Source organism: Malus domestica, chromosome 08 (assembly GCF_042453785.1).
Source record: "Malus domestica chromosome 08, GDT2T_hap1".
NCBI classification, from domain to species: domain Eukaryota; kingdom Viridiplantae; phylum Streptophyta; class Magnoliopsida; order Rosales; family Rosaceae; genus Malus; species Malus domestica.
Window position 1 is genome coordinate 5508629 of NC_091668.1, and position 138358 is coordinate 5646986.

At 37.1% G+C, this 138358-nt stretch overlaps 17 protein-coding genes and 2 long non-coding RNA genes across 24 annotated transcripts; 10 read left to right on the forward strand and 9 right to left on the reverse strand.

The window, feature by feature from the left end:
• The first annotated feature begins 5012 nt into the window (after positions 1–5012).
• Positions 5013–17890, forward strand: LOC103416888 (protein FAR1-RELATED SEQUENCE 5-like). Its single transcript, XM_070826209.1, has 3 exons — positions 5013–5093; positions 15615–17690; positions 17864–17890. The coding sequence occupies exons 1-3, from the start codon at positions 5013–5015 to the stop codon at positions 17888–17890; spliced, it is 2184 nt and encodes a 727-aa protein (XP_070682310.1).
• Positions 17891–17993: 103 nt separating this feature from the next.
• Positions 17994–18552, forward strand: LOC139198198 (uncharacterized). The gene is made up of 3 exons (XR_011583471.1): positions 17994–18258; positions 18350–18409; positions 18484–18552. It is a non-coding gene; the product is annotated as an uncharacterized lncRNA (long non-coding RNA).
• Positions 18553–18947: 395 nt separating this feature from the next.
• LOC139198288 (uncharacterized) lies at positions 18948–19821 on the reverse strand. Its single transcript, XR_011583669.1, has 2 exons — positions 19585–19821; positions 18948–19357 (listed from the first exon to the last, which is right to left on the reverse strand). It is a non-coding gene; the product is annotated as an uncharacterized lncRNA (long non-coding RNA).
• A 2442-nt stretch (positions 19822–22263) lies between these two features.
• Positions 22264–24240, reverse strand: LOC103441004 (protein OXIDATIVE STRESS 3 LIKE 1-like). The gene is made up of 2 exons (XM_008379703.4): positions 23298–24240; positions 22264–22929 (listed from the first exon to the last, which is right to left on the reverse strand). The coding sequence occupies exons 1-2, from the start codon at positions 23567–23569 to the stop codon at positions 22452–22454; spliced, it is 750 nt and encodes a 249-aa protein (XP_008377925.3). The 5' UTR covers positions 23570–24240; the 3' UTR covers positions 22264–22451.
• Positions 24241–27202: 2962 nt separating this feature from the next.
• On the reverse strand, positions 27203–31013 carry LOC103441003 (endoglucanase 16-like). Its single transcript, XM_008379702.4, has 6 exons — positions 30586–31013; positions 29259–29468; positions 28976–29176; positions 28775–28852; positions 28524–28673; positions 27203–28101 (listed from the first exon to the last, which is right to left on the reverse strand). The coding sequence occupies exons 1-6, from the start codon at positions 30808–30810 to the stop codon at positions 27514–27516; spliced, it is 1452 nt and encodes a 483-aa protein (XP_008377924.1). The 5' UTR covers positions 30811–31013; the 3' UTR covers positions 27203–27513.
• Positions 31014–32255: 1242 nt separating this feature from the next.
• LOC103441002 (fatty-acid-binding protein 2-like) lies at positions 32256–36027 on the reverse strand. 2 transcript variants are annotated; one of them, XM_008379700.4, is made up of 11 exons: positions 35834–36027; positions 34756–35324; positions 34442–34649; positions 34263–34338; positions 34060–34162; positions 33788–33856; positions 33361–33397; positions 33203–33277; positions 33073–33124; positions 32858–32902; positions 32256–32699 (listed from the first exon to the last, which is right to left on the reverse strand). In XM_008379700.4, the coding sequence occupies exons 2-11, from the start codon at positions 35223–35225 to the stop codon at positions 32602–32604; spliced, it is 1233 nt and encodes a 410-aa protein (XP_008377922.3). In that variant the 5' UTR covers positions 35226–35324; positions 35834–36027; the 3' UTR covers positions 32256–32601. The 2 variants fall into 2 exon arrangements, with proteins under 2 accessions (XP_008377922.3, XP_070682783.1); XM_070826682.1 differs by having other exon boundaries at positions 35604–35957.
• A 1585-nt stretch (positions 36028–37612) lies between these two features.
• On the reverse strand, positions 37613–42123 carry LOC103441000 (guanine nucleotide-binding protein alpha-1 subunit). 2 transcript variants are annotated; one of them, XM_008379699.4, is made up of 14 exons: positions 41727–42123; positions 41025–41131; positions 40839–40911; positions 40577–40614; positions 40392–40481; positions 40152–40223; positions 39838–39945; positions 39595–39696; positions 39376–39431; positions 38933–39067; positions 38688–38781; positions 38496–38555; positions 38330–38409; positions 37613–37946 (listed from the first exon to the last, which is right to left on the reverse strand). In XM_008379699.4, the coding sequence occupies exons 2-14, from the start codon at positions 41085–41087 to the stop codon at positions 37769–37771; spliced, it is 1149 nt and encodes a 382-aa protein (XP_008377921.3). In that variant the 5' UTR covers positions 41088–41131; positions 41727–42123; the 3' UTR covers positions 37613–37768. The 2 variants fall into 2 exon arrangements, with proteins under 2 accessions (XP_008377921.3, XP_028962639.2); XM_029106806.2 differs by having other exon boundaries at positions 41025–41190; positions 41727–42092.
• Positions 42124–46731: 4608 nt separating this feature from the next.
• LOC103440999 (serine/threonine-protein kinase RIPK-like) lies at positions 46732–49138 on the forward strand. The gene is made up of 6 exons (XM_008379697.4): positions 46732–46872; positions 47153–47553; positions 47821–47956; positions 48044–48183; positions 48405–48528; positions 48616–49138. The coding sequence occupies exons 2-6, from the start codon at positions 47155–47157 to the stop codon at positions 49050–49052; spliced, it is 1236 nt and encodes a 411-aa protein (XP_008377919.3). The 5' UTR covers positions 46732–46872; positions 47153–47154; the 3' UTR covers positions 49053–49138.
• Positions 49139–52153: 3015 nt separating this feature from the next.
• LOC103421099 (G-protein coupled receptor 1-like) lies at positions 52154–55845 on the forward strand. The gene is made up of 9 exons (XM_008359135.4): positions 52154–52654; positions 53027–53058; positions 53163–53332; positions 53527–53621; positions 54280–54381; positions 54484–54540; positions 54735–54878; positions 55014–55084; positions 55235–55845. The coding sequence occupies exons 1-9, from the start codon at positions 52472–52474 to the stop codon at positions 55338–55340; spliced, it is 960 nt and encodes a 319-aa protein (XP_008357357.3). The 5' UTR covers positions 52154–52471; the 3' UTR covers positions 55341–55845.
• Positions 55846–56246: 401 nt separating this feature from the next.
• Positions 56247–58487, forward strand: LOC103440997 (uncharacterized). Its single transcript, XM_008379695.4, has 3 exons — positions 56247–56848; positions 57635–57793; positions 57966–58487. Exons 1-3 carry the CDS (start codon positions 56582–56584, stop codon positions 58332–58334), a joined length of 795 nt encoding a protein of 264 aa, XP_008377917.3. The 5' UTR covers positions 56247–56581; the 3' UTR covers positions 58335–58487.
• Positions 58488–61939: 3452 nt separating this feature from the next.
• On the forward strand, positions 61940–63757 carry LOC103421101 (probable protein phosphatase 2C 72). Of its 2 annotated transcripts, none has more exons than XM_008359137.3 (5): positions 61940–62167; positions 62303–62647; positions 62812–62926; positions 63067–63290; positions 63410–63757. In XM_008359137.3, exons 1-5 carry the CDS (start codon positions 61997–61999, stop codon positions 63587–63589), a joined length of 1035 nt encoding a protein of 344 aa, XP_008357359.3. In that variant the 5' UTR covers positions 61940–61996; the 3' UTR covers positions 63590–63757. The 2 variants fall into 2 exon arrangements, with proteins under 2 accessions (XP_008357359.3, XP_070683383.1); XM_070827282.1 differs by having other exon boundaries at positions 61953–62167; positions 63391–63676.
• A 2043-nt stretch (positions 63758–65800) lies between these two features.
• LOC103441005 (vacuolar-processing enzyme-like) lies at positions 65801–69660 on the forward strand. Its single transcript, XM_008379705.4, has 9 exons — positions 65801–66261; positions 67049–67213; positions 67303–67459; positions 67867–67955; positions 68028–68227; positions 68361–68409; positions 68594–68803; positions 68908–69114; positions 69218–69660. The coding sequence occupies exons 1-9, from the start codon at positions 66037–66039 to the stop codon at positions 69392–69394; spliced, it is 1479 nt and encodes a 492-aa protein (XP_008377927.3). The 5' UTR covers positions 65801–66036; the 3' UTR covers positions 69395–69660.
• A 3074-nt stretch (positions 69661–72734) lies between these two features.
• Positions 72735–80679, forward strand: LOC103455839 (uncharacterized). 2 transcript variants are annotated; one of them, XM_070827284.1, is made up of 9 exons: positions 72827–73045; positions 73151–73196; positions 73327–73552; positions 74492–74835; positions 76546–76590; positions 76696–76771; positions 77737–78109; positions 80092–80169; positions 80429–80679. In XM_070827284.1, the coding sequence occupies exons 5-9, from the start codon at positions 76560–76562 to the stop codon at positions 80480–80482; spliced, it is 612 nt and encodes a 203-aa protein (XP_070683385.1). In that variant the 5' UTR covers positions 72827–73045; positions 73151–73196; positions 73327–73552; positions 74492–74835; positions 76546–76559; the 3' UTR covers positions 80483–80679. The 2 variants fall into 2 exon arrangements, with proteins under 2 accessions (XP_070683384.1, XP_070683385.1); XM_070827283.1 differs by lacking the exons at positions 76546–76590; positions 76696–76771 and having other exon boundaries at positions 72735–73045.
• Positions 80680–90623: 9944 nt separating this feature from the next.
• Positions 90624–93344, reverse strand: LOC103428745 (glycosyltransferase BC10-like). 2 transcript variants are annotated; one of them, XM_029106808.2, is made up of 3 exons: positions 92955–93247; positions 91993–92593; positions 90624–91536 (listed from the first exon to the last, which is right to left on the reverse strand). In XM_029106808.2, exons 2-3 carry the CDS (start codon positions 92521–92523, stop codon positions 90898–90900), a joined length of 1170 nt encoding a protein of 389 aa, XP_028962641.2. In that variant the 5' UTR covers positions 92524–92593; positions 92955–93247; the 3' UTR covers positions 90624–90897. The 2 variants fall into 2 exon arrangements, with proteins under 2 accessions (XP_028962641.2, XP_028962640.2); XM_029106807.2 differs by having other exon boundaries at positions 91993–93344.
• Positions 93345–95374: 2030 nt separating this feature from the next.
• On the reverse strand, positions 95375–97261 carry LOC103440984 (uncharacterized). The gene is made up of 4 exons (XM_008379680.4): positions 97088–97261; positions 96738–96896; positions 96023–96190; positions 95375–95680 (listed from the first exon to the last, which is right to left on the reverse strand). The coding sequence occupies exons 1-4, from the start codon at positions 97187–97189 to the stop codon at positions 95555–95557; spliced, it is 555 nt and encodes a 184-aa protein (XP_008377902.3). The 5' UTR covers positions 97190–97261; the 3' UTR covers positions 95375–95554.
• A 2523-nt stretch (positions 97262–99784) lies between these two features.
• LOC103440995 (protein neprosin-like) lies at positions 99785–102015 on the forward strand. Its single transcript, XM_070827285.1, has 7 exons — positions 99785–100020; positions 100102–100188; positions 100316–100627; positions 100778–100939; positions 101053–101106; positions 101256–101402; positions 101523–102015. The coding sequence occupies exons 1-7, from the start codon at positions 99850–99852 to the stop codon at positions 101913–101915; spliced, it is 1326 nt and encodes a 441-aa protein (XP_070683386.1). The 5' UTR covers positions 99785–99849; the 3' UTR covers positions 101916–102015.
• Positions 102013–106795, reverse strand: LOC103421088 (protein EARLY FLOWERING 3). The gene is made up of 4 exons (XM_008359127.4): positions 106082–106795; positions 104937–105703; positions 103355–103406; positions 102013–103233 (listed from the first exon to the last, which is right to left on the reverse strand). The coding sequence occupies exons 1-4, from the start codon at positions 106259–106261 to the stop codon at positions 102208–102210; spliced, it is 2025 nt and encodes a 674-aa protein (XP_008357349.3). The 5' UTR covers positions 106262–106795; the 3' UTR covers positions 102013–102207.
• A 2488-nt stretch (positions 106796–109283) lies between these two features.
• LOC139197987 (3-hydroxy-3-methylglutaryl-coenzyme A reductase 2-like) lies at positions 109284–110958 on the reverse strand. Its single transcript, XM_070826210.1, has 3 exons — positions 110901–110958; positions 109604–109839; positions 109284–109544 (listed from the first exon to the last, which is right to left on the reverse strand). The coding sequence occupies exons 1-3, from the start codon at positions 110956–110958 to the stop codon at positions 109284–109286; spliced, it is 555 nt and encodes a 184-aa protein (XP_070682311.1).
• Positions 110959–133833: 22875 nt separating this feature from the next.
• LOC103410690 (uncharacterized) lies at positions 133834–137750 on the forward strand. The gene is made up of 10 exons (XM_008349366.4): positions 133834–134053; positions 134324–134499; positions 135084–135215; positions 135307–135357; positions 135816–135912; positions 136222–136268; positions 136577–136793; positions 137103–137232; positions 137335–137377; positions 137491–137750. Exons 1-10 carry the CDS (start codon positions 133999–134001, stop codon positions 137572–137574), a joined length of 1032 nt encoding a protein of 343 aa, XP_008347588.1. The 5' UTR covers positions 133834–133998; the 3' UTR covers positions 137575–137750.
• Positions 137751–138358: the final 608 nt, after the last annotated feature.

Here is a 138358-nt window from a genome sequence, read left to right on the forward strand (position 1 = left end):
TTGTAGATGGCAAGCTCCTGCAGGGGTGTTTTGCAGAGGAAGTCTGACAGTGTTTTTAAGGATCCACAGCATCGAATTTCTAAGTAGGAAAGCCATGGCATGATTGAAATTTCAGAACCCTCTTTGTTCCACCCTTCCGGGCCGACTTCCCACTCTTCCAACTCATCCATTGAGTGAATTAAGAGTTTTTTCAACTTTGGGAAAAATGAGGATGATGATGATGTCAATGACGTTTCATCTTTGTCTATTCCCAGAAACTCACCACTTAACTTTTTCACCTTCCTCATTCCCTGTAGAATCAGTTCTTCAAGGCACGGCAGTTTCCCAAGAGGAGGCAAATACTTGCATTCACTCCATTCATATAGATCGAGCTTTCTTAAGTTGTGCAAAAACATCAACCAACTGGGCCAGGTGTTGCCCGAATGAAACCAAATGCTCAAAGATTCCAGATTTTCGTGCGGTCGCAAGACATTCAGTATTTCTATTGTGCTTCCTGTCTGCTTGTATCTGGCATGCTCACAATTAATTCTGAGATGATTGAGTTGTTTTCTTTCCCACAGTTGTGCTTTTTCAATCTCCCTCTCATCCTCCACATCCCCCTTCAACTCTATAAAGAGATCGCCTTCAAAGTTCAAGAGTTCCAGATCTCCCAGTTGTAATGCTGCTGTAACCTCGTCGCCACCACAAGACACAACACAGTGATCTATTTTTTTCAATTTTTTTAATCTCCGAGTCCCTTTTGGCAAGTACTCCAGCCTCATACAAATTGTACAACCCACATATACTGTCCGGCAATTTTTTCAAATGCACATTCCATGACAAATCAATATGCCTCAAATGTATCAATTCACCAATTTTCTTTGGGACTTCATTTATGTCAGTCCAACTCAATTTTAATGTCCTAAGACATTTCTGTTGTAGAATAAAATTTGAGGCTGTCGTAACAATGGATGAATAAAGAATTGTGAGCGTACGTAGATTTTTGCAATTGTGATATGCATTAAATGGTTGGAATGGCTTACCACGTTCCAACACTAACGTCAAATGGTGAACTTTTTCACCTAAAACCTCTATTTCATTACCAACACCTTCAGCATTGATGATCAAACACTCGTTCTTGGTGAGAGATTGTACAAAGTCATGAACGATATCATGCATTTTTTACAATTGACAATATCTTTCTTAAAATCTTGAAAACAAGATCGTGCTACTAAGTTATCAAAAAATGTTTCACCAATTTCTCCCTTATCTTTATTCTCTTTTGAATTAAGATAATCTTGTGCCATCCAAAGATTAATCAAGTTTTCTTTCTCAAACTCATAATCTTTAGGAAAATTAGCACAGTATAAAAGACAAGATTTAATTGATGGGACCAAATCATAATAACTTTGTAACAGTGGTTGGAAAACTTTTTGCTCCATCTCTTCTCGATCCCCTATCTTACTATTCAAGACACCTAGCCATTCCTTCTTTGTTGTCTTGTTGCGCATGAGACTACCTAAAGCTTTTGCAGCCAGAGGCAAACCCTTACATTTCTCCACCATTTTCTTACTAATATCTTCAAATGTCTTAGACTCATCTACATGCCCACCAAAAAAGGCCATGTGGTTGAAGATTGACAAACAATATTCGTTACTCAACTCTCCTAGATTGATCATGTCACTTGTTGCTCTCATCGTATCACGTTGTCATGTGGTAACTAGTATTCTACTGCCTTTAGCCCCACTTTGGACAAGTGGTACCCTTAACTGTTCCCACTTTTCATGATCATGAGTCCACACATCATCTAGAACAATGAGAAATCTCTTGCCCTCGATGGATTTTGACATACACTCCAAGACATGGCTCAACTGATCATTTGAACTTGGAGTGTATGAGACACAAACCCACACTCTCTTTTCAAAATAGGCAATAACATTGTCGTCATGATAAACTAATTGGGTCAAAGCTGTCTTACCCATTCCTCCCATCCCTAAAACAGGGATGACAAGGACTCCCCTATGGTCTTCTCTACCATCACTCAACAACTTTGTTATCAATTTTGTTTTTCTTTTTCTCGACCAAATACCTTGGACATGTCAACAAAGTGAGAAGTCTCTTGTCGTTTAGGTACTTGTTGAATGCCGTTTTCATTGGGTTGAAACACAAGCGTGTTTCTTCTTTGCTCATCAATCACACTTAGCCTATCATTCAGATCTTTTATCTTAAGCACAATGTCATGGCGAAAGATTACCTCTCTGGCTTTGCGAAAACAAAAGCAACTAGAGGAAGCAGAGAAAGTTACCTTCTTCTTCTTCTTCTTCTCAAGAACAACAACATTTTCAGCTTCTCATTCTTGCTGCTCAACTTGTTGTCTCAGCACATCAGTGTTCCACTCGTCCAGCACGTCCACCATCTCGAAGGACATGTTCTTCAACTTATCCAACCAGATTCTGACGCCGGCCTCCTTCACTTGTCTTCGCTCCGCATCCTCGAGAACAGCTTGAATGCCTATGAGTTTAGCAGTGAAATCTTCAACTTCTTTGGTGACGTTCAAAAAAAGTTTCACCTCTCCTGCTACGTATTCATAAGCTGTTGAAGTTAACCGATTCAGGAGCATGGAAATGAGCCCGTCATCCATCTTTCAGCCTCTCTCCAGAAATGGGGTGACAGTGAAAGAAAGAAATAGGAAAGTCTGTTAGACAGAAGGATGGATGAACAAGAAATGCAGTGCAGGATATGTGGGTGTGCTGCTGCTTTTGCCTGGCTGTGGCTACTTATATAACTCCAAATCAAATTAATTTTGAAGGGGACAGACAGGTTTCCGCCTTTCATGGATCTCAATTGGGTAATGTTAAATTTAGAGACTAAACTTGCAAACTAAATGATGTTTTACTAATATAAATAAACACGTTTATCAATATTTAAGTAAGACTAACTAGCCAAAATGATCCCCGAAATGTGCATAATCAATAGAAATGGTCCCTGAGATTGAAAATCAAAAGAAATGGTCCCTGAGATTGTCCACAATCCATGATTTTAGTCATTCCGTTAAAAACTCTTTGGGCAATTTTCAAAACTTGGTAGCTCAATCGTTTCTTAATCAAATTCGACCCATAATATATCAAAATAAAGATAGGAAAGTGTAGAACAAGATTATACCTATTTGGAAGCACAATGGTTGTTGGAGATGGTTGGAAAATAGCTTGAAAGGTGACTGGTCGGAGAGAAAACTGGAAAACTCGCCGGAAATTGGATAAACTTTAAACGTTCATAACTTCTTCAATACTCAACGAAATTGAGTGATTTAAAAACGAAAATCATACTTCTCGATGAGATGAAGAGAAAGATACTTTTCTCGATGGCTAACTCCTCGTGTTTTGGACGGAAAACGGCTCGAAAGTGGCTAACTCGAAAATGGTTAGCCATTTTCGAGCAGTTTTTCGACAAAACCACGGCTAGTTAGCCGTTGAGAAGGTACCATTCTCTTTGTCTCGTCGAGAAATATGATTTTCGTTTTTAATCACTTGATTTCGTTGAGTATTGAAGAAGTTATGAACGTTTAAAGTTTAACCAGTTTCCAGCGAGTTTTCCAGTTTTTCTGTTGACCAATCACCTTTCAGGATATTTTCCGGCTATCTCTGCCAACCATTGGGCTTCCAAATAGGTATAATTTTGTTCTAAACTTTTCTATCTTCATTTTGATATATTATGGGTCGAAATTTGGTTAAGAAACGATTGAGTTATCAAGCTTTGAAAATTGCCCAAAGAGTTTTTAACGGAATGACCAAAATCATGGATGGTGGACAATCTCAGGGACTATTTTTATTGATTTTCAATCTGAGAGACCATTTCTATTGATTATGCAAATCTCAGGGACCATTTTGGCTATTTAGCCTTTAAGTAATAAATCAATCATCAACTTTTTAAGTATTTTAGTTTTCAAAATTTTGTATATGAATTTAATTTCCTTAATATTACTTATCTTAATTATAATATAATCCAAAGTTTTAACCTTTTTAATGACAATTACTTGAAAGTTATGAAGAAAAATACAATAAGGAATATAATTAGGGAACTTTCATGAAAAGGGCTTGGACTAAGTTTATTTTAATAAAAAATCATGCTATAACTTTATTTAATTAAAAAGACTTAAATTTTAATGAAAAACCCTTAAATTTTAATAAAAATGACAAAAGAACTTAAATTTTAATGAAAATGACATAATTTTAATATTAAAAAAATTTGATGCGCGGACTCATGTCCTCACATTGTTTATGAAACTTTTACACTGTTTATGAAATTTACAACACTATTTATGAAACTTATTGCACTGTTTATGAAAACTTATGACACTGTTTATGAAACTTACTACACTATTTATGAAACTTAACGCTATTGCACCACTGTGTTGTGTTTGTAACCTGGCCCACTCTGTTTTCTTCTCCTTTTCTTTCTTCTTTTCCTTTTCCCCCGTGAACACTCCAGAACTCTCTCTTTTCGAACTCTCTGCATTCTCTCTAAACCACCATAGCCAAAAAGAACTCCAAGCACCATCACCACAACGGGGCCATCGACAAAACGACCCAAAAGTGAAGCTCTTGCTCATCACTCAATTACAATCATCTACAATGCATGATATTTCCAAGAAAATGGACTGCCCTTCTAATTGCGATATCTTTTGCCTGGGTTCCGCTCTGCAACTACCAGATCCAAACTAACTCCGTGGTGGATACTCGGTTTGTTTCGAAACCGCAGTAAATGCCGGCTCAAGATTTTCGTTCACACTCTTCTTTGACCTCTTCGGCCTCTTGGGTTTCGTAGCTTGTGGATCAATATTTGGTAAGGTATCATCCAACTCATATGTATCAAGTTCGTCCATGCTTTGTGAGTTCTTCGACCTTGTAGTTTGCTTGCCGTTGCCAGTTTCCTCTGTGCACACGTGATAATAAGCAGAACTCAAAGGAACATATATAAATACCAATTATACTTTGCCAGTTGTTATCCTTATACATACAACGGATTTCGTCGCCATGGCGGTTGCTGGTCGGGAATCGGAGGCGAAGTTCGGGGAGGGTGGGGATGCCGGCGGTGAAGGAGTTAGTGCGGAGGAGGTGAGCTTCGAATAGAGGAGGCTGAAGCACCAAACTTTTGTTATGTATTTTTTTTTTTTTTTTTCTTTTCTTCTTATCATTAAATAAAGTTAATAGGTGGTTTTTGATTAAAAGTTAAAATTCTGAAGCCCTTTTCATTGGTTTTCCTATATAATTAACGCTATGGAACGGGAAAAGTCACAGAAATTAAATGAGTGCCTGTGCCGACTACCGAGTCCACTTTTGGTCCTAGAAATTGTTTAACAATTGAAACCGAAAAATTTGAGAGAACAGAGAAACGCGTGATGGTTGTGATGTCTTATTCTATGGAGGACAACTCCAATTCACATCACACCCTAGTAATAATGTAATTGAATAGATTGAGGTTTTTACCGTAAAAACAAGGTTATTTTTCTTACATTGTGAAATTTATTCTTAACATAACTCTTCACGCCTTGCGAATTTTTGAGTGACTAAATGACGGGTATTTTTTGGGTTGTTTGGATTGTGATAGGATGAGAGCACAATTCGTGAGCCAAAATCTTGAATTTCATGATTTTCACAACCTGTTAATCCAGAATACGTAAATCACATACCTTAATAATTAGCTTATCAAATGTGATCTACAACTTGTATCACGTAGACGAGCCGTTAGTGTGGAGGAAATTGAGTTTCTCTCTCTACCCTTGTTTGCATGCTAAAACTCTAATACGTGTTTTTTAGCATATAATTAATTATCATCACAGCAACAAAATTGGAAACCAACTTCATAATTTGACCAATAAAATTACTTTCAAATTAACTAATGGTCCCCAAAGAATGTTATTATATTATAATTTAGATCCATCAAAGGCGGAAGGCTCTTGTGAGAATATGAGCACGCCTGCTTGTGTAAGAAAATTTCAATATTTTAGTGTGGTCCATATGGAATAATTCATGTGTGATATATTAGGTTCAACGAATATTGATTTGGAACACTTAGTATTATAATCTTGTAGTATTTTTCTTTACTTGGAAATGAGAAGTTTTGGGTCTGAATCTCGTGGAAGGCGAATTCGATACCAAACCAGGCTGCTCATTGTGTTGTTTTGCCGAACTTCCCCTCCTCTTAGTGTAAAAATATCAATGTACTTAAATTAATCTATGGTTCTATACACGCTTAAGAGAAATAATACAACTTGTGTTACAATTTAAATAGATAATTAAATTAAAAAATAATAATTTAATTTATTCGGTTCGGTTCAGTTCAGTTCAATTTTTAGACCACTGAAACCGAAACCGAACCAAAAGAATTCGGTTCGGTTCGGTTTTTTTAATTCGGTTCTGTTTTTTCAGTTTCGGTTTCGGTTCGATTTTCGGTTTTCAATTTTTTGAACCCACCCCTAATCTCAAATATACTAAGATTTACACAATCATATTTCTATATTAAATATGACTGCAACATATTTGTCAAATTAGATGGATTATTCAATGATTTAATTGATAAATGAGTTTTAAATAGGGCCATTGGTGAAAAGAGATTAAAGAAATTTAAAACACAATTAATGCATAAATTATGGTGCAAGGTGGTAAGTCCATATGGCATCCATTGAGTGGGAAATGCAAATAAGAGAAGGTAAGTGGAGAAAATAGCTAAAATTCCTCTTTCCACATAATTAATTTAATCAACGCAATAATAAAATTAAAAAAATTAAAAAAAAATTGCCCACACGCCAAGAGGCTAGTTGTAATAATTTGAGAAAACCCTTTGACAAAAAAAAAAAAAAAAAAAAAATTGAGAAAACCGAAAAGATCAAGGAACCGCACTTTTACTATCTAAAAAACATTGAGTTAATTTTGCATTCAATTTAGGAGTTACGCAGCAAAAAAAACTGTTTAATTTATTTGTCATTATCAAGAGTGCTTAATATATGAAGATCATTCCGAAGCATCTTACCTTAACAAAAGAAAAGCATCAACATACATATATAGATATTTATCACAAAAGAATAAGAAAAAGAATGGGAAGATTAAATAGTTCTTCAGCTACTCTTACGATCTTCATTTTCGTGATTGCACAAGTAATGTTCATTCCAGGATTTTCAACCTTAACACCTTCTCCATCTAGTTCTGAGTCTTTAGACGAATGCAAGAGACATTTTTCTACCACTTGTAAAGAAGAAGTATTTGATTATGTACGCATTGAAACGCCATGGCGTGTGGATCTATGGTGTTGCTTCGATCTCATTGACCTTGGTCAATCTTGCCAGAAAGCATTAGTGAATGAAGCTCTTCACAAAATTCATGCCAAAGTAAGCAAAGATTATGCTTTGAAATTAAGTAAAGAAATGTGGGATAATTGTGTTGAAACAACAGATGCTTACTTGGGTTACCACTAATTCGATCATTGCCTATATAATAAAAATCTTGCAATGACATATTATTCTTATCCTCTAACAAAGAATAATTGATTGTGAGTTACTTATGTTACTGCATTCTGTATGAAGTGCTTTGAAATTAATGATGAAATGTAAGATTTTGGCCTGAGGACTACAATATAAATCTATATCTTTTCCGTATATTTCCCTTGCTTCTTTTACTTGGTGAGCACTCACTATGTTTGGGTTTTGGGTCTTATATTTGGTAACCTCAGAGGCTATAATCTTTCATTAGAATCCCAACTTTTGTTCCATTTTCATTGCACTCGATCTCTATTGGTGTTTCGTGTTTTCTTTGCCTTTTTTCATACGTCTGTCCATTATGTCACTCATTTATAGATGTTGAAATATACGTCTCATATCGAAAATCTTATAAAGTGAATCTTTCTTATATTGGATGGTTCCATTACTTATTTTATTGGAGAATTGATCATATCAGCCATACAACACAATAATACACGATTAATAATAAGAGTTTTTCAATATAATGACTTAACTAGTTTACGTTGTGACTCCATGCACTGGAGGATCCATAAGGGGCAAGGGGAGTTAGCCGATCCTCCGAACTTTGATAAATCTTTATACATGACATGGATGCCCTTCGGAGGTTGGAGTTGCCCTTCATGCATGTCCTCCAACTGCTTAATAAAAGGCTTCAAAGAGGAGTTGCCCTCTTTTTTTTTTCTTTTTTTTTAATATCAACTTGGGCATGTATTCTTGATATGCGTTTGAGCAGTGAATTTTCCGAGTTGAAAAGAATTGGCAGTTGTTGCAAGTAGTTTATATTGAGAGCAATGTTTTTTTTCTTCTATTGATAATGAAGCTACAATGTAGCGTTTTTATATTTTAAAAATGCAACATGGACAATTGTAAATTGTATTGTTATTTGTTATATAAATTATGAATTATGGAACTATGTTTTAGTTTTTAAGGCTATTATGTCTAAGAAATGTTTGAAATTTTTTATATGTGACTCTCCAAATAATTTTTGCTGGATCTGCCATTGATCCCATGGGGCCACTCGAGAGATAGTGTGTTGGAACAACATCAATGATGTTAGTAGGTAGACATAACAAAGGGTCACAAAATATTGAAAATTCGTCACATAATGATATATATGACGAATTCGACGGTCACAAGGGTTGTCACCTATTAGTCGATGCGACAAATTTGTGATTCATTACCCGTTCTCAATATGCGTGACGCCAGATAACATATTTTAAAGCTCAAATACCAACCTGAGTCATATTGTGGCGACCTAGGCACTAGGCGTCATAGATCCTTTAATTATGTGACAAATATATATATCGTCACCTACTCCTTCGAAAGTTTCCTCTTTTATTTTTATTCATTTATTCTTTTAAATTTATCATTTTAATAATTAAATCAGCATTTCAACTTACTGTAAATGGAAAGCGAAGTAAATACTATGAAACTTCAATGCAAAAATACTCTGTAATTGAAATATAGGTTGTTTTTATATTAGACTTTTTAGTCAAAATGGTCATTACGATTTGCATAACACATCACTTTAGTCTATGAGATTTGAAATCAATAGAAGTGATAATTGAGATAGTACATCATCAATCATTTTGATCATTTCGTGCAAAATTATGTTAAATAAAGATCAAAATGGTAAATATACCCTCAATTTAATAAACAATGGGTCAAAATAATTTGACATAAATTAATGGTATTTTGGTTTTTTCACAAAATGACCAAAATGATTGATGGTGGACAAACTCAATAACCAATTTTATTGATTTCAAATCTCAAAGACCAAAATGAGAAGTTATACAAATCTCAAAAACTATTTTGGCTAAAAAGCCTTTATATTAATGTGCCCAAAGTAATTAACTCGAAGACAAACATCCCAATCATAGCTTAAAAAGATAATATCATAACTAAAAAGAGCCCACGAACTAGAGTTGGCCGATACAAATGTGTAGCATCAATAATACGCAACCTAGAAGAAACTAGCCCTTGAATAAGTTGATCTTTAACTGCAGATGCATCATCACTTTTCATTTTGTAATTCATTCCAGTATACTTATTAAAAACTTTTTCACTCAAACAAAAAGATTAGGTAACCCAAATGTTGTTCAAACGCATATATAACTAACAAAAAATCATTATAACAAGAAAAAAAAAAATGCTGATACTCAAGATACATCACATCCCTCCTACAATACACCTGATCAAAAGGTTGGCACCCATTTACGTTATAAATCACTTTACCTGTATATATTTGTCACCACACTTGGAAATATAGGTGGTGGTCAAACCGATTACCATGATCGATCTCCAAATAACAAAAATGAATTTGCACAAGTTATTTGATGCCCAAGTTATTAAACAAGAAGAGGCCGTTGCTAAAAAACAATGAGACCCAAATACTCAATCATAAACGACGACTAATTTATAAATCAAGGCAAGCAGACTTGGTGAGAAACAAGAATTCAAACAAAAATTCATCACAACAAAGAGAATACAACACACACCCAATTCCTCATATGAGCTAATAAAAGGGTTAGAAGTCAAGCAAAAAATGAATTAACTAAACACCCAGAAAGATCCAAATGTAGAAGTCCAAAACCATAAAAAAAATAATAATAAATATTGAAGATCATGGATTGATAGTGATCCCAAAAAACGAAGGGAATTGTTATTAGAACTCCAAAAATTTCATTTGGCACTTCAAACTTTCTATAATTAGAAAGAAAAATACACTTGTGATGAGTGTAGAATGAGATTTTTGGAATGCTAATAACAGTTCCCAAAACCAAATATACCCAATAAATTTCCATCATTAGTTGAAACTGATCAATTCATTGATTTTCTTATGAGTGATACAAGTATTGGTATACACAAGTTATATGAGGAGTGATGAGTCCATATTATACCATATATTTTACCATATTCTTAGTATTAATTTATTTGTTGTTTTGGTAGAACTTTGATACTTTGTTATATATTTTCAATGTAGGACATTCGATTTCCTCTGGAGCAAAAAATAACCAACCGGATGACTTTTGGAGTATTTCCAATTGGAGGATGTTCGTGAGTCTTTCAAGATGATTGTATCAAAATTCCAGATTTTTCTACCAAGTCGTTTGACCGTGGCAACGAAATAAAGACCCAGTGTGCATCTTTCTCAGATTGACATTAACGGACGTTTTAGGTATTTTGGAGGTCAAGATGGCATATTTTGAGGAAGATTCATTCTGATGATTTGTAGACGACATCTTCAGCTTTCAAAAGAGACCTTTTGGGACTAGATCGAAGTTGATTTGATTGGTCAAAAGTGTGATTTTCTGAGAAGTTCGAAATTTTAGTTCAAATAGGAAACCTTTTATTTTCTGTTTTATGATTTTATTATGTTTACTAGTATTATTCTAAGACATTTTCTAGGTAGGGTTTTATTTTGTATTAGTATAAATCAGGCTTTTTAGCCATTAGAAAAAGGGGGGGGGGGAGAACACACACACTATTTGGAGAATTACTTTGGACGATTCAAGTTTATTTTCAAGGTATTTTCTATCCATATTCTTAATAATATTTTATTTTATGATTGTTAGTAACTAGTTTCGTTTGCTAGGGTGAGGCCACGAGCCTTAACAAGAATATGTAGTTTCTTTTTAATTTTCTTATGATATTATGCATGCAAGTTTTGAATTATTAATCACTGTGTTTGAAACTATCTAATTTTCTTGATGACTAGTCACCATTAGGATATTTTAGAAAAGTAATTTGATGCAATTTTGGCTGAGGGCTGTTCCTGGAATTGGCACTGGCTTCTTGTGATTAATATGTGTAACTTCTTAGGATGGACGACACGTCTTAAGGGTTATATGGTTTGTCAAAAGGATTTCACAAAATTTAATGAGTCTCGCATGTTCACATTCAATCTAGATGCCACGGACAGGTTACATGTTAGATATACATTCTATGTTGGAGGTTCAAAGTAGGGCATACTTTAGGAAAACCTTACCTTCAAATATGCATGTGTAATGCATAAGTAATTAGAAGAACTACGTAGGATGGTTAAGGTGATGGCGGAACCTAGTGCTCAAATTTATTTTCAAAACTATTTTCTTTTGTTTTCTTTATTTTGCCAATTTATTTAATCGTTTTTAATTAAATTCATTTTCAATATTTTAGGTCATAAAATCAACATCTTCCAAACTTTGTCTTCAAATAGTTAATTAAGATTTGGTATTTATATAAATTATTCATTCATTTCCTGTGGAAAATGACCTTACTTGAGCTACTATACTATGATAACCTTGTTCTATTACAAGTGTGTTTAAGTGTTTTTATCCATACTTTTATAGGTGGTAAAAATCTCTATCGATCGGAGATAAGCCTCCAGGACACGTAGTATTACAATGCAGAGCAACTAGAAGATAAACATTACAATTGAGAGCATATCCTAATATTCGATAATTCCACAATATATAGTCCCAATCTTAATCAACAATAGCTTATGCTTTTAATTTTTAATTTTGTCAGATACTATTTAAGTTAATACTACTCAAGTTAAGAGCACTCACTGCTCTGGATTCAAGGAGAACCTCATATTATAAAATCGCTTCTCCATAAAACATAAATGATTAGCTCTAGCAATTGACTGCATAGTATAAAGTGGTAGCTTAAACAATTATGTACGATTCAATTTCATAGCATCTACAAAGACAAAAAAAATACTAAACCTTCTTTTTAGATTAATTTGTATAAGCAACAAGCCGAAAAAATTTACGTTTAAACAGCAAGAAAAATAAAGTCATCCTACAAGTTCACGATGATAAGCTCATATTTATACATATTTTACATCAAATTCACTTGTCTTTTCTTAGTTTGTTCCTTATATTTTTGAACTATTTACCTTGTTTTTGTGTTTTGTGGGATTTGTCAAGCAAAGAAAAGAAAAATAGCACAAGTGAGATTTTAAGTAACAAATTCGTCAAAACTGCATGTGCAGATCAGCTGACTTTGAAAGCAAGTTGAGAACAACTCAAAATGAATTAGAGAATGAGCCTTATATGCTTAGAAAGTTACGGATGTTTATTTTCTAGAGCATTTCACGGATTGTTAATATCATTTGTCTAGAAGAAGCTATGGCCGTTTTAACACTGAAAGGTTACCAAGAGGCTGAGCAGTTTGTAACTGCAATGAAAGCAATAAACACAATAAATCTAGCAGCCAAAACTGATGCAGCCAAGAACAAGTCAGCTGACACGTATTCAAATATAAAAGTGAATGAAATTAAAGATGAGGATTAAGATGGAGTAATTGGCATAAAGGCTACCCAAAGAGTTACAATTGTTTTACCATTTCCTCTCACTTATTGTCATCACTAAATGGTTATTAGTGGGTGAGTTAAGGAGAAGAAAAAGAATTGGTTTAAAAACAGCGTTAGGGAAGGAAGGAAATGAAGGAGGAAATCTTGGCATTCTCTTCTTTCGGTTTTATCTTCTCAAACTCATGTCTTTCTTTTGGTTTTATTTAAGGATTATGTGTAACTAATTTTTATTAGTTAGGGGCTGTTTTGAAACCCCGAATATGATTACAAGTTTGTTATGACATTTCATTTGAATTACTTTTTTGAATGGATGAAAATTGGTTCACTACTTATGTCAGTGATTAATGCTTTATTTGTTTTCTATGGATGCATACTTAGTAAGCATATCTAGGATTCTAATGCTATGAATATGTGTGTGTCTGCCCTAGTTGAATGAGGACCTACATATGTTCTAGAGTAGTATTTATTAATTGCGATTAACATGTGAACTAATTTCTAGGATAAGTAAGACACCATTAGTACTTACGATACCTTATTATGACTCAAACTCTTTTCGTTCTTAATGATTTCTACTTGTTAAATCTATGAACACGTCATTCTAGATTGCATGCTAGAGACTAAGTTAAGTTAAAAACGTCATTCTCTTAACATACTACATAAGAAAGAGCAATAGGTTGAGTTCTAACATTGAGCTAACTTAAGCATCTTCATCCGGAAATAAAAGGAATTTGAATGAAACATAACATGTTTGCATGATTATTTGGTGGTGGATAACAATTCCCCTAATTCGTTTTTTTTAATTTGTGAACTATTTAAAATATGTTTCTGTTTTGTTCGATTTAATCTAAATATCAAATCTACTCCAATAATCCCAAAAATTTGTGTGAGTGTAGCTCTGTGTGTCTAGTGTCTACATATAAATTTTCATAGACTTTAGATTAGTGTGAGTCGGTCTAATAATTATTTTTCGGTGACTAGTCAGTAGGGACAGCAACCAGTTTGTGTGACATTTTAATAAAACAATCTTCTGTAGAAAGATCCTTATTTTCATATGCTACAATTGACAAATCTTAGTATTAATAAGGAAAATCAATAGGACATTTGTGTGCTACTTTGTGGTGTGCTTTTAATTCTATCACACAACAACAAGAAAAATATCAAAATATAAAAAGCAATTAGGAAAATTTATTAAAAATCCTCCAATAATAAATCATGTTATGATCCCTAACCATATAATAAAAAAGCCAGAAACATAGAGTTGTTTTATTAACACACGAGAGAGGAGATCAGCTTCATGTGTGAAAGAAGTGAGTAATCCAAAAGACAGAGAGAAAGAAAGAAGAAAGTGAATTGGAAAGGTCTAGATTTCACTCATTTGATATTTCATGGAGGTGCTATAATTTCCTGTTGTGGGCATTTGTAAGAGAGGTAAAAAGTTTATCTGACGCAAATTCTATTTGTCATGTATTTCGAGAATACTTGATGAATCCACTCGCTTGGTAGCCGAGTAGTCATTTGGGACACAATTGAATAGTTTATCACGTATCCTTACAATAGGTGACAAATTTTTAAGCGCCACAATAAATTCCGTCATCTAATCCATATATATATTTTTTTTGTGGTGATCTCGAACGCTTGAGGAGTCACCAACTAACGTCAACCCACTAGAGTCAAAGAGTACCTGGCTTTCTACACAATATCCCCAATAATAGAAGATACTCTTCAATGTGTCCGGAATACGGGGCGGTATGTTATATGCTATTATACGAGAAATTATTAGATGGTACAGTATTACCACATGGCACTGACAGCTGGTAGTACCCACCAATAAATTCATGACATGTGGCAAGTTAATTATTAAATAAAAATTAATGGCTGGGTTTTACAAGATCCTAACACCGTTAGGTCTCTGCTAAAAAACTGCTGTGACTGTCTGCCTCTCCTCCTTCCCGATGCCTTTCTCCTCCTTTTCCACCAAAACTGATTTCTCGTATCCCACCTTTTGGTTTTTCACCAAAACCAAAAGCTTTTGTTGCGCTCCCAATCGAATCTGTCCTTTCTCAAGAAAAGGAAAGCTCTGCAACGTTCAAAGAAAAAAAAAAAAAAAGAACCTCATCCCTGTTTACTTGAATCAAAACCCAAAAATCTCATGCTACAGGTACTGGAAATTTTTGCTTGAATCTTACTGCAATTTGGTATTTTTTGCTTGAATCTGACTGCGAAAACCAAAAATATGTGTTTCTGTTATTATTTTCTTCTTAAACCTGCAACTGCAGGCAGTGATGTAAAACCCAGGCAGTGTTATATGTCATTTGGTGTTGAATTTGATAAGCTAGTATGTGTTTGTATTGATCATAAAGAAAAGTAGGACAAGAGATAACGCATACATGCAAAGGAGAGAAGGAACAGACTCCTTCAATGATTTTCAAGAAATTGTTGCTTGAATCTTACTGCAATTTGGAATTTTTTGCTTGAATCTTACTGCAATTTCTTGCTTGAATTTTGTTTTACCCTTTTTGATTCCAGCTTGTTTAAATTCTGGGACCATTCTCAAAAAGTAGGCTCCGCACCATTCACAAAAAAGCAAAGCTTCACCAAGGAAGAATATGGATACTGGTAAAATATTTAACCTATCAGCCTATTTGGTTTGTCTTTTTAGCAATTTCTCTTTTCATTTTTAACTTTTTATTCGACTGCTATCATATGTCTGTTATTTTTGCATCCATTATTTAACCGTTCAATTACATACAAATTTTTCATTCACGTACAAATTTTTCTTGTACAATATTCATTGATACCGATAGTGATGAAGAAAATAATCAGAAAGAAGATCCAATCATTGATATAGAAAGTGATGAAGAAAATAATAGAGAAAAAGATCCAGTCATTGTGAATCGAACGGAGAATTTCGATGACATTTTCGTGGGAAAAGTTGTACTAAATGAAAAGGAAGCTTATGATCTCTACAACAACTATGCTACGACATTTGGATTCAGTGTTCGTAAGGGACAAAAGAGATATAATAGAAAGAATCAACTAAGACAAGTTTGTTATCTTTGTTCAAAAGAAGGTTTTAAGGTAGATGGTGACCCGTCAGAAGCAAGCAATTCTTATAAACTAGAGACAAGAACAGGATGCAAAGCTGGAATTCGATTTGCAGTACAAACGGATGGTACGTTGAAAGTTGCTCAATTTTTTACTCAACACAATCACGAGCTTGCTAAACCAGAAGAGAGGCAGTTTTTGAGATCAAATAGAAAAGTTTCTGAAGCCCAGTTGGGTGTGATTAAAACCATGGCAGCTGCAGGAATAAGAACTACAAATACATATTCTTATTTAGCAGAAGAAGCTGGTGGGTCTCAGAATGTAGGTTTTACACAAAGAGATTGCTACAATGTTGTGAATAAGGAAAAAATGGTCATGTTTGAAGCAGGGGATGCTCAAAGTTTGATCAACCTTTTCAAGCACAAGCAAGCAGAAGATCATATGTTCTTTTACACTGTGCAAGTGGATCAAGAAAATCGAATGACAAACTTTTTTTGGAGAGATGGAAGGTCGCGACTTGACTATGAGTGCTTTGGGGATGTTGTAGTATTTGATACTACATATCGTACCAATAGGTATAACATGATTTGTGCTCCTTTTGTCGGCGTTAATCACCATTGGAAAAATGTATTGTTTGGTTGTGCATTTTTACTGGATGAGAAAACAGAAACGTTTACTTGGTTATTTGATACTTTTTTGGAATCAATAGGAGGTCAAAAGCCAAAGACAATTTTTACTGATCAGTGTCAAGCTATGGCAAATGGCATTGAAAAAGTTTTTTCTGGGGTATGTCATCGTTTATGCTCGTGGCACATTTCTCAGAATTGTGCAAAAAATATGTCAAGTCTCTATGCGAACCCTGATTTTAGACGTTTGTTCAATAAATGTCTTAAATATTATGAGACGGAATTGGAATTCCAGTCGACTTGGGATGAGCTTGTTGCAGAAGTCAACCTTACAGGGTGCTCACGGATGTGCTCACGGATGAATATGTTGTATGCGCTTCGTGCCAAATGGTGTCCGGCATTTAGCCATGATACTTTCACATGTCGGATACAATCTTCACAAAGAAGTGAGAGCACGAATAATGTTTTCCACCAAATTTCTACCAAGACAATGAGACTTATTGAATTTGTGCATCATTATGATAAACAAGCAGCAAAAATGCGTACAAGTGAATCAGAAGAGTCTTATTGTTACAATCAGGGTCTCCCTTCTAGAGTTGCCCAAATGAGTGGAATTTTGAAGCATGCTGCTACTGTCTACACTAGGAAAATGTTTAAAATATTTGAAAAAGAGTTTTTGAATAGCTTAGCAGTGACAATGCATGAATATGAGAGTTGTGGTACAATACACTCTTTTGAACTTAATGCGGAGGGTCACATAAGAGTTTACCTTGTCCAACTTAACTCATCAGATGGCACGGTTTCTTGTAGCTGCAAAATGTATGAGTTCGTGGGTTTGTTGTGTCGTCATGCTCTAAGGGTACTAAACGTCAAATCTTGGACTGAAATACCTTCACAACATATATTGAAGCGTTGGACAAAAGATGCAAAGAAAGGATTGCATGCAAATGAGCATAGTCAATTATTGCAGGTAAAAGGTGAACCATCTGTTACATTGCGTCGAAATGCTTTGATGCGAATGGCTTATAATATATTGAGTAAGGGAGCAGAGTCCGAAAGTGCTACTAGAGTTGCCATGAAAAAATTGGGAGAGATGGAGGAATTGATTGAAAAGGATATGATCAAGTCAAAGGGTGAAGTTAATAAAGAGAGCAATGATAACAATGATGATGATTGTAATGAAAATGGTTGCTCAGGTGATGAGCCACCAATATTGAATCCTCCGTTGGTAAGGCCGAAAGGAGTAAGCAATGCCAGATTAAAAAGTGCTATGGAGAAACGAAAAAAAAAAGCATCTAAAGATACTGTCTCATCTGGTAAATAAAATTTTATATTTTTATTGACTATTAGATGTAATTCTAATATTCTTTTTTACTTAAAAATTTTAAATTTGTTTTGTAGGGAAAACCAAGAAGCCAAGCAATATAGGCCCTTCACATAGTTCAACACCATATGATTCAAATTTTCTTCAACAACTCAGTGTACCCACTAGTACAAATGTTACGCAGGTTTACCCAACTATGAGCTTGTTAACAACAAATAGTCATGCATTGCCTCCATCAAACCAAGTAAACTAATTTGTTAGTTTACAGTGATGTATGTTTTAAGACCTTGAATGCTCTTATCTTCTCTAAATTCGACTAATTGCATATCATCTTATAAATGTTACACAGGTCTTCCCAGCTGTGAGCTTGTTAACAACAAACAATCATGCATTGCCTCCATATAACCAAGTAATCCAACCTAGTTTTTCATTTACAACTATGCTACAAGATAGTCAATTTATGGCGAGTCAGGTATTGATCGATTTACTTTGAGAAGGCGGAATTTATGAATACACATGGCAATTCTTGTTTGTTTTATACATTTGTTATATACATGTGGCAGAATTCATCCTCAAGTTTTATCGCACACGAACCCTTTGGACTAAATCCTCAACTCAGCCAGGTTTGATTTGTTTATCACACAAGGCATATTTGTTTTTTTAGCATTTAGTTAATGTGAAGCCATATGTAATGCAGGACTCACATCCATATGTTTATGGGCGACAACATAATCCAGAGGAGTAATTTCTACAATACATTAAGAGTAAATCACTTTTAAATGCTTTTAAGTTACCCTAAGATTTTTCTTGTTTTTCACTACTAAACTTGATTTATTATTTTTGGGTGCAGGTGGAAGGTGATATGTTTTGGGTTGGAAACCTTTAAATCTTTTTTTTTTTTAATTAGAAGCCTTTACTTATTTTGATTTTGAACCGGATGTATATTGTGGTGAATATTTGTTCGACAACTTTGTTATTTTGGAGGGAAGGAAGCATTGAGATTACAGTAACTGGAAACAATAACTTTGCTCTTAATTTTTTTCCATATCTTTCTCGTTTTAAGATAGAGTGCGCATGTCATTTGAGTAATGTACTGTCATATTATATATCATAGTGAATAAAGCATATAAGGAGCAAAGCGCTAAGGCATAAGAAATCATGTCAGCCATACATTGAGTTGTATAAGATACCATTTTGTCTCATTACAATTTACAACCACATGCTCACTTGTACTTACAATAGCAAAAGTCTATTAACACTTTGTATGTCACTACAAAATTGTAGCATTTGATACAACAAATCCAATTCTATACATCTAACCCAAAATGAACGGTAGCTATAGCTGAAAGTAGTAATCTGAAGCAACCCAAAATCCAATTCAAGCTGTCTTTCATTCTTGCAATCTGAGACCTCCCCCCCCCCCCAACAAAAAAAAAACAGTAGAGAGAAAAGCTTAATCAAATGAAAAAAAATCCCATAGAAGTTCTCTTTTAATCCATAGGCATTATACCCAAAGGACATAGGGCATTGCCTGGAGTTTCATCAGATCTTGATAGACATTCTTTTAATTCCTGGTACATACCAAAATCCCACTTAATCAAATACAATGAATTAGTAAGAACACATCCACTTTATGAGTGTAGTTAAACAAATTGCCAATTCATAAGATTTTGTCTCTTGTCCTTCTTTTCTTTAAGAAGAAAATAATAACAGAAACACATATTTTTGGTTTTCGCAGTCATATTCAAGAAAAAAAAATACCAAATTGTAGTAAGATTCAAGCAAAAATTTCCAGTACCTGTAGCATGAGATTTCCGGGTTTTGATTCAAGTAAACATGGATGAGGTTTTTTTTTTTTTTTTTTTTTGAACGGTGCAGAGCTTTCATTTTCTTGAGAAATGAGGGATTGGATTGGGAGCGCAACAAAAGCTTTTGGTTTTGGCGAAAAAGGAGGAGGTGGGATACGAGGAATCAATTGCGGCGGAAAAGGAGGAGAAGGCGTGGGGAAGGAGAAGAGGCAGACATCAGTTTTTTGGCAGAGACCTAACGGCGTTAGGTTCTTGTAAAATCCAGCCATTAATTTTTATTTAATAATTAACTTGCCACATGTCATGCATTTATTGGTGGGTACTACCAGCTGTCAGTGCCAGGTGGTAATACTGTACCATCTAATAATTTCTCCTATTATACAAGTAGAGGAAAGTTTTTTTCAAGTGTTCATTCAATGTATAATGACATATAATGTATGTGCCCGTGTTCCAAGACAAATTGAAAAATATCTCGAACAAGAGATGCAAAATGTTTTAAAATTGACTTTTAGTATTTTATTTTATTTTTGTTCATTGGAAAGCTCTCCAATGAACAGAATATGAAATACACGTTTGATTCATAAATGTAAATATAAAATGTACACCAACTCCTTTACTAGTGAAACCTACAATACTTAAACTTCTTATCCTCAAAAAAAAAAAAAAAAAAAAGCATCGATGACTCAGAAAACTGAAAAGATCAAAAAACAGCATTTTTACTATCTAAAAAATATCGATATACTAAAAAAAAGCATTGAGTAATTTGGCATTCAATTTGGATTGACACTAAAAGGGTTTGGGGCTTCAGGTACTTAATCCTTTATTTTATCATCGTCAAGAATGTTCAACAAGTAAATAGTGTTGTAGACATAATTTACCGAACAATCATGGAGGCCATAGAGAGAGAGGGGGTGCGACACATAGAGAGAAAGAGAGATGTGTAATTGTGGGTATGTGTTATTCCACCTCATTATGCCTTTATTTATAGTAGTAGGAAATGTTAATTCATTACCCTTTAGGATTACAACATTTAATAGGTAATCTACTCCTAATAGGATTATAAGATACATTCACATATTTACTAGGACTTACACAATCACATTCTTATTCTAATAGGATTGCAACAAATAGATATTTTTTGCTTTTTAACTTTAGTCATCCCAAAGCTTTTTGTAAACATGAATATTCCTGTGATGAATGGAACAAGAACACATGTACAAAATAATATTTTGTATGAACTTTGGGGTTACAATCTCTTTTTACAATTTGATCATATGAATCTATCTTCGTAAGGTGTAGATTTGTGGATGAGTTGTTGATCCAAAGGGTCGTCGATGCTTGATCTAGGGATGAATGGTAGTGCAGATTTGTTGATGTTGTTGATCCAAATGGCTGTCGGGGCTTGATCTTAGATGAACGAGGATGAACGGATCTTCAAGGGCCTTCGGAGCTTGATCTTGATGAGCAGTTGTGTGGATTTCTTCAAGGGCCTTCGGGACTTGATCTTAATGAACGTTTCTCCAAGATTTGACGAAGAACAAAGAGAGCCTTCTTGATCCTTCGGGGTTCTTGGGAATTTGGGAGGTTGGGTGCTTGAAAGCTTTAGAGTTTTAAAGCTTCAAGGATTTGGGGAATTCTCTTCCAATTTGGAAGTAGAGAGGTGTATTTTGTCAAGTGAATCGGTGAAATGAAATGAAAGGCTTGGCCTTCTATTTATAGAATTCCAAGACTTGATCTTTTTGGATTTAAATAATCAGATCAAATAAATCATTTCTGCCAAGTAATGACACATGTCCTTTTTTATGACTTTTCCGATTTTTGTTAAGTCACACACTACTTGTACAATTTATACGATACATGAACGTTGAAATTTTAATGCATTGGTCAACATTTATTTCACCGAAATTTCGATGTCTACAAATGCCCCCACTTCAAGGCACGTCGTATACATGTGTTTGTCACATGTAGAAGATGTGTTTTGAAGTCCCTTAATGTAGGTGCCGATCCAAGAGCTGTTGAGTCTTGATCTTGAATTGGGCTGGAAGTTTTTTCAAGAGCCATCGAGGCTTGATCTTGAATTCAACTGAAAGATTTTCTGATTTCCTCCCATTGTTGATTTTCCACAAGCTTAATCTTGAACTGGGCTAGAAGGTTTTCTGGTTTCCTCCAAAGTTCGCAAAGAAATAGGGTAACTTGCTTATGTGGATTCCCAATCTATGGACCTAATTCAGTAAGGATTAAAAATTGGACTGTTCCCATAGAGACTCCTAAAAATGGACTTACATCAAGTTTCTGTGTTTTTTTTCAGTAAAGCAATAGTGTTTTAGTGGGTTAGATAGTTAATTGTTAAAGATTTAGTAGAGCGATAGTGTTTTAGTGGCAGTATGTTTTTTTTCAGTAAAGCGATAGTGTTTTAGTGGGTTAGATAGTTAATTGTTAAAGATTTAGTAGAGCGATAGTGTTTTAGTGGCAGTTTGTTAGACAGTTAATTGTAAAAGATAAAATAATCAGCAGAGATTGAGCGCGCACTATTATGCATAGAATCGGTCTCTTTATTGTTAGTTAATTGTTGTTAGTGCTGCCTAATCCATTGCTTCTGTCAAAAGCTCCCCTCTTGAGAAACATTCAAAATTCTAAGCAAATTAACTATATTCGTGATTGCAAATCAGTTGTTGTAATATTGGGTTCTTCTACTCATTCAACATATGTACAAATAACATCAGATTTTTGAAATTCTTATACCCCTACACTTTCAATCAAAGGTTAATTAGACAAGAAAAACCATATTTCCTGACAACACCATCGCAAACTCAGCTCGATACAGGCAAGAACACCGGCAAGATTCAAGTTAGGGTTTCTACACGTTCGGTTTCGTCATGGAAGCCGCCGAGAATCGTGAAGTATTTGCAGTTGTAGCAGTGGTACATTCTTGCAGATCAGCCAATGAATACGATCTCCAAGCTGCATAACTTCCTAGTGGACAAGCGTAACCCGGTGGGAGAGGTGGCCGCGGCGACGTTGGATTTGAGCTCGAATTGGATTCCTCACTTGTGCTAGTAGTACTGCTTTCCGAGCAGCTGCCCAGCTTCACAGCCAGAGCCAATGCGCTTCGACTGGATGGAATCGGTCTCTTTGAAATTCCGCCTCCATTGCTTCTCAGCGGGAAGGAGGTTCGGTTCTTCTCCCACATGTGATTGGAGGCAAGGAGGTTCCTGCGTTTTCGGGTGTAGGCATTGTCTGGTTTTGCAAGCTCCTTGATGTTGGAAGAAGATGAAGCTCCTACTAGACTTGTGAAGGACTTGGATTTGTAGTTGTAGTATTTTGAGATCCCTCTCCTGCAATTTTTTCATAATTTCATCAGTCAAAAAGCACCAAACAAACTCGATTACAAACGTAAATTAGGTCAGTTGATCCGTTTAAATTACGTTACATACATTAGAGTATATTAGAATATCGCTTTTTGTAACATGAATAACACCCAACAAAAAAAAGTTAAAAAGAGTATTTTATCATTTTGATCTTATTTAAAGGAATTTTTTTTACGAAATAACCAACATGATTAACCGTAGATAAATTCAAGAATCACTTTGATTGATTTTAAATGACGAAAGTAAGAAGTTATGACAATTTCATAAACTATTTTGAGCATATAGCGAAAGTAAAATTTTCAGTTAAAAATGAAAAAAAAGATTTAACTGCTAACCTCATGGGTAAAACTTCCTCCAACTCGTTCATCATATCCAACGGACCTTTATACGAGCTCTGAGCCTCATCATTTTCGCCGCCGTCGTATCTCTCCGATTCATCGTCGCTGTTCTTCCCGATCGACGACGAACTCGAAGAAGAAACCGAAACCTCACCGGCGGGAACTCTCCGGCGTGTTTCCGGCGAGTCGAAGAGCAAACCACCACAGGCGAACCCAGACGATGGCGCGATGCCAATCCTGGCGGCGGCGCTATTCAATGCAGTCGACATTAATATATCACAAACGCAAACCAAATCTAACAAATCAGGCAAAGTAATCGATTTGGGATTTCAACGTAGAAATGGGATCGACCGGTATCAATCAATGAGCGGCGGCGGATCTTGAGATTGTCGGTCGAGAGCGGCTTAGATTTGCCGGAGGAGGAGACGTATCGTGTTTCTATCTTCATGTACTTTGTTGTCCGGGGATTAATTTGTATATATAGCTTTAAGGTGGTTGAGATTAAGTTGTTGGATAATGATTAATTAATGCTTGATTATGTGATTAGGAGAGGATAATGTTCCTGATTAATTAATTTTATAATTAGTAAAAAAATGATGGCACTGCACAGACAGCACAGACGTTAGGTCTTATCCTCGAAAAGGGATCCTCTACGGACCTGTTTCCACCTAATACATCAAGTTCGTGATTCCAACCGTTGAAATTTAATCAATAACTACAAATAGAAAATCTTTTTATAAATTATAATAACTATAACAGTTCGATCAAATTTTAACAATTCAGATCTCAAACTTGATGAATTAAGTAAAAAGAGATCTAAAGAGGATCACTTTCCCTTACCCTCAAATCCCTTTGCCAACTACGATGTACATTGCAATATTTTTCAATGAGCTGTCATCCCCCGCTTCGCATCCTATTCTGCTTGCGCTGTTTCCATCTCCTATTTTTTTTTATTCACCTTCGCCAATAAGTGTGTTCTATTGAGTTTTTGTTTTCTCTTCGTGCTTATAAAGAGGTTGCGCTTCATGTAGCATCTTTTACCGTGCGTAGGGAGGGAGAGAACAATTATGTATTGGCTTTGAGCCGGATTAGTTGTTTAATATTTTAGCATCGGATATAAACATTCCAATTTATCTTTAATAATATCTACTCTTTGACCAAAAAAAAAAAGTTTATTTTGGTTTTTTTTAATTTTAATCGAATAAATCAAAAATGAATCGAGCAATAGAAAAAAAAGGAATGTGATATCAACACATCATTTTTTACTTCTCTCACATCTTTTTGGTTTTCTATCATCGGATCTGATAAATTGCAGAAAATCAACAGACATAAATTAATAAGAAGTATGTGAAAATTAAAATGGAATGTGTGAATAGCACAAGGGATTTTATTGGTCGAGATTAGGGCCCACCAAGAAAAGAGTTCCACCGGATAAAAATGGAATCTCCGTCTCCCTGTGGGAGTCATAGACTTGGGGCGCATCCTATCTGAAAACACCGCCCACGGTTTGTTCTTGGCATGCCACGTTGAGTCATCAGAAGCTTCCACGTCGAAGAATTGGTCGGACCTCGGGAGGGAGAGAGTATTTATTTTTTTTAGGTTTGTGTCGGGTTGGGAAGCCGCTGGTCCTTCCTATTGAGGATAATTTTCGGATAATTTTTATGAGAATTCTGAAAATTTTATGTTAGTTCGTATATTATGTGATCAAAAATTATTTTAAATATTTTTATTTAAAATTAAAAATAAATACTACTTGATTAAAATTAACTCCATAATAAACGAATACAATTTAAAAATTATCAAAATTCTAACAAAGAAAATTCAAAAAATAACTCCTTATCCTCGTGAGCTGTGACTGGTTAAGCTTATCCAAAACGGAGTGGGTCCCCCCACCTTCCCCCTCTTTCTAAACCCACTTTTGAAAACGAATTCGGATAAGGTTTAGCTTCTTTGTCTACCGACCTTGATAAGTTAATTAATTCGCGGGTCTTATCACAGATGATTTTCTGATTCACCAACTTATTAGTTTGGCCATTGACGTTTTAAACTCATCGATCTAACTTCACTTCTCTATATGGTTTTTATCATCCAACTTTATTAGTAACATTGTTAATATGCTGACTTGGAACATGTGGAGCCCATCAAACCAATTAATTGTCACGCGTATTAATAAAAATTTAATTTTATAAAATTGCTTAAATTTTTTGAAAGTATTGTGAATATAATTATTAATAGGAATATGATGGTGTAAAATTAAGGTAGAATCCAAGATATAATTGGGCGATCAAATCTTCATAGATCTGTATTATTTATAAGACAAGAAAACTCATCATGATTACTATAAATAAAAGTGCAAGATGAGGGGTGAACACAAAATTATCAGAAATTAAAATGGATTTAAGTTTTATTTTTTCTTGTAGAGAAAGGCATTGGTTGATATTCCTTGTTGTGGCCTCTTGCCGATGCTTGTAGACAATGATGGAAAAGCAAGGATTGATTTGTTTATGTAGTTGGTATGATATACTTTTTGTAGAAGTCCCTGCGAATCATGGAGATTAATTAATCAATCAACAGGGGATCTTATGGAGAATTAAAATCTTATAGAGATCGGAGAAGAAACAAAGAAAGAAAAAACAAATTGGGTTTTAACCCAATTGGGCATATTAACCCAATTGGGCATGTCATATTGCTTCACAGTTGTGAGATCGCTTGTCGTTATAGTGACTTGACTACTACACCAACTTGTTCGAAACCATTTTGATTAGAGAGTTTTAACGGAAGACTCGCGGTAATGTTTATTTTAACGAAAAATCACATTTTTACACTAAAAAGTCAATTCTGATACTATTCATTTTACTCTTTATTTTATTTTTATTGTTAAAACTCAAAATTTCAAGATCTTTTCATTAGTTTTCCTTTTTTATTATGCTCTCTAAAAGACACATTGACTGTAACAACTTTGTCACCAAAATACCTTAATTAATAGAACCAACTAATTAACTTCTAATCGAGTGGTACTTTTCTTTCTGATGTTCAAAATATGTCTCAAGATCTACTCTCCACTTATCCAATAATAAAATAACAAAAAAGATACAATAAGCCAATTAATCAATCCAATGCAATATCAATATTTGTTTGAATATATAGGAAGGCTATATATTTCTTCCTTTCATCATTCATTAATGATCAAATGTTAAAGCTCAGCATATTTTAGACGAGTACATATAAACAATGCAACAATTCGAAGAAAGAGAAAGTTATAACTAGAGACGGAATAATGTTAGTTAATTAGCTTCTTTTTTTTTTTTGCTGGTTAGGTGTTGGTTTCGTCGTTTGTTTGTCCTCAAAAAAGACTATGTGGGCATTTTTGTGATGTCTCATAGTAGAGCTTCGTTGTCGGAAAGTGTTGTCTTTTGCAAGTTCATCAGAAATTGATGCAAAGTTTATCCTGGTGAGCGTAAGTTATCTCTCCGTTTGTTAAATGTGGTTATGTGGGGTACATTTTATATTTTCTTTTTATTGCGTTTGTAATCATAAAATTGTATTCCTGATGGATAATATTCCTCAGTTTATTTGATTAGTAAAATTTTTATTACCTTAAAAATACAGATATACATATTCAAGTTAGACTAGTTAATTAGATTAATGTGCTCGTCTCTTTACTCTTTTTAAGCTCAAACCCCTTACCATACAGGATAGTTTCCCTTGTAAGAAATAAAATAAAGAAAAGAGTAATGTTATTCATACCATATTTTTATACCACCTTAGGTGGCATCTGATATGAACAGTCATATCATTTGAAAAATTTGCAAAACCCAAGGAAAGAAATGAGAAAGACTCCTTGTATACCACAATCATCATTTAATTAACTAGTTTTTCTTAATTATTAGTTTATTAAATAATGAACTAAATTTAAAAATCTGATTAATTCAAATGATGTGGTACAAAAACATGGTATGAATAAGAAAATACAACCATTAGTTAACATTTTTGGAAGGAAGAGAACAAAAGGAAAACAGTTCATTAACTATTTTATATCACCATTTTACACCCTTTTTCTACAGCTTTCCCTCAACAGAGGTCCATTTTGTTTCCAAAAGTTTGCATCTATATCCCAAAACCACTTTCTCTAGGTAAAATTGTATGTAGAATGGTAATGGGATTAGGGTTAGGGTTTTGGACAACACATCACCGGCCGTGCATGGATCTTTTCTTAGGCCGCAAGCTTCGCCAGCGGTCCGACCGCGAGCGAGTTCACGTAAGTGCATGGCTCGGTATACGACGACGCCCAACGCTTGTCCTCGAAGTTATCAAACCTATCGGGCCCACCGACGATGGCACCAGTCAACTCATTAGGGTTTGGCACATCCTTCTTGAACCAGTACACGAAGCTCATGGCGCAGTTAACGAGGCTGTTTTCCGACTTCGGAACCGAAGCTCCTCTGTGGTGGGGCTGTTGGGGCGCGTTGGGTCCAAACCCGACCATGTAGGATCTTTTTTTGGGATTATCACCCAACAAGTAGTCCATTTGCTTCTTGGCAAAGGCCATGAGGGCGGCAGAGTCGAACTGTTTGCCTCCGCAGTTGACTTTTTGGTTGTGTTGGGCGAGGATGTCGCTGTAGACGGCGAATAAGTGGGCTGTTCCGGTGACGTATTGGGTGTTGGCTCCGTCTCTCAAGTGGATCATACCGCCCGGTGTCATTGTGATTTGGTGGTAAGGGCTGTCGGGGATGTTTGAGCAAATGTAACTGTCAGCACCGTTTTTGTAGTTTTCTAGGGATTTTTCACCATCAAAGAACAGCTGCAATAATTCACAAAGTAAGACAATCAAATTAGTTCAATTAGCTAATATTGTTACTCTTACTATCATGGCTGATAATGAAATGTGTCAAAAGAAGTCTTGTAGACAGTAAGACCAGGTGGATAGTTTGACAATCGGATCAGGTGGACTGTCTAACTCATGCATTCACGAAGGAGAGGTGGACAGTCCAACAATCGGATCATCTAGCCTATCTAACTCATTTATTCACAAAGGAGTGGAACCTTTGCATTTGAGTTAATTTGTACCTACATTGGGCCAAGTGGTATCTAAATCCAGAAATGCCCATTTCTTTGTACAAGGGTCAGACAATTCATCTGGTTTGATTGTCAAACACAAGAACTTTCCGTGCGGTACGACGAATGATAAGTTGAGATGGTACGAATTTATTTGTAGATAAGTACCTTGGCGAGGAGGACTTGTGCTCCGGCGTATTTAAGGTCCCAGCTAAACTCAGACACGGTGGCGCTTATGGCTTCTTCCTGAATGTACTTGAGATACACGGGCCTCTTTGTGGCAATGTACAACCATGTTGCTGCCCACAATAGCTCATCCTACATTTTCCAGCAATTCAATTTTCTTTTAGTACGAGAAAAAACATTCAATAATTTAAACTAAAATTGAATTTCAGAGGGAGAGAGTTGAAGAAAATTACATTATAGCCAGAGTAAGAGCAGTAGAAAGGGCACTCTCCATCGTAAGTTCCCTTATGCGCCTTAGCCATTTGAAAGAGCTACAGAGAAAAACAATGATTAGAAGAATTTGATATATGTACACATTGATTAGTATATGAGCAGTTGAAAAGTCTGTAATCGGTTTTATTTGTGCATATATTATGCCTGAAAAAAAAACGTACGAGTTTAGCTTTGTTGAGTAGCCTACGAGCATAGGCACGATCTGTTTTTCTGAACACAATTGCAGAGGCAGCCATGGCGGCTGAAGTTTCAGCTGCAATTTCAGTTCCAGGTGTTTTATCATCAATCTTCAACACAGTTCTTGGTGTTTGCATATCTTCTGGTCTAGTCCAACATTCATGGTCTTTATTTGGGTCTCCAACCTTTAAGAGTTTGATAAATAATTAGCACTAATTACTTTATAGTTTTAAAAATAATGAATACCAACTTAATTAATTCCTATACCTGAACGTATAATCTGTTTTTGCTGGCGGCTTTGAGAAAATAATCGGTGCCCCATTTGATGCCGGCAAGAACGTTTTCCAGTTCTCCAGTAGCTTGGAGCTGTTGCCTGTAAAACATGGCAGCCCACGACAGAGTTGTGACGGTGAATGCCATCGGAAGACCGTACTTGACGTTGTCCCCGGCATCATAGTATCCTCCAGCAAGGTCGACCTGCATTAAAAGCAAACATTCAAATTACAAAAATTTAAGGGGTTTTTCAACATTAATCCTTGCAAAAGATTAAAATTAATAAAAAACCTAGTGCTAGATTAATTATTCAATTTAATCCCTTGAGTGTACTTTTATCAAAATTTACATTCAATTTTTGTTATTTAATGTGTATTTTTATTTAATCTCTCCATATTAAATTTTAATTTTATTAATATGCACATATTTAGTTTTTTTTTAATTAGAAATGAATGTAAATGAGAAAATATTAAAAAAAAATTGTGATACAAAAATATATAAATACATAAGTGTTCAAAAATGATTGTGCCAAAATATATAAAATTGACTTTTTTGTACCGAAATATATTATAATGAACCTAAATGTATGTACCGAAATGTATTATATTGAATTAATGTACCTAAATGTCAATACCAAAAATGTTTATACCTAAATATCAATACCAAAATGTATGTACCTAAATGTATTTACCGAAATATAATAATTGAATTAATGTACCTAAAAGTCGATACTCAAATGTGTGTACCAAAGTATACGTAACGAAATACATTATATTGACCGAAATGCATTATATTGAATCAATGTAACTACATGTTTGTACCGATGGATATACCAAAACATTCAAATGTATTAATGTACCTAAATAAAGAACATACAAAATTGTTATCGGAATATATATTATAAAAAAATTAGTTGCCTAAATGTAGACATTAAAATATATTATGATGAATGAAATAAAAATTAAATTTAAATGTAATTAATACATTAAAATAAAAATAAAAGGATAAAATAAAACATCAAAATACAACTAATAAATGATATGATTAATGTGCTAGGGACTAAAATTGGATTTTAATCTTACATATGGTTATAATCTAAAACTCATCTTTTTTAAGGATTAAAATGAAGTTTTCTGAAAATTGGTTAAACAAAAGTTAGAGAAATTATTTGTATCTGACCCTCATACATGACTTGCTCACGAACGTTCATGCGACGGTAAGATACAAAACGTAATCATTACTCAAAGAGAGAGAGAGAGAGAGAGAGAGAGAGAGAGAGAGAGAGAGAGAGAGAGAGAGAGAGAGAGTTAGAGAGACGAACATTTGCTTCTTTGCCGTCATCGAGGGCGGAGTCGCCTCTCCATGCAGGTCTATGATTGGGAGGGAGTTTCCCTGATCTTTGAGCCTCAAGGAAAATAATGGACTTGGTGAGGGCGTCCTTATAATTGAAACCAGTGCCATGAACGCTAAGAACAAGTCCTTGGAAGATAGCGAGGCATGCCACAACCACGGCGACGACGCCTCTTCTTCTAACAAACATTACCATATAATTTTCGAAAACTCAGGTGCCAAAACACCTTTGAAAAGAAAAGAAACCCAACTTTACAATTGAGAAAGCTGAAAAAAGAAGGGGTGGGGTGAAGAAGCCCACAGATGATGCCTACTTTAATAATCAAACTAAATAAGAGGGAAGAAGATCAAAGTGATTGGTTGTGTTGTTCTGGTTGGTGGTTAATTTGTTTTGGGAAAATAGATGATGTTATGAGGAGGTATTTAACTGGCTCTGGTTAATCAGTTTTGGTTTGTGATGGCGGGAAAATTGAGAGTTGAGCCAGGTTAGAGGTTTAGAGAAGATAAGCTAATTTTGTGTATGGTCGTGGGATATTGGGTGGAAGAGGAAAATTGTGGGGTTGGAACCAAACATTTTTAACTTAAGGTTTTACTATACTTGTATATATGGTAGATATTTACTTGGTTTGGTTGGTTTTTACCTTTTTTGTTAGCATTAGAGGGCCCTTAGCTAGCATTAGAAAGCCCAAAATAGTAAGGGGGTGGAGAGAGTTTGAAACTATTACAAAAATTTAGGGGAGAGAGGAGTTTCAAACCTGAGTGCATGAGTAGAAACTCATCACCCATCCACTGAAGTTTTCATAAATTTTGAGAGATTTAATTCAAACTTTGAATCAAGTTATAAGTGAGTTCGAACTTTGACATAAATGAGGTTATAAGTGAGTTTGAACTTTGACATAAATGAGCGAAAATATTGTTTTAATCAACCGACCCAACTCTAACAGGAAAAAGTGTGTGAGAACTTCATTGGTTTAGGGAAGGCCAATGACGTAACAGCTTAGTGATATCTCTCCGATGCCTTGTATTTTGAGTTTTTGACATGAAGATGTTGAATTCAACTCCTAGTAAAAAGGTGTAACAAGTCACATGTTTATTGCTTCCATATTATGACGGCAAGCTTTCAAATTTGACTAAAAACTATGTTTATAGACAATTTATAGCCCATGGGAAGCATGTAACATGAGGGACGGCAAAGTTTCGACAGAGATGGTTCTAATGAGTCCAAGAGCCGTTTCACTCTAACTAGTTCTTGGTATATTGGTCATAAGTTCGGATCTGCATGCCTAGTTGATTAAAAATTCATGAGTATGTCTCGTTAATTGGAACGTTAAGGAAAAAATTGAGCGGGAAGTTGTTCTAAAACTGCTAGCCCGTTGAGTAGCAGGAATAGACCTTGTTCGGCTTTTTTGCCAAGATCAAGTGTAGGATATGTTTTCTAGTTAAATATCTAATACGTGGGCCAATAGCACACAACAGTTCATCAATATGAGTTCTTGTATAATTACATTATTTTTTTTATATCGTTTTGCATGTTGATCAATTGATACCGGTATAAAACAATAAAGCCGAACAATACCCATTTCCACCAACTAGGGTAGGGATGAAGGAAATAAGAAGTTAAATGAAAAACTGTGTAGCATATAGTAAAAATATGTATAGACTATATACCATTGAGAAGAAACCAAACTATTCTTATGGGACTTGTACCTTCAGTAGCTACAATTCGAAGCTGATGATTTTTTTTTCTAGGGGCTGTCATCTAACGTGTGCTATAAAGAATGGCGCATTTCGCAAGAAAATAATCGCTATCCTAGGAGCCGGCGAGGTCACTGATTGCCCTTGTAATGCTTTCCAGCCACATCAACGTCTTCAACATCTGGCACTGTTGAGCTGACGTCTGCGAACGAAAAATACGGCTAAGCACTCAGCAGTTTCACCGGATTATCAACCACTTGCCCTTTAAAAAGATAGGCAAGGGATACACATTTCAGCAACTTCGTATGATATTGGCGACGTTTCTGCCAATCTCTTCTTTTGTTTGCTCTGACACGGGAACATCTCCAAGGTACATGTCAAAGAAAGCCCCTGATAGTAGAACTTTGTGCATCAGAAATCTATCCCCGGAAAAGTATATGATTGGATTCTTTTCACCATATTCATTGAGACTTGATGAGATATATATAAAAATGTACCAAGGAGAGTATCGAAATAGAATGGATAGTTCAGAAGGAAAATTCACTTACTGCATAGATCCTTGCTGTGGACTGCTCCAATCTGATTACCTTCAACTGCAAAATTTCATACAAAATGCTAAGCAATCAACAAATTTTAACTGCAAATTTAAAGCATTACAATGTAAAATAGAAATGTGAAAGGAAGCGTTGGACAGTTCTGGGGACTTGTCAACCCTGTATACTTTGTGCTCAAATTGACATTTGGTTAAGCAATCACCACTCACTTTTAGTAATTAAGTTTCCATCGGCTGTGCGTTGAAAATCGATTGTTGTTCCCTGAAATATTCGAGAATGTTAATGTAATTCAGTGAACAAAATGGTATAAGAAAGGATACAAGAATAATATAGTATTACCAATGGCAAGGGAATATCTTGTGTAAAGTTTGAACCAAATGTTCTTATGCAATGATAGTCAGTCTCTGGGTTTGTCTGAAAGAACCAAAGGACAAGAATTAGCAAATAACAGATCAGAAACTCTAAAAAGAAAGATTCTAGAAAGGGAGATGATTTACCTTCACTAATCGGTCTCGAAGGGATTTCTCAAAGACACTGCATCAAATGTAATCAAAAGTACATAAATGAGAATTAACAAATTTCAATTTTCAACATTGCTGTAACATGTATATACTAGGGTACATAGCGAGGAAGGAACAAGGCTAACTTAGCAGAAGCTAAGCTTACGGAACATGGCAAATTAACTTGCAAAACCACTTTCTCACAAACACACCACCCGTTTCAAGGCCTATCCAAGCCACTACGAAATATGGAGGGAACCTATATGGTGTACTAAAAATGATGATATCAGAGACAGGGATTATGAGTGTTTAAGAACAGTAATCCTAATGAAAGCCTCAAGATTGTCTCTCATCTCAATTAAAATAGGGACATCCAAAACCCAAATAAATATCCAAGGATGCACAGAACAGAAATGTAACTTACTCTCTCACAGTATCGATTTTCATCCCGTTGCAATTAACCACAAGCCTAACTGTCATATCAATATCCGCTCTATAGGCAAAAAGAAAAATGCAATAAGTTGTGGAAAACTGATCAAATACAGGAAACTTAGCAGCTGGCAATAAATAAATAATAAAAAATGTTAAGTATTTAGTATCCACTGATTTAATCAATCTTCATTTACCAGAAAAAAATGGACAAGAAAAATAGAGAAAATTACACCGTGTAGCATGGATCGTGATAGTTGTCATTACCTGAGAAGATCCTCATAGAAATCATGGCGTTTGTTTAGTTCATCAACTGAAATGGATGCGTATTTTGCCCCCAATTGCTTGCAAACCGAGTGAGGATGGACATCTACATAGAAAGAATGGATAAATAAATAAAAGAGTAAGTAAGACAATGGATGCAAAAAGTATTGCAGACTGGAAGTAACATATAAATACTAATAACTTACAAAACCCAAATGCATATATCTTCAGAGATTTTATTTTGATTATCGTCATTGTTTTGGATCCAGTTCCCACAAGGACCTGCAACAGTATACAATGTCAATATTAAATCATGTAACTGAGAAGATCTGAACATAAACATGGCAGCCTTGCACTAAAGAAGAACAAAAGGACAAGCCCCAACCTCTGAACTTAAACTGGAATTACTCTCTTGTGTTAAAACATTGTCCAAAATCATAGGAAACTCAGTGCCGGTTTTAGGTTCCACTGCTTGTTTTCTCCAGTCCAAGTCGGGAAATGGTAATCCTGCACACCTGTGATGCTCAACTTCACAAGGCTTTTGGTCCATGACATCAGTATTCTCCAATGGAACAGCTAGTACATTTGATGATCTGGTGGTAATTAACAAAGAAAACGGTTTGTAGTCAACGTCAAAAGCAGAACCCATGGGAAATTTACACATCAAATCTACTCCGTGGTATAGGCTTAAGGACTTACAAGCTGCCGAAAGGAGGTACAAGTCCAGCAGCTAACGAGAGCATGGGATGTGAATGTAGCTTTTCACCTTCTCTGTGTAGGAATTGCATCACAAAAGCCGAAATCTTTCCAAAAACAACTGCATTAGCAGATTCTCCTCTCAATGCAAATCCAAAGTGAAATCCTTTAAAATTATGTCGACCAGAAGTAAAATGTTTAACTTGTGGAGAAGACGTGGAGTGTCCAGGTTCAGAATCATGCAAATTACCCTCTATCTCTCTAGAAGCATTTGTATTGGGTCCACTAGAGAAGAAGAATGGTAAAGAACCGGCAAGTTTAGAAACGTGGTTAAATGCTCCTTCAAGGGCTAAACTTCCGGGAACATGAAAGTATCTACACCGGTGCAATGAATTGTCCGCCAATGAAGTAAAATGTGAATTGTATGGAGACCCTTCATCGAAATCCATGAACCCGAACCTCTTAATCCCCATGTTTTGTTATGGATCCTACCCTAATTGGCTCTTAAAACTTCCTCAACACAAAATTTGAGTTTAAGATATAAATCAAGACGGATACGATACGATATACACCTGCAGAAATTCACATGGAAGTTCAGAAAATGAACAAGAAAATTCATGCATAACAACATTAACAAGAAATGTAACAGTGCAGTTTATAAACATTGCTTCTGGGATCAATTCATATAAACATTTTCAATCAATTCCATTGACATAAAGCAAATAATTTAATATTAACGGATACAATTCATAATCCAAAGCCCAAATTCCTAACCATTAATTTCAAGTTTCAACATTCCATCAGAACAATTTGATAAAATAGGACAAATTAATGAAAAACCAAGGTCACACCTTTAATCAAAAGCGAATCAGTTGTTCTTGGAAAGAATTACAGAAAATTGGAAAAGGGAAATGGGAAAGCGAGAAAATGCATGCAAATGGATATGGGAAAAGCACTTTTCTTTGTCATTCGCTGTCGGCTTTCACGTTTTCTGCGTTTGCATTTCCTCATTTTCTCAAGAACCAAACAGAAAACAAAAAGCACCCAGATAAAAGAAAAGGAAAATCACAAGATTAAGAACCTGGGATTGCAGCAATCGAGCTTCTGGGGCGAAAGATCAATTGGTTTGTGGTCCTTTTGATCTTCGGTGCTTCTTCTGCATGCAAAAAGTTTGGTTTCTTCTGTAATTTTAAAATTCGGGAATAAAGCGGAGAGAGAAATGAATATATGCTTTGGCCACGAAAGTTTTCTGTGAACAAATAAAATTTCGGCTATAGCGAAATGACGATTATGTCCTTGGGTGTTAGCCGCCAAAGTTGTCTTCAACCTTCTGTCTTCTTCGCACACATGTGTTCAAATCCAGTTGGCAGGCGTGGTCGGTTGCGATTGCCTTTTACTTTTGAGGAGCATATGTGCCCACTGCCATAAATTACAGAGTATGCTCATCATGCATCTGATTATCCATCACGTTGTGATGTATTTTCATTTAGTTTTGATTTATTTATTTTTATTGAAAAGTAACATTTAACGTGGACTCTCTATAAACTCTCTATCACCTCACAGGTTAACGTTAATTCTTGTGATAACGTTATAAAATATTATGCAAAAAACATGAGTTGCAGAGAATCCATAAAGAGTCCTACTTTTTGAGGAAGTCTCCTTAGCGTTTCTCATTTTTGCTCAATACTCCCAATTGATGGTGATGTTTACCATCCTATTTATCATCGTTAGAAGATTTTTAATTTCAAGACCTGTCTAGTGAATAAACATAAATCTTAAGTTTAAACTGTGCATTTATCACTATTTTAAGGTAGTGAACAAAATGCACCCATTAAATAAAAGTACCTCCCAAGAAATTGGAACAAAATACATAGAACTTGGGGAATTTTGAAAAAATGATATTCTTACTATCTACTTATATCATCTTTCTAATAAAGATGAGACCTAAATGTGTCGAGGGATCCTACCTTTATTGAAGAGATGGTATAAATAAGGGAACTTTAACGAAAAGCACCCGGTACTGTTCACTTTAACGAAAAACCACATTTTTACACTAAAAAATCAATCCTGATAATATTCACTTTACCCTTTATTTTGTCATTATCATTAAAACTCAAAGTTTTCAAATCTAACGAGAGATTTTTCAATGTGATTGACACACGAAGTGATACACCACGTGTTACTATGCAAATAATAGGATATGTGTAAAAAAATTAAAAACTTAAAAAGTAAAATTTCCTACCACTTACATAAAAACACGTGATGTACCACCCATATTCTTGTCACAATAAAAAATTCTTCAATCTTACAGCTAAACAAAAAAATATAGCATTAAATAAACAAAAAAAATCTGTGCGAAAAATATTTTCCTCGAAAACGTGTTTGAGCACGAAGAAGAAACTTTATTGGTAAGAAAAATACTTGGCATGCTTTATTGGTGGGTTTCTTTTTCTGTTGAGTCTTTGACCAACCTATCAGTTCGAATTATTTGGTCGGAATCTGCCTGCAAGTCTGGAAGAATCATATGATCTTTGACAAGTACGACATATGACACAACCGACCTGCCTTTATTTGTTTTTACTTTATTATAAAATGAAATGGACCTACTAATTGGGTCATTAACCAACTAATTAGGCACTGTAATCTGCTAGTGTCCTGCTAATAAAACAACTTGAGAATATAAGGAAGAACCGATGATATTGATCTTGAAAACTACAGGGACGGAAGTGAAACTTTGTGAAAAGTACAAGGTTAAAACGTGTTTTTCCTTTTTTCAACGCAAGCGATATCGGGATTTGGGGCGGAAAGAATCGAATCAGGACCTCGAGCGCAAAGATGAATTCTCGTAAGCTATAAGTCCTTTGCAACAATCATTTTTATATGTTATAACATCTGTCATGACACTCGTTAAGTGGAACAGGATTTTAATTGCAAATATAAAATGCTAAAAATCAAGGAATCTGCTGAGGGTGATCAGAATGTCTTCTTCAAAATACAACTTGGTGTCCCCGGTCGGTCACAATAATCCGGCCTCGAAGAGATTTCTCCGTCTCAACGTCTCGTCTACGAGCTTGAAAGTCTTCTTCACAAGCTTCTGATCAAGGGCAGTGGTTCTGTAGATCTTAAACACCCTGTCTACGCGGTCAGGGGCCGTGCTCTGAAAGTACAGTTCCTCGAATTTCTTCTTCACAAACCTGAATGCAAACATTTACAATGTTTAGCTTTCTCGTTTATCGTAGATTGACTATGGTAACTAATCTATGCAAGAAGGTGAAGACAGATACTGGAGGTTTAGGAAAAGACGATGAAGTAGGTCCGGGGTTCGGCCACAAATAATCGAGTAGGTTTGTCCCTGTATTGGATGTATCAACGACAGTGTTTTTATGTGAAAATGATTGCAATATGGTGGTGAAGCTTTCAGACAGCTATAGGCCTTTTGGCAACAATTTGGACAAAAAGACAGGTTGGCAGAGTTTTCAGGGGCTCGCTATAGCTAAATACGTGCACGCGCACGCTTTAGTAATTTTCCTTTCATCAAAGCAAAGGACCACAACAAAGATGTAAAGTATATGCTTACTCATACGCATGTTCGATCTCTTGCTTTCCTGTTGACACCGGCTGGTAATCTTTGAACCACTCGCAGACGTTAAGTGGCACCTACACAAGGAAATTTCAACGGCCCATACAGGATGTTAGTTTGTTGCCATGAATGAAAAACCGTACACTGATTTATTAACTCTTACGTTTAGAACTTTCTTCTCGAATATATCGAATTTGTTTAAGAATAGCATGAACGACGTTTTCTGCACCCAAATAAAAAAAGAAAGAGAAGAAAAAAATGTTAAAGAGCCCACCCGGGTTAGAAGAAGAAATCTGTGCAACCGGCAAACCACACATGCGACACAAATTTGCAAGAAAATAGAAGAAATGAAAACCTCAAAACACGGTTGCTTCAAGACCCACTCAAAAAGTTCCTTTGTCTCCATCATTCGATTTTTGCTTTCATCCTCGAAGAGTGTTTGATCATACCTGAAACACAATCGTCAATAAAAAAATACTTCATCTCGGCAGAGGTATCTTTTAAAAAATGATTGGTGACTAGTCAAAGACCAGGATCATCACTACCACACTGCATGCCTATGATGATAAAGTGGATGATTGAAAGTAAGGATGATCTTACTCGCTAACTGCGGCACAAAATATTACAGCTGTAACGCCTTCAAATAGATGGATCCATTTCCTTCTCTCATTTCTCTGGCCTCCAACATCAAAGAGTCGATATACTTCACCGCTTTTCTTATTTTCTCCAACAGGGCTGCGAATCATAGTCATCAATGAGTAGTTTGTTAGAAACTTCAACGGTTCTATAAATGAGTCGCACAAAATAGAAATTTGTTGAAAATAAATGCATCATTCTAAAATGTGCACGGGTTACTAGAAAATCTTGAACTAAATTAAATTATATTGGCATCCCTAGGTTGAATTTCTACAAATTCAAGAATCAGCTGATTTAGAACTGATAATTGACCCGGTCAGGATAACAGTACAACTACAAATAAAATGTCAAAGTTTCGAGAAAAAGTCGACACAAGTCTTTATGAAATAAAAGAACAGAATAATTACCTGAACTGGATCTCTACGACACCAGTTGTACGAACTCTCGCATGAAGAACATCCTCCTGCAATACGAAAACATGCCACTTTAGAGCTATAAATTCGTAACTTTTCCACATTAGTGCAAGAAGTTCTTGTCATGCCTTAGCTACAAACCGACATACGTATAATATATTATAGTGCTTCATTGAATTTGAACAATGAGTTACAACTGTGATCTTTAGGTACCTTGGTTGGAACATAATCTGGGTCAGCTAATCTTTGAAGATTCTCCATGAAATAGTGGGCACAATCAGGAACTTGGAGTTCATTACCACGAGCACATGTTTCCTACAATTGTAGAGTGGGGGTGCTTCACTTAGAGCATTGGACAAAAGGCAAAAGCAAAAGTAAAAAATATCTGGATTTCAACACTAGGATTGATGTCAAACAAATGGTATATGTCAGTCAGTTGCACGAAGTAACAGCTACCTGAATTGCCACATCTTTCCAAAGAGTCTCTATATCCTGTGCAAGCTCTTTAGTGAGACATGGATAATCCAATCTGCTGCCAATTGTTGATAGTTTCTCTCCAATTTCCTAATAACGAATCCAAAATTCAATAAGACTCAAGCAAAGGACTGAAAAAGCCAAATTTTTTAAATAAAAGAAACTTGTGCATTAATTTTCAAGTATAAATCATATGTTAAGAAACGGTTAAATCAAAATCCGTCAACTTGTCTGCTAAATTAAAAGACAACATGAGAAAAGGCAATGTAATAGATAATCAAGGGATGAGCTCAAACCTTATTTTCACGGGATATTTCAAACGTTTCTCTGTCGTTCTGAGCAAGCTCCTTTGACCCATCATACAGTACCTATTCAACGATATCATGCATACGTTAGATAGAAGCATTACATTCAGATTCTTTTTCTCTGAATACAAGTCCACAAGATATATTTTCTTCTATAAAGAGTGGGCTCCAATACTCCTTATATAATGCAGAAAGGGAAATAACCAACACACCCTTTCAAGTATTGCGTACTTTTATGGTCTGATATACATTGGCATGGATGACTGAGATGTAGCTCTTGAGCTCGGACTCATCAAATCCAGTTTGAAACAAAAGCTTTATCTACAAATAGATCAAGTGTAACGAAAGTAAAAATATTTACGCTGTTAGTATAAAGGACAGTATACTTAAATACAGAAGCGTATACAATGTCTTACCTGCTTAAAAATTGTGGACTTCCCGGATTCCCCAGCACCTTAAAAAAAAAGGTTGATCATATTAGTTGTGGAACCGAAAACCATGGTTAATGAGAAAATTAAAGCTGTAATTCACGAAATGACCACGAAAATGCACCAGGTGCAAACTCATTAACATCAAACAGAAATACATACTAAAGTTATATTAGTTACTTCCCTGAGATTGGAAACCATCACCTCACAAAAAGTAAAGTTAACAAGAAACCCATTAAATGATATGTACCAAGTAGTAGAAGTTTCTGAATATGCTTTTCGGCCTTCGTTTCTTGTTCAATTCGCCTTTCAATTTCTGCAGTCTGGAAATGCACGCATTGACAATAAATTAGAGCCAAATCGTAAACGCAAAGTTGCTCCAGCAACTCTTGGTTAATAGCTTTACAAAATTTGTATTCTATCATGCATAATCCACCTGAGCATTCTCTTCGTCGTCCGCTTCGTCGTAATGTTTGCTTCTACTGCAGAGTATGCCCATATTTCGATCAAAATAGACAGCATAGACAGTGCACGACGAGTCTTCTGCAGGACGTGTACAAAGTATCTTCAATTCCCTTCCGAAAAATTTATATCAAAGGGACCTAATCACAAACCTTAAATGTCAATCAAGGGAGGCACTACAGAACATGGGCAGAAATCCCAAAAACAAAACAAAATATAACAAGTAAGATACAATGCCACCATCAATACAAAATTAAGAATAAACCCATCAGCCAAGGCCCAAGTTAGGCAAAGATAATTAGTTAGCAAATATTAACTACAAATTTGCATTTGGTCTACCTATAAATTGACAAATATATATTGTTTTCCTAACAATTTAGCTGGACACCAAACAAATTAAAAATAAAAAATTGCCCAATGCCCACCAACTAAAATAATTGACATTCCACAAAAAGGAAAGATTTTGAAAGCAACCCATCAAAGAAAACTAAATCCAAAAACAACCCAAAATCGTATTCAATCAAACTAACATCTTAATCCAGTCAAGCAAGATCAAAAGCAGAGATCTGTTCTCCCAGAAGAAAAAAAATCCCAAAAAAGCAAAGAGCAAAAGAAGAACAATACAGCACAAAAAGAAGAAGCTTTCAGTTAGTTAACCCTATGAAAAAGAAACCACCTTTCGTTTCTGGGCAGTGGAGTTTTGCACTGAAGCACCAGCAGCAGAAGCAGATTGAGCTGAATCGCAATTGCTTTTTGTATAAGTGCTTTTGTGTTAAACGTGGACAATAAATGGTGCTTTTGGGTGTGTATTTAAATCAGAATTTTAATAAAAACAGAGCCGAAAATTGGAATTTGAAACCAATGAATGTTGTGGGAATTGTATATAAATGTATGAAAAGTTATGAGGAAGCGAAATGGGTTATCGAAGTGTTTGCCAATTCTGGAAACAAAAAGGGAAAAAATAGAAAGAAAAAGAAAGAGCGCCGAAAGCTGCAGAGCTCTGTTTTCCTTCTCGGATGATTCTTCTCTCTTCTCTCACACTCTTCAGTCAAAGTTAGAAAAGACAGGCCCCAATTAAAAATTAAATATTATGTTATTATTTACATTTGTAAATAAAAAATTGGATTCTAATTTTTGTATTTTACGTAAAATAGTGTATATTATCTTCTTGGGAGAATAGACGGTCTGTTGACTGGACCGTACTAAGCTCGATAATATATTTAGACGATAAATTTTCGAAAATTCTCTTAAAAGTGAGACAAATTTTTATAAATTGTCATCTAATATTTTTGTTATAAAATTTTATGATGTTGGTATAAAAATTGATATTAAATTATGAGGTGACAGAAAGTCTATAATTTTTTTAATTAGTTTTGCAAATCATTTTGATACCTCTATTAGCTTTCTGTCAAACTTTTTGTTAGTACTAATATAACATACGAGCGAGTCTCACCTATTTAATCATATTACGGTACGTGAAAAATAAATTAATTTTTAATAATATTTAAAAACTAAAAGTGGAAAAGTTAAAAATAAAAATAAAAAGATGGATCGTTCATGGTGTATATTTTAGGGAGTTTGATTTGGAGTTAGGGACAAGATTGCCGGTTGCCACCAAAATGGTGGGTCATGGAGTCATAAGGGGATGCTAGTAGCTTCTCCCATCCTTATCCTTAAAAAGGTTTGTGACATTAATTATATTTTGGCATATGATTTGCCAGCCTATCCATCATGGATTGGAATGAAACTTTTTGTGTTAAAAGACCTTGGTTTAGGGGAGAGATTCCCTCAAGATCTCTCCCACCAAATCTTAGAGATCCAAAGATCTGGATTTGTGAAATTTGATCAAACGGCTACAAATATGAGGCCCTTCTAAAAGTTATAATAATTATAACCGTTTGATTAAATTTCAAGGGTCCGAATCTCCGGATCCCTAGAATTTGGTGGGAGAGATCGGGAGGAGATCTCTTCCCCTTGGTTTATTCTTCTGAATAAACTATCGTTTGACATCCTAATCGATTATTTCAGTTGAAATTAACATTGACACTCTGAATTATTTTTTTGGTAAATTAACTCTTAAACCATTTGGAATAAACCAACTAAGATCTCATAGATTCAATGAAATTTCATCTACTTTGCCGTTAAATATTGGCACGATTTTACCCTTAAATGTAAATCATGTGCTCATCATGTGCTCATCATGTGCTCATCATGTGCTTGTATTTGATGGCAAACTAGAATATCATTAAATCTAACAATGAGGAGTTAATTGGCTAATTTCAAATAGATCATAGCGGGTAATTTACCAAAAACATAATTCAGGTGACCAACTTAAACTAGGGTAGTAGTTCAGGAGGTCAAACGACAATTTACTCTTTATTCATTTCATCCATGTGACGAGTACAATTCATAATTCATTTAAATATTGAGAAGGATAGTATCACTAAAATAATCATTAGGAATAAAAACTCGTTTTTGTTTGAAGGGGACTAAAAATTATTATGTATCCAATTCCCCTGACATGTTACAACAAAACTATGTTATCATAATTATACACTTGAACTTCTAAGGTCAGTTTGCAATTTTAATCAATTTGCTTATACTTTTTAAAATTTTTGTTACGAATTTTCATCTTGTACTCCCTCAATTTTTACTTTATATTTTATTACCACAAACAAATTGAGAAGAAACATTTCGAAGTGCCAATAATATTCCAAAAATAAATACTTGTTTGCTCTAAAAATGAAATTGGGCTGACTGAATGATACAGACAAGTGAGCCATAGTTGGGTCGGGTATAAGTCCATTGGGCCAAACAAAATTTTGAACTGTTCTTTGCAATAATTTTAGAAATTTTACCGGTGCGATGGTAAAACAATTTTATTGGGTTGGTGCTTTATTTAAAGAAATTTTAACAAAACATTTTTGATATTGTTCACTTTTAACAAAAATTACATTTTTACTTTAAAAAATCACTACTGGTACTATTCACTTACATCACCTTTTTGTCATTTTGATTAAAACTCAAAGTTTTTAAGTCATTTTCATTAGTTTTCCTTTTATTTAATCGCATGTGATTTTGATAGATTCTAACATTTTTATAGTGCTTAAAAAGCGTTGTTGCCACTTAGTATTACGATTTAATGGTATTCCTTTTCACTTATAAGTGAGAGGTCTTAGGTTCGATGATCGCCAAAGACGAATTTGAAACACATTATTGTTAGCTCATTGTGAGGCTAAGCGCACACCTTCCCTTTAGTGTAGATAATCTTGTTTGTTCCAAAAAAAAAAAAAATACTTTTTATGCCTTCTAGATGATTTGAAATATTTTTGGATTTGATGATTGGTGGTTAATTTTTGAATAGGTGAGAAATTAAATTCCTCGAGGTTATATGATAATTTGGAAATCACATGAGATGAAAGTAAAGGTCATTACGAGTCTGTTTCATTTTTTAAATTAATATTTGGAGCACAAAACAAATGGTCATTTGTCACGGTGGTGGAAAGGTATTGTGGCGTTGCATGACAGAGTGAGTTCAAACTCAGTCGGTGACTAATCTAACATCTAACATCATACAAGTGCAATATCCGTCGGTGGCTAATCTAACAAAATATATCGTTTGACCAAAAAAAAATGTTTGGAGCCTGAATAAGTTTTGAGTGAATTTTTGGATTTAACAGATGATGAGTGGTTGATTTCTACGTGCCAACAGCTGGAAACGCTGTTGGGGGTATTATTGGGAATTGGATCCGCTCTGGACCTTAGTGTCTGGAGCCTAAGGATCAACTTATATGGGCCGCATAAATTGAATCCAACGGTCTTCATTAACTCATTTTGTTTGCCCACCAGACACAAACCAACAACTCTGGTTTCTTTTACACTAAGTTGCATCCTAGATGAATTGATCCTTAGGTTCCAGACACTAAGGTCCGGAGTGAATCCAATTCCGTATTATTGTACTAAGATGACACGTGGCAAGTGTGATCAAACAAAGAGAAATCAGAATTTTTCTCTTTGTCTTGCCACTTGGCATTGACAAGCCACCATTGGACTGAAGAGAAAAGTACAAGGAGAAGAAGGTGGATCATATCAGATGGAAATAAGACCATGGGACGTCATTGCATGTATACTTTACTATATAGTTAGGAACAAGTCGTTTTATTTTTCTTTTTTTTTTGACATTTAATTGATAATATAATGTGTGACAAACTAAGATCTAAATGTGGTTGACACATGGCAACAACCCACCCATGACTTAATTCTGTCTCGAAAGAATTTGGGTTTCAGTAATATGGCACCTACTACAACTTTGAATTCGTATATAGTGATGGAAAAAGCAAGGAGAGAGGGATCAAAGGAAGGTTTTAACCATATTAAAGGGAAAATCAAAACCGATATTGCACGCAAGGAACTTAGTTATACCGCGATTCAAATCGTTCAATTTTGTGTGGAGCGATCATGAGTCAACTTATTATATGAATATTTTGCGCATGATTAGTTTCGGATAATAAAATTTTAAGTACCTCGTAATAAAGTTTGCATGGATTGAATTATGTATGATTGATTCTAGTATTTTATTATTTGTAAAAGTAGAACATCGTTTTTTTAGATCATAACTATTATCATTCTTGCAACTAGTTTAATAATTTTTCGATGTAATTTTGCTGCTCATGAGGTGGCTTCGTTTGCTACCAAGCATGGCGATGAGTTTCCTTGGGATGAGATTAGCCTGGATTTTTTATTTAATATTTTTGCAGCAGATATAAACCTTGCCATTTGGCTGTAATAAATTTCTATCTTTTCGACAAAAAAAAAACGTTGATTTGTATTATTTAGGTTTGGGATAATTAATTTTAATGTAGAATCTACTATTTTTTTTTTTTTTTTTGTTCTTTATGAGTGAGTAAACGCATGATATGTCAAAAAGAGAATTATATATACCTCAGATACTCATTCCCTACACGTAAACATGTCCCAAACGTAATATGCTCATAACTAATTAAACTGTCATTTTTCAAAGCATGCGCGAGGAGTTTGGTAAAATTCCCATGAATTTGAACGCTAATAGTTGCAGGTAGATTGATTTGTTCACCCCCTTCCCTCCCTTTTGACTATGACATCTTCGGCACCTTCCAGTTTTTACCAGCTTCATCAATTCGCATGCATGACTCGACTCTGACTGACTACGAGACATATACGTATAACGTATTAGACTTGTAGATGACATGCATCATATTATTAATCTGTAAATTAAGCAATCTCGACATGCTTGAAGGTAATTAAGTACTCAGACATTTTTAAATTCCTGCATGCATGCCAATCCTTATCTGATCTTGACGTGCTAACACCTTATTAACCTAAATAATTCAGCACTGCCAAACTGACCTACCCCGCAAGGCATGATAATTAAATTTAAAAACGAAAAAAAAGTATAATCCCATGGATTTTAGGTTAGAGTGGATGTGATACCGCTATGCACTCGAACTCGTTCTTTATCTTAGAGATCGCTTGTATTAGAAGTATAACTCCATAGAGTCTTTTATATATATCAAGTAATACGTATAACTCCATGTATAGTTTGTATGAATTTCCAAATCCTATAAAATCTATTGCTATTAAAATCTTCCTAAATCTTAGGTTGACTACAACCCTAAACATTGCCAGTTTATTATTGGAATTTTGGAAATTACACCCCTAAACATTGCCAGTTTATATTCTGGAAATTAGGACTTTTTAAAACTGGACCACTTGTTTGGTGCTGATGTAGTCTGTAAAGCTGGTTTCTCAATTTGCTAATGGAGTCTGGTGTACAAGTCAAAGAGGTAGGCAAGTGATTAGCCGTCCCTAAAAGGCTACAAAGCAGCACATGGTTTGGTAGAATTGTTACATATAGAATATATAATCCCCTGTATAAATTCTAATTATTTATATAAGGATATGCATGCATAGATATATACATAAACATATACATATATATATATATATATATATATATATATATATTTGTGTGTGTATATATAATAGCAGCCTTCACGTTCGTATAACAACTTCCTCATCAATACAACAAATTAATTAATCTCCAAATCTTTTTTTTCCCTCAAGATATGACTAGAACGAAAATCCTCACATGGAAATGCATTATCCTAGGCTGTTACAAGAGCACTACAGATCCAGAGAGCCGCCTGCCGCAGCCAGTTCTAAAGCAAACCCCTTTGCTGCAGCCGAGAGTCTCCATCTCGGATGTAAGCGATGATCCGAGCTCGACTCTCTTCGCAGACGATCTCTCCAACCCCCTCATCGGCCTCAACCTTCACGTGTTTTCGCTCGTGGAGCTTGGAATTGTCACAAGAAATTTTTCACGTAGTCGTCTACTCGGGGAAGGTGGGTTTGGACCAGTGTTCAAAGGGTTTGTTGGTGACAAGCTTAGGCCTGGATTGAAGGCTCAGCCCGTGGCTGTCAAGCTGTTGGACTTGGATGGTTTGCAAGGCCACAAAGAATGGCTGGTTTGTTTCCTACATGTGTATATATTTCGCGTCTAAAATGATTTTTGCACTCTTATTTTCTTCTCCATCCTTCTTTCTTTTTTCTTAATTGTATGATTGAATAAAATGAAGGAAAATAACAAAAAAAAAAAAAAAGGGGAGGAGAGTGTTGATCAAGGAGAAATTGAGAATGTGAAAATCACTACGCTTGAATGTTTGAATTTTAAATGACCATAATGGCCTTCTTCAGTTAAATGGCATTGCATTTTTTTTTCTCTTTGTTTGTAGGCAGAGATTATATTTCTTGGGCAACTGAGGCATCCAAATCTTGTGAAGCTGATTGGATATTGTTGTGAAGACGAGCAAAGGCTTCTAGTTTATGAATACATGGCAGGAGGAAGCTTAGAAAATCAACTCTTCAGAAGTGAGTTGTTTTTCCATTTTTTCTTGAAAAAACTTGTGTTCATTAATCAGCTCCAAAGTTTGTTCAACAAGTACTATAAAAATGCAGGTTATTCCACTCCTCTGTCGTGGTCGAAAAGAATGAAAATCGCCATTGGGGCAGCGAAGGGCCTTGCATTCCTCCATGAAGCAGATCACAAGCCTGTCATAATCCGAGATTTCAAGACTTCAAACATTCTGCTGGAATCTGTATGTTCTTTCGGAACTCCCTTACATTTTGCTGATGTATATGTGATCTTTGTCACTTCTTTTTTCATGCTACATAAGTCTAAAAAAGTCCAAAACAACTAAGCAATAATCGAACGTGACTCTATCATCATGAGTAATAGGATGCAAACATTCAGGAGACTCATTCAAAAACTGCAAAATAGTTGTAAGATTGAATTTGAATTAATTTGTCCCCCTTCCAGGATCATACAGCTAAACTTTCAGATTTCGGGTTAGCAAAGGACGGTCCAGAAGGAGAAGACACACATGTAACAACACGTAGAATAGGGACACAGGGGTATGCAGACCCTGAATACATCATGACTGGTAAGCCAATCAAGTTTAGTACTTAATTAGTTGTTTAGACTCTCATTAGTCATAAACTAATCAAGTTTAGTACTTAATTGATTAAAGGTTGCTTGACGACCAAGAGTGATGTCTATAGTTTTGGAGTTGTTCTACTAGAGCTATTGACAGGTAAACGGTGCATAGATAATAGCCGTCCCAAACGCGAACAGAACCTTGTGGAGTGGGCAAAACCTCGCCTGAAGGACCCCAGAAAGCTCGACCAGATTATAGACCAGATGATGGAGGGACAGTATTCAACACGAGGGGCTCGAAAGGCGGCTGCATTGGCTTACAGTTGCTTGAGCCACAATCCAAAGCAAAGGCCTAGGATGAGTGATGCGGTTGTGATCTTGGAGGGTCTTCACGACTTCAATGAAGGGTTAGTTGTTAGGCCATTTGTTTATGTAGCACCAAATGATGAGGATAGTAATAGTAGCATCAAAACCATTGTAACAGCATCTCCAAATGAGATGTCAAATTTAAAACATGAAAATGATATTTGATGGCTTAGAGAATCTCCAAAGGAGAAGTCAAAAAGTCTATCAGAAATAACAACAAAAAAAGCAGCTTCAATGTTTTATAACCGAAATGCCAATTCCTACGTAACATGACATGGATTGACATCAAAGGTGGTTGCTGTCAAATTTGACAGAAACTCCAAATCTATTTTTAGTGGTTAATAAATGTCTTTTTTTACCATTTTTATCATTATTTTTTGTTCTAGAAAGATTTATTACAATTGTAAAAATTAAATAATGCAATAAATAATAGTTAAATAATATATCGGGTGGAGAACACAATTAAAAAAAAAGTGCCACATAAGCCTTCAAATTTAAATTTTATATTTAAAATTTGACATCTCCTTTGAAAATGTTCTTATCTGGCAATTTGACATTTGCCCCACCCGATATGTTAAATAATAATGTGATTCTATAATTTTTTTCATCTTTTTGTGCGGTTCAATTATTGAGACAATCAATCTAATGCATGGAATACACAACAATATTTATTATATAGTTCATCACATTTATTAATAATTTGTTAAATGAATTTGATAGCAGAAGGTTTTGTTTTCAATTGGCTTTGCGCTACGTAAGAAACTGAAGGCTTGGTTGGAGAAAGTTTGCTGCTATTTTTTACTGTCACATGTCTATGTGGCAGCTTTGACATCTCATTTAAAATTGCTCAAACAAGTGAGACAAAAAATTTAACAAAAATAATAATAATTGCATTGATTGAGAGAAAAAGAAAGGAATTCAAGTTTTCAAAGTAATATTGTAATTTGCAAAGAACATTGTTTGGTTTTTACGGGTAAGGAACTACATTTTTTCCTGACCTGCAACTTACAAGTTGAAATGTACACTAAAGTGACTCGTTAAAGTACAAAAAATTAAAGTTTAAATACTCGTGTCAAACGAACATTTTGACTTCTTATCTATAATGAGTCATTCTTAATGACTTACAAATTATTAATCGACGTGTACTAAAACGATTCATTAAAAACATAAAATGAAAAGTTTATGCACTCCTATCAAAATAAATATTGCTTGGCTTCTTTCGTGTTGTGAGCGTAATTCTTCATAACCTGCAAATCACAAACTGACATAAATAAACATTGTAATCACTTGCTAAAACTGTGAGAAAAGTTTATGCACACGTGTCAAACTGTGATTCACTATAGGAAGAAATGTCATTTTTGTTCACAAACTAAAATAATGATATCATGTCGACTAATGATCCAGGATTAAAAAAAAGGAAACACTTGAGAATAGACCAATACCTAATCACATATATCTTAATCAAGGCAGATTCCCCAAGTTCCAAACAAAATATTTTACAAGAGAAGAACGCAGACCCCTCCTTTTCTGATTACGTCCTCACAGTAATCTCAGGAATTTCCACAACTGCCCCACCGATTCCTCGCTAGGGAATAGTATCCTCTCTCCGGATTCATTTCCTTCGGATCTTTTTTAATCATGTCCGTTCAACTGAAAATCGAATTGTCAGGATTTAATTCTTTGTCCACCTTTACCTTCATTTTCTCTCATTCATCTTCTTCCATCTTCACCTTCTCCTGTTTATCTTCTTCCTTGTTCACCTTCTCTTGTTCATCTTCTTCCCCATCTCTCTCTTCAGCTCCAAAATTAAAAGATTCGAAAGATCCGGATGGAAGGAATACAGAGAGAATCCAGTCCCTGGCTACCTTGAAAACTATCCTTCCCAAAGAGGAGCCTAACTTCAATATTTTTTTAATATTCACCATAATAAAATTATAAATTAAATGAGAATGTCTTTTTCTGGATGTTCCTTTTGTGTATAATTAAGTTAACAGTGAAAAAATTAGTTAGAAATTATTAGGGGTTTCTTTCAGGAGAGAATATACTTTGAGGACTAAATTGAAGAACTGGTTAACTACCACCACTTGACGTGAGATAAAAGCATATGACACTTCTTTGAAAAAAGTTTCACATGATGGGTTATATATTCCCTTTCAGAAGTCTAAAATGGTGAAATTTTGGACTCGTTTAAATGCTTTTTTTTTAGTAGAAAACATTTCTGTTCATAATCATTTTAAAAGAACTCACTAAAAGTGTTTATTAAAAATTCAATAGGCGATTTTGGATACAACAAAATGTTTTTCATGGAGAAGTATCTAATGGGCAATTTTTTTTCAGAAATATAAGTGCTTTTAGATTTATGTCAAAAGCAATTCGAAAGTGTTTTTAGTCTTTCCAAAGCAATCTCAAATAAGGTTATTAGAAGTGGTTATGCATGGAGCCTTTTACCCACACGGACCATGCTTTTGTTAGAAGCGTTTGTGGTAAAAGCACATGGATGCTTCTCTAAAAAGTATTCAAAAGTGCTTTCCATCTTTAACTTTTTTTTGTTAAACAAATCATAAACATTTCAGTTTTAAATAAATGATCAAATTCAAAAGTGATTCATGCGCATAACTATTACTTCTTGTATGAAACATTTTAATTAAAATCTAAAGCATTTTTCATAAAAGTGATTTTAGTCATTTCAAAATTATCGAAACAAGTTCTTAACTTCCTGAAAGCAAATCTCAAAAGTCATTAGAAGTGGTTATGCATGAAGCTTTTTACCCACACCATGCTTTTTTGGAAGAGCTTGCGGTACAAGCACGTCGATGCTCATCTTAAAAGTATTGAAAAGTGCTTTCCACCTTTAACCTTTTTTATTAAACATAAACATTTTTGTTTTATAAAAAAACTTTTAATCATTTTAAAACCACTCTTAAATAGACCACAAGCATAAACACAATACAATCGCCAAAAATACAAAACAAGTTTGTGCATATTCTCATAATCTCATTAAACTAAAAGTTGCAATAGCTTATGATAATGACTTGATAAATAAACTAAATTACATTGTACTATTCAGTCAAATAAATATCCACTAGTGGTTAAGGACGAATTTCACGCTCGTATTTCACATGACACGTTCGATCTTGGCACTGGTGAATCACACGATGATGACGAGAAAGAGGCTGAAATGCCTCTGAGTCTTTTTGGTGCCTAAAAAACTAGATTATCGTGGCAAAGCCACCAACTAATCCTCTTTTTCAATAAAAATAAATAAATGATCCAATTCATATGCATATAGTTTAATTTATGAAAGCAGCCCAAAATGGTCACAACAAAATTCAAATTGACACATTTGCCCACATGAATCATATTGCATACAAATCGACAGCAGTCTAAAATTGTAATTAAACATGTAAACAACACAAACTCCTTCGCCTGTAAGATTCGAACGCACGCCGAACCATAAAGCGACCACTGCCGTCAAAACACGAAACGGAGCGTTTTGAAGTTTCTGTACCGACAAATTCAGAGACTGAGGGAGGGCCAGTATTCGAGACTGTATTGGCGTGATCGGAAGAGAGTGGGTGAAGAAAATGGCGACGACGGGGCAAGTCGCCGGAGGTCTGACGGCGTACGATCGCCACGTCTTGATGGCAGTAAACGCCGGAGCGGCGAGCCTATCGTTCGTTGGGTCGGGGTTCATCGTCCTCTGCTACGTCCTCTTCAAAGAGCTCCGCAAGTTCTCCTTCAAGCTCGTCTTCTACCTCGCGCTCTCCGTACGAATTCTTTCTCTCTCTCTCTCTCTCTCTAGAATTTGCTGAAAATAATAGGAATTGATTGCGTTGTTAAATCTAATTGCCGGTGACGTGGTGTGTTCTGTATCTGGAAACTTGTAAAAACTCGAAAATTGAAACAAAATATATAGAAATTAGCATTTAATTTGATATAGAATCGCTAGAAAATGTGAAGCTCTTAGCTTTAGATAGTGGATTTACCTTGATGACTTGAGCCTGAAGGATTCGGGATAAATTTTCGGAAAATTTAGGGTTTAGGGCTTTGTTGTTCTCCAGTTTTTAACTTAAATTTTGAGTAAAATAGAAGCAGAAAAGAAAAACCAACTTTAATGTTATTGCTATTTTGGAATGCAGGATATGCTTTGTAGCTTCTTCAGCATGGTTGGGTAAGCTCAATTTTCTCTCCCAGACAAGTGCATTTAGATAATGTAACAGTTTTTATCTGATTCGGGTTCAAAGTGATTAGAAAGTAAGTTGCTTTCGTGCGCAGGGATCCATCGAGAGGATTTTTCTGTTACTCGCACGGCTATAGCACTCATTTCTTCTGTGTAGCGTCTTTCTTATGGACTACCACGATTGCTTTTACACTCCACCGTACGGTTGTTAGACACAAAACTGATGTTGAAGATATGGAGGCAATGTTTCATTTGTATGTTTGGGGTATGACTTTGTTATCTGTTATTGAAAGATCTCTCATTTTACTTTCAGTGATGCAGAGTTAGCTTCTTTTTTTCTGAATGATTGATTCTGATTTCGTTTTTGGATTTCTATCTTCATAATGCATCATGCTATTAGTTATATTTAATTTGTGAAGCGCATTAGAGTTCAGTTGCTTCTTTTTTTCCTCTTCACAGGGACTTCATTAGTTGTGACGGTTGTGCGCTCTATTGGTAATAACCACAGCCACCTGGGTACATGGTGTTGGTCACAATCAGGGCGTAGTGGAAAGGTGAAACATACTACTTATTGGTTGAAATGTTTTAGTTTTCCAGACTGCAGGATCTACAATTCTTCTGCAAATTACAACAACTCCTTGAACCTCGTTTTTGGTTGTTTGGTTATTACTGTAGTGCAACGTGCGTGTATAAAAAGATAGAGGAGAAGTGAGGAGTTTTATGATGTCTGGGAGAATATTTTTAATGTCAAACCTGCTGTCATCAATAATGTATTGATTGATTTGTTGGTCAGATACCATAACTTTGGATTAAACATGTAATAACCGATGATAATGGGGTAAAATCTGTGCCCCACTCGTGGTAGTAACTGCATTAACAACAGTATCTGTACTTAGACCAAAATTGATCATGAAGATTTATTAATGTTTTTATGTGTGGTTCTTTGCATCTTAATAGTTGCATTTCATCAATTCTCGATATTTGTACTACTTATAGATTCTAATTTCTATAGTAACCTGTATCTTTACAACCTTACATACGATAACAAAACTAATAATTCATTTATGTAATACCTTGCAAGTGTAAGCATCGTTTGTATTAAAACTACCTCGTCATTGTTGTGCAATTCCCCCATTTGGATTTCTGACTATAGCCGCCTGATGTATTTAAGTTTTCTTTACTGCACTCTAATTTTCCCACCCATTTTTACAGGCACTTCACCTCATAACATTTTATATGCCACTCTGGGGTGCAATTCTTTACAATGGTTTTACATACTTTCAAGTGATAAGCATGCTGAAGAATGCAAGACGTGTATGTATTCCCGGTATCATTTCTTTTTCTTTTTTTTCAAAAACATAATTTCCTTTTGCTTTTACACTTGTTGAGATCGTAGTTCTGGTTTGGAAATTATAGATGGCAGCTGGCATGTCAGACCGGGCTTACCAATCAGATGCTAGAGCAGACATGAAGGTATATTGTGCTGCAACTGATTTCCTAGGGTCAGACTCAGACTGTGTTCCCATATATAGAGGCATAGAAATCCGTAAAAATCTATATTTATTTATCCCTTTTTTGTAGTCTTATATTTCGTGTATGTTAGATCATTTAAATGTACATCCAATAGCGGTTCATCTTAATTGTTTTCCATTGCTTTCATTCAACAGGCTTTGAACCGGTGGGGGTACTATCCGCTCATCCTGATAGGATCATGGGCTTTTGGCACAATCAACCGCATTCATGACTTTATTGAACCAAGTCATAAAATATTTTGGCTCTCAGTTCTTGATGTTGGGACAGCTGCACTCATGGTAACTTACTAATTTTGTATGGCAAATTGGGCATTTTGTGTTTCGAAGAACATTGGTCATGTATAATTGACGGCTACTTTACTAGTTTTTTTTTTTATCATCCTGATAAGACATCTATTACTTTCATACTTATAGGGCTTGTTCAATTCAATAGCTTATGGCTTGAACTCCTCAGTGCGACGGGCAATATATGAAAGATTGGATTTGTAAGTCACAGTTGCTTTGTGTTTTTTCCAATTATCAACCTCTTAATAGCTAAAGATCGGATTTTACTGTGATCACTGTTGTAGAGTTTTTAATATCGGGTTTAAGATGCAGTATTCTTAACTAAATGGGTTGTGTTTGGAAACCATTAGGTTTTGGCCAGACAGGCTTAAAAGATGGTTCCCCAACAGTTCAAAGTTTAGGAACCAAGAGCAAGAGAGTGAACTAGTGGCGCTGAAAATTGAAGATCAGCACTAGCAAGCTGGACATATTTGACTTGCCGATTTTTTCAACATTGTCCCATTAACTTAACTGAGCGTGGAATGAACGGAAGAGGAACACAGCGATGCACATCAGTGAAGGGTCGATTGCTCTCCTCCTCTCCATGGCAATTCCGAGGTGACTAACAACTTCAAATTCTACTTGTTCCATATTGAGACTGATTGAAACTGTTGTGGTAGATGTATCCGTAGATGGGTTGGTTCGAGTAGAACTTCGTGTAGAAGTTGTGATTATATGCAAAGCTGGATTTGTCAAGGTGTACAATTTACCTGTAGAGAAAAGTCTTGATTGATCTTTGATTAGGAATTGTCCCAAACTTTTCACTGTTATTGTCATGTATTCAGATTCCGACCGACGTCAATCCAAAAATTGGACGATTCAAATTTGAAGTCTGTAATTCCGAAATCAAGAACGGAAATGAAATGCATCTGAAAATTCAGAAAAAAATTGAATTCCAAAATTACGATTTTCTGGTTAGAAATTTTTTGAAGTGGAATTGTATTTCTGATTCAACCCGGCCGGAAATGCCTATAAACTCCGGTTGTGCGTTGTTAGTTTCGGATGAGGATTCTCTGCATGTTTTTTGGGGTGCATGATTATGCAAGGTTTTTAATCCCAGCCATTAAAACTCATTAGACGGTTCAGATTGCACCAACATGTTAATTTCTGATGCTATTTCTCACACCTTTTTTTACTTTCTACACGCCTGTGTTAATTTATGTCATTTGATCGTTTTCTATTCATTCTATTTGACAAGCGAAAATTAAAAACTGAACTTGATATGCCTACTTTGCTAAGACGAAAACCAAATTGTCCTCCCACCCTACTTCCCTTAACTCAACGTGGTCTAACATCTTGCTTTCCTTGCCCATTCTTTTTCGAAATAATTCAATGTAATTTATGGTTTGTCATTGACGACTCCTTCTCAATGTGGCAAGAGATGGGTAAATGAAATGCTACGTCAAAAAGAATAAAAATTAACTTGACGGTTAGACTAACAGATGGATCAATCGCATAAAGATCGTAAATTAAGGGTTGCAAAGTGTTAGTTTTGTAAAGATAGTAACCAAAATTGTAACGGTTCAAAACTAAAAGGTGCAAACTGCAAAGTGTGATTATTCCAATTTTAATGGAATTCCGAAAATGCCCAGTGTTTTCGCAAAGCTTTCTCCTTTGCTTTCGTTTGGAAAGTTCAGGCGCACCGAGGTCTGAGAGAGATGGAGGGAATAGTAGAGGGGGGCGGATCGGGTGCGGGCAGATACACGCTGCGGCCGGAAAGGCTGAGCAACGAGGACATACTGTTCTGCATAGACGTTGACCCAGAGTCGATGGTGGAGATGAAGGCCGCGATGGGCCCGAACGGGCGACCCTTAACCCGATTGGACTCGATCAAGCAAGCCATACTTCTCTTCATCAACGCCAAGCTTACCATCAATCCGGAACACCGATTTGCTTTCGCCACTCTCGGAAAGGCCGCGTCTTGGGTAGGTTTTCTCTGTTTTTTCCGTCCTCTTTTGCTTGGTTTCTGTTTGGTTTCCGAGAAAATGTGCGATCAGGGGAAAAAGGGTTTTCTGGGTTTTGTGTATTTTTGAGTAATTAAGCTTCTGGAAACCATGATTGTTGCGTTGGGTGATTGTTTGGAGTCTTTCTGTGATATATAGCTTTATGGGTAGATTGAATTTATCAATTGTGTTATCGTTTATAGTTTGCTTGGCGGCCGAGAAAATGTGAGAAAATTCCGCGGCTTGTATTTTGGTTGCTGGATGAATGCAGGAAAATTAGTTTTCAATCATAATTTTGAAGCAACCCATCGTACAGAATTTGGTCATTTTGACTGAATGTGGGTGAGAAATCAATTCCTTCACTAACTTTTAACAAGAATCACTCAGATACCTTGTTGTAATCTTGTGTTTTCAATTCATAGGGCTAGGAAATTGGCGTTGAAAAGCCTTATCATCAGTTCTGTTGAATCAGATTTTTGGATACGAGCACATATGTCTCGGAAAAAGAAGTCCATCTGCCTCATGTTTCTTGCACATCATTCCAAATTTAGTGATAAATACTTGGGGATAATTTGTTTTCGATCAAAAAAACGTTTTCAATATTAGGAATTGATGAGAAACTATGTTTGCATATAGCTTTAGACCAAAGTAAACCAAATTTCCTAAATTATCTATGCAATGTAAGCACACACTGGATTTGCCCCTTGTGTCTGTTGGTTTGCTTTAGGTTTCTGTAATTGATTTGGAACCTTTTGTTTCTGCATGAAGCTTCGAAGAGAGTTTAGCAGTGAAGTTGAGTCTGCTCATGCTGCACTTCGGATACTCTCAGCCCTTCCTTCTTCTGGTAATGCAGATCTTACCGGTCTATTTCGAATAGCATCTCATGAAGCAAAGAAATCTCGCGCTCAAAACAGAATTTTGAGGGTGGTAAGTAGCACTTCGCTTCATTTTTACCTGCTTTTTCATGTGTCGTCTATACCTATATGCTAATGCAGTCATGCAAATTTGTTACTTACCAAATGAGACTGATTATCCTATCCCTTACCGGACACTGAAATTTTATTTGTTGATTGCTAAAGCCTGACATGCTTGCCCTTAGGTTCTGATCTACTGTAGATCGTCCGTACGACCGCAAAATAATTGGCCGGTAAACCAGAAACTCTTCACCCTGGATGTTGTTTACCTTCATGACAAGCCTGGACCTGACAACTGCCCCCAGGAGGTCTACGATGCACTTGTGGATTCCCTGGAACATGTTAGCGAATTCGAGGGATACATCTTAGAGAGTGGACAGGGATTAACACGAGTCCTCTTCCGTCACATGTGTGTGCTGCTATCGCACCCTCAGCAGCGATGCCCGCAAGACCACCTGGACATACCCAAGGCTCTCACAAAACGGTTGCCGGCAGCAGACACAGTGAACGGTGAAGATAGTGTAACTGTATCCGGGGGCAAATCCGATCATTAGAAATTAGTTCTACAGAGGTCGTGTTGCTTCCGATCTTTTAAATCCCGTATGTATGTAGTTTTAGTGTAGTTGGTTTGATCTTAATTGCATCTGATGAACAAATTGTGAAATATTTTATCATGGTATTTTGAATGGATTATATTATGAATCTCAGTGTTCATGTTAACCTATAATGTTTTCTGTTAAATATTGATAAGCCTTGTTACGATTCAATTTCTCACATAAATAACCTGATTGGAAGTTATTTTTTGTTATCAAATCAGCAATATTCATTAAAAGACTTCAACAGTGTCATTTAGTACTAACGATCTAGTGGTATTTTTTTTTTTCATTTGTAAGTGGGAGGTATTAGATTTGATTTTTATGACTAGCGAGATAGATATCAAATTATTATGATAAACTCATTGTATGACTTTAGCCGAATCTCCAACTTTATAGTGTAAATATAAAGTTGGAGATTCGGCTACACCATAGCAACCTGACAGCATAGGGTGGTTACTGAAATGAGTCTTAAGTAGGCTATCTGATCGGAGTGCATATGCGTAGGCACTCCATGTCACACCTAACCACTCTCCATTGAGATCCCATAAGTCACCAGTCAGATCCCAACTGCCAAATTCCAACTTCATTTGACGAGCTGTCAACGAACGATCTCCGCCCCGAACTCTGAGTAAACAAATCTTGAAGGCCTAAAACAACGAGGTCGAGTACAAGGAAAGCGGTCATCTTCGGATTCTTAGATTTATTCTGTAGTCAGGCTTTGGATCCATTTAGATCCGACATCCTAGTATACATAAATTCGCAGCTGCTTGTCAACCAGCTATCATGAACCCTCCGGGCGAAGCATGAACGAATGGCTACCTGAACTGGACTCGGCAGTGGAAGAACTCGCTCCAATGCAGCATTCGAGGGAAGGGGGCATTGATTGACCGTGGCACTCTGACCCTTCTGCACTTGTTGCAAACTGCTCTGAGCCATGCTTCTGACTTCAACTGCCCTAACACTTCAGGCAGCTGGCAAAGCACTCAAGAGATGAACTCTAATCGCCTATAAATAGGCCTCTCGACTCCTCAACAATACCGCAAACTCAACTCGACGAGACAAAACTAAAGCGTACAAAAACTACATAAAAAATTAAACATTCCGAAAGTGAGGAAGTTGTAAGCTAATGTTTGCCATACAGAACTAAATTCTTGTAATACAACTCAGCTGCCACTTTGCTACTCTCACCACGGGACACGTGTTCGAACCTCCTTGCTCTGAACAAATAAAATATGGAATTAAAAAGGAAAAAAACAAGAAAAAAAAAGTAAGCCCTCTTCATGGTTTAATAATGCAACTAGATTGAAAAGGAGAAAACCTCGATAGGCTTTGAAACTGAAGCTTCTGGCAAAGAGAAAAGCTTGCTTGCCCCTTGGAGTTGGGTTAAAGGTTTTTCCCTTCGATATTAATCCCAAAAATACAAAATTAAAATAAATTGGTCAAAAGTCAATATATTAGTTAGCTAATTGAATAGCATAATGCAAACCCAAAATTCATTATCCATATAATTATTTTAAGTAGAAGTCAACTTTAGAGGTATGTTCTTATTCACTCATTTTATCTTTGACATCTCTATAATTAGTTTTAATAATTCAATGAATTCTTAAATTATATAGTCAGATTCATATTGTGACAACTCGTCCCTAATTTTACGATTTTATTAATTTTAAAAGAGAAAATTGACGAAAATGCCCTTAGAGGCGAGGACGTTGACTTTCTTTGACCAGCGTATTGTGAGATGTATGAAACATTCTTTTAGCGTTTCATTATAGTGCTTGTCACTACGAACGCATAGGCGCAAGCGGAATCGAATTTGGAGTTACGAAGGAGATTTTACGAAACTATGAAATATTGTGCCGTATTGAATTCTTGAGATATTACAAGCTATGGTAAGTACTTTCTTACTATACGTAGTATGTATATTTTCAAAACTATACTTGTTTTACGACGAGGGGTTATTATGTTTTCGAAAAGATTTTTACAACGCTTTATTTTCAGGCTCACTCACCCTTGTTTTTTGCCCCTCCAGGTTCTAGTAGTAGAGTTTTCGTATCGACGATGATTCTATACAAATCTTGGTATAAGTGTTACCTTCGATGGAATAATTCTCATCCTATTTCACTGTACTTTACTTATGTTCTGATATCACATGTGAAATGAGTTCATTCTCGCTCACTAGCACAGTCTTATATTTAGGCACTTTTAGGTTTAAATTAATACACATTTTCCACATCACTACACTTTATGGCTTCGTCACCTTCCAGGTGTCGGCCAACACAGCTCGATTCGGAGTCCAAGTGGACATTTCAAATCGGGGTGTGTCACATATGATATTCTCTTCGATTCTAAACAAATATGAGTAAGATGTCCGTTCTTAGATTGTAAGGTCAGATTTATATTATACGATTTTAGATTCATATGATATTCTCTTTGACTCAAAACAAGTTTGAATAAAAGTGTCCGTTTTTAGATTGTAAGGTCGGATTCATATGATATTCTTTTCGGTCATGAAAAACTTGAATAGAGAAATTCGTCTTAGTTTAAAAAATCTGCCGGCATGACATGTTTTGAAGTGTGCATGCTTGATTATATTACTTTTAATTATTGAAATGATGGAGTTTTATATCTATTTAATTGATTATTATATTCTTTTTAAAACTTGATCACCGGTTTTGATCTTCTTTTCTATGCACAAATTATTGGTCTATTTTTAATTGCAATTGCCAATCTCCCTTCTCTGTAAAGTGCTTATCAACGTATCAAGTTGTTCATGTCAACTCATTCCTTTCACTAGTGATTGTGGGGTTAACAAGGTTAACACCTAAACAAATTTGCAGGTTGTGCCTTGCGGGTCACTTATTCTTGTTCAACCATTTGACTCTTCACAATTAAATTATTATCGTATGTATTTGTAACTCATAATTTGACATATATGTATAAATAATTTACTATGCGAATAAACGAAGAAGTTTATGTTCACATGTCAAATTGTTTGTTAGAGAATGTAGAAATCGAATACAAAACCTCAAACATAGAAATAAAAATACTCTTAACCACTCGAGTCATAAGCTTGTCTAATCAGTTATCTTAGACCAAACTCAAAGTTAAAGCCATTATGAGTGGCAGTCCAAGTTGGTTAGCATTTTACAATGTTTGCATGTGAAAGTAATTGACTAACATATACTAAATTACTAACCCTAATTTGTTTATAGCAAGTTTAAAGTCTTTTCAACTTAAGTTGGGACATAGATCCTCTCCGGATTTTATCGTCCAAATTCTAAAGATATGGCAATTCGGACCATTAAATTGAATCCAACGGTCTCATTAACTCATTTTATTGGTCTACCCTGCACAAATTAAGGGCTCCAATCTCCCATTTTTTCATCCTTAGACTAAAAATAGTAAGATCCGAAGAGAATACAAGTTCCCTTTCTTGTATATGAATATTGGGTTAGCACATAAAATAAACAGGTACACGCAAACCACTAAAATATACTCAATTAATTAATTTTAACTAATTAATTAGATTCAATAGATAATCATTCTGCTAAAATGTTGTTCCCTTTATATTCATAGGAAGATTTGATAAGTGGAAAATTGACCCCCATTTTCCATTTCTAATGGGACTCTGCATATCTTGTGCTTCTTCATCTCACAAAATTCAGGACGGCAATCGAACTTCAATGCCATACGAAGAGAACAATGATTCTAGTGGGATTCCTATGCTTGGTTCCCTTCATTCCATGGAAGGAAGCAAAGGAGTAAACCAAGATAGTGCCATGCTTTGCCAGGTTTGTAATGCCGAACCAGTATAAATCATCGTGTTTTTTTGTTGATTCCAAAACCGAGCCAGTATAAATCCTCGTATTGTTATGTGTACTTTTCTTTTGCATGTTTACTGATCTCATATTTGACGCTTTCGATAGGGCTATGGGAAGGAAGGTGAAGCTCTGTGTGGAGTTTTCGACGGGCATGGGAAATTCGGGCACCGGGTGAGTCAGTTGGTGAGAAGCAACCTTCCATCTCTTTTGCTGAACAAAATGAAAGCTCTTGATCATCAACGAGTCACTGCAGAAGCCGAGGTTGATGGTTCCCAAAACCCCGTCAGTTGCAAGGACAACGAACCAGAAGATTCAGAAACAAGCAAGAAGTTTCAGAAATGGAAAGAAGCATTTGTTAGCTCCTTCAGAGTTATGGACAAGGAGATTAAGCTTCAACAGAATTTGGACAACTCTTGCAGTGGAACCACTGCTGTTGTAGTTGTAAAACAGGTACGAAAAAACTACAGGAAATACGCACAAACAGAATCGGTTACAAACTTTTTAATAAAAAACATAACTCAGAAGACACTTTTTAATTCCTTATTTACGGCTTATTATCTGTTTAGCGTCCATCAGTTCTATTTTTGTGCGGATTTTAATATAAGAATCAACAGGGTGAGGATCTTTTTATAGCAAATCTGGGAGATTCAAGGGCAGTTCTAGGAACAATTACTGAGGACGGAATTAAGGCCATTCAATTGACCACTGATCTCAAGCCCGGTGTACCTAGTAAGTTCTTTCATCCTTGCTAAGCTAAGCTACTTTCTTAAGTGCTTTTCTTATAAGTGTTTTTTTCCTTTTTTTCTCTATGTTTTATCTGACTGATGAATGTTTTTTTTCTTTTTTTTCCTTTTTTTTTTTTAATGCAGGTGAAGCAGAACGAATAAGGGCGTGTGGCGGTCGAGTGCTTGCACTAAAGCAAGAACCTAACATCCAGAGAGTGTGGCTGCCTCACGTTGACCTCCCGGGACTAGCCATGTCCCGAGCTTTCGGAGACTTTATACTCAAAGACCACGGCATCATTGCCACCCCAGATGTCTCCCACCACCGTCTCACTTCCAACGATCAGTTCGTTGTCCTTGCAACCGACGGGGTAAGGCCTGTCGAAAACATAACGTTTACTTGATAAGAGTTTTGGTGTTATGCAAGTAGGGCACCTTTACGTTCTCTGTGAACCGGGTTTTTTATCGCAGTTCTGTGCTTTGGTTTTAGGTTTGGGACGTGCTCAGCAACAGTGAAGTTGCGTCCATTGTGTGGGAGGCGGAGAGCGCACACGCAGCAGCGAGGGCGGTGACTGAGGCAGCTTCGGCGATGTGGAGGAAGAAGTTCCCTAACGCTAAGAGGGATGACTGCACTGTTGTTTGTTTGTTTTTGCAAGAAAATATTACCTGATCTTGTTGTGAATGTAAAGATACGAGTTTTTGAAGCAATCCCTTGTGATCTTGCGTACATTTTAATACGACACTAGCAAGTGGTGTATCTCTGGTTCAAACTCTCCCCTATTTAGTCATATGCTTCGATGTATCTTTCAGATGCACTAATAAATGATGTTGAAATGAATATGGAAGAAGACTCATTGAAATATTATTTTTAATCACAATATCGTAAGTTCGTAACGCCGAAATGGTTCAGTAAAACTCTTTCACGAGGGGAAGAACAATTCTATTGCCTCCAGGCCAACATAAACAAAGAGAATTCTCTGCATATGAAGCTCTTTTACTTTTCCCGTAGATTGGGCTCTTTTATCTTTCCCTTAGATTGGGCCTTTCCTGCTACAAAAGCCCAATGTGTGACATTCGTAGAGCATGATTATTACTAGTATTATTTTTACATATTTTTTTCTTCTCATTTTTCATACAAACGATAGTCTACAACAACAACAACAAAAAACATTTTCCCAATGATTTTTAACTGCACGATATACAATGAACAACTGTGATTGATTGATTTCCTGGACTGGATTCCCACAAAGAGGATCCGGAGAAGATCCTTTTCCTTTCATTGAATCCGTCCACACAGGATTATAACGAGGGGCCCATCTCCCATTGGCAGTCCGAGTTAAGAAGTCCAGAACAAATTGGAGTTGATGTGAATGGTGGAGCATGAAATATTGAATTAGAGAAAGGGCCAGCCAAGTGAGGCCCTGGGTGGGCCCCCTTTCATCCTATACTTGTTCTCCTTGAGCACGCAATTACGGAAAATGATCTTTGTCGGATCATTTTTCATAATCTCATAATTGTGTATATTCATTGTACATCATGTAACTATAAATCATTTAAAATTTAAAATTTAAAATTAAATATAAATTGTATTTAACGAAAAGTGACTGCACGATGTACGATGAACGGACACAATTATAGAATCCTTTGGATCCCCAGAAAAAGGATCCGGCGAGGATCATTTTCCCGCAATTATGTATAATCTTGTCTTCTACTTCATAAAATCTAGTACATAATTAAGTGATATTTTTGTATCATATCTCGAAATAAGTTTCATTTTTAAAAAGAAACAAAACAAAAAATTTGAGTTATATTTTTATGGATCGAAAGTGATGTAATGTTGTTTATCAAGGTTTAGTCGTTTGACATAAACGATATGTATGAGCAGAGAGGTAAATAGAATACAAAATTTCGAATACAGTGAAAGTAGAATTGTAACATCTCACATCGACCAAGAGAGAGGGGGTGATGTGCCTTATATGTACATGCCCACTTCTATATAACACGAGGCTTTTTGAGAATTCACTGATTTCGGATTCCATCATAACTCTGAAGTTAAGCGAGTTCGGGGCAAGAGCAATCCTTGGATGGATGACCCACAAGGAAGTTCTCGTTTGAGTTCCCAAAAACAAAACCGTGAGGGCGTGGCCAAAACTCAAAACGGACAATATCGTGCTACGGCAGCTAAATTTCAATAGGTAGGACACGGTTGCCCATTTTAGCATGAACAACAATACTAAACCATATCATGATTATTGAGCACTCATAATTGAAATGGTTAAAAACTTGAAGTTTTAAATTCGACCATCCATCCTCTAGCACCCGTATAAAAGAACATTATAAATACCGGCCGAAAAACAATTGGAAATTACATGCTACGTAAACAAAATTGCAGCTTGAAATCACATCAATTTATGTTAAACTAATTCATAAATAATTTCGCAATTCAAGTCAAGACTTTATTACATTAGCTAAAATCTTGTGCTCCTCATTTGCACTTAAGTTTAAATCCGAACCTAAAAATTATAGATTACTTTGATGCACCATCATTTGTGTAAAATAAATATAGAAATATAGAAATAATTTAGGAATTTACAGTCGAATTATACGGGAATTCAGATTCTCTTTGTGAGATTTCAGATATTTGTAAATTGTGTCCGTTTATTGTCATCTTGCAATGATAAATTTTTTAAAAATATTTTTATTTAAAATTAACCACAAACAGTACTTAAAAAAAAAAAACTAATCGCACAATATACAATTAACAAATACCATTTACAATTTCCAGAATCATCCGGAGAGAATCCTGTAGGATTATACGGCGCCAATGCTTGCAATTCCCGCAATATAATAACATGTTGGCGGTGGCGGGGGCGGGGGCGGGGGCGGGGGCGGTGGCGGGGCGGGGGGAAAAGATAAAAGCACGTATCCCCAGACGTTGCGCTGACGTGTACGTCCCAGATTGCACGAACTCCACAATCAAAGCGTTCTGATGGGGCCCGCAACTTGATCCTGAAAGTCTTATTGACACGGATAGGCCCACGTGATCACCAATAAATACCTACCCTTCAAACTTTCTCTCTACCAATCAGACGCCCCCAATTTTCACCGGAAACAGCCATGACTCGGTTGGCCAGCGCCCTCGTCCTCCTGTTCCTCGCCTCCGTCTCGGCTTCTGCAGCCGGTAGCCGGGACCTTAACGGAAACGTTTTGCGATTACCTTCGGAAGCTTCCAGATTCTTTGGGAGAGGCGATAACGCTCCCGATCAGGACGACGGCACCGTCGGGACCAGATGGGCTGTTCTGATCGCCGGCTCCAATGGATACTGGAATTACAGACATCAGGTTATAATCCCCATCCATATCAATCATATCATATTTCTTAATTTAGTTTTGAGTGAAATTTGAGGTAATTTTGGATTGTTTAATATCTGAATTTCTGTATTGGCAAGTTTATGATTGTATAATCTCGTTTAATTTGAGCTCGTGATTGTATAATATCGTTTAATTTGAGTTCATGATTGTATAATCTCGTTTAATTTGACTTTAAATGATCCAATTTCTGTTTATTTCGCCTTTTTGCTTTTGAATTTGTCAAATTTAATTTAGGAAAACTGAGTTTGTTATGGAAGTGGAACTAATACGAATTAAGCTCAAGCTTGATTCTTTCTTATTTTCCTTGAACACGTCGTGATTTGACATTGACCTTGGTTTATAGATAGCACAGAGCTTGAATTTACATGTGGAATTTGTTCTAGAACTAATATGAATCTCATCACCGTCCGAAAGAATCGAACTTTGACATAATCTTTAATTTGTAGGTAGCAAAGTATTAAATTTACATGTGGTAAAAATTTTCTCTCAGTTTGCGATTCGAATTTTTGTGTCAAAGGAAAAATTGATACTTTAGTGTCTATCGGCATGTCATGAATGTCGATAACTATGTTCTGGTGTTTGTATATCTTCTTGGCGCAAAACCAAGCGCAGTGGTGGGATATAGGATTCATACAGCCAACCCCACTTAGTGGGATAAGGCTTTGTTGTTGTCGTTGTTTGTATATATTCGAATGGAAGAAACCCATATTTCTTAATTGATATTCAGACTGACCTTTTTGTCTATTTATGTTCTTAGGCTGATATTTGTCATGCCTATCAACTACTGAAGAAAGGAGGGTTGAAAGATGAAAACATCGTTGTATTCATGTACGATGATATTGCTTACAATGAGGAGAACCCTAGGCAAGGAGTCATCATTAACAGCCCGCATGGGAGCGACGTTTACAAAGGAGTTCCAAAGGTCTGATACCTTCCCCCTTAGGTGTTCACTTAATTTTGAGTTGTTAGTTGTAAAAATTCCCCTCATGTCGGTCGATTTTCTTGTGGCAGGATTACACTGGGCAAGATGTTACTGTGAACAACTTTTTTGCTGCTATCCTTGGGAACAAATCTGCTCTTACAGGGGGTAGTGGGAAGGTTGTGGATAGTGGTCCAAATGATCATATTTTCATATACTATTCCGATCATGGTGGTCCTGGAGTTCTTGGTTAGTAGCTCTTGAGAAGCAACTTCTATAAATTTATTTGGCCTGCTTTAGGTGTTGTTTGTAAGGGCGATATTGGTGGATGGCTTATGCTAGTTTGGTAGAGCAATTACCCCAAACACTTTCATATGTATTGTGGATAGCATAGCGCTCCCACAAATACCACAACTTTTTGTGTAGCCTTCTACCCGTAAATTTAAAAATTGAAACTGATAGGTGAAGCATGGTAGGGGACTGCAGTGATTAGATTTAAAAATGGACATTGAAATATATGTTCAAGATTTAATAGTTTATCAATGTTGTTATGACTGTTATTTGTTGTGTTTGATTAGGAGATATCAAGTCTATGCATGAAAATACTGATATTCTTTTACCCGATCGCATATCTTATCTACTTACTCTTTCCCTAGGGATGCCGGCGACCAGTCCTTATATTTATGCCAACGATCTGATAGAAGTCCTGAAGAAGAAGCATGCTGCAGGAACCTATAAAAGCATGGTAAGTTATTAGTTCAACTGTAAATAGATGATGCATGTACCAATAGAGTTGGCCTAATTCTTGAAACTACAGGTATTTTATCTCGAAGCTTGTGAATCTGGAAGCATCTTCGAGGGCCTTCTTCCTGAAGGTTTGAATATCTTTGCAACCACTGCATCAAATGCAGAAGAGAGCAGTTGGGGGACGTACTGCCCTGGAGAGTATCCCAGTCCTCCTCCAGAATATGAAACCTGCTTGGGTGACTTGTATAGTGTTGCGTGGATGGAAGACAGGTATGAGAGCTAGAAATTTCGAAACTGTATCAGTTCCTTCCATTTGTTTTTTCTTTTTGAAACACACAAAGAAGCCATTCAAATTTCAGTTCTACTTATCACGTTGTGATTTGACATCTTAATTTGTGAACAGTGACATACACAACTTGAAGTCAGAAACCTTGCACCAGCAGTATGAACTGGTAAGAATTTGTCAGTCACTTGATAATTCAAGCAGACTGGCTGTTTATTGTTGTACACTTTCGATAAAAAAATAACCTGTACTCAGAGGATTTTTGAGTGTCTAGCCAATAAGTATCTGATAGCCTTCAACGTGTTTTTGCTAGTTGCTAATGGCAATTCTTTGGTTTCATTGTGATGGCCCAGGTTAAAACAAGGACAGCAAATGACAATTCTGGCTTTGGTTCTCATGTCATGCAATACGGCGATGTAGGGCTCAGCAAGAACAACCTCTTTGTGTACATGGGGACAAATCCTGCAAACGAGAACTTTACTTTTCTGGGCCAGAACTCCTTGAGGCCATCTTCAAAAGCTGTCAACCAGCGCGATGCTGATCTTGTTCATTTCTGGCATAAGGTTTAGTCTCTTTCACCCATGAATACTTCTCTTGCCCTCTACTGGTCATGTTTAGGAAGATCTAATCCCCTTGGTTTCGTTTTCCTCTGCCTTTTTGGATGCAGTATAGCAAGGCTCCCGAAGGATCACCAAGGAAAGTTCAAGCTCAAAAGGAATTTGTTGAAGCAATGTCTCATAGAATGCACATAGATGAAACCATGAAGCTCATTGGGAAACTCCTGTTTGGAATTGAAAAAGGTCCAGAAGTTCTCAATGCTGTTCGACCAGCTGGCCAGCCGCTCGTTGATGACTGGGACTGCCTTAAGACAATGGTAACACTTCTGCTACTCGATATTTTTCAATGCTTTTAAAACCTGTCCAATTCTATAAGATTACACCAATTATTTGCCTTCATGATGGGACTTTGTCGTGCAGGTGAGGAGTTTTGAGACACATTGTGGATCCCTATCTCAATATGGAATGAAACACATGCGTTCCCTTGCAAACATCTGCAATGCTGGCATGACAAAGGAGCAGATGGCGGAGGCTTCAGCACAAGCCTGCGTCAGCGCCCCTTCTGGTCGCTGGAGCCACATGGGATTCAGTGCGTGATGCTTTCAAGTAGAATGTGGAATTTGAATAACCAATCTGTGGTCACAATCTATATGCAAAAAAGACATCTAAGGTTGCATTTCGATGATTGTTGTTTCGATTGCTTGGGTGTAACTTTGTAAATACCAACTCAAGGCTCATGCTCCTCGCCTGTACTGGATTGCTTTGTCATGGACGTACTTATAACTTGTAAGTAATATTTAGCACGTTTATGTATGAATCTATACCTGGTTGGTTATAAAAAGGTTTGCAATTTATCAGAGTAACTTACCCGATACAATCTTCCGTTCCCATCTCCTGTACTTAACATGACAAGTTCACCGGTTTTGTTTTGGCGTATCGTTTGATTTGGAGCTAAAAGTAAGTCACCAGCTTTATTTTGATTTGATTCGGACCTAAAGTTACGTCATTGTCTCATGAAATACCAGGGCTACATAAATGCACCCGAACCCCAAATTTCCTTCCTCAACTTGCTCCAACCTGTAGCTGCCGAAACGCTGTGGGTCCTACAAAGCACCATATACAAATTTGTCGAGAATATTTTTCTTCATCATTCTTTTGTAGTATATTGGATCGTGTTTTCGGCACATTAGAAAATTTCTCCAAGTGAGATTGATACTCATCATTATATTTATCATTATTAGATGAATTTAAATTTCGATATATGCATAGTCGATAGATACAAATCTTAAATTTTAAATTCATCAAATGTAATAAATAGGATGATGAATATTACCACCACTTGAAGGTGGTGAGCAATTGTGCTGGTTTGACCGTTTAAGAGCTTGATGAAAAAATGTTCTTATTTCTTCGTATGTGCAGATTAAGGGCCACATAAGTTGATGAGAAGGGGCTGGGGAAAACTTGAACCCAATTCCTACATAGATAAATATAATACTATGTATGGATGAGAGAAATAAACTTGAAATTTGGATAAAAGTCAGAATTTATAAATTCACATGTATCAAATCCCTTGTTTGGATTCATAAACATAGGAATTTAGAATTTCCGCGTGGAAAAATAACTTGGAATTTAGGACCTCCAATTCCCAAATTTAAATTCCATGTACATAAGTGTAATTTCCCAATTTCTATGATTAAGAGTTTAAAAATAACAAATTTCGTATTCAATTTCATTGTTCTTTTAAGTTAACCAAACAATAACATTCACAACTTCTAAAATATAAAATCTCGTCATTTTAATTTCGTCACTTTAAAATTTCCTAGTAATCTTAAAAAAAAATTATCTAAATATTGTGTAAAAGTAATTTTAATTCTTGGAAAGTTACACAAGATCATTTACTATTTATTGAATCTCAATCTCTCCCAACCATACGACCAAAAGAAACCGTGAAAACTTGAAATGAAAATATAATGAATTTATAATTAATAAGATAAGTGGGAATCTAACTCGTACAATGTAAGCAAAAGATAAGCTCCTAATAATGCATATCTTTTGTCGTAAGCCTGTGACAATGTTCACACCAAAAAACAATGTATTAGCTAAAGTTGATGTTACCTGGGACGAAGTTAGAGATTTGTATAAATTGTAACATCTTTAACCAATAAAGTCACAATTAAGAAACTAAAATTTTTACTGAACAAACACTTGTATATTAATCCATAAGTTTTTCATACAAAACACTTGGAATCATTGTTGGAGAAATCAATCATATTGATACCAAGAGAAATGCTAGAGATACTCTCACAAAGTGGGATTCTCTATCGACTCTTTGTCACCTCATGTTTTTGGCACAATGTTTTATAATGTTGATACGGGAATTGGGCCAAAAACATGAGGTGACGAAGAGTTCCTGGAGAGACCCACTTTTAAAATAGTTTCCTTAGCATTTCCCTTATACTACTGATTAACATATAAAGTTTAATTGTATTTTAATTAAGGTTGGTCATTAGGATGCAAAACTGTACAATCTTTGTGAGAAAAAAAAAATTGAAGAACTGAGTGGGGGCATCTGCCCCCTCTAAGCCTATGGTGGCTCCGTCCATGGATGTTAGCTTAGTTGCATGCATCTCGTTGATGCACAAAATCAGTGAAGACTTTGAAACAACTTAAAGTGTCAAGTTTGTGACATTCGCTCGATTGCGCCGGTCACCTAGTGATGATGATGTGCAAAGAGATAGAGATAAAGAAGCAAACACAAGTTGTACGTGGTTTATCCTAAGTATAACTGAGGATTCTTCTCGGATAAGCTGGTTCATGGGAACCGTATCTTCTGTTCAGGTTGCAGATCCCATCTGTTGGCCCGAGTCTCCATGGCGTCTTCTACAGGTAGGTTACATACATACTACATAGTTTTTATCATATTGAGTTTAATCTTCCAAAACTATGTAATTGATCTTCACTACTACTTCCCAAATTATTGCTAAATTGTAAGTGGATAATGTGGAGATTTTCTACATAACCTAACATGTGGTCGAGTTCCCTTAGTGGCTGAGTTACTGTGGTGGCCGAACCCCCTTCATTTTAACAATTTTCTATGTATTTTGGATTATTTATGGTGTTTTGTTAAGGGTTTATACAAATACATAAGTTTAAGCATAATTATCATTAGTGGGTTATAATGACTAGTTTAAGTACAATAATGACATTAGAGATTTATTGTAGGAGAATGATCTTATTTTATAGTTCAAGAAAGTCTCCAGCTTTCGTTCGCAATTGATGTAGCACTCTATACACTCTATTTTACTATTGACATGTGTTATACTTGACCTTCTAGGTGAAGGGAAACGAAATTAATCGGAAACCAGATCTACCGAAAAACCTATGATGAAACGAAATGAACTTACGTAAAAATAATCACTCAATTTAAACACCGTTTTGCGCATTTGGTCAATGGTGTTAGAACCGACGCTCAAGATCTTTTTTCTAATTTATTATTTTTTATGGACGCTCAAGATTCAAAAATTGCATTTGGTCAAAAGCCGCACCCACAACATTTAAGCCCGGCTTGTATACGGGTCTAATGTCGATCAGGGCAACCGGACATTCCGGTAAACTTTCTGATAATGTTAAACCCACGACCCCGGTTAAAATTTAACCATAGTTATCTCACTCTGACTACATCTATATGACCCAAACGAAAATGCCATCGAACCCGGTTCACCAGAGAAAAATAAAAATAATAAAAGGCACAGAAAAAAAAATGATTTCCTTGGAAATTGTAAATAATTGGAACTTAACGGCGCAGAAGATTCTGTTAGTTTCTACTAACGACGTGTAAGAAATGAAGGCGCATAAGAACGACGTAACGACGTAACGGGGTTTAAAAGAGACGGAGCTGACGGTTTAAGAGAGCGAGACGCGGGAGCCGTTGGATTTCGAAGGGGTGTAGAACGCTCGGCGTTGGACGGTCGATGTGTGACGGAGGGAGTGACGGGCCTGCTATAAAAACTGGTTTGAAAGGCGAGAGTTCATTTCGTTTCATCAGAAAAACCAGAAGAAAGAAAGAAGAGGAAGAAGAAGAAGAAGAACGAAGCTCTCTCTCTCTCTCTCTTTCTCTCTAGAGTTTTGGGATTCGATTTTCATCTGCTTTTTGAATTGGGTATTGGATTCGAATTCGTAGACCTGGACTGTGTGAATGTTGAGGATCTAATCGAAGCTTTTTCCTCTGAGTCTGTGGAGCTTGGAGAGGTTTGAATTTTGAGAACAGAACTCCATTTTTGCTGGTTTAATGGAATTTAATTTCCGAAAATTAACTTGGGTTTTTGTTTTTCTGGTGTAATTTCTGTGGTGCAGATACATTCAAAAAGTCTGAAGTGGAAATCGATTCCGATTTCCTTCGGTAATTAAAAAACCCGTTCTCATTTCACTGGGATTTGCAGAGAAACGGCGAAGAAATTCGTTGTTTTGTTTTGTTTTGTTTCCCAGTTCTAATTTATCGTTTGGTTTTGATTTCGGTTTCGGTTTCGCAGGCGCATTTCGGAGAGATTTGACCCATTTTCTCAAGAAATCTCAACTCGTTGATTCATGAGTGTCAGGGAGACAAGCTCTGAGTTCCGATCATTTCGTCGACTTTTGGCTCTAGATTTGCGATTTGCGTAGTCTCAAAGGCCGAGCAGAACAAGATTTTCTCAGAAGAAGCAAACTTTCTTCTGCAAATTCAGGATTGTAGGTGGTTGCGGAATCTGAGCATTACAGGTGAGGATTCATTCTTCCGGTTCACAGATCAGAGATGAACCAAAGTCTCCGTCTTTGGATTTTACTGGCGGATTTGAATTCCACCTGTTTTTTGGGTTCATCGAATCTTCTCATCTTTCTACTCCATTTGGTTTCTTCAAACCGGCTCTCAGATTTTCTTCTTTTTCTCGTCATCTCGATCGAGTCGAAGCAATCTGTATGTTTCTAGCTCTGGTTTTGGATTTTACAACAGAATTTAAGCTTTCCCATTGAAAATTTCAACACTTCCTTCTATCTCTCTCTCATAAAATCTCAATCTCTCTGCATCTTTAATTCAATCCATCTCCAGGTTCGAATCCTCTTTCAATTTCGCCTTCTGGGTTCTGTCGATTTTCCAGTTTTCTGCAACTAATTCACCTTTAGTTTGGTGAAGATATAATTTTCTTCTTCTCATTTTTGTTTGTTTATTTATTTTTTATTTTTTTCTGGATAATTTCCATCGATTGTCGTTAATTTTTTTTTTCAGCATTGAAAGAAACGGCCCTCTCTGTCAAAATCCACCAATCTTTAGAGTTTTTTTGTTACCAGTTCGAACTCCGATGCTCATGTTCTTCTCCTCCATCAGTTTTTCAGCAATTCAAACAACAGAAAAAGTAGGAAACTTTCTGTTTGTTTCCCTGGAAACTGAGAGCAAGAAAAAAAGGAACAAGGCAGGGGATGAAATTTTATGCTTTGTCCTTTCCCTGTATTTTCTGGATCTTCATCTTCTCCGTCTATTTGGATAAACTCGTTTTTTTGTTTGAATTTTTATTTCTTGGCTCCTGCAGTCGCAGACAGCCACCCACAACCAAATTCCATATTCTCATTTTTGCCTCTTTTCTCCTCTTTTATTCTAATTTAACCCCGGGTTAAAATGTAAAAGTACCAGTTTGACCAACCAACCGCTGTAATTAAATGCAGATGGAAAGGGACTGTGCCAGCAGTAGAGATAGAACCGGTGGGGACGCATCCGCCTCCGTCTCCGCTTCGGTTGAAATCCGACACCAAACGACGTCGGATTTCGTCTTGCAGTGGGGGAACCGCAAGCGCCTCCGGTGTATGAAGATCCAGGTGAAGGAGAAGGACGACTCCAGCGGCCCCCCGGTTACCCGAACCACGGTCCGCGTCAGTCGCCGGGTTGTTCGACCCGATAAGGACCCGGCGAATCAGCTTTCCACCACCGTTAATCAGACGAGTAACGGCTATTTGAATATCCGTCAACGGCCGTTATCTCCCCAGCAACCGCCACCTCAGCGTATTCTCAGGTAACTACTCTCACTCCCTCACCATTTACTACTCCACGACGTCGTTTAGTTCTCTTGCTCTTTGTTAATGTGTAGTTTGTATGTCCGGAACACGGTCCGGTATATAAAATATAATACTATAATTAGTTGGAAATTTAAAAAAAAAATTTCAACTCATTGTCTTTTTGGTGTACCGAACCGTATTTTTGTCACGTTGAAATTTTTTTTGTGATAGTGCTGGATTGGGGATCTTCTTCAGATTCTCTTTGTGAGGCTCTTAAAAATTCTTTAATCGTGTCCGTATATCGTATATCATGTGATCAGTTTTGTCAAGTACATTTTGTGTTCAATTTTAAATAAAAATTTCTAAATGAATTCTGATCGTACGATATACGATGAAATAATACGATTAAAGGATTCCTTAAATCCTCACAAAGAGGATCCAGAGAGGATCCTCATTCATTGTGCTGTGGTTTAGCGCTTTAAATTGGATTTGGATCCCATCCGATCCAAATTGTGAGGATCATAGAGATTCTTACATCTTAGCTATTTATCGTTTATCGTGCGATCAGAAATCATTTGATTTTTTTATTTAAAAACTAAATATAAATAGTACCTGATAAAAACTGATCGTACAATTTACAATGAACAATTAGGATATAAGAATCTTTAAGATCCCCACAAAGTAAATCGGAAGAGAATCTTCTTTCCTTTAAATTAGTGGCGCGGGGGCCATATGCTAGTTTACAATTGTAGATTTTCCTTTTATACAAATGATACGATATCCTATATTAACTAGGGATGTGATATTTACACACCCCATTTTACTTCTCACACACCTTTTTAATTTTCGGCCGTCAGATCGGATGAATTGAAGAAGTTCAATGGACATAAATTATCAAAGGGTGTGTGAGAAGTAAAATTGGGTGTGTGGATAGCACACCCCTATTAACTATGAGAGTGGGAGGTTTGAATACCGGACTCCGGTTGTGAGGTAGAAAACTCTTAACCAATTGAGTTACAAGGCAATAGCAATTGTGGAGTTTTGTTTGGTCAAGTTTTCGTGGTTTATGTGTTTGGTCCATTAGCGCAATCAAATCATCAGATCTTAGATCCACAATTTATTGATCGCAGTTTTGTGATTTAGGTTTGTTAAGCTAAGTGTTTTGTTGATCTGATTGTCAAAGTACAGTCAAGTTTGTCGACGAAAGTGTGAGAATACAGACGAGCGATGGTAAGGTCGAATTATTGACATGATCAATAGTAAGTCCACTTGCATACAATTTAAAAGTTGTTCGTTTAATTTCTTCGTGCAACTATGTCAGTTTAGTTGGGCAAGAACTTGGTACGGCAATGTGATCAGTTGGATGATTAGACACTCTAAACAAATAAACGAATCTCACTATTTTAGGTATCATTCGGCCAATTTAAATACAATTCTCAATGCACACGAACTCGGGTGATCGACTGATCTATCCAAGTTTTCTCCTTTATATGAGTGGCTAGGATTGATATACAATTGGATAAGGCTAGAGAGTAAGCACTATTTGATCTTTTTGCCATACACCGCTGGTTTTATATTCCGAAGGTCTCATTCACTTAATTATATACTTTGCAGCTTAATTAATCTGTAGTTTAATCAAGCTTTTGAGAGGATTAGGACTTTAATTACAGAATTTGGGTTGGATTTGCTGTGAGGTTTTTATGTTAACCCACTCTCCAATTGGTCAGGTGGGGGTGCAGCGATGTGTAAGTTCCAGAAGGAGAGAGCTCATGGTAAGTACATGAGGCCGCCTCCTTTCCTCGTCTTTGTAGGAAACCTAGTAGCTCAATCACTATAAATAGGCTGCTCATCTAGTCACAACTCACTTTGTGCAACAGAAAACACACCAAAAACTAATCTTAGAGAGAGATCTCGAACCGCACAAGGAGCGTTTACACTCTCGCGTCTTGCAAGGTAAGAGTTCGACTCCTGCTTTTCTCACGACTTAGATCTTAGATTGTGGACCCAAGTCCGTCGAGTGATTTGGTGTATTAAGATCTAGTTACATGATTTGAGTTTTAGCTATAGGGACGATGTACGCGTGGATGATTCTGAGCCATTAATGCAGGGCACGATGACCCACAACATCAATGGCATAAGATCATCCACGCGTGCTCCGTCCCAATGCTTTCCTTCACCCTAGTGTCATGGATTTTCATAGGAATTGTTGAAGCTGATTTGAATTGATCATAAATCTGGTATGATATTTGTTCTTTCCTACTGCGATCACACCTGATCGGAGCTCCCACTCCGTCGTTTGGCATGAAAGCATCCGATCCACAACGAGCGGCCCCCTGATTCCACGGCCTTAGGAAACATGGAATGGGCAAGCCCTTTCCACGTGTCCATCCCATAACCGAATCCCCACATCACAACCCCTCGTCGGCCGTCCGATCCCTGATTGGATCAGGCAACAGGTCTACCCCTTTCCATGTCCGACACGTGTCCTTAACCTTCCAAAAAGTCCCCTTTGATCCAACGGCCCAAAACCTGCCGTAGAGCCAGCTGTGCACGTTACACAGTACATCACATCCCTTTTCCTTTTCTGAGAATTTCCACTCTCTCTCTGTCTCTCTCTAAAATATCTGTCTTTTTATTTATTAAAAAGAATAAAAAAATAAATAAACAACTCCCCACCATAAAAGCAACGAAGCCAAAGACCACGCTGCGTTTTGTACGCAAAAACCCCCCAGAGTTTCTCTCTGTAGCCTACTCTGGCACCCACCGAACTAGATCGATCGAGGTCAATCTCGTAATTTCACGCCCTCACGATCAAACTTTTGTTCTCTCGTTTTTTTAATATAATTTTTTTTTTCTTTCTACAAAACTGTCATTTATTTGATTGATGATTTGATTTGATTATATATCTGGTTCTGCAGAAACTCAGAGACTACGAGCGCTGCTGCCATGAGAGGTCAGAGCAACGGCGGAGGAGGAGGGCTGAGGGGAATTGCCTCGCCCGACAGGGGTGCGCACGATAAGAAAAACCACCACCGCCACCACCATAATGATGAGATTAATCATCACAATAACAAGTCCGCGGCGTCTTCGGACACGGCGCACGATAGCAAGAAGGGCGGGTCTTCGTCGGGGAGCGGAGAGGCGGCGGCGGGGCCAGAGATGGTGTGGCCGCCGAAGTTCGTGATTGCTTTGACCAATAAGGAGAAAGAAGAGGACTTTATGGCAATCAAAGGGTCGAAATTGCCTCAGAGACCGAAGAAGCGAGCCAAGTTCGTTCAACGCACCCTCAATGTAAGCTCTCTCTCTCTCAAACACTTTCTAATTTAATCTTTACTTAAAATAATTAGTTCCTTAATTAATGGTTAAGAATTTAAATACCATTGCAAAAACCCCCTTTAATTACTAGTTGCTTGATTTAGAAGAAAAGTAATTTGTTTAGGTAACCGTGCGTGATTAACTTGGAATACCGTTAGCATAGCGGATGGTTATGTTTTTTGAGTGCATTTTTCTCACCACCATTTAGTGTGGTGTATGCTCACCATCCTATTTATCACCGTTAGATTAGTTTGAATTTTGAGATTTGTACTTATCCATTACACGAATCTCGAAATTCAAACTCATCTAACGATGATAAATATGATGGTGAACATACACTACAATAAATGGTGGTGAACAAAAATGTTCCTATATTTTTTTGGCTAGAAATTTACATTGCTTCTTGAGGTTGGATTCTTATTTGTATATACATGCAATGTTGTGACAAAATGTGGACTAGCTCTACGTTACTTGGAAGGAAAATAAAATATTGACTACTATAAAAATATAAATCAATGAAAGTAAAAGATAAAAGCATGGAATATATTGGCATCGGTACACTGTCATTGTCGGGTTTTGTTCCAAAAGATAAGAAACGTGTTTAAGTTTTGTTTTCATAGCCATATTGCATTGACGCGAGAGACGTTACCTTAGCAGAGTATCCGTGACGCGAGAGACGTTACCTTAACAGAGTATCCGTGCTATATAAATTGCGCTGGTAAAACCGTTGGATTGGAATAGAATAATAATGTAGCATTTCCGGTGTTGGATTTTCTTTTGTTTTTTGTTTTTGTTTTAGTTTTAGCTAAAAGCCAAAGGAGTGTGCTAAAGTGACAGCATGAACCAGACGTACACGTGTCGCCCAATACATCAATTTATACCTAATCATGCCTAAAAGTTTGCTAGCTGTCCAAATGGAAGGGTGAGGAATTATTGGTTTTTGGGCTTAAGAATTATTTTTGCAGTAATAAATAATAATAAAAAATTGTTAGAATAATATTAATTAGATGGAATTGAAGGACTTTGATTGTCTGCCCTGCCATTTTGGCATCCTTCTGTTTTGTGTGGTCACGGTTAAGTCACGTCAACATTTTATATTGTTTTTTTATAAAAATAATAAAACAAAAAGAAATAGTAATATAAAATGTTGATATGGTTTAACCGTGATCACACAAACAGGAGGGCACGAAAAGGGCAGACAATTCAAGTCTGGAACTAAATCCTATTCGAATTGTGGAGATCTTAAGGATTCTCGTATTTCAATCATTTATCGTGTATTGTGCGATCAGAAAATATTTAATTTTTTTATTTAAAATAAAACGTAAACAGTATTTGACGAAAACTGGACACACGATATATAATGAATGGTTAAGACGTAGTGATTTCTAAAATTTCCACAAAGTGGATCAGGGGAGAATTTTCTTCTTAATTGGACGTGCCAATAGATGGTGGTTGGGTGTGGTGATTGGATGGTGCGTGGCTTCCCACGTGTACGCACGTGATTTAGTTGGTAGTCGACTTTTAAAAGCTAGTGGGCCTTAATTTTTAGAAGATAGAGAGGGGCATATTGGTCCAAAAGAATCTGCTCCTGTTACTTTTAGTAAATATAGTTCGTGTGGAGGGCATATAGGTACTTTTGCAGTTTCATAATTTGTTGGGTGGCGACGTGTACCTGACTGTCGTCCGGCTTGGACCGCACTGCCAACTGCAGAGAGAACACAAAAGCACAAACGTACTGTTAATCCGTTTTTTCGATTCCAAACAGATAAAAGTGCTTCTCAGAAAAGCCTATGCTACTTGTGCCCGTTGCTTAAAGCAAAAGCTTAACCCTTTTGCCTTTGTTTTTTGCTTTGACCTGACCTCTGCTTTTAAACGTTATAAACATGAAGTCCATGAAATGTGATTAGCTGGAAGATTAATCTAATTCCTCATTATTTTTGTGTATTTATGTTCAATAGCTTGTAAGCCCGGGAGCTTGGCTCTGTGATTTGACGCTGGAACGGTACGAGGTCCGGGAGAAGAAGATTTCGAAAAAGGTATTCAATTATCTTAAATTTCAAGCAATTTTCTTCAATTTCGCGGTGGTTAGTCCACTCTCACAAACAGTAGGTCCGTGTACATTGGAAATTATACCTACTTGGGGCCGGAGGGTATACAATGTGGCTTGTTCGTTTGTGAGAGTGCATGTCTAAACGCTAATCTAGTTGGTCGAGCTGCCCTACTCAAATTTCTTTAGTTTCGAGGATTGATATTCGTTATTTGGGTGGTAATCTTTGCTTTTTTTTTATGATGCAGAGACCAAGAGGGTTAAAGGCAATGGGCAATGTGGTGGAGTCGGACTCTGAATAAAACGAGCTTTAGTAAAAAAAAAAGGGCTTCTAGCCATCTACTAATGTAGAGTTATAGGGTTTGTGTTAGTTTTTTTTTTCTTTCTTTTCTTCTTTTTTTGCCTTCTTTTTGAAGGTATGAGAAAATGTTAGAACTATGTAAATCTTCCACCTTTCAACCATCGTAAATAATGAACGGATTTGATTTCCGTTTGTGTATACTGTGTTTTTCCATTTTTCGACTCCGGTCTGAAACTCCCGAACACCCGTTGCGTAAAGCTTCTATGGGGGATTTTACACAATTTCTGTGTTCACGTGTCATGCAAGTTAGAAAAGAAAAGGGAGTGACAAAGCGTGGATGGTTTGGTTTTGCGTAGCATGCGTAGGAGTGACCTAGCTCTCACAATGAGGTGTTCATACATTAGAGAATGTGAGTCACCGATGTGTTTAGAGAGAAGCTTAACTTGAGATGCCGCCACAATAGTATTGCAGCAAGCAGGGGTGAAGCGAGAAAGTTAGTTCATTGGGACTCTAAGCACATGTAGTGCCAATATTTTTTTTTTCAATCTTTTTAATTAGACGTTTTGTCGAGCACTTAACCGACTCATACCAATGTGTGCTTAGCACACATTCCACCCTTTAGTGCCATTTTAATTGTGTGTTTTGGTCCATTGTTATAGTTGATAAAAGAAATAGTTAATCACATATGTATAGGGTCGGGAGCTTCAATTTATAAAACCATTGGAAGGATGGAACGTTAATAGGCCATTTATTATTTTAAGCACAAATGACTAACTTTATACTTTTCTAAATAACAGTGTCGCTCCACTAAAAACATATAGGTTTTCACATGTTCTTCTTCTTCATGAGTTGTCACAACCAACTCGGATATCCACCTCCCGGTGGTCTTTGATGAAGATTGAGTGACGAAAAGATATTGATGTTGTTTAGCTTTTGTTGAACTTATTTGTTTGACGGAAAAATTTTTGAAGAAGAGAATAATTGAGGGTGGGGCCTCATCAGTTTCTTCACTGCATGAAAGCCCTCATGTGTTTGGCCGTTGAATTGATGACCTTTCTTTTTTTAACAAACGATATGATATTTACAAAACCACTTTTACAACAATTAAGTATGAAACTCACTACAAATTTATCATTATCTTATTCGTGTGAGTTGAATGTAATACTTGTAAAGTTGTGAATGCCAATGAATGATGTATTGGATTACTTATGTTGTAAGCCACTTGTTTATCGAGTTGTTAACGACATAAGTAATCTGATAGTCCTAGTGAAATAAGGATTATGGAGTCTTAACCTTTGCAATTGATCTCATAGAAATCTAATAGGTTTCACTACAAAGATATAGAACCATGGTAGGACTCAATCACTTAAGTGATAGGGTTTGATTTTCACAATCAATAATAGGCCAGCTATGATTAAACTCTAATGATATAAATCCTATGGTTAAGTCCCTACTTTCATACGCTTAATCTCTCAGATACGTTGAACCCTATTCATATAATAGAGAGATATTATTGAAGTACTAGAAGTAGAAGACAACCTATGAACTCAAGCCACCATGTCTCCAATCGGTGCAGGTAAGTGTCATTCATCTTCTTGTTGTAATTATCATGATGTGTTAAATTGTGATCCCAGAACCATGTTGTATTAGTCCACCTTACAATACTTGCTTCAACTAAATAAAAGCTAAATGGACCAATTGACTATTGCATTGAATTGACAACTTGGTTAATGCGTAAATGGGTTATGGGGAGTGTGCGCTTTGGTTGGTTGAGTGCTCATGAATCATGGTCCTCATTGACAATGGAATGGACAAAAGCAATTTCAGACTTCACAATCCGAGTGGAAACCCGGATTACAACGCTCTCATGATGTGGGCAATTTTCTCCTCGCTTTGTGATGGAGAAATTTTTTGTTGCATACCCGTTTACTGTCACGTAATGTGATCATTTTACTATAGATAGACTAGTATGTAGTGGCAGATTTAGGATTCGAATATTAGGGGGTCTCAGTATTAAAGGTCTACGTTTTTTAATAGAAACAGAGCGCGAAGCTCTTAAAAAGTTTTAGTTTATTAACTAAGGCATTTTGTCAAATGCTTAGTGGGCTTGTTGTCGTCAGCTGAACCATGTTGCGCACATGTCAACAAATATCGACATATGTCAAAGCAATTTGATGAGTAGAGAATTTGTCAAGTGCTCTTGACACAACATGTCGAGTGCTGCTGAAATATGTTTAGCATGCATTATATTAAACACTTGGTGGGCACAAAAAAGACTCGTACAAAATATTCAAATGGTCCTCAAAAGACATACACATGTATATGTTCTAGACTTCGAGTGATCATGGGACCACCTTGGTTCCAATGTGCATACGCCACTGCTAATATGTTGATAGGTCTCACATATAAAACAATATATTAATAAAAAATAAATATGTGTGTTGTAATTTAAATGTAACATTATATCACGTGACAATATTTTAGTAAAAAAAAATCACATACATTCTAATGCTATCGTGGTTATAGTTTTCTTTTTCCTTTTCTAAAAAGGGCATCAGCTAGTGACTTCGCCACGACATCCAATGGTAGTTGTGGTTATAGTTTTCTTAAGGATATACTAGCAAACAGCACACATTTTGTGTGTGTGAACAATTTCTCTTAATAAGTGCATATTTTTTTCTATGCTATTATTAAGAGAAGCCTCCTTATCAACTTTTTTCCCCTTTTTTTTTTCTTATTTTGCCCTCCTTTTTGTCAATAGTGTGTATGAAAAATGAGGGCAAAATAAGAAAAAAGGGAAAAACCGCTCACCTCCTCCCACATTCTCCTCAAACGCAATTGCTTTAGTTCATTCAAACTATCCAAAAAACATCATGATTTCACTTACGTGTATGAAAAAATGATGGTGAGACAATTTCTCATAATAAGTGCATATTTTTTATCTTATGTAAATATTTCGATATAAAATTATTATTTTGCCCTCCTTAGCAGTTCCAGCGTGAGAACCCTCCCCCCAGGCTATTCACTATTTAATCCACCCAGTAAACAGTAACTGCCCTTAATAAATAGTAATTACCTTTTGCATCTCCACCCCTACACATGAATAGCCCTAGCAATAAGTAAATAAAATAATAGTATTTTTTGCAACTTGCTCACGTCGCTCCCTCTCTTTCCACTCATCTTTCTCACTTCACTCCATTTTTTCTAAAGTTCCTCTTTCTCTCTCTCTAAAAGCTCCCGACACTCACTCTATCTAGAGCTCTGAGAGCTCTCACCCACTTTCCTCTTCGAAAATTAAAAAAATCAAACTCCAAAACCATGAAACCTTAATCTCTAGGACTAAAGGATCCTAGCTATACCGTTGCATGTGTTATCGGACCATCACGATGTAAACCGCCATTGAAGCCGAGAGCTTTAAGATCTAAAACTCGAACACAGGTGAGGTTCTCTATGAAAATCTTTTTTCATTATGTCTTAATGTTGTTTGGGACAAGATTTGAGGTGTTTTTCTAGTTCGAAACCAGAGGTTTAACCCCCTGCAATTTCTCTGAAACCTTGCCCAGTTTTTTGTCACCTCCTCGGAGCAAACTCCGGCAAGTTTGTGGGTTATGGAGCTCTTGCTCAATTCGGCAAGGCGGTGGTGGTCATGAGGAGGAGGCATTGGGGAGAGTCGTCGCCACCGCTGCCCATCCACCGTGAGACGACGATGTCGTTCAAGAACCATAAAGGTTGAGAGAGAGAAAGGGAAGTCTCATCCCCCACGTGGCTGATGTCGTCGTTGCCCTGACGTCAGCCCACGTCAGACTGCCTTCGGGCGCTCGGGCCGGCACGAATAGACGGGCCTGGCGATCGGGCCTGCTCGGGCTGTCTTGCCAGCCAACGCTAGGCTTCCTCCCTCGGGCAATCAAGCCCTGTTCCGCAGCCAGTCCCTCGAGCAAGAGCTCCCGCTGGAGCTGCTCTTATGTAAATATTATGCATCAAAAGTGAGGCCAAAATAGGAAAAAAGGGGAGGAGTTCAAAAGATACAAAATTACTATTTTGCCCTCCTCATGTCAACATTGTGTATTCAAAAGTGAGGGTAAAATTGGAAGAAAATGAGGCAAAAAGTTGACAAGCCCTCTTCTCTTAATAATATAGAATAGATAAATATAGATATAGATATAAATTTGATAGGCAGCTGTTAAGAAAATGACAACTGAATATTAGGCGAAAAGGACCGAGTCATTAGGAAATTGAAGGGCTAACAAATATGACGATTTGTCAAAATGTCACATTAAATTTGACGTGGCATCTCTAAATTGACATTTTATGTGATTAGGAAGACGTGTTAGCAGTAATTTAATTTCTTAACGCAATGTACAATTACAACGGTAACCGACCAACCGCATTATCCCGTTATTACTATATCGAGGACACAAAACATGAGTCGTATGGTGGCGGTCAAAGGAAGAATATGGCAGAGTTCAATAATTAGGTCGGTTCATATTTTATTTTAAATTAAAGAGCTGTAATTCGTAATGCCGTAGTATAATAATAATTTTTTTTCTTTCTATTACTGTGATAAAAGCTTAACTTGCATTAGGTCGGTTCATATTTACATTCACCATTGTGATTTAGTTCTTAATCTCAATTTAAAAAATATATAATTATGCCTTTACAAAAGTAATCAAATATTGGGAATAACATCTGTTCTTTGAGTGTGACCCACCACCCATCATCGACCTGGTCCTCAACGGCATCTTCTAACGTTAATTGTGTACGCCACAAAGCACAATGGAAGTTATTCGAATTTCGAAAGAATTGTTACGCACACTTCAAAATGTTCGTCACCTACTCATGTTAATTTGAAGGATGGAGATGACCCGTAATGCATAAACCAAAATAAATTTTTTTATTCAGATGACGTTCCGTAATGCAAAATGCAATCATGCTCACGCACTCTACTCATCCTCCTCCTCGCCCATAACAACTAACAATCTAATCCTATAATGATATCGTTTGTTAGAAAACAACGATCCTAAATTATGACAACAAAAATTATACCGCCATCACTTGACAAAATGTGAGTCAAGATGTGAATTAGATCAATTGATCACGGAGTCTACATAAACCTTATCCCTGAGTTCAAATTCTATGCATAAGGTTTTCAATTGGAACCTGACCACAAAAATTTCTTGATGCATTTTATTTTTTCAGGATTTATATTTCTCAGCCAGAGAAAATAATTTGTAATTGTCGGTGCCCACAACATTCCACGTGGTGTACCTTTATTTTATTTTATTTTTACTTTGCAGCTGGAAATATCGCTCTCTACGTTGGAATAAATAAATAATTCCGGTCCATTTCTTTAAGAAAATACGAAAACTAAATTAAATTAATGCAGATCTGAGATGTCTGCAGCTCCAATTTGCTGCTTCTAATTGCAAGATTATCATGAAATTAAAATTAAATTGGGATTAAACTGAGAGATCAAAAGCTAATCACACTCATCGAACAGGGAATTAGGAGAAGAAAGAAGAAAATTAGATAAAACTAAATAAAATAAATGAATTATTTACTCATATTAATACTCAGAAATCCATCACAGTAGCAATAATATAATAATAAAATCCATCATATGTAAACGAAATCCCTATAGATCCATGACCACCACCTACTAAAACGACACTCGCTACCAAACAAAACGAATCACAAAATCCCAAACCGCTCTACACAGCCACATCCAGACAAGCAGCAACCGCGACCTCAAACCCTGAGCGCAGATCCGAAGGCCAGAGCGGTGACGGCGGCGAAGAGGGCGGAGACGAACGAGGGGGAGATGGATGCGGCGGGGGAGGTTGGGCTGGGAGCCGGAGACTCCTGGGCCGCGCCGATGGCAGAGAGGACGGCGAAGAGGACCGCCATGAGAGCGATGACGGAGGATGCCTTTGAGACTGCCATTGTTGATAGGGTTTCGAACTCTGTGTTCTTTCGGGAATCTAGGGTTTTTGAAGACGCGGAGAGACTGGAAGCACAAAGTGTATGAGCTGAGAGGTGAGAGGAAGTGGCCGCAGTGAATGTACTTATAGCTGGGGATTTTTGTGGGGGTGGGCAGGTCGGGCAGCTGCCCGTTGGAAACAGGCTGGCCAATTGTTATTGGTACGGCGCGACAGCTCACATTGCTTAATATGGTAAATTTTGTCCGAATTTCAGTAATTTCTCTAGTAGCCCTGGAATTCACCTTAATTTTAATTTTGTCAACACATTTTTGTATAATTTTCACTTCAGTCTAATCTGTCACTTAACTTGACTTTCATTTATTTTTTGAAGTTTTAACGAAACACTTCTAGTAATGTTTGCTTTTAACGAAAAATCGCATTTTTACCATTCTCTGTTACTATTCAATACACATTTATTTGTCATTTTTCATTAAAATTAAAGTTTTTTTTTTTTGAACTTTTCATTAGTTTTCCTTTTATTCTTTTACAAAAGTTTTTTTTTTTCCACTTAATACTGTAGTTTAGCGTTAATCACCTCACTTTTAAACGAAAGATAGTAAGTTAGACAATCATTCATATCGAGTTCGAAGCTAAATTATTATTATCGGTCCGTTTTGTTCTTATCCAATCTCCAACTCCTCAATGTGTATATATTTATCTATTTACATTTTGTTTTATTTGTTTTAACTTCAAGTATATAGGATATAAAAAAAAAAAAAAAAAGTTGTGGCGGAAATTATTTACGTAAACAATTGGTGCTAAGAGCTGGTTCGATATTACTGTGCTTTGAAAAAAAATTGTTTTTACTGTGCTGCGAGAATAAACAGTTGTAAAATAAAGCAGTAGAGTATTTGGTTTTGGCAAAAAAAGCAGTGTCAAAGTGTTTGGTAAAAATTTTATGTAAAGCCGCTACGACTGTGTAAAATGACTAAAAAAAATGATGTTGAATATTATATAATAATTTATGACATTTATAAGATTTAGATAAACTATTTATAAACAGTTATAAACCCCCAAGAGCCGATCGGTTCGGACCGACGTTGGATTGTCGTCGGTCTTATCAAACAATCGGTTAGGAGCCTTCTTCTTGATGAAGAATCTGGACACGGGGAATTGAGTTCATTGTGAACTACGATCAAGACAGGTGCTGGAATCGACTCAGCGATCTCCAAACGGGTAAGCAATTGACGATGGACGAGTTTGAGAAATGTGTCGGCTACTCACTGGTGGTGAAAGAGGTTATGCGAAGACAGAGCATTCCCAACAAAGGTAGTGGTGACGACAGGAAGGTTGGTGCAGGGGTAAATTCGTTTGTTTCAAAGAGCCTGAGTATGAGCAAGAGCAGAGGGGTTGCTCTGTTGAAGAGCAGCATACGAGGTGTGGGGACCACTGTGGGTGTGTTGATTAGGGAGAAAATGAGGGAAAACATGACGCCGCTGCTGACACCACTGCCAGTTTTTCAAAGCTGGATTTTGCAGCTTTGTGTTTTTGGTTGTTTCCACTCAAAACTGCGAAAAAAAACTAAAGTTGAATGTGATAAGAAAGTGAAAATTTGAATAAACTACGGCGCTAATGCTGCAATTCAGCCACAATTTTTCTGTGGGCCCCACTATAAAACACATCGCGTGCGGCGTGTGAATTCATTTGTACACGCGTGGGTCGTTTTAACTTTCCTGGCAATTACAGTAAAACCTAAACGACGACGTATTCGGTCATGCCTTAACGTCAGGGGTTTTCTTGTTTTAGTCCAAGTGGAGAATATATTCCGGGAATTTTTACTGTGACGCGCGTATGAATCTTACTCGCGCGCATCGGATTCTACACGCACCGAATCAGGTGACTCCGCAACATTGACGAAGGATATGGACGCGTGGAACCACGCCGAAAAGGAAGAGACTGTAACATTTTCCGCGGTAAGAATTACTGGTTTTTTATTTGTTTCCCTTTTTTAAATTTAAATAGGGAAAAAAAAGGGCCCACAATACGAAATCAGAGTGATTACAGCGTAGAATTGCCTGACTTTCTGGTGAACAACACGGCGGCCAATGGGGGGCCGAAACGTGGGGATTGAGAAAACGACAGGGCGTTGAATCGCAAAGAAAAAGATACGACAGGTGTAGTGCGGAGATTTGGTTCTGCTTGCTTCCGGAACATTCGCTTGGGATCATATGTTTGGAAGATGCGGGGCGCACATGCATGAGTGGAAGTTACCATAGTGCCCTTACAGGTGATGGGGTGTGGCATTTTTATGTTCACATTCGTCATAGGATGGCCCATGATTGTCTACATATGAAATAATAAGGGAATGTAAGACAGCTAACATTTTGTTTCGACGAAGAAATTTTAAAATGATAGAATTTTAATTTTTAGAATTTGTAAATTTTCTTATTTGATTAACTTAGAAGAACAATGAAATTCGAAGCATAATTTGTTTTTAAAACTATCACTCATGAAAACTTAGAAATGAAACATGTTTATATAGAATTGAAACTTGAAAATTGGAGCTTCCAAATTCCATGTTTTTTTCCAAACAGAATGTTTATGAATTCAACCAAGAGAATTAGTGCACGTCAATTTATAAAGTCTGACTTTTATCAAAATTTCAAATTTATTTTTCTCATTTAGACATTGTATAATTTTGTTTTCAATTTAAAGAAATAAATTTATACAGCTTACCAAAAAAGAAAAATAAATAAATAACTTTACTTTTAGAGGTAGTTGAGTTGTTGGAGACCAAGTTTTCTACGAGTTCGTACTTTGCTCTATATATATTATTTGATATTGTAAGTGTGATGACGATACTTGATCAAATTGTGACGAATGCTGTTACTAGGTTAGGTTTCAAAGTTATATTTTTTATATTTAGATTAGGTATTTTCCGTCTGTGGTAAATAGAGCTCTCTTGTTCGATTATATTGGTTATCGTTGTGATTGTTATTACTCTGTCTAATTGATTTATCTTTATCTGCTGTTAAAATTAAAAACACACACTCTTGATGCTAATTCACGTAGGAATGACACTTCGATTGGAGCTTCTTTCATGCTTTCAAATTGTGTTACATGGCAGTCCACCTTGAGTTTGAAGATTCTGTTGGAGATGCTCTATAGTTTACAAATGTATACTTTTGCCATTCCATGCTTATTATATATTTTTTGTCCTAATGGACTGAATTTGTTTTCTTAGACAACTTTGATGCGAAAGTGTTTTTTTTTTTTTTTTTTTTTTTAAGAAACGATATTATCTACGTTGAAGGGAATATGATGGCTTATCCTAGTATGGAATGAGTAAAGAATAAAACGACAAGTCTCGATCTGCTTCACAATATACTAGTAATAATATGGTTCAAATTATTCTTTAATAACAATCAAATCTAAGAATTCTTGCATACAAATAAAAAAAAATATGACTAAACTGTAATATTAATTAATGATGCGACTCGAAAAAAATTAAAGGAAAAAGAAAAAGAAAAAGAATTGGTGTACCAAAAAGAAAGTGGAACTAAATGGGTTTGAGGTCCATTAATGTGTTCCAAGGCTTTTCCGAAATTTCTTCCACATTCCATGCCGTATCCAGAGGGTAATGCCGTATCCCAACATATTCTTTGTTGGTCACATCAGGTTTGGTCCTACACCTAAACATAAATGAATTTTTCTCCGACGCATTCTAAAATACTACGGACAGTCGCCTACGCATATACTACGGTGGCGAAGTCAACATAGAGTCATTGATTGTCTTTGACTTCAATAACTCTAAAAAGCCACATATATTATATTTGATCCCTATAATCAGCTAAGACAAACTAAACTTCAACCTTCTCCTCTTACTTATTTTATTTTCTTCTATCATATTTGTCTTCTTTTTCTCTCTTCTTGAATGAAATACTTTAGTTGAAAAGTATTGGCAGTCTTCAACATTCCTTCACAGTATCCTGCATCCACCCTCGACAAGCCTTTACAAATAATAATAGTTGTCGACTTATGTTGGCATAACTTTCGGCATATGTTGATAGAAATTGGCAGTTGCCAACTAGATGCTCAACAAAATGGCACAATGAAGTTTTTTGGTTGATATTATGACCTCATTATTTAAAAATCTAAACTATGCCACTGGTAGCACATGCTATGATTCATGCGCACAGAAAAAAGAGAACAGAATCAAGAAAATGTTATTTCAAATACAGTGTATGTATGATATCAAATTCTCAATACAAAAATGTGAATGCCAATGCTAAATTGGGCGCCTACTTCTCTGTACATCTGATACTGTTTTAAGCAGTATATTTTGCCAAAGAGCTATCAAGTGACACCCCAAACTAGTAAACATTACAACTGAGGTTGAATTTATGGTAACGAGTAATACACACCGGTCGAATTTCGCACGCTCGTTTGGCTCCAGAAGTCGATTTGGATGAGGGTTTATCAGTTAGAAACTTGTAACTTAGAAGCCCAAAAACTTTGGTGCTAAATGCAAAAGAGGTTCCATGGCACTCGGAGCAAACTTCCTTCCGAAAAGAAAGCAGATTGTAGAGTTCCCGTCATTGTAAGTGCAACGTTGTCCCTCAAAAATTCGCTTCAAAAATTCCTCGGTGATATCCGCTCTTCCAAAGGTAGCCGGGTGAGGACCACCCCTTGACCAATCTACCCAAGTGATGCTTCTATTTGCTAAAGAATTCCCAGCTTCAATGGTTAGCATGGTGGGGAAGTAGTGCTCATCAACGTAACATGCGGGTCTGCAGAACTCTTTAAATTTGGGGTAAAATTTTGTATCCTCGACAATGGTGATGGCAAGCTTTCGGTTAACTTCAAACCACTGGGAGCCCTTACGCCACTTGGATATACTCACTTCAGGAGCCATGTTGTCATTGTAGCGTCCTCTTCCATATGGCCCGGGGTCGTCAAATGCACCCACATAGCTGTACTTGGACTTCATCAAGTACTGGTAAATGACACTGAAATTATAGAGCGGAATGCATGATTCAGAAAGAAGAATGAACCGTTCGTTGGATATGTCGAGCAATGCATTAGCAAGGAGTCTTCTCTCGGCATCACACATGCTCATTCTTCCCCACTCAGCAACCTGCGCAGGGGAACACCAAAACTCTTAGCTGATATATTAGAGATATTGCATTACATATTTCCAGATCTAAAACGTTTTCCCTCCCCCGGAGATGGTATCCTGCATCACTGTATATCCAAACGTGATAAAGTTGAATTGCTACTTTTCTACCAATACACAGATTTAACCCTTTCCTTGGTGATCTCGAAAAATTACCACCTCTTGCAGAGACACATTCCATTTTCGTTATATTTTAAGCTTTGGATACACACCCTAATGCAAGCAACCAGGGTGTGTGCGCTCACCACGGAGAAAATCAAGATGTGTAAAAAGTAGAAGCCAGAGAAACCATTGAAAGAAGAAAAGATATTGAACGAATACCAAACCCAAAAACACATATTGTGCACTTATTGCAGAATCTTTAGTAGAACATAGAATATCATAAACGGATTCAATATTACATAGATAGGTGCATACCTGGCTTGGAATATGTCTCCCATAAAAAACTGACGAAGGATTAAAATGGGGTTGAAACGATGGTAGTGAATGAACGTAGACCGAATAAAGCCCTTCGTGTCCCTTCAGAAACCTCTCCCAAAGGGGTGCCAGCGGCAACGGTCCCTTAGTTAAGAACATAAATGCAATCTTTGGAACTCTTTCAAAAGGATATTTCTTTATCCTAGGCGTAAATGAAGCCCTCCACAACAATTCCTCATCATTCATGGTGTGTTTAACACTTGATGGCGGCTTAATCCATCGATCCAAACCTCTTGGTTCCTCAAGGCATGGCTGGAAAGAGGCCGCGACTGTTGTCATCACGCCAATGATTCCAAAATGCCGAATTGTGTATATGCTAATGACTGAGAAAGTAATACAGAAAACCAGAAACAGCGCGAATAACTGCAGTAGCCTAATCGGCAAGGCCTTCGTTTGGCTTGGGCGGCTGCTACTAACACCGGCGTCCTTCCCTTCCTCCACCGGCACAACCCTCAATTGCAAGTTCTGCATCTCGATAAAAACACCCCACCAGAATCAAATTCCTCAACTCTTCTGATTTCGACAGGGTACCTCCAAGTGTCTGAGATCAAAATTTTCGACACGAACTTACTTCTCTCAAACAAGCAGAAATTCCAGATTCCAAAATCACATCTTGCATCACAGAGAGTAAACTGGACTTGAATTTAATCATATTCCAATCGAAATAACTCAGTTTTCTCCGAAATTACAACCCCACTAAGCAAAAACTATATGTTGGCAGATCTGAAAACTAATTCTACAGCATCCCAAGATCTAAACTCAACACATGCTGCATAAAAATCTTGACTTTTTCACATGGGTTGTCGACAAATCAAGGTCATAGCTTAAAACAAGAATCCAAGCTGGGATCGAATGTTAAACGAATCGAACTGCTTACGCACCAGAAAAGAAGCATGACATACCATGTGACTGTAAAAGGTTGGAGGCCGAATTGAAGGACATGAAAGGAGGGTTTGGATCCTTCAACTTCACCGCTTGGATTGCGCCCGAGAGTACGAGAAGCGGTCAGTTCGATGAAGAACAATAGAAGGCGGATACGCAGAGAACACTTGAGGGACAGCAACAAAGGTTGTCTGAATTATTTGAGAGTGCGTTTTGTGTGAGATTTAAGATATGAGGAATCTCTGAGATTTTAAGAAAGTTTATTATGTTTGAATTTTGATGATTCTCCTCACACGAGGCGAGTGAGAAGGAGATGGGATCGGTTTGTCGGTTGGGAAGAAGAACTAACTAACCTGATCCAGTTGCGCGTGTGTATTTTTCGGGTAAATTTTGAGATGGTAGAGCTGAAAAATATATAAGTTTTAATGGTAACAAATCAAAGAAATAAATGTGAGATGGGCACACGTATCTACTTTTGTCATTAAAAACAAAGTTGGTAGCTAAATTGGTAAAACAACAAATTTAAATCACATTATTGTGCCTCGCTCATTATGAGGCTCAGACCGTTCTCACACCCGTTAATGTAAATAATACTGTTTGTTTAAAAAAGAAATTGCACTATGGAGGATTTGGAAACAAAAAAATTGTACCAAAGAGAATGTATTTTCTGTCTATGATTGGTAAAATGGGCGAAGAATGTGTCTTTCCAATGACATTCAAGGATTTTTATGATGAGCATTGTTATTTAAACACTTAAGAGCATCTTTAATGGAGGATATGGATGTGTCAAAATGTTAAATTAGCACTAACAGTATAAAAAAGAGCAGCAATAATGTTTTTCAACTAAAAAACCAGATATGATGTGGCATGACATGAATTGGCATTTGACACCCAAAATTGACAACAACTTCGAATCTTTTTTTAAGGAAAGGGATGGATCCCTTCCTCCTAATCCACCAAATCAGGGAATCATGTGCCATTGAAAATTGATCTAACGGCTACAAACAGGGGCCAATTTTTAAAGTTATAATAACTTCAGTCGTTGGATCAAATTTTAACGACACGAATTCCCTGATCTGATGGATTAGGAAGAAGGGATCCAGAGAGGATCCCTTTCCCTTTTTAATTGATTATTAAATGCATTTTATTAATTTTACTATTATTTTTTGTTTTAAAACATTTATTACGATAATTTAACTTGATATATCGGGTGAAAAGTAAAATTTTAAAATATGTCGAAGTGCCACATATGGTGTCAAATTTATATTTTATGTTTAAAATTGATTCTAATAGAACGTTATGAAGGAGATTGAGAGGTTCTTCAAACCACAAAAAGTCTTGTGATTGAATTCAAAAACCAAAAAAATACAAAAAAGTCTAAATGCGATTAATTTTGTGTAGCTTATGTTAGTGAAAATTACTTTAAGAATCAAACTATAGATATGGAATGAAATAGCAGTCAAAGGCAAGATTTTTTCCTTTAAAACAGTGCTTAAAGTGTTCCGACTACGAAATAGAATTAGGATCTTATTTGAGAATAACCCATTCCAACAAGAGACAAATTTGGTTAAAATTTCTTGCTGGTTTTCCCTACAGAAATACCACATTCCCTAGAAGGAGCCTGACTTGGACAGCTCTCTTAGGGTAAGCCTGATTTGAGAGTGATGCTAATCAGGCTTTCTTTAGAGATTAGCATCATCCTTAAATCAGGCTTTACTTAGAGATTAGCCTTCAATTAATCCAGCTATTTTAGGCCTTGGTGAGCTGTCCAATCCTAAAGTCAATGTATTAAAGAACTCATGTGCGAATTTAGATTCTCTTCGAACCTTAGTATTCAGAGGCCAATGATTAGAAAATCTGAGTCTTTGGCTTGTGTGAAAAAGAGATCAGAATCTTTAATTTGTGTAAGGTGGGCCAATAAAATAAGTTAATAGAGACCGTTGAATTCAATTGAAGTAGTTTGAATTGCCTCGTTCATAAGAGTGGACAATTTTTAGTCGCTCGTGTGCTTACTAGTGATGGTGGTGATAGGGGATGGGCCGTATGTAGACTATAGGCCCAGGTGGGACTCCTACAATTTTAGAAATTCGTCTCGTGATTTGGAGAAACTGGACTCTTTGGAGATGGTGGTATATCAGCAAACCATGTAAGCCCACCTTCACTCGCAACTCGAACCCAAATCATGAGAAGAATATGTGTACCCGTCACCCGTCACACCATCACATAGTGTTACTACAATCCATGGCAACGGGGCACACAACACAACAGATATATACATCACAGAAATATGTGTAAGACAACCAAGTCTGTCCTGTGCATCAGCTTCGTGGACTGTCAAAAACAACCAAGTAAGGGCTTTTATAGCCGAAGCCGATGTCACGGTGTAGTCCCATTCAACCACGCTCAAAACAAACAAGCAGTTCAAACTACTCAAGAGAAGTAGAATCGTAAAACTATTCATGCATTCATTTCGAAAGTTTAACAGCATAACATGCCGTGTCCACGTAACTAAATCCTTTTACAACTGAGTAACATGCTGCAACATTAGCTCTAAAGTTTTATCTTATTCACAGACGAACAGTTAACTTCACATACCAAGTTTTAAAAACCGCGACGAATTTCAGGTGGCATAAAAGACCCAACCACCAGCATCCTGAAGATTAGAAATCATAACTGGGTACTCCACATCATACTCAACAAACTTCCCTGCCGACAAGTCAATGTGCTCAAAATTTATGCCACTCAGCTACAAAAGAAATGAACACTAGTTTAATTTGACATAAAGATGCAAAGACAAATAAATTTGGTGATAATTCAATCCTTAACGCTTAAGCACTGAAGTTAAGAAGCGAATAACGAAAGTATTCAACACATAAATAATGTTATTCGTACCACATTTACTGACCCTAATAAGGGTCAGTAGAATGTTGTCCAAATAGCAAGACTTTTATACATATGTGCTCAAGTTCATAGGAGGTACAGGCCCTACAGAAGGCACTTTCCGGCCCCTGAAGTACAATGAGAATTTTTTCGTTCCATATGCTATAGTTATACGATTGAAAGTCGCGTGTGAGGAAGAGAAACTTACAGACTCAGCTCTCCAGCCACCAACAAATACAGAGTCCACAGGTACAAAACCTCTGAAATCAAAAATCATCACGGGGGCGAACTGCCTGGCATCACTTGCTGCCTGGGTCAGTGGCATGCCAAGGCCTGGGTGCATCAGGATCATTCCAACCCGCTCACAAAGCTTGCACTACAAGGGAAAAATTTGCAAAATCACCAACCATGTACAACAAACTTGACCAGAAAATATTTTGTAAAACCAAAACATTAGAAGAAGCCCCATATCCACACACGATCAAATTATGAAAGAGGAATAATGTAGCCAACAAAATCGATAAGTTCCCCGTATGTAACAAACACAATTTCAACCAGAAATATCAGAAATCACGGTGGCAAAAATGTGTCAAATCAGAGCTCTGCGAACAACTAACAATTCTTATCAGTCGAACAACGAATGGGATGAGAATCACTTTCACATAAACTGCGTAAAACCACGTTCGAAGCTACCTATGCAAACATTACTCAACATCCCATCCCCGGAGGCATACATCAAATTGATTTAGTACAGGGTAAGTGAAACGATACGAGACCGTATTAGGCACTCAAACAAACGCAGCATTTTACTCATCCAAGCAAGAACACGCGAAAACACAAGAATCCTTGGATTTTCTCACCAAGCCCTAAATTCTTTACATACAAATCCCCTTGTGTAATCAAGAGAGGGAGAGAGGGATTACCTTCTGGATGACATTAGCGGTTCTCCTGCGGATGACCTTAGCGTTTCCCTTGCGGATGACATTAGCGGTTCTCTTATTGCGGGCTGGAAGAGGAACAGTCTCGTTCAAGCTCACAAAAGTTTCTCTCGGGCTCAGCTCTCCACACCACTCGCATCTCAGCTACAACAACCACAAAAAACGAATAGAATCATGTCAATGCCGTCGACTAACCATCGGCAGATTTAGCGACGAGAAAAATCGACATCGATTCGAAGCCAGAAACCCTAGAAAACAAGAACGCAAACCGAAATAGCAAAGCGAAACGCATTGGAGGCAAAAAACAAGAGGAAGGAGGGAAATGTACGTCTTACCTTGAAGAAATAGGAGTAGTCCGGGTCGTCGCAGCCGTCCTGCGGCTGAAGGTCGGTCAGATTCTTGAGCTCGGCGGAGATCTGAAGCAAGAACTTCACCATTTTTGGATCCTTGGAGTGAACGTCAAGCTACTCTCTCTCTCTCTCTCTCTCTCTCTCTCTCTCTCTCTTGTTTCTCTCTCTACTGTGTAAATGTGTGAATTTGTACCACTGAGTGGCGGGATTGGTAATAAATAGGAGGTGACTTGGGTCACGCGGAACCGCGCTAAATCTGTTCGCTTGACTAAACGGAGTCGTTTTGCGCAACGGCTTAGATTCTTTTGACAACGGTTTTGTTAAGTTTTTACAATATTTGTTTACTAATTATTTATAGGCAGTTATATCATTTACTGAGGAGCTGCACAAGATTTAAGTCCTCGAATAAAACGAATGTAATGAACAATATTTGGCTACTTAAGAGTAGGGACTCCTATTAAAAAAAATTTGTGTTCGAATCACTCATGCTTATAATTAGAACCTTTCATATTATACATCACTATGTAAAGATCGTCTCTGTACAAAATGAATTAAAACTAAGATCGTTTAGTCAATCTATTGTAGCAAATAAATGGATGGTTCATAATGCTTTTACCAATTCCGTTCATCTGTTTTTAACTTTTTATACAATTCGATAACTAAACGACCTTAGTTTTAATTGATTTTTTTTCGCAGATGCGATATTTATATAGTGATTTACAATATGAACAGTTCTGATCCATGTGTTCGAATTTCTTTCCTCTCAATATCTCTTATAAAGAACTAAGAATAAAATTTAACTAGGTAGCGAGTTTTATCTCAAAATGCAAAATCAAACCACTTCATGATTTGAACTAGTTGAAAAATAGAAAAATGTCTTTAGATTTAGGTTTAAGTCGTTCATTTCAAGTGTTTAAATATGAATTATAATAGATTTTGTACGGAAAAATATATTTTGAAGAACATGAATATGATAATTTATTGTTATGGTAAGAGAAACAAAAGAAAAACTAACTAAAAAAAAATTGAAAAAAAAAATTGAAAAGAGGGATCGGTATGAAGCTAGTGACTTTTCTTCGAGACAGTCGCTAGCTTGTTAGCAAAATTTTTCCAAACCAATCGATAGTAAAGTACCGATCATTTCATTTTCTATTTCTTTTCTCTTTTTTTCTTTTTCCATTGATTTTTTTTTCTTCCTAAGTTACTTTATTTAGATCCAAATACCTTTAGATTTAACAAATCAACAGTTAAAGAGAATTGTATGGAAATGAAATATTTATTCCATATTCATTGCAAAAAAAATTAATTAGTTAACACCTTAAAGTTCTACCAAAGTGGCATATTTTCCATGTATGCCCAAAAGATTGCACCACATTTGAACCAGATTCAGTTTTTGGATGTTTACAAGAGGTTTCCAAATAAGTTTATGTTTTCTTGAGGAATGCTGGCTATCTTTTTTACTTTCTTTTCCTACTTAATTGATGTCGTGGACTTTATTGTAAGATTAGAGTGTCAATTACATTTCTTAAAAAAAAAAAAAAAAAATTTGTCAAATTCAATGGATAATATCAATGATTTGGTTGACATCTAGAATTTCATTACGGGCTTAAGTGGGAGGAGAAGAAAGAAATTTTATAAAGTCGAGACGACCTCCATTGAGTGAGAAAGGTAAATGGAGAATGTAATTAGGAGCATAAGTGAAAAGAGAAAGAAAGAAATTTTATCAACAATTAATACATAGATTTAGGTGTAAATAAAGTTCACGTGGCTTCGAAATGCAAGTAGGAAAGGTTGCTCAACGAATAATATTAATGATCTGGTTGACATCCGGAATTTACTTAGGAGCATACACGGAAACAAGAAAGAAATTTTATAAACAACTAAGGTTAGACCTGTAAACGGGTCGGGTTTATTGGATTTGAGTCGGGTTCAATTCGACCCGTTAAGTTAACGGGTCACCCGAACCTGACCTGTTTCACCCGTTAACAATTATTATTATTATTTTTTTTGCATAAAGTTTATTTTTTGTTATTAAGATTTTACTAAAATTACTAAAATATCCTCAACTAACGGGTGCTAATAGGTGTTAACGGGTTTAACGGGTTGACCCAAAGTGACCCGTTATTTAACGGGTTCACCCGTTAAGCATCCACACAAATACAAATATTAACGAGTTGGATCGGGTCGGGAGCGAAGCGCTGCTCACGTTACAGCTACTGTGTTGACTGTAACTATACTACGATTTTTCAACTGGGTTAACGGGTTGGGTCCAAAATGTCAGGCCTAACTAAGACATAGATATAAGTGGAAATAAGGTCCACATGACATCCATTGAATCGGAAACACAAATGAGGAAGGTAACTAACATTCCTCTTGCGGATAATTCATACATGGATTCTCTGAATTTGCACATTTTTTTACAGAATTTGTGGAATTAAAAGATAACCAATTGTCCAATATATAAGCAAGTTTTGTCTCTCTAATTAATTACAACAGCTTGATTCACTGAATACAGACGTAACCCCTCTTCCTTTCCATACATGCAAAATTTTCCAGCTTACTGTTTAAACCTGCATGAATTGCTCATTTGACACGTGGACTAAAACTGAAGCCATGAGGGCATGCACGCACGGTATATAATCAAGACATTCTTATCTTCCTCCTCTCAAACCAGACACATTCCTCTCTCTCTCTCTCTCTCTCTCTCTCTCTCTGTGCAAGATTGTAAGTGAGAAGCGGAGGGATCGATGATGGGGAAAAGGAGGAGTATATTGCTCTTGTTAGTAATGGGATTGTTTGCTTTTAGTGTTGGAGCAGCAGATCATCAGCCTCATGTGAATTCTAAAGCAAAGCAAGCTACTTTGGAAGTTCATAAGAAGTTGAAGCTTATCAATAAGCCCGGCGTGAAGACTATTAAGGTCCGATTTTCCGCCATTTTAATTATCTTTTCTGCAGACTAATCTCACTTTAACACTTTCAGATTTTATGATTTCTTGTAGAGTGAGGATGGAGATATCATTGATTGTGTTCGCATCTACAAACAGCCTGCTTTTGATCATCCAGCGTTGCGGAACCACAAAATTCAGGTCTTTAATCGTTTATGTTAATCGAAGAATGTATGAAACAAAAACTTGGCAGAGGAGTGGAACATTTGATTTATGTGTATTAATGTTTGATGATCGGAGGATTAATGACGTTAATTATGTATTGCAGATAACACCGAATTTTCGAGAGGCTTCTGCTCCAAGCCCTAGTTCTAGTCCCAGTCCCAGTGCAAGTAATCATGTACAGAATGATCATTATTCTTCTCAGCAAGTATTATCTCAGATTTGGCAGAGGAGTGGAAGTTGTCCAGATGGAACCATTCCGATTAGGAGAATTCGAAGGCGAGACTTGCTGAGAGCTACTGGACTTGAACACTTTGGGAAGAAACCAGCAAATTCCTACCGCTCAACCAACGATGAGAAAGGCAGTGTAATCATCAATGGCACCCGAGTCGAACTTGGTCCTCAAGTCAATCGCTCAGTAAGCAAATGTTATGTTTAGGACTCGTTCGGTAACCATTTTCAGTTTGCAGTGTTCAATTTTCATTAAACAAAAGGCTGAAAACAATGTCCAATTGATATCTTGTTGAACTTGTGCAATTATTGGCCCAAATTTTATGTGAACCTGCAGGCTGCTATCCTTGTAACAGTTGGATATAGTTATATAGGTGCTCAAGGAGATATAAATATTTGGAACCCAAAAGTTGAATCGCCAGATGAGTTCACTACTGCTCAAATATGGCTCAAGAATGGACCTGGCGACGCCTTTGAAAGCGTCGAATCAGGCTGGGTGGTAAGTAATACTGGACGCTTCATCTGTAAATGAATAAATATCGAATTCATCTTAAGTCCCAAAATCACAGTCTGACACGTATAAATACATACATCTTCCTTTTTATCTTATAGGTAAATCCAAAGGTATACGGTGATGGATCAACTCGACTTTTCGTATATTGGACTGTAAGTACTTCATTACAAAAGGATCAAAAGAAACAGGCAAATGCCACTGGTTCCATACATTTTGATTGAAACTTGAGGGACGAAAATGAAGAGTTGCCAAACCTCGGAGAAACTTTTCTGATAAAAACCCTTTATTTATATTTTTTCAGAAGGACGCATACAAATCAACAGGCTGCTTTGATCTTACTTGCTCAGGATTTGTGCAAACGAACAAAGACATAGCCCTTGGCATGGCCCTTCAACCTATTTCATCTGCTTCGGGTCCACAATATCAGACCACCTTCAGCATCACCAAGGTCTGAAATATCAACTCGTTGACGCTAAACAAATAATAAACCGATTTTGTCCCCCTTCAGTCCGTTACACGTCTGTTTTGTACAATTAACATTCTATAACCAGTTCTGTTCCTGCCGTAGGACTTCCACACGAACAACTGGTGGGTGCGCGTCGGCCAAAACATCCCGGTCGGATACTTTCCCGGAGAGCTCTTCTCTTACCTGACAAAGGGTGCTGCATCTTTAGTTGAGTGGGGTGGGGAGGTGTACAGCTCCAAGATTAAGAAAAACCATCCACACACTGCAACTGGAATGGGAAGCGGTGATTTTGCATGGAACAAAGAGGGGAATGCATGTTATATTAAGCAAGTTAGGATCATAGATTACTCACAGCAGCTCAAGTATCCTGAGTGGGTGGGGACTTTTACAGATGAAGAGTATTGCTACGCTGCAGTGAACTATGCAGCTTCACTTGCTGAAGAACCTGTGTTTTACTTCGGCGGTCCGGGTTTGCATCCTCCTGATTGTAACTGATTATTCTAAATCCTCGGATTAGGGTGCTTAGTGGTTATTAATTATATGCTCTTTCTCAGTGAAAAAAGAAAATAAAAGATGAAAAATTGCACGATGATTATTTTGAAATGCTTTCCAATATAACATAATACAAGAGAGAACATCTCGCAAATTCAGAGGTATATATATGATATGCATATGAATATACATTCACAAGACCGAGACATGCGAAAGAAAAAACCCGTTACACAATATAATTCCGAAAATGGTACATGGAGGAAGTGACCGAACCACGCCAACTCGAGAAAATCAGCTAGGTTGAATCCTGCTGTTTCCTCTCTGCTTGTATGGACTGGAAAATTCGAGCGGCTGATGCAGTCGCAGTTCTAGGATTGTGAGGCACAACTTTTATCGCCCGCGTTGGCTGGTCTGTATCGTGAGATTGGGGAACTCCGTCTGGAATGACAGGAACCATAGGAAGTAGTTGGAGAGCATCGCTTCCTTCAGCATTTTGATTTGTCCTCACTGGTGCTCTGTCGCCTGTACTATTTGCAGTACTTCCTTGTAACCCACTGTCATTAGATGGCTGAAACTTTTTGGCATGGGGAATAGTGACATTTTTCCGGGATGGCATGTTGCATGAGCTTTGATGCTGCAAATTGGAGTTTGTACCCCCTCCCGATGACTGATCGGTGTGACCATGTGAACCAGGTCCAGCAAACCAATGCATTTGCTCAACAGCTGAGGTCGACATGGCTGGATTCATAACAGACATGCCATATGGAGGAAAGTAAGTGTGACCTAGTGAGGGGGGGACGGGAAGAACCCCCATTCCTTGATGATGAGAAGATGGAACCCCGTAAGTTGGTTTAACAAAGTTGCCCGCCATGGGAGTTGAGCCGAAAGGTCCACATCCTCCACAAACTGCTCCCATATATCCTGGTCCATTATACGGCTTGTATACAAGTCCTTCAGAGGGTGACATTACCGGAATTAACAACTGATGTCCAGGTGATTGATGGAAACACCAAGGATTGGCTTTATTATCGGTAGCCACAGGTGTTGGCTGTGGGTTTCCTATATATGGCCCATAATTTGAAGTCTGACTACCATTTCTCACCGAAGAATGAGATGTTTTCCCTACTGCATTTTCCGCAGAACATTCAATTTTGTTGTTTGGCTCCTCAGGCTTGTGTTTGCGCTTTACAACATGTAAAAGTGGCTTTACAACATACTCCGATGAGAGTTTTTTTGCCGGAGAGCCCCTTAAAGTAGATGTGCCCAGAAAAGCAGTATCTTCAAGCAAAAGATGTGGAGATCCAGCAATCAGTCGTTGGACCTGTTCAAAAGAAAATTTCATTAAGCTAATTCTTCCTACCTAAGTCAAATATATATATATATATATATATATATCCTCAACACAAAGAAATCAAACGGAATCAATCCATTTAGAGTCTTACCTTAATGAGTCTATGCAACTCAAATACTTGAACTGCAAACAATCTTTGCTGACTGTAGAAAGTAAGAGAAGTCGGGTCAAAAACATAGTTGCACAATACACAACAAATCATATGAAGCTTGAAGAATCACAAAAACAAAAGAAAACCAATACGAGAAAACGCAACAATAAACTGGACAGAAATGAAAATCGGGCACTTGACAGAATCATTTGTACCAAAACAATCCCCATTGTGGATAATTGGATTAGATTCATCGGAACAGAAAATAGAAACTCACATTATTTAAGAGAGAACAGAAAAAGGACTAAGTGCTTTAATCACAAAATATATGCTTACCCGTGAAAACCACCATAGCCCATTAACTCCACCTGACCAACCCCAAGGTAATCCTTAGACGTGATATTGATCAGGATTGTGGACAAATATGACATTTACCAAACATGGGAAGGAAACATCTTAAGGATGGATGCAGCAAATTGCACATCAGAAAATCTTTATAAACAACGACACACTTCAGAGCAATAAAACTAATAATGGATACAAAAATAACTTCAAAATTATAAAATTATCTTCAGAGCAATTAGAACGAAAGCTAAATGCTATAATGGATTCCAAAACATAGCAAATATCAGTGACATAAATCATTTAGATGTCTGCAAATCTCCTTTCTTTAACATAAAAACGCTTGAAATTTGTAATGTTCAATTAAAATCATAAAAGAATTTTGCAAACTAAAGCTTTCTGATTCACATGGAAATAATTACATTTCATAATGAAAAATAAAAGAGCGTGTAATGATTAGAACCCATATATAGGGGAAACTCTCATATCCTATAAAGTATATAAAACGACAGCGTAAACCCTGACCTAATAAGATTTTCCAACACACCACATCAAAATACTACATAAGAGATGTCATCCTCCTCACCACCATGCCCACCACCATATCAACTATATTGTCAAATATAGTCCAAGATCCACAAAATGTAGTCCCAAGGACAACCCTTCATCACTTGTTCCCCTTCTTGCTCCCAGCCCTCAAGTGCCATGAAGGGAAATCTTTTCATAGTGAACAAGGAAACCCCCAAAAGTATTACCAAACCGAGACAGGAATACACCCGACAGGCAGATACAAAAAGGCAACAAATAATGAGATGATCCGCTGTCTCAGAGGTCATGTTGCACAAAATAACTCTATTAAGATGTACTTTTCCCTGCTGTAAGATGATCCAAATCCACTGTTAGTTATTGAGGGCCTTATAAAGCAAAATAATTCCACCTTAGAAGGAATCCCGGGACTCTGCACTATGGAATCTCACCTCCCTTCAAAGTTGCCGTTCTAATAAAACTTATTCAATGTTCCTAATGGTTAAATAGATAATAGTCTAAAGCAGCGACATGGAAGAAAAAACAAGGAATGGAAAAAAGTAACGCAAAGCATAAGTACATAAATATTCAATAAAACGAAGATATTATAACACCAAATGCTTCATATACTGCATACTGGGAAAAAGGTGAACTTCAAAATTTTAAAGTGCATAGTAACAACTGAATTGAACTACTGCAGAAAATAGAGACTTACTTGACAATTGCTTTTCTTGCCGTCCAGAAATGTTTCTGGCCTATTATTCCTACAACATCATCAGGAGAGATGTCCATGCCGGATATAGAATCCACCATGGAGGTCTCTGAGGCATCGTCACTTTTGTCTACATGTCCCATTTGAGGTGAAATACACGCTCTGTCTCCACGGTATTCACTGTCATTATCAGCCTCATTTGGACTGCTAGGATCCGCCCCGGAACAAGAAACACTTCTTTCCCTGGAAACAGTTCCCTTCTCTACATCCCTTGAAGACTCAACAAGACCATCACCTTGTCCAGTGACGTTTGGCTGTGATCCAGATCTGGACACTTGTTGTAAGCAAGCATCACTATCAGCTAACCTGTTGAATCTCGGAACTGAACATTCTGCATCCTCTTGATTTGGTGATGCATTTACTTCTCGTCTTAAATTCAGAGTTGGGGAGCTTATTTGTTTTGGATCCTTCTTCGCTGCATTTTTTACTTTGACTAAATGGCCAGAATGAGGCGAGCTGATGGGAGTAAGTTTTTCCTTGTCACTAACAATTTGAGTTTTACTATGACCAAGACCCATCCTTGATTGAACAAACTCAGGAACACTAAAATCATCTTCATCTCCAATCTTCCTTGTTAGGTTGGTTTGTTCAAAGGGCAAGTTCACATTTGCTCGGTCAGACTGGCGACCATGCAACATCTCAGCCTGATGAGTAGGTGTAGATGGATGACCATGAAGTGGAAAAGGCAAATTTCCATCCGAACGACTCCCCTGGAAACATAAATTGTTCCCAAAATTCAGATATGCGATAATCATTTTCTGTTCATACAAAACAAGCTTGCAACACTAACACACCATTACTTTTTCCCTCTAAAATCAGCACGCTGCAAATATTAGCTATATTGGCATTTTAAAAAAAATTTGGACTGAATTAATAAGCATTAAAACATAACTTATAGACATAGTAACATATAAAACTACTGGATATAGCATAAAACAAAATTTATAGTTATCTACTACAAAAAAATTAAATCCACATCCTGAGAAAAATTCATAACCTAACTACAAGCTTAAAAGAATAACATATCAAAAATAGTCCCAAATAAACCATAAATAAGAAACAATAAGCACAAATTATGATTAAATTACCTGGTTATTTGAATTAAGAGGCAGCACTCCAGGATTGAACCTCTGAGATGGGATGCTCAGCTGCTCGTAGAGGGCCATCTTGTTCCTTGGAGGAGCTCTTGGTCCTCCTTTATCTGCATCATTCACATGGAGCCTCGGAAACATAGGCCCCATAACCTTCTCCTCGTTCCCTCTCTTCATATTTCAACACCAACACTCCAAACCCAAGTGCAAAAAACCGATTTTTACATTCGATTTTCCAAAACCCACTTGAAAATTACTCCAAAAACAGCTCCTTTGTCAAAGGATCTGAAAAAATCTAAAGGTAGATATCTAAATAGCCTTCACCTTTCCGTAAAAGATCGAATTCCAGAAGAACCCAGAAGCGGAAACCAAGGTTTCCAAAAGCTGAAACAGACCAGCTGTTCAGAACCCAGAAAGGGAAGCTCGAAATCAGGCAGAACCCAGATGTCAAAATTCACAGAAAATGTTGAAAAAAATGAGAGATTTCTGGATTCTCCCAGCTGAGGGGAAAAAAGGGACTTGGGAAGTGAAAAATAATGGAGGAACTCAGAGCGTGAGTTATGGAAAAGAAGGGATAGGAATAAAAGCAGAGCCAAGAAACAGATAGGGGTTTGAGGGCTCGGAGAGAGGAGAGAGAAACACGGAGAGAGAGAGAAGGCAAACCTTTAATTCAGGGATTCCGCAAGGAGAGAGATGTTGAAAAGGGAAAGTGAAAAGTGCAGGGTTTGTTGGGGCCCTTTGTTTGGAAAGATTTTTCAATGTGAGTTTCACATTACGTTTCTGTATAAATGGTGGGTTATATGTGTTAAAAAGTTAATAATCTAAAAATTAAAATTCTTCACTACTTACATAAAAACACGTGATATACCATTCGTGTTCCCCCTCCAACTAAAAATTTCTCCTTTGTTTGGACAAACCTATAGATTGCTAGTGTTGTAAAATCGACAGTTTGTGCAGTGGAATAAAAAAAACAAGACACAAAATTTACGAGGTTTCCCTACTGTGACTGGAGTACGTTCTCGGGGCAGCAGTGGTGCTTTCATTATAATTTGGAATAATAGGAGTACAAAGATAACTCTCTCTATTATTTTCTCTCATCTTCCTCTATTTTCTCTCTTCCTCTTCCTCTATTTTTTTCTCTTCCTCTTCCGTGAACTTCTTACTCATTTGGATTTGTGTGGGGTTTGTATTTATATAGAAAATATATGTTGTATGAAGGAAGCTTCAGCATACAGTGGAACGATCCATTATTTCATTCTTTGAGTGGACATCCACTGTTCTACAACACTTCCCTTTGAATGGCCACAAGTCTTCGATTGACTCGTTAAAATCTTGATCTGTTTTTGGATGCTCCCCCTGATTTCAAATCATTTAGGCTGATCGTTGATCATTCTGCTTTAATTTCTTAGTAAGAAGAGTTGTCGAAAAATGTGTTTTACTTGTTGTTAACTTTCCACAGACTATTTCTTGAACTGGGCTAAAGGGCTTTCTGCTAGACTTGCATCAAAAGTCTGAATTTAGTCCTTTTATCTAGAACAGAATTTGATTCAAGGGTGGTAAACACTTGATCTTGAATCAAACTTGTGATTTCTTCAAGGACTTCAAGGCTTGATCTTGAATGAAATTGGACCATGATGAGCTTCACGTGGCAAGTGATATTCGGCTTTGTCTGGGATGAATCAGCACATGTTTGTTGCGCTTGTCTCCACATGCTTCAATATACCATTTTCACTTGCCTTACTTGTTCCCTTTGCATAAGTGGTATTTTCCCTGATTTTCCCCCATGCATGTGTGGCATCTTCTCTTCTAGGATTTGTCCATTGATGCAGGAGTGGAATGCAACCCTTGCATTTGGATGGTTCATCACTTCTTGGTGATTGGAGACCCAGCTCCAACAATAGTTGAAGATGGCTACTCGAGAGCAATACTAGGTAAGCAATCAGGAAATATTCTAGGCAGTCGGTTCTTTACCAGGAGTTTGAGTGGAGGTTTGGACATATTGCTTTCTTTATCCTTGTCTTTACAGGTAAAAACAAGGACAAAGGAAATGATAGGGAGATTGCATGATATGAGATACTCATGCTCTCGTCCCTGATGATATGGGGTACTCTTGCTCTGGCATGACTTATTTTGAAGAAGTATTCTTGGAGAGAAAGGAAACTGAGTGTTTATACCATATTTAGGGCCTCGTACTTAGACCTCGTACAAATACTCGGGGGACTTAAATGTAATTATGTGATAAAGGAAGGGACAAATATTTAATAAGTGAGGAGCCCTTATTCTATAAAAGGACCCCTCACCCTCACAATTAGGGGAGGCCAATTCCTAAGCCTTCTCACCCCTCTCAAAGCTCTCACTCTCATTCAGAGCTCTCTCTCCCTCATAAATATAATCAGTGTGGACATAGTCCAAACCTTGGGATGAACCACGATACATCTTGTGTTATTTACATTTCATGCAGATTCACGGTGGGATTTAAGTTGTTCCAAGACCTCAGATTTTGTGCATCAACATTTGGCGCCGTTTGTGGGAATCGATACGAAAAGTTGTGTCGGTTCTTTTTTCATTTTTTCACCTCTGCCGTGAATCTGCAAAATCAAAGAAACACCAAACCAAAATCCCAGTCCTATCTCTCTCTCTTTAGAAACCCAGAAATGGGTAAGCAGAACAAACACATACCCTAGATCTCTTTCCATTCCTCATCTGGGGTTTGGTCCCAGTGCATCAAACTTTCTCCTCTTTCTCTCTCTATACAGAACCCAGAAAGCAAAAAAAAAAGCAGAAGGAAGCAGACGTAGAAAGAAGAATGATAGCTCAGATTCGGGTCTTGTACTCGAGAAAGGTAGGTGACGTCCCTGGTTAAGTCCCAGATGCACCCGCCCGTTATCAACATTTCGACACCACAACCGCCCAACAACGACGCCGACGGAGCAGTAGAAGCAGCCTCATCTCCTTTATTCTCCTCGTGTCCGCGGGTCTTCGGTTGTGTTATTGGAGTTTAGAGGCCGCACGATCGAGATCTTCAACGACTTCGAGCTCCTCTACGAGCTTGCAACTCACTGCCTCAACTGCGCCTTTCTTGAGAAGAAGCAAGAGCTCTATAAGAAGGTGTTCCCGCACTTTTACATACTATGGTGGTATTCTACTGGAATAGATGCTCAGGAATCTGACATGAACATCCACAAAGCTCTGATGGATATCAATGAAAGCCTTGTTTATGTTTTTCTTTGGGGTCTTCCACGTAGAACTTCAACTCGGCAACTCTCTTAGCAGAGTTGAACCTCACACAAGGCGCTCTGGTCATCCCATCTCTCAGCAACACACTGGTGGCTCTGCCGGGCAAGTTGATAGTCTTGCAGCCATGGTTGGTGCTGGCAACCAAGCAACCTTTGGTGGTGACCATTGACACAGAGAACTCTCTGCTGTCGAGCATAAGAGGCCCGACAATCCCAACAAGAATCTGAACGTACCCAACTGGCATCTCGCAGCACTGACCCAAAAATGACTCGTAATTGAAACCTCAAATGGCAGACCAGTGAGAGACTTCCCTGTAATCCTCTGCAGCGCCTCGTGCCTGATAACTGCCACCCTCTTGCCACCTCCGAGCTTTAACTCCAGAGAGTACGAAGGGATGGTCCCCGCCACGACGGACTTGATCACCTCCTCATCTCCCTCCGTCAACGGCTGGGTGGTGAAATCGCAGAGAGTTGAGAGAATTTGGAGGTAGAGGTGAAGAAAGCATCCCGGGATAATCTCTAGGCAAAATGGAGACAAAATGATTACCTGCAGTGATGATCTTACTTTAAGGATTTGGAGATTATAAATCGCCTAAAGGATTGCATCAGACATAGATAGGGAACATGGGTGGGCAAAGAAATGGAGTGACAAAAGCAGAAAAGAAAAAAGCACATGGGAAAGCAAAAGTAAAGCAGAAAAAACAAAAGCAAAAGAGAAAGCAAAAGCACTCTAAAATTATTCAGCAACATGCCGCTATTACCACCAACCAGGTGATGAAATGTACAACCCGTACTCTAATATCATTTGGCAACTAGCCATTCATGCCACCAATCAGATGATGAAACGTACAACCCGTACTCTTCTTCATGCCACCAACCACGTGATCAAAAGTACACCCAGTACTCCAAATTATACATGAGCATTACTCATGTCATTCATACATAAACATTCATGAGCATCACTCATGACAATCATACATAAACATTCATGAGCATCACTCATGTTAACATTCATAAGCATCACTCATGACAACATCCATGAGCATCACTTATGCCAATCAACATAAACATTCATGAGCATCACTTATGTCAATCAGCTTCAAAAGTTTCATTTACAGAGCTCTAGCTTCAAAGCTCATGTCAATCAACATAAACATTCATGAGCATCACTCATGTCAATCAGCTTCAAAAGCTTTATTTACAGAGTTCTAGCTTCAAAAGCATAATTTACAGAGCTCTAGCTTCAAAGCTTCACTTGCAAAGTTTCACCTACAAAGCTTCAGTGCAGGGTATACAAATATCGCCTCCGAACAACCGCCACTTCGGCTCATACATGGATTCAATTTGAAGTCTCTAGCCAACATACTCTATTGACCGAAGACTTGGGGGACTACATTATGTACCATATATTGGGCCTCAACTGGGCCTCATGAAAAATACTTGGGGGACTTAGCCCATTATTTATGTATTAAAGAGTGAGCTCTTATTCTATAAAAGGGACTCCCTCACTTTCATTAGAGAGCACCCATTATTCATGTACTGAGGAGTGAACCTTTATTTTATAAAAGGGACTCCCTCACCTTCATTAGAGAGCAACACCGGCAACTGAACAACCGTCTCGCCGCAAACATCACTCATAGTCCATCACTTATGTATTTAGGAGCGAGCCCTTATTTTATAAAAGGAACTCCCTCACCTTCATTAGAGAGCAATGTCGCCAACTGAGCAACCGTCTCGCCGCGAGCATCACTCCTAACTCATCACCTATGTATTGATGAGCGATACCTTATTCTATAAAAAGGACTCTCTCACCACCATTAGAAAGCATCGCCGCCTACTGAGCAACCGTCTCGCTGCGAGCATCAACTCTAGCCCATCATTTATGTATTGAGGAGCGAGCCCTTATTCTATAAAAGGGACCCCCTCACCTTCAAGCGCCACAAGCTGACCCAACCAAGGCAACATAAGCCACGAGTCGAGCAGTCTCGCAGCATATGCTATTTCTAGTTGAGCATCATTTCAGATTGAGCACTGCCTCATATCGAACATCAATTCAAGATAACATCTAGTTACTTCGGCCCACACATGGACTAAATTTCAAGTCTCCAGCCAAAAGACTCTCTTGACTAAAGACTTATGGGACTACTGTTTATACCATATTTAAGGCCTCGTATTTAGACCTCGTACAAATACTCGGGGGACTTAAATGTAATTATGTGATAAAGGAATGTGCAAATATGTAATAAGTGAGGAGTCCTTATTCTATAAAATGACCCTTCACCCTCACAATTAGGGGAGGCCAATTTCTAAGCATTCTCACCCTTTTCAAAGCTCTCACTCTCATTCAGAGCTTCCTCTCCCTCAGAAATATAATCAATGTGGACGTAACCCAAACTTTGGGGTGAATCACGATACATCTTGTGTTATTTACATTTCATGCAGATTCACGGTCGGATTGACGTTGTTCCAAGACATCCGATTTTGTGCATCAACACTGAGTATGTTGAGAGGTTTGGTTGCAGATGCATTTTCGACAATGAGAGAAAGTTAGGCGTTTTGGATGTGTGCCTTGCCATGGACGATGAAAGTCGACATATATAGGGATTTCCCTAATAGCAGGTAGTGGTGCTGTGCCTTTACTCTTGTCAGCAACTGTGGTGTAATTAGAATAGTAAGATTTACGTGTTTTCAACTTTGTCAGAGATCTTTAACAAAGTTGCACGCAATATCTGAAAAAGCTAAGACTGCATCTGAAAAATGCCAACGAACTTTATTCAGAAAAATCTGCTTTTGGAATTCGGAGAGCGGTATCTCTTCGATCTCTAAACAAGTGGCTCTGTTGCCTCTTCTTTTATAGAGACATCCATTGTGTTCAAGAGTATGCTCAGAAAGTTGATGTCTGTAGAAATTTTCCCCTTCTTGCACTTCTGAGATTTTATTTGACCTCATTTTTTCCTTCATTATTTCTGAAAATAGCTTGCCCATCTAACATTTGCTTATATTTGAGTCTTAGGAGTGATACAGAGCAGCGTTAGGATAACATATGGCGTCCTTCATTCTTATTTTCTAATTGTCCTTTTGCAGTTGGGGACTCTATAATGAAGAATAACATAACCGCTACTGTGGTAGCTAGGAATCTTCTCACTCCAAAGGATAACAGAATCCTTTCAAAATGGTCTGATGAGTCGGCCGTTCAAGACTCTTTGGCTCTCAGTGTTTAGTGTGCGGACTCTGTATCCAATATGGGCCAACGCTTACTTACTCAAACTCGCCAAGTTGAATCATTGATGGCTGAGGTGGCAAGTCTTAAACAAGAGATCAGATGGCTCAAGCACGAAAATAGAATGTTACACGTGCTTGCAAATAATTACTCTACAAGCATGAAAAGAAAGCTTAACCAATTGCAAGAATCCGAAAGTCGTTTTCAAAACCAACTGCAAGAATCCGAAAGTCGTTTTCAAAGTGATCACCAGAGGTTTGTTGCTAGATTCCTAAAGCAACTGATGTCTTCCCCTTCTGGTATTTTGCCTAGTACTAGGGTGCCACATAATCAATCTCCAGTGCCTCCCCCTTCTGGGGTACTTCCGAGTACTGAGATTTCAAATGAGCAACCTTTGTTAAGGCTTCATCTTATTTGTTTGTTTTAACTCATGTGTATGTACATATCTGTAATTTCTCGAAGATATTAATAGATAAGCTTTATGTCATTCAATGTATTGTGCTAAATACAATAAAGCATATATTTCACTAAGATGTGGTACTTCTGGACCAAATATCAATTTATCTTTACCTTCACGAAGATAAATGATCATTCTTAGTGTCAACATCATTTGAGTATTTAACTCACAATCTTCAATCCATATGGTTCTTTAATATCATAAACATCATGGATAAGATTCGTGTTGGTATATTGTTCGATCTGCAGCTCGAGACAATATTCCTATCAACACTTTATAATATTTCTTGACTCTTCAGGAGTTCTAATTTAATAATATCAAGAGATTTTAGTATGTTGCAACAATATTATAATGATAGTACTCACTAAGGCAATTTCTACCATCCATTGGTATTGAGTACATAATTTATGCTTTACCCTTCGGGGGCTTACTTCAAGCAATTTGAATTCTTCAGGGATTTTCTACCCTTCATGACACATTTTCCTTTGGAATTTATACATAGCAATTTGCTCCCATGTATACTTGAGGGATTTACTTATGGAGATATGATGTGGGCGACTCACAACCCTTCGTATATAATTCTCCATTCATATGAACTCGTTTACAACCTTGTGTCATATCATGTGAGTGCATTTCACTGTATTACAAATGCCCAATGTAACCTTCTTGGTTCAACATCTTTTGGCTATTTGTATTATATTCAAATATATAGGTCCATTTTTCCACGTTCTTACAAAATTGTAATGGAATTGCCTTTCTTCATTTTGGCCAATAATTTTGTTGACGAAAAGAACGGGACTCAATATTAACACAGCTCATTGATGAATTTAATAGCTACTTGTAAAAACCAAAATTACCATTGGTTATCATCAATCAGTGATCCCATATTCTCATATGCATGCACATGCATAAAAGCTTTTCATTTCTTTGGATATCCATTGCCTCTTCAAGGGCATTACACTGTCTTTTCCAGGACAGTCATAGTTTAGAGAATACGAATCATAACCTCTTCTTGAGCGTTATAGAGCTTGGATTTTAATCTCCACTTCCAGGAGTTTAGTCATTTAGAACCTATACATCAATCATGCTTCATGCATAAGACATCATCATTCCCATGTCTGCGGATTGTCCTTTATAGAACGTGTATCCATGTGACGACTGTCATACTTCTGGCATGCAACATTTATGCTTTAGGAATGTAATAGTTCAGTAGTGCCATATTCTTTTTCTTTTGAATAACTGAACCTTTTGAGTTTGAAGGTTTGCCACGCTTCAGGCGTGCAACAGATAAATTATTTCTTGTAGGCACATTTGTAGCAAATACATGTGATTTTATCACTTTCGTTGCATTATTAAATGCATATGGCATTTGATTAACACATCATTGCATCAATCAATTATTCTTAGTTCATTTTCATGTTGATTGCTTCGTGAATCAAAATAAGACAAATTCTCTTCGTTCTTCTGGAACGGTATTTTCTTATCATTCTTCTGGAATGATATTTTCTCATCGTTCTTCTGGAACGATGTTATTTTCTCCCCCTAATGGCTGGAAAATTGTCTTATCAAAATGACAGTCCGTAAACCACGCGATAAACATATCCTCAGTCAAGGGTTCTAAATATTGAATGATAGATGGTGTTCAACATCAATGCCTAATCCGCGATGCCTCATTTCAGTACGTTGTGGCAGTGCAATAGGCACATGGATAACACAACCAAAAACTCGTAAATGTATAATGTTTGGCTGGTGCCCAAACATGAATTGTACTGAGAAGTATTGATGGTTGGTAACATGTCTCAACCGAATTAATAATGCATCTTGAAAAATAGCATGTACCCATGTAAAAACTAGCAATTTTGTTTTCATGAGTAAAACGCGGGTAGTCAATTTCATCAACTTAATAAATGCTTCTGCTAAACCATTTTGAGTATGGACATAAGGAACTTCTGGTCCTTATTTATTAGTCTGTAGATTGAGACTCTTATAGCCTTTATTACAATTAAGTTGAGGTACTGCGGCACTTCAAACTTACAGTACTCATCAAGGAATTTCATATCCTGATCTTCAGGATCAAGGGACTTTATGCCCAATCTTTTTGTATGATGAAACTTCGGGTCCAATCATTTTATATGATGAAGATCAAGAAACTACAGGTTCTGATTTGATCAAGGAACTTCAGGTCCTTTATATACTCATCATAACAAAAGATAAGTACAATAAATAAATTAAAGCAATAGGCAGTAATTCCAGCCATAATGAATAAATTGCATTTAAGGATATAAAGATTGTGACAAGGGCTTTAATTCAGCATCATTCACATAAATCAAAACTTAAAACAGTAGGCGGTAAAACCGTCCATGATAAATAAATTTCTTTAAAGTAAATAGAACTTGTGAAATTGTTTTAAGCCAACACCATTCACATAAATAAATATATATTTTCTTCTTTCTTAGTTGGTGCAACACCATCCAAAAAACTATACCTTTATTATTATTATTATTTCTTATTCATTCACATGCTACAACATTCCAAGAAGCCTTTGTTTTTTTTTTTTTTTATTATTTCTGTTGATTAGAAGTTCATTCACGGGTCAACCCACTGTCCTAGACCAGGAGAACTTCCTCCTAGACCAGGACGGCAACTTAAAAGTCACCGACTGTCCTAGAGTTGGTTAGAAGTTCATTCACGGGTCAACCCACTATCCTACAACGCTGGCCTCTGAGGAGCGCTGATCTTCCAAGATGCATCCTGGTCAGCCCACTGTCCTACAACGCTGTTCATTCACAGCTCGACTCTTACCCATCTTGTCCGGATCCAGATCGGGCCCCAAACCTTATTCCCCTAACTGGTACGAGCCTCGTTTCCATCGCCCACCAGATCAACATCGATGGTTTGCAAGTTTTTCGAGAGAACCGATTGGTTCACGACTCCGGTGGTCTATGTTGGTGACCTCATGAGCATATTATCAAGCAGGTCTATGTTTCCAAAGCTTGCATCGCCCACCAGATCGTGGCGCCATCAGATCTGGGCCTCCTCCTCTTCCTGCTTACTATTATCAGGATCTTCAGGCAGTTTGAATTGTTCCAACAATACCAGCAACGACTGACTGCGCTTGTTGGAGCAGAACAGGTAACACGGCTAGTGAACAGTCACTTGTGCTCATAACTCTCGGAGGCAATGACTGGGTCAACAACTATTTCGTCTAACCTATCTCCAAGACCATGCCAGTAGTCCGTCCCTGCTTTCTCCACTTACCTCACCTCTGCACATCCTGCCCTAACTATTAGTGGAACCCTGAGCCTTATTTGGGCCCCGCCACTATGCTCCACTCTAATTGAGTTTGTTACAGCAGGATATTCCAATGGATGATAATCATCATCAAAAGGGCTTGGACAACAACAAAAAGCGTTAGGTCTCCATCCACTTTTTCCTGTCGACCGCCAATGTCGGGATAAAGATAAGGCATCTTCTTTCTTTATCAATAGTATTTCATTATAATCGGCACTCACAAAAGCATAATTAATATATGTATATATATATATATAATGATAGTTGGCATCACAAAAGCATTATTAGTATATGCCGTGCTTGTTGCTAGAAAGCATTATTAGTATATAATGATAGTTGGCATCATAACAGTATATATATATATACTTGTTGCTAGAATGCAACCGCATATGCCGCGTTCTTGTGCTTTTATTAAATAATGCTGTTGTAAACTTAAGTCTGCTATGCACATACCAATATCAGTATGCGTAATGCAATACAAATGCATCACTTATATGCCATGTAACACCATATTAAATGTACTGTGCTGACAGAAAGTCAGTACTTAATCATTGTAAATGATCATAACTCCATCTATTGCATGTGCTAAACACATGCACCGAACTGATCAATATATTATATACTATTGCATCAAAGGCTATTACCTTGAGACAATGGCTAGTCACGTGGCATAATTATGGGCACACAACCTTTCACAAGTATATATATATATATATATCACTAATCCTAGTCGGATCGCGCATATTTATATAAGCATTTATTTGTGCAAATATTTATTCATTGCCCATTGTTTCAGCTAATTATTTCACTTATGCAACGTGTGATTTACCACACAACTGAATAAATCATTTATTTGTAGTAGGCACATCGTACAATATTCTGCCTTGACAAATTATGTCAATTCGATTTATTCATTATACAATCATACTTATGCTGTCATTTATTGTCAGGAATTATCGAGCAACCAACTCTACTGATCAACATTGATCTCTTGCCTGACCAGACACCCACTTGCTCGGACATTCGCTTATTGGGACACCTATGTGCCCGGACCCAACTCGATGACCCTACAGATAGTCACAACTTGATGCCCCTACGTATGGCCCCAATTCAAAGACCCGACTTGCGGACCTGATCCGCAGATCTGACATATAGACCCAATATGTGAACCCGACAAGTAGACCCGAGTCATGTCGAGAATCAACTCATACTGAGTGCATGTCGACATAAAGTAGATACTTGCAATAAGGAATACCACGAGCCGAGCCGCCTCGCAGCGAGCATAGCCTCTAGCCGAGCCGCCTCGCAATGAGCATCGCCTCCAGCCGAGCAAATGCCTCGCCGCGAGCATAGCCTCTAGCCGAGCAACCTCGCAACGAGCATCGCCTCCAGCCGAGTAGTCTCGTAACTTTGTGATACCTTTAGCCGAGTATTGCTTTATGTTGAGCATTGCCTTAGGTTGAGTACTGGTTCAAGACATCTAGCCACTTCGGCCCGTACATGGATTGAATTTGAAGTCTCCAGCCAAAAGACTCTCTTGACTGAAGACTTGGGGGACTCCTGTTGGTACCATATATTTGGGCCTCGTATTTGGGCCTTGGGCTTCGTATTTGGGCCTCACACATTAAGCCCACGACAAATGTAAAAGAGGAGGAGCCCCTTATTCTATAAAAGGGGACTCCCCCTCATTCTAAGAAAGGTCTTAAGTCCTCATTTCTAAGGGCTAGAGCTGAAAACAAAGGCTAGAAGCCTTGAGAGAGAGTCCTCACACCATCGAGGCTCTCCTCTCCCTTCTCTTCTCTCTCTGGGGGACTTCCCCTCAAACACTTGTATCCATACAATTACAGAGAAACATAATCAACTACAGTGTGGACGTAGCCCAAACATTGGGGTGAACCACGATAAAATCCTTGTGTTCTTTGTGTTCTTCGTGTTCTTGAGCGTTTGTGTAGATTCACGGTCGGATTTACGTTGTTCCAAGACCGCCCTGGTTTTGTGCATCAACAATTTCTTTTTCACATGTTGTGTCAGCACAACAAGATTCCACCTTTTCCTTTTTTTCAATTATTTATTTTCTTTGTCATATTTTTAAAAGGTCCCGTTGCTTTTGCCTTATCCTCCAGCTCCTCCACATAATACTTCTTCCACTGCTTAGAAACCTGAGCACTTTCTTTGTTTCTCATCAGTCTCACCTTCCTCGTTCAGTGGTGTCTTTAGAGGACATATTAGCAACAAAAGAAGCAACAATAGCTACACCGCCCAACCTTCTTTTGTTTCATCCCCTTTATTTTTATTATTGTTTCACAGTTCGAAGTCATTTTCGTTACCCAGGAAATAATAGTAACACTAAGTTCCAATTGGTGTTCCTCATTCGATGAGTTTCGAAAAAGTCGAAACGGTTCCCATAAGTTTTGGAGTTAAAAGTGTCTGCAACTTTTCAGAATATCAAACCGTTAGATTTAGTTCAAATTTAGTATGATATGGATAAGAGGATACCGAACAACTTTCGTGAAGAAACAATTTCGATCTGAGCTACCGAAATGGAGTTTTGGTACTCATAAGGTGCCTGTCCAATTTTCTGTGGAAATTGGGAACTGGTTTGGTATTTCAGGCATCTGCGATGATCGCACCGTATGTTGTAGGTACTGGGCGGACGAACAACTTCGAAGAAGAAAGTATTTCAATCCGATGTCTGCAAGTTGGAGTTTCGAGGCTGTTTACATGGCTGTCAAATTTTCTACGAATTTTGAGTATGTACTCTTTTGCTTCTGCAAAGGATGATATACAGTCATACAACAACATATATATATTTGCTTCAGGAAAATCAGTAGTACAAATATTTTAAGATGAAATGAAAAGATTTTCTTATCTGTGAGATTCCAGGCGACATGGGTGAACATGATTTGTGGCGTTGTGCTTTCCACTTACATGAGAACTTTTCGTGATGATAACGTGTTGTAAAATCGATAGTTTGTGCAGTGGAATAAAAGAAACAAGACACAAAATTTATGAGGTTCTTCTACAGTCAGTGTGATTGGAGTACGTCCTCAGGGCAGCAGTAATGCTTTCATTATAATTTGGAATAATAGGAGTACAAAGATAACTCTCTCTATTATCTCCTATCCTCTTCCTCTCTTTTCTCTCTTCATCTTCCTCTTTTTTTTTCTCTTCCTCTTCCGTGAACTTCTTACTCATTTAGATTTGTGTGGGGTTTGTATTTATATAGAAAATATGTGTCGTATGAAGGAAGCTTCAGCATATAGTGGAATGATCCATTATTTCATTCTTTGAGTGGACATCCACTGTTCTACAACAGCTAGAAGGAAGAAACTCCACTTTCTAGTTTTTATCATTATTGCATTGTCTTGCCGTTTTCTTCTTGTCCTTGCCAATTGCCCTTACCAACTTGGTTTTTTTTTTTTTCATTTTATTTAGGGGAGTATTTAATTGGAATTTTGAAAGATTTAATTTTTAAAAAGAATTCAGAAGTATTCAAGTAGGATTTTAAAAGAGTTTATAACTGTTGATGCACAAAACCGGAGGTCTTGGAATAACGTAAATCCGACCGTGAATCTGCAAGAAAGTAAAGAACACAAGATGTATCGTGGTTCACCCCAATGTTTGGGCTACGTCTACACTAATATTGATTGTATTTCTCTCTAATTGTATGTATGGATTACAAGGGTGAGGGGGAGTCCCCCAAAGAAAGAGAGTGTTGTTGTGTTTGTGAGGGTATTGCCTTCTGTTTGTGAGGGGGGAGGAGTCCCATTTTATAGAATAATGGGCTCCTCCTTTTACATAATCATATGGGCTGGGTAATGAGGCCCAATGTATCAAAGTTTGAGGCCCAATATGTGTGGTACCAACAATAACATTTTATATGTATTCAATTATCACTTGATTTTAAGAGATTTTAAAAAGTTCGGATGTTTGAGAATATTAGAGAGACTTTGTAGTGTATTTTAAGCATTCTCAAATCTCACATCTCCCCTGGAATTTGATGAAGTTCACACAAATTTTACCTAGCATCTCTAGAAATGAATTAAACTCCATCAAAACTTATGGATTCATAAATTTAGTATTCCTCAAAATCTCAATTGAATACACCATTTAATTTCTCTTCTCAAAGACTGCTCTTTTGGTCTTGTAGACATCGAAATTTCGGTGAAAACAAATGTTCATCAACGCATTAAAGTTTTGACGTGTTAGGGCATACATGGCATATGCCACGTGTTGTACAAATTGTACACATGGCGTGTGACTCAACAAAATAAGAAGAAATACCCTTGAAGGATTAAACAAGTTTTTCTTCTCATTTTGGGCAATGACAAGGCAAACACACTTCAATCCATTGAGGATCAAAACAAGTTTTTCTTCTCATTTTGGGCAATGACAAGGCAAGCACACTTCAATCTATTACGGATCAAAGTAAGTTTTTCTCATTTGGGCAATGACAAAGTATGCACATTTCAAGTTTAAAATGGTATTAAGTGGGAAATTAGGCCATAAGTTACACCATTTCAATTTCAATATTGCATTAAGTGGGAAAATTAGGCAATGGTGCTTGGAAAAGAAAAAAATATTTTGTGGTGGTAATTCATTCTCAAAGCCTATAAATAGGCTTCTCCATCAAGGTATCAAACATCCTAAATTTCACAAATACATTTTCTCTACTTCCAAAATAGAAGAGAATACTCCCCACAAATCCAAAATCCTTGAAGCTTTGAAACTCTAAAGCTCTCAAGCAAATCCCGAAGGATCAAGAAAGTCCTCTTCGTTCTTCGTCAAATCCTCCTTCAAGATCAAGCCCCAACGACCCTTGAAGAACTTCCACCAATTCAAGATCAAGCATCGACGGCCCTTGAAGAAAGTGTTTATCGTTCATCAACTGTTCATCCTAAGATCAATCCCCGAATGCCCTTTTGGATCAACAACATCACCAAATCCACACAACTGTTCATCCTAAGATCAAGTCCTAACGGCCATTTGGATCAACAACATCAACAAATCTACACAACAGTTCTTCAAGATCAAGCCCCGACGGCCCTTGAAAAAAGCTCTCAACCGTTCATCCAAGATCAAGCTTCAACGGCCATTGGATCAACAACATCCATAAATCAACACCTTACGGAGATCGAATCAAATGATCAAGTTAAAAGAGATCGTAACCCTACAAATCCATTAACACTTAATTTTGAGCATTATTCCTAAATTTTGTCTCATGGGTAAGTTAAAGAGTATGAACAACTTGAGCTACAAATCCTTTACATTCACAATATAAATTTAAAATCTCATCTCTTTTAACAATTTGTACGCATATGTATTAATATTCATTTTCTTTATACAAGTAATACTATGGAAGGGGAGAATTTGTAATACACTTTTTTTAGGATATAACAAAATAATGACATAAATAAGTATTTTCAATCAAAAATATTTTTGCTCACCACTCTAAAGTGATGGTGATGTTGATCACTTTATTTATTATTGTTAAATGTGTTTGATTTAATCGATTTACTACACAAAACTCAAAAATTTAAACTAGTTCAATAGTAATTAACATGCTCATTACCACGTTAAGAAGGTGAGCAAACATACACCCTTTATAAAGTAATTTGCAATAGATTACTTGATGATATTTAAAATGGAGGCAGATTATCTGCCCTCCTGTTTGGGTGCCCTTCCTATCCTCTCATATTTTGTGCGGTCACGATTAAGCCATGTCAACATTTTATATTAATTTTTTATAGAGATAATAAGATAAAAAATAATAATAATATAAAATATTAACGTGGTTGAATTGTGACATCACAAATGAAATGGGATAGAAAAGGCACTCAAACGGGAGGGCAATGTGCCTCCATTTAAAATAAGCAAAACTTAAGGTAAATTAGAGTTGTGAGTCAATTTTGTACTTTTTGATCCGACGTGTACTGCCACGTATCATTTTCTATAGTGGGATCTAAATGGCTTCAAATCTTTTGTACGGGATACTAGTACCATAAAAATATCCACCTCTAATATTTTAACTAAAATACCAAAAAACCCAGGATACCTCTCCACCCACCCTGACTACATCAGCCGCCGGAATACAACATGTTCACTGAACTCTTTCAAACAATACAACATCAGGGGAAGTTGCCGCCGGCGGAGTCGAGTGGTTGACGGGGTCGTGGCCGTCGATGCGTCTGGAGTTTTTGGTTCTTTTCGGTTTCCTATTTTAATTTTTATTAATTTTTGTTCAAGTCAATGCTGTTTGGTTTTAAGTGGTTGAACACGTGTCGAAACATTATGGTGGACGCTTTTTAGGAACTAGTATCTGGTACAGAGGATTCGAACTCTGCTAAATGGCGAACAGGTTGGCAAGCAGACACACATAAAGCATGATTCAGTAAAATCCGATGTTGTCATCATGCCCCACACACACACACACACCCAACTTTATGAGATAAAATGGAGTCGTCGTGGACAAACGATCACAACACAAAATGATATCATAGAATCTGGCAAACACGTCACCATCAATTTCGACCCATATACAAATTATATACATCACCTTTTTTTTTCTTCTTTTGTTCACATATGTATATAAAGATAGGATCAAGAAACAATGATTTTGACAAGTAGTTTTATATTTCTTTTGAGCCGTTAGATTACATAACATACAATGACCCTCATTTAGTGATTAATGACATGGATGCTTACGCTTAAAATTATGAGGTACAAAGACTAGTACAATCGACCGTTGGTGGGCTCAGAATAAAAACTTTAAGTAATAGACAACAAGATTTAAGTAGCTCACCTTAAAAATTTGGCTATATCCATTGTAATGCTCAATATATATTTAATATGGGATACAAGAAGTGCTGTATAAAAGTATAATGTTTTCTGTTTTCTTGAGTGTCCAATCGCTTATAAGAGCTACTCATCACTCTTATATAGGCCCTAAGTGAGCCACAAAAAGTCCTGGCTTCTCGAGTACTTCACTGTTATAACATTAAATGAATCAAACTTGTAGACATGTCTTGTTGGTTACTCCTTCGTCTTTAAATTGACACGGGAAAAGGAAGTGTAATTCGCTCAAGTCTAGTTGCAAAGTTTCATGGTACAACACGTATCAAGCAACTCGCTCGGCATTGAAGAGCCTAGGAAAACAGCACCCTGAGTGTTTGGTTTGACACTCTTTATGTCCATTCACATGTCTTTGCTCTTGTTCATAGGCAACACGTGGCTTGGAATTGATGGTTGAGTATGCATATTGTGGAGCTAAAAATAATCCTAAAAATCATGGAGTTGACACATGGATTATTTCCCAAGAAAGACAAGACTGCCCATATTAAATGAGTAGGGAGCAGCCTCATTCACCACGCACAGAAGGTGGTAGAGCATGCAGAGATCAACGACAACTTAAGGCACCCTTGCCCGTAGGAAAAAATCAAAGGTATTTATGATAGAATAATCTCTTATTTTGATCATAAATACATTCCTAATCAGAGAAGACCTCTTTCAAGTAAGTTATCCTAATTCCATTTATTTAGGATATTCCACCTAGGGCCATCCACCCCTAAACCCTAGAGGGCCGGCCCACTTCTTCCTCATCTCCTATAAATACTTCATTTATCTCCAAAATTCAGTAAGCTTTAGCTACCCCTAAAGAGGCTTTTTGCTTCCCACAAACACTCAAACACATTATTTACAGAATTTTAACTTTGGCATCATAGATTCTTTAGCCAAAACCCTCCCCTCATTTCACCGTGGGCACGTAAGGCTTTTGGCCATAATCTTAGATGTTATTATTTTGCAAGTGCATATTCGTCAATCAAGGAAAGACATAAATTTGCATCCACACATGTCTATATGACTTTGTATAAAGTTGTTAATTTGTCAACTTGCTTCATACGGTCGGAAAATACTTTATGAATAAATACTAGACTTCTTTGCTAACGATTAATCCAGACTAGTAAGCGGTCATCCATAAAGTCAGGCCTCATTCATTTGACTCTATTAGGCACTTACATCCAATGTTTTAAATATCGATAATATCGGCGAAATATCGCCGATATTATCGTTTTTTTAAGAGTCCGATATTTCTACACATATCCACGTGATTATCGTCAAAATATCGTGATATTATCGTTAATATCGATAATATCGCGATATTATCGATAATATCGCCGAGGCTCCGTTGCCGAGGTCACGGTGGGGTGTGGGTGGTGTGTCTGTGCTCCGGGAATGAGAGTTGCAGCAATTTTCACAACGGATATGAGGGAAGAGAAAGTGCGAAGAGAGATAGATAGAGAGATTACCGGCGAATTTCTGCAACTCTTCTCTGTGAATATGAGGGAAGAGAGTGTGAAAAGAGAGAGAGAGAGAGAATTAAACATTTCAATCTGTGGTATGTTCTGAAGCTCGTCTATGAAGAGGAGAGGAGAAGAGTGCGAAGAGAGAGACTGAAAGTCTGAAACATTTCAATATGTGAGGGCGAAGGAGTCTGAGGACTGAGATCTCAAATAAGGGAAAAGCTGATGGTTTTAATTGTCAAAAACCATGGGCGCTGATGGTTTTGATAGACTGGGAAGGATCTCAAATATATATTTTATATTGAAGCTTTTGTCCAAAAAAAATATATATATATATATATTTTTTTTTTATATTGAAGCATGGATCCAAAGTGGTGGACAGGTGATGTGATTTTGATGGACTGGGATCTCAAATATATATTTTATGTTGAAGCCATAGACCCAAGGTGGTGGACGGGTGAGGTGTGATGGTTTTAATAATGAAGACCACCCATTATGTGGGTTTTTTATATTTTTAAAAGTTTAAGATATATTATATATATATATATATAAATGTTATATACATTGTAAATTATTTAGATGATATTTTGTTTTTTTTTTCAAGGCAAGCATATTATATATGTACATAGAACATTCTTCTATGAGAAATAACATATTAGTCAATAATTATTTACATTTGTTGTAGTAAATTTAATTAATTCATCAAAATATATAAGAAATTTACCTAAATTCGCCTAGGCCGCCTAGGCGCCCGCCTAGATCCCGCCTAGGCACTAGGCGCTAGCCCGCTGCCCGACTAGCGCCTAGCGTTTTTTAGAATCTTGGTACTAAGTCACTCATGTATCTTACCATGCAATGTATAAAGTGTAAAATATTGTACTAATTCATTATATATAAATGATTATGGTGTGTTTAAACTTCTTTCATTAATTACTACATATTTTCTACACTCACAATATTTGCCAGCTCGCTATATAATCAACTTAAATCAGTTAAATCCATCATGTAATGCATTTCCTTCCAATTTTTTGTGATAAACTAATAGATAATTGACTAAATAAACATCCTGCAAAGTTTCAATAAAAATTTCCAAGTTTTTCTTACAATTTCCGTGGTTTCCATGTAATTTTTATCGATATCGATATTATCCCGATATTTCCATCGATATTTCCGTGTTTTCGGACTACCGATATTTCCGATATTACCGATATTTTCTTCCTTGCTTACATCCAAGATGGCATCGCCACTTTCGTTTCTTCCTTACGTTTGCATGACTTTTTATTTGTTTTTATATTCCCTAAGTTTTTATTCTTTCCATAACTTAATTTTTACTAATTCTTAATTATAAATTGATAATCCACCTCATTTAATGTTTAAAATTCTCCACATAACTTTTAATCAAGCCTGTGTTATAAGATTTAAAGGCTACAAAGAAGTGTAAAAACATTTGTCCCTTGACCTTATCCCATATTTATATCACCTATTTACACACTATAGTTTTGCGGGGGATCGTGGGGTCCATTTCAGAGAATATAAAAGTTTTCGTTTTGGTGTACATGGTACATATACGTATGAAGTACAAACAAATCTACTATATGAGTCAAATGTAACACCCAGGTGTTTGAATTCAATACATTGTAACAACCCGTCCTGATTAATTTCACGGGTTTTGGAACGAGGGTATTTTGGTAATTTAATTGGTTTTGGGCTAGATATTTTATTTTTGTTTTTTGCCTTGTTTGGTGTGCCCAAGGGGGCCACCTTTGATTTTGTCCCCCAGCCCAAAACACTTCACCTCTCTCTCTTTCTTTCTCTCCCTCACTTCTCTCTTTCTTTCTATACTCTCCCCCGAGCTCTATCTCTTTTACAGCTCACTCTCTCTATCTCTCTCTACAACTCACTTTCTCTATCTCTCTTTTATAGCTCACTATTTCCATCTCTCTCTCTTACAACTCATTCTCTCCATCTATCTCCCTCGCTCCATCCTTCTCACTGAACATCACACACCCAACCAAGACAAACGACGACACCACCACCACCATGATAAGCCTTCATCGTTGTCTCCATCCTCATTTGTGAAGCACTGAGAACCTAACAACCATATTCTGCGAGTTTCGTGATTTCCAAGCCATTTTCCGGCCATGGCTGGACCAAATTTAGGTATGGTTCTCTTCCCCTCCTCCGTAGCTTTAAATCCATGTATGACATGTGTTGATATACAAAACCGGAGGTCTTGGAACAACGTAAATCTGATCGTGAATCTGCAAGTAATGTAAAGAACACAAGATGTATCGTGGTTCACCCCAATGTTTGGCCTACGTCCACACTGATATATTGTATTTCTCTGAGAAGTGAGGGAGAAAACCTCTGTAATATGAGAGGGGATGTGAGAGGGTTTCAGGCCTAAGAGTTGGCATCCCCTAATTGTGAGGGTGATGAGTCCTTTTATAGAATAAGGGATCCTCACTTATTACATATTTGCTCCTCCATTTATTACATAATTACATTTGAGTCCCCCGAGTATTTGTACGAGATCTAAATACGGAGGCCCTAAGTATGGTATAAACAGTAGTCCCCCAAGTCTTCAGTCAATAGAGTCTTTTGGCTGGAGACTTGAAATTCAGTCCATGTGTGGGCCGAAGTAACTAGATGTTGTCTTAAACTGATGCTCGATATGAGGCAGTGCTCAATATGAAATTATGCTAAACTAGAAGTAGCACACGCTGCGAGGCTGCTTGGCTCGTGGCTTATGTTGCATTTGTTGGCTCAGCTTGTGGCGTTTAAAGGTGAGGGAGTCCCTTTTATAGAATAAGGGCTCACTCCTCAATACATGCATGATGGGCTAGAGTTGATGCTCTCTAATGATGGTGAGGGAGTCCATTTTATAGAATAAGGGCTCGCTTCTCAATACATAAATGATGGGTTAGGAGTGATGCTCGCGGCGAGGCGGTTGCTCAACTGGTGGCGATGCTCTCTAACGAAGGTGAGAAAGTCCGTTTTATAAAATAAGGGCTCGCTCCTCAGTACATCAATAATGGGTTAAGAGTGATGCTCGTGGCGAGACGGTTGCTCAGCTGACGGCAATGCTCTCTAACGAAGGTGATGAAGTCCCTTTTATAAAATAAGGGCTCACTTCTCAATACATAAGTGATGGGCTAAGTCCCCCAAGTATTTTTCATGAGTGCTCTCTAATGAAAGTGAGGGAGTCCCTTTTATAGAATAAAGGCTCGCTCTTCAGTACATAGATAATGTGCGCTCTCTAATGGTGGTGAGGGAATCCCTTTTATAGAATAAGTGCTCGCTCCTCAATACATGAATGATGGGCTAGAGTCCCCCAAGTATTTTTCATGAGGCCCAGTTGAGGCCCAATATATGATGTATAGTATAGTGTAGTTCCCCAAGTCTTCGGTCAATAGAGTTTGTTGGTTTGAGACTTCAAATTGAATACATGTGTGGGCCAAAGTGACGGTTGTTTGGAACTTGGAAACAGTTTTACGAGTTATTGAGCAATAGATGTACACTTAGTTCAATATTTAAGCCGAAAACTAAAAAAATAATTGAAAAATATAGTAGTGAGGCCCAGAACATTGTCAAATGAGGTTCTACACTTAAGAATCACAACAGAAAATCTCACCTTAATTTTCAAAAATTCATAGTGAGGCAAAAGTGAAAATAAATAGATTAAACGGTGATTTATGTACGAATTTGCAAAATTGACTGAAAACTGTGAGTGTTAATCCACGTTTTTTTGTAAAATTATGCAAATTTTTTGTTTTCTTGAAATATTTTATGGTAGCATTAAGGAAATATTTATAATGTATTTGAAAGTGGATTGAGGTGAAGGTGAAAATAAATAGATTGAATGGTGATTTATGTACGAATTTGCAAAATCGACTGAAAACCGTGAGTGTTAATCCACATTTTTTTGTAAAATATGCAAATTTTTTATTTTCTCGAAATATTTTCTGGTAGCATTAAGGAAAATTTTATAATGTATTTGAAAGCGGATTTATGACTTATTGAGCAACAAGTGTATATTTAATAGACTATTTAAGGTGAAAAGTAAAATAATAAGTGAGAAATATAGAGATGTTAAAATATATATTTAATGCATTTTTTTTCCAATTAGAGATGGTAAAATGTATATTTAGTGTATAATAGATTTTGCATGGAAAAATATCTCTTGAAGAACATGAATATGATAATTTGTTGGAGTGGTAAGAGAAATAAAAGAAAAATGTAAAATGATTGAAATTCCTGGGGTGCCAGACGCGTGACTTTCTGGCACCCTTAAGAATTTGAACAAATTTTGAACTTTTTTTCTGTTATTTCTCTTACCACTACAGCAAACTATTATATTCATGTTCTTAAAAATATATATTTTTTTTTCGTGCATGGAGCACGACTAGCTTTTTGAGCACCCGGGAGTTCGCCTACGTGCAGGAGGCCCGCCTCATCTTGTTTGTCTTGGTTTGCCTCGTTCTGCATTTGAGGTGTCCGCATTGTTTTGCATGCCAGAAGCCCGTCCCTTTTTGCTTCCACAGAGCCCGTGTCGTTTTTTTATGTGTGCACGGAGCCAGTCGCGTTTTGCTGTGCACATGGTAGGCCTCGAATTATGTGACGTATCCCACCTCATTTTCCCTGCACGAAACCCACCTCGTTTTGTGTGTCAAAAGCCTCGCCCCGTATTCTGTGAGTGGAGCTCGCCTTGTTTTGTAGGCCATGGTTTGCCTCGTTTTGCGTACGTCGGGACTACCTAACATCCATGTTTTTTACAAAAATGCAATTTTTTTTATTTTCATAAAAACTTTTTAATGAAATTGGAAGCAGTTTTACAGTTTATTAAGCAATAAATATATATATATCTAGTAGAATATTTAAGCCGAAAACTACAAAAATATATGAAAAATATATAGTGAGGCCATAAAATTGTCAAATGAGTTCTAACTCAAGAATCTCAACGGAAAGTCTCACCTTAATTTTTAAAACTTCATAGTGAGACAATTGTGAAATAAATAGATTGAATGGTGATTTATGTACGAATTTACAAAAGCAACTGAAAAGTAAGGCGAACAAGACATGCATTTTGAACATCAAATTCAAATTCTACAAGAATCAGATTTAAGAATTTTCACTTATAAATAAGAGAAATACTACTTAAACATATTCGTACATGCTAAAAAATGAGTGCGCTCGTGAGATCAGGCAGACGTAAGAATTTTGTTCAAGCATCGTTTGGTTTTTAAGATGAGTAAACTAATTTGCCCCCTAAACTTTCACCTAACTTTCAATTTCCCTCCTGAACTTTTTGATTGGAAAATTAAGGACTCAAACTAATTTTTTTAGCCAATTTGCCCCCTACCGTTAGTTTTTCAAACATTCCATCTATTTATACCATATTTAGGGCCTCGTATAAATACTCGAGTAACTTAAATGTAATTATGTGGTAAAGGAAATGGTAAATATGTAATAAGTGAGGAGTCCTTATTCTATAAAATGACCCTTCACCCTCACAATTAGGGGAGGCCATTTCTAGAGCATTCTCACCCCTCTCACATCTCCTCTCATTACAGAGGTTATCTCCCTCACCTCTCAGATAAATACAATCTCAGTGTGGACTTAGCCCAAACCTTGGGCCAAACCACTATACATCTTGTGTTATTTACATTACATGCAGATTCACGGTCGAATTTACGTTGTTCCAAGACATCCGGTTTTGTGCATCAACATTTGGCGCCGTCTGTAGGAAACGACACGAAAAGCTATGTCGGTATTCTCTCAATTTTTCATCTCACCACCATGAAACCTCACCACAATATCCTCCGTGAATCTGCTCACCTAAAAACCACAGATCCAAATGTCTCAATCCCAAATCCCCCAAAACCCATGAATTCTCCAAATTTCCCAATCCATAAACAAACCCAATTGATTGATTCATAAAAAGTTAAAAACTTTCCACTTTCCCACTTCCCCATATTCCTTAAATCTGATTTGATACGGTGAGCCAGAACCTTCAAAGTTTATCAGGCTCGGAGCGGCAGGCCGGCCATGGCTGACCAGTTCGAGGACAAAGTCACTCATTCGTGTGAACAGCTCTCTGTGATGGAAGTCTTCGAGCCCTCCTCTTTCCGACACTCACTCACTTTCGAATGTAAAGCCAAACGACAACCACCGCGATGTCGTCACCAGTGCCAGACAATGTCTTCGTCTCCCAACTCTCCTGATTCGTCCTCTCCTGGTACGACGCCGTTCTGGTCGTCTCCCTAGCTTGCGCCGTCGTGCACCCCGTCCTCAATTTCACCTCCACCTCCTCATCCATAAGCAAGCTTCGTGATGCCCCGGCCATCAAAGTCTCCAATCTCCGCTCAATCCTCCCCCTCGATCAATCTGACAAGCTCGTCGTTGTACGCGGCACCGTCGAAGCCAAGTCCACCGTTGACAGCACGTGGACGAGCCTCAGGTCCGGCGTACTCATCTCTAAATAAACAAATCATAGAGCCGTCGTTGTTGACAATACCAAAACGTGTTTAGTTCAGGAGTGGAACGGCTTAATCGGATAGTCGTCTAATTTGAGAGCGATAATTTGGAGGTATTGGAGAGAGCACTAATCGAATTTGGTCAGAAAGGTTCATTTCGTTCTTGTTGATGGTGATCAATGACCAATTTAGGATATTATGGTTGTGAATGTGGAAGGATCAAGGCATAATTTACCTCTTACGATAGTTTATCATCATTTGCAAACTGTACACGCTTCTCCCTATTCTTTCTTGGAAGCACATTCCTGATCTCTCCGATGAGGCTTTGCCACCGCCAGCAATAAAGGGACTTTTGTTCGGATTTCCACAAATCTTGTGGAGTACTGAAATTGGATACTTGAATGGTCCAGAGGTTACATGTGCAGTATTATCAAGCGGGTCCCACGTGCGGTGGTATGAAGGAGAAGGCGAATGAGATCAAGAAGAAAGTGAAGTTGCTCAAAGGGTTGTCGAAGAACCTGGCGGTGTATTCTCAGATAGGTTTTGAACTGTTGGATTCTTAAGAGGGTTTGGTCGATCAACTTCAGGGGAAGATGATCTCGGAAAGCGCCGAGGAATTATAGCTAAAACAATTGGAACAGCTAAGAGGAGAGGAAAAGAATATTTCAGAAACATGAAAAGAGAAAAGCAAAAGTAAAAAAGGAAAAGCATTTGGGGGATCCAGCTGAAAGAAGCTTTCCCATCCATTGTTCTCACTTTTTTCGGATTCCCTTATACTCATTCCTCTCGGCGCAGAGACAGGCTGTAAAGATTAATTGGGTGCACATGTATGACAACAGCACACGGACAGAAAACAGAAAGCAAAAGCAAGGAATAAACACTCACACTGCAAAAGCAAGGAGTAAACACCCACCAGAATGATGTGATTTACTTTCCTTATTTTTGAATGATGTAATTTATTTTTCGTATCTTTCGGAAATATCTGTATAAACCCCATCAGAGGGTAAAAATAAAAAATAAATAAAAAAACAGTAAAGCCCAAAATAAATGGGTTGGCATGTTTTGTGGAGGGCGAAGGCCCATAAGCCTAAAATAACACCAACCAGGTGATCAAAAGTACGCCCAGTACTCCACAATTATTCGGCAACCGCCCGCTATTACCACCAACCAGGTGATGAAATGTACAACCCGTACTCTAATATCATTTGGCAACTAGCCATTCATGCCACCAACCAGGTGATGAAATGTACAACCCGTACTCTTCTTCATGCCAATAACCAGGTGATCAAAAGTACACCCAGCACTCCAAATTATACATGAGCATTACTCATGTTATTCATACATAAATATTCATGAGCATCACTCATGACAAATCATACATAAACATTCATGACCATCACTCATGTTAACATTCATGAGCATCACTCATGACAACATTCACGAGCATCACTCATGTCAATCAACATAAATATTCATGAGCATCACTCATGTCAATCAGCTTCAAAAGCCTCATTTACAGAGTTGTAGCTTCAAAAGCGTCATTTACAGAGCTCTAGCTTCAAAGCTTCACTTGCAAAGCTTCACCTACAAAGCTTCAATGCAGGGTATACAAATACCACCTCTGAACAACCGCCATTTCGGCCCATACATGGATTCAATTTGAAGTCTCCAGCCAACAGACTCTATTGACCGAAGACTTGGGGGACTACATTATGTACCATATATTGGGCCTCAAGAAAAATACTTGGGGGACTTAGCCCATTATCTATGTACTGAGGAGCGAGCCCTTATTCTATAAAAGGGACTCCCTCACTTTCATTAGAGAACCCTCATGAAAAATACTTGGGGGACTTAGCCCATCACTTATGTATTGAGGAACAAACCCTTATCCTATAAAAGGAACTCCCACACATAGACTGAATTTCAAGTCTCCAGTCAAAAGACTCTCTTGATTGAAGACTTGGGGGACTACTGTTTATACCATATTTAGGGTCTCGTATAAATACTTAAGGAACTTAAATGTAATTATGTGGTAAAAAAAAGGGCAAATATGTAATAAGTGAGGAGTCCTTATTCTATAAAAGGACCCATCACCCTCACAATTAGGGGAGGCCATTTCTGGAGCCTTCTCACACCTCTCACATCTCCTCTCATTACAAAGGTTCTCTCCCTCATCTCTCAGATAAATACAATCTTAGTGTGGACGTAGCCCAAACCTTGAGGTGAACCACGATACATCTTGTGTTATTTACATTACATGCAGATTCACGGTCAGATTTACGTTGTTCCAAGACCTCCGGTTTTGTGCATCAACACCATCCATATTTCTGTTAAGTGAGACCATGTGCACAATATGTGAGGGTAGTTAAGTCATTTCACTCTTAAAAATGATTAAAAAACTGAAAAAAAAATTTTAAAAAAAAAATTTTCCCTCTATTTTTCCCTCTAATTCATATCCTCAATTTTATTTTTCACTCGTTTCTATGCATGAGAAATGACATACGGTGTCATTGTCTTCAAAAGTATCTAAGTTAGTATTTTTCTTTAAGCATGTACTGCCATTTTTATTTTCTCTAATAAATTAATAATTTAACAAATTAGTTTGAGTCCTTAATTTTCCAATCGAAAAGTTCATGAAGGAAATCGAAAGTTAGGTGAAAGTTTAAGGAGCAAATCGACAGTTTACACTTTTAAGATTGAAAAAGACGTAAAAGTAAATTACAATATCGAAATGTACACTTTAAAAGGGTTTTTTATTAATCGAAAGATAACGGGTCGGGTTACCAAAATGGATGTCGGCTCTCCATTTCCGCGTAAGAAAAACGTAAAAGAAAATGAAATGGGGGGCGTAAACATAATTTGGTGAAGCGGGAGACAATCAGGGTTCGTTGGTTTGGAGGCAAAATTAAAGATTGGCGTGGATGGTCCGATCGCATGGCCTCTGTACCTCCTCCTTTACAGACTCACCTTCGTCTCTCGCCTGGCCCAGGTCTGTCTTCTCCAATCCAATCCAATCCCCCAATTACCCTTTTTCAATTTTTAATTTCAATTTTGTGTTTCTATTGCTTTTGGTCTGTTCGGTTGCCGGGAAAATGCGGTAAAGAAAAATTACCTGCAAAATGTCGAATCTTTGGATGATTGATTGGCGTATCTGTGTCGCCCTAAATAGTTATGAATTGGGGTTTATGAATTTGACCTAAATTTGGTTACTTTTTGTTTAATTTTATGTGAAACTAGCTGTTTTTTGGGTGGATTGCAGGTGAGAAACCCCTAAATCATGAAACCCAGTTGCCATTGGCTCCTATTCGTATAGTCACTCATGCATCTCAGCTGCCTGCTGAGTTCTTGCAGCCCTCAGCTGAAAGGCCATTTGTCATTGGTTTCGACTGCGAGGGAGTTGACCTCTGTCGCCATGGAACTCTCTGTATCATGCAGGTCTGCGTAATTAGTATTGTTGCTGTATTTTGTGTATATTTGTTCAGCTTCAAATTTGTGTCCAACCTGTCTCATTTATTAGATGTTTGTCTGATCTAAGCAAGGGCATATATATAGGGCCCGTTTGGAACTGCTTCTGTAGGAACCACTTTTGCTTCTAGACGTTTACATTAGAAGTGCTTTTATTAGAAGTAAGTTGAAATTATTAAAAATACAAGTGCAAAATGATTAAAAATCCAAGTGCTTCCTGGAAAAACATTTGGAAGTTATCTGGAAGAGCACATAGCAGGTGCTTCTCCAGAATACGCTTATATGACTGCGAAGTGCTTTCAAGGTTTTTTTGCAAACGCCATCAAAAGCAGTCCCAAACAGGCCCATAGATTGTTAATAGCCAACTACGAAAAGTAAGTCAATAAAATACTAAGAGAAACTGTTCGTTGCTTCCCAAATTGGTTGTCATTTTGCTTTCTGATTAGATTTCTTGCATTTGCCTGCATTTTTGTTTATCTGAAATATATAAAGGCAGTCTCTTGTTTGTAATTGTCTGCTATTTTAATAAACTGGACGTGTTTTGTTTCTGCCAGCTTGCATTTCCAGATGCTATATATCTGGTTGATGCCATTCAGGGAGGGGTGATGCTGATCAATGCCTGTAAGCCTGCACTTGAGTCTTCCTATATCACCAAAGTCATTCATGATTGCAAACGAGATAGTGAGGTATCTGATCGGTTTTATTTTCATCCCAGCTTGTACCTTCTTTTAATAAGACATTTTGTTGCCGTTATTGAATTTTGTTTTATTTTTTCAGGCCCTGTACTTTCAGTTTGGCATCAAGTTGAACAATGTTGTAGATACCCAGGTGAGCATCCTTTATCACTTGTTAGAAATTTCGACATATTTTTTGATGTCAAATCTAACATAAAAAGAATCCTTATCCATCCTCCGCCCTGTCATTAGATGGAGAGAAGTTTAATCTATGGGGACTGAATCGAAATGTTGAGTTTCATGACCTGTCCATGATGGGCTGGCTTAGAATGACATTGACATCACTTAGAAATACATCTCTACTTTCTGTGTGTTCTCGTTTGAATTTAACCGTTTCTGATATGTGGCCTGCTTAGGTGGCCTTGAATCCTTGATAATACCTAGAAACAACTTTTTATGAGGGTTGGCCTGATAGTGGTGCTTCATTGACTTCTACTTCTGTGCCTAGTCGATCTTGAACTTTTATAAACATGTGATTTATCCTTTTATCACTTGTCAGAAATTGGAGCCCTCTCGCTATGATAGAATAATAATATTATTTTTGGCATTCAGATTGCCTATTCGCTGATAGAGGAGCAAGAAGGACGGAAAAGATTGCTAGATGATTATATATCATTCGTTGGCCTCCTTGCTGATCCACGCTATTGTGGTATTACATATGTTTGGTGGTATCCATTGAAGTTTCTGTTTGTTATCATATTTCCATATGCTTTTGGATTTACATTGATTTGATGAAAATAACCGATACTTTTGTCTTCCAAGAGTTTAAATTAATCATAAGAATAATCTATTTAAAAGATCATTCTTCAAGTACTGGACCCAAGTATTTAATGTTATCTGATTACATTCCAAAAGTTTTCTGGATGACAAAATTAGATACAGGGACATGATGAATTGGATTGTTAGGTTTAGATCTTCCCAGTATGGCTTCAGTTTTCATTTAAGAGTTTGATTGCAGGAATATCTTATCTTGAGAAGGAAGAGGTTCGTTTCCTCCTTAGGCAGGTTCGTTTCAACATCATAACAATTGTTCATGAGTTCTGTTATTATCTTTTTCTCCCTGTCTTGATTTTCCATATAAAATACATTGAAGGTTAAGTCGGTGTGATGGTAGACGGGGAAAATGATTATGAGATTACAGCCTGATGAAAAAGGTTTTGAATCACTCTGAAGTGGTTTACACTTAGATTATCAACAAAAGAGCGTTGGCCATATAACTTAAATTTGCATAGTTTGATGTTGATTCATAAATTCTTTACGCATCGTTTTGAAAAGGGTCTTCTGTCAATGACATTCATTTAATATACGTACAGGATCCCAACTTTTGGACCTACAGACCTTTATCTGAACAGATGGTCCGCGCAGCTGCAGATGATGTCCGCTTTCTTCTGTATATCTATTACAAGATGATGGAGAAATTGAATCAACAGTCATTATGGTCACTTGCAGTTCGTGGTGCGCTCTACTGCCGCTGTTTTTGCATCAGCAATAATAATTTTGCAGACTGGCCATCTCTCCCCCCTATTCCAGGTCTTGAATCTTCTTCAATATGTATGCCACACAACTATTACTTAAAGACTTCAAAACGAGGTGAAACGTTCTGCATGCATATAACCTAGGTTCTCGAAAATGCTGAGTTATATACAAGCTTAAAGCTTTACGTATGAGGCTAGTTTGCATTATTCAAATCCAATTAATTCTGCCACTAAAAATTATGTGCATGTCGTCCATCAATCAGTGTTCATTATGTTAATTTTTGACAGATAAGAATCCTCCATAGTTTGTCTATACAGTGTACATATAATTGGATGCTAATTCGGATGTTATTTCTCCTAACAGATAACCTTAAAGTGGAGGGCAATGCTCCAGAGGAAGAAATCCTTTCAGTTCTTGATGTTCCTCCGGGAAAGATGGGCCGTGTTATCGGGAGAAGAGGATCTTCCATCTTGTCAATAAAAGAGTCTTGCAAGTACAATCTTCTCTCTATCTTTGTGTGTTTCTCCTTATCTATCTGTGTTCCGCTAATCTCTTTCTCGCCCCTACATTATATTTTTATGTTATTATTATACAGTGCTGAAATTTTCATGGGAAGCGATAAGGGTCCGCCGGATAAGGTCAGTCCAACGAATCTACATGATTTAGAATAGTTGTTCCAAGTAGACGCAAAAAATTGATCGAAGTTTGTGGGTGTTTTTTTTTTTTTTTTGGTCTTTTTCCCGGAATGCAGGTGTTCATCATAGGACCAGTGAAGCAGGTGAGGAAAGCAGAAGCCATGTTAAGGGGGAAGATGATGGACGTGCAGTACTACTAGAAACCCATAAAACAAAAACGTTTATGATGTCCTCTTCAACCCTTTCTGTAAAATAAATAAAAATACAATCTAATAATTTCCGGCTGCTATATGTTATTGTATGATTGGAGGGATACTCGGAAAAACAAAAATCATTCTAATGTATAATGACATGTGATGTACCGTCTTGTGCTCCAGTCGCACTCCACACACAGCCCCGACATCTAAATCGATTGATAAAGGAATTCAAAACTACAATTAAGATTTAAAGGCATGTTTGGTAGGAATTGCTTGTTTAGTAGCTAAAGTAGATTTAGATGAAGGAATGTAAAACTACGGGCGAAGAGACAATTAAGATTAAGGCATGTTTGGTAGGAATTGCTTATTTAGGACCTAAATTAAAGCACTTGCCTAATGTTGCACATACAAGTGCTTTTACAGGAAAGCACATGGATTGTTTATAGAAAGTCTTGCAAGTGCGATTCTCCCTCTCTGTGTACCTGTCAGGATGTTCGGCGGTTCACGTTCTGAACAGGAATACATAAATTGCCAACAGAATCATCTCCGGATCCATTTGATGAGGATTATAAGAATCCGTAAATGTTGTTCATCGTACATCGTGCAAATAGTTTTGTCAGATACTGTTTGTATTTAATTTTAAATAAAATATTAAAATAATTTCTAACCGCATAATGTACGATGAACGAATATGATTCACAAATTCCTGAGATCCTCACAAAGATGATCTGGATTCCAAAAGTTGGAAGAAAAAAACTGTTTCAGTTTTTTCAAAACTACTTGCTGT

Coding starts and splice junctions, on each gene's coding strand:
- LOC103441005 (XM_008379705.4), top strand. CDS start 66,037: ATGACTCGGTTGGCCAGCGCCCTCGTCCTCCTGTTCCTCGCCTCCGTC. Junction 68,228..68,360: donor GTTGCGTGGATGGAAGACAG/GTATGAGAGCTA, acceptor ATTTGTGAACAG/TGACATACACAACTTGAAGT. Junction 68,804..68,907: donor TTGTTCATTTCTGGCATAAG/GTTTAGTCTCTT, acceptor TTTTGGATGCAG/TATAGCAAGGCTCCCGAAGG.
- LOC103455839 (XM_070827283.1), top strand. CDS start 74,492: ATGGAAAGGGACTGTGCCAGCAGTAGAGATAGAACCGGTGGGGACGCA. Junction 74,836..77,736: donor CCACCTCAGCGTATTCTCAG/GTAACTACTCTC, acceptor CTGGTTCTGCAG/AAACTCAGAGACTACGAGCG. Junction 80,170..80,428: donor AGAAGAAGATTTCGAAAAAG/GTATTCAATTAT, acceptor TTTATGATGCAG/AGACCAAGAGGGTTAAAGGC.
- LOC103441000 (XM_008379699.4), bottom strand. CDS start 41,087: ATGGGCATACTCTGCAGTAGAAGCAAACATTACGACGAAGCGGACGAC. Junction 39,946..40,151: donor AAATATCCCGTGAAAATAAG/GTTTGAGCTCAT, acceptor ATTCGTTATTAG/GAAATTGGAGAGAAACTATC. Junction 38,410..38,495: donor TCGAGAAGAAAGTTCTAAAC/GTAAGAGTTAAT, acceptor TTCCTTGTGTAG/GTGCCACTTAACGTCTGCGA.
- LOC103421099 (XM_008359135.4), top strand. CDS start 52,472: ATGGCGACGACGGGGCAAGTCGCCGGAGGTCTGACGGCGTACGATCGC. Junction 52,655..53,026: donor TCTTCTACCTCGCGCTCTCC/GTACGAATTCTT, acceptor TTTGGAATGCAG/GATATGCTTTGTAGCTTCTT. Junction 53,333..53,526: donor GTTTCATTTGTATGTTTGGG/GTATGACTTTGT, acceptor TCCTCTTCACAG/GGACTTCATTAGTTGTGACG.
- LOC103421088 (XM_008359127.4), bottom strand. CDS start 106,261: ATGAAGAGAGGGAACGAGGAGAAGGTTATGGGGCCTATGTTTCCGAGG. Junction 105,704..106,081: donor CTCTTAATTCAAATAACCAG/GTAATTTAATCA, acceptor TTATGTTTCCAG/GGGAGTCGTTCGGATGGAAA. Junction 103,407..104,936: donor GCAAGAAAAGCAATTGTCAA/GTAAGTCTCTAT, acceptor TACTTTCTACAG/TCAGCAAAGATTGTTTGCAG.
- LOC103428745 (XM_029106807.2), bottom strand. CDS start 92,523: ATGCAGAACTTGCAATTGAGGGTTGTGCCGGTGGAGGAAGGGAAGGAC. Junction 91,537..91,992: donor GGAGACATATTCCAAGCCAG/GTATGCACCTAT, acceptor TCCCCTGCGCAG/GTTGCTGAGTGGGGAAGAAT.
- LOC103440999 (XM_008379697.4), top strand. CDS start 47,155: ATGACTAGAACGAAAATCCTCACATGGAAATGCATTATCCTAGGCTGT. Junction 47,554..47,820: donor AAGGCCACAAAGAATGGCTG/GTTTGTTTCCTA, acceptor CTTTGTTTGTAG/GCAGAGATTATATTTCTTGG. Junction 47,957..48,043: donor AGAAAATCAACTCTTCAGAA/GTGAGTTGTTTT, acceptor ATAAAAATGCAG/GTTATTCCACTCCTCTGTCG.
- LOC103416888 (XM_070826209.1), top strand. CDS start 5,013: ATGGCGGTTGCTGGTCGGGAATCGGAGGCGAAGTTCGGGGAGGGTGGG. Junction 5,094..15,614: donor AAGGAGTTAGTGCGGAGGAG/GTGAGCTTCGAA, acceptor GAAAATAATCAG/AAAGAAGATCCAATCATTGA. Junction 17,691..17,863: donor CAATATTGAATCCTCCGTTG/GTAAGGCCGAAA, acceptor TTTGTTTTGTAG/GGAAAACCAAGAAGCCAAGC.
- LOC103440997 (XM_008379695.4), top strand. CDS start 56,582: ATGGAGGGAATAGTAGAGGGGGGCGGATCGGGTGCGGGCAGATACACG. Junction 56,849..57,634: donor TCGGAAAGGCCGCGTCTTGG/GTAGGTTTTCTC, acceptor TTCTGCATGAAG/CTTCGAAGAGAGTTTAGCAG. Junction 57,794..57,965: donor AAAACAGAATTTTGAGGGTG/GTAAGTAGCACT, acceptor GCTTGCCCTTAG/GTTCTGATCTACTGTAGATC.
- LOC103440984 (XM_008379680.4), bottom strand. CDS start 97,189: ATGGTGAAGTTCTTGCTTCAGATCTCCGCCGAGCTCAAGAATCTGACC. Junction 96,191..96,737: donor CCGCTAATGTCATCCAGAAG/GTAATCCCTCTC, acceptor TTTCCCTTGTAG/TGCAAGCTTTGTGAGCGGGT. Junction 95,681..96,022: donor GTGGCTGGAGAGCTGAGTCT/GTAAGTTTCTCT, acceptor TTTCTTTTGTAG/CTGAGTGGCATAAATTTTGA.
- LOC103410690 (XM_008349366.4), top strand. CDS start 133,999: ATGGCCTCTGTACCTCCTCCTTTACAGACTCACCTTCGTCTCTCGCCT. Junction 135,216..135,306: donor ATTGCAAACGAGATAGTGAG/GTATCTGATCGG, acceptor TTATTTTTTCAG/GCCCTGTACTTTCAGTTTGG. Junction 136,269..136,576: donor TTCGTTTCCTCCTTAGGCAG/GTTCGTTTCAAC, acceptor ATATACGTACAG/GATCCCAACTTTTGGACCTA.
- LOC103441003 (XM_008379702.4), bottom strand. CDS start 30,810: ATGGTAATGTTTGTTAGAAGAAGAGGCGTCGTCGCCGTGGTTGTGGCA. Junction 29,469..30,585: donor ATGACGGCAAAGAAGCAAAT/GTTCGTCTCTCT, acceptor CTTTTAATGCAG/GTCGACCTTGCTGGAGGATA. Junction 28,674..28,774: donor GCTCTTACTCTGGCTATAAT/GTAATTTTCTTC, acceptor TGGAAAATGTAG/GATGAGCTATTGTGGGCAGC.
- LOC103421101 (XM_008359137.3), top strand. CDS start 61,997: ATGGGACTCTGCATATCTTGTGCTTCTTCATCTCACAAAATTCAGGAC. Junction 62,648..62,811: donor CTGTTGTAGTTGTAAAACAG/GTACGAAAAAAC, acceptor AAGAATCAACAG/GGTGAGGATCTTTTTATAGC. Junction 62,927..63,066: donor TCTCAAGCCCGGTGTACCTA/GTAAGTTCTTTC, acceptor TTTTTAATGCAG/GTGAAGCAGAACGAATAAGG.
- LOC103441002 (XM_008379700.4), bottom strand. CDS start 35,225: ATGGGGATTAAGAGGTTCGGGTTCATGGATTTCGATGAAGGGTCTCCA. Junction 34,163..34,262: donor GATATATGCATTTGGGTTTT/GTAAGTTATTAG, acceptor CTTTCTATGTAG/ATGTCCATCCTCACTCGGTT. Junction 33,278..33,360: donor TTCGAGACCGATTAGTGAAG/GTAAATCATCTC, acceptor TGGTTCTTTCAG/ACAAACCCAGAGACTGACTA.
- LOC139197987 (XM_070826210.1), bottom strand. CDS start 110,958: ATGAGTGATGTTTGCGGCGAGACGGTTGTTCAGTTGCCGGTGTTGCTC. Junction 109,840..110,900: donor GGTGTTGCTCTCTAATGAAG/GTGAGGGAGTCC, acceptor CATTTTGCCTAG/AGATTATCCCGGGATGCTTT. Junction 109,545..109,603: donor TCACTGGTCTGCCATTTGAG/GTTTCAATTACG, acceptor GGGTACGTTCAG/ATTCTTGTTGGGATTGTCGG.
- LOC103441004 (XM_008379703.4), bottom strand. CDS start 23,569: ATGTCGACTGCATTGAATAGCGCCGCCGCCAGGATTGGCATCGCGCCA. Junction 22,930..23,297: donor GAGGAAGTTTTACCCATGAG/GTTAGCAGTTAA, acceptor AAAAAATTGCAG/GAGAGGGATCTCAAAATACT.
- LOC103440995 (XM_070827285.1), top strand. CDS start 99,850: ATGATGGGGAAAAGGAGGAGTATATTGCTCTTGTTAGTAATGGGATTG. Junction 100,189..100,315: donor TGCGGAACCACAAAATTCAG/GTCTTTAATCGT, acceptor TATGTATTGCAG/ATAACACCGAATTTTCGAGA. Junction 100,940..101,052: donor GCGTCGAATCAGGCTGGGTG/GTAAGTAATACT, acceptor TTTATCTTATAG/GTAAATCCAAAGGTATACGG.